The 144,179-nt window shown below is 41.8% G+C and overlaps 1 protein-coding gene and 4 pseudogenes across 1 annotated transcript; 3 read left to right on the forward strand and 2 right to left on the reverse strand.

Moving 5' to 3' along the window:
- The first annotated feature begins 13,317 nt into the window (after positions 1–13,317).
- On the forward strand, positions 13,318–13,418 carry LOC118630323 (annotated as a pseudogene).
- A 12,282-nt stretch (positions 13,419–25,700) lies between these two features.
- LOC118629363 lies at positions 25,701–26,128 on the reverse strand (annotated as a pseudogene).
- A 1,623-nt stretch (positions 26,129–27,751) lies between these two features.
- LOC118629364 lies at positions 27,752–61,744 on the reverse strand (annotated as a pseudogene).
- On the forward strand, positions 36,633–95,724 carry ZNF169 (zinc finger protein 169). Its single transcript, XM_036261280.1, has 5 exons — positions 36,633–36,833; positions 70,048–70,134; positions 82,666–82,792; positions 83,647–83,739; positions 94,121–95,724. The coding sequence occupies exons 2-5, from the start codon at positions 70,102–70,104 to the stop codon at positions 95,668–95,670; spliced, it is 1,803 nt and encodes a 600-aa protein (XP_036117173.1). The 5' UTR covers positions 36,633–36,833; positions 70,048–70,101; the 3' UTR covers positions 95,671–95,724.
- Positions 95,725–116,298: 20,574 nt separating this feature from the next.
- Positions 116,299–120,622, forward strand: LOC118629365 (annotated as a pseudogene).
- The last annotated feature ends 23,557 nt before the right edge of the window (positions 120,623–144,179 follow it).

Genomic DNA, 144,179 nt, shown 5'->3' on the forward strand with positions numbered 1-144,179 from the left:
CAGGACCATCTGTCCCAACAAGCACTGAAGGATATATTGTGCAAGGCAGCATGGGTTTGGTGCCAAGACCAAATAGAGAGGCAAAGCTTCCCCATAACCCATCTTATTCCTCCTCGCCTTCCTCCACCAGCAAGACCTCTGCACAGGGAAGTGAGGTTGGGTCTAGGGAACCAACCATATAATACAGTATACAACTTTTATCATTTTGGCTGCAACTTGAAAGTTGCTAGACTTCACCTTTTAAAAAGAGAAAAAGAGACCTGCCCCTTTGGCTCAGCGGTTAGAGCGTCGGCCCGTGGACCAGAGAGACCTGGGTTTGGTTCCTGCTAAGGGCACATACCTCGGTTGCAGTTTGTATCCAGCCCGGTTGGGGTCGTGTGGGTGGCGACCAGTCAATGTGTCTCTCTCACATCAATGTTTCTCTTTCTTTCTCCCTCCCTCCCACTCTATCTAAAGATAAATGCAAAAATGTCCTTGGGTGAGGATTTAAAAAAAAGAGAAAAAGAGTCCAACCGGTGTGGCTCAGTGGTTGAGCATCAACTCATGCACCAAGAGGTCACTGGTTCAATTCCCGGTGAAGACACATGACCAGGTTGTGGGCCAGATCCCCAGTGGGGGACATACAGGAGGCGGCCAATTGATGTTCTCTCTCATCGATGTTTCTATCTCTTTCTCCCTCTTCCTTCCTCTCTCCCTAAAACCAATAAAGGAGAAAACCAAAAAATAAATAAAAAGGAAAAAAGATTCCACATTGTGGTATCTCTGTTGATTGGGGGCATCTTACATTGGTAATTGATCATCCAAAGCTTTTAAAAAAACAGGAATCTTTAAAACAACAATGAGGTATCACCTCACACCTGTCAGAATGGCCGCCATCAACAAATCATCAAACAACAAGTGTTGGCGAGGGTGTGGAGAAAAGGGGACTCTAGTACACTGCTGGTGGGAATGCAGACTGGTGCAGCCACTATGGAAAGCAACATGGTGTTACCTCAAAAAATTAAAAATCGAACTGCCATTTGACCCAGTGATACCGCTTCTAGAAATATACCCTAAGAAGCCTGAAATACCAATCAGAAAGAATATATGTACCCCCATGTTTGTAGCAGCACTATTTATAATAGCTAAGATCTGGAAACAACCCAAATGTCCATCAGTAGACGAATGGATAAAAAAGCCGTGGTACATATACACAATGGAGTACTATGCAGCTGTAAGAAAGAAAGATCTCTTATCCTTTGAGACGACATGGAGGGACCTGGAAAGTATCATCCTAAGCGAAACAGGCCAAGCAGAGAAAGACAAGTATCACATGATCTCACTTATTTGTGGAATATAATGAACATAACAGTCTGAGGAATGGGGTAGTATCAGAAACGTGGAAGTGGGGTACAGACTGACAATCCCCAGAAGAGGAGGTGGTGGGGGGAGGGAAAAGATAAACCACAGAACTTATATTCATGTATGTATGAACAATGGACATGAACAACAAAGGTGGGGACAGGGTGGGGAGGGATGGGGAAGGGGAAATCAGTGGGGGAAAAAGGAGACACATCTGTAACAAAAATAACTTAATAAAAATTGGAAAAAAAAAAACAGGAATCTGTTTAAAAAGCACAGGTTGTTGGTTTTTTTTGTTTTTTTTTTTCCTCACCCGAGGATATTTTTCCATTTTTTGTACAGATAGAGTGGGAGGGAGAGAGAGGAAGGGAGAGAGAGAGAGAAACATCGATGCGAAGGGACATATCGAGTGGCTGCCACCCACACGACCAACCAGGGCCGGGGACAAACTGCAACCGAGGTACGTGCCCTTAGCGGGAACCGAACCCGGGTCTCTCAGGACCGCAGGCCGACGCTCTAACCGCTGAGCCAAACTGGCCAGGGCAAAAAACACATGTTGTTTGAAGCTCACATAGGTGACCTTGAATGGTGGGGACCACTGGCTTGGCCACTGGGGTGGGTGGTGCAAGAGGTGAGGCCTTGGCACAGCTGAACAGAACAGCTTTGTGTTCTGAAGACTCATAGTGTACTTTTAGCTCAACTGAGCCTCAGATACTGGAAATCACAATAGCAATGATTCCTCAGAAATGAAGCCTGTGGCTAGCTCTCACCATGGCTTTTTTTTTCTTTTTCTATCACACTAATAACTACAATTTGTTGAAGAGTTAGTATATACTCTTTATGTTAATGAGTTAATTACATTCTCGAAATAACTGCAGGGGGTAAAAATTATTATCTCCACTTGATGGAAAAAACTCAGAGTCCGATTATTTAAATCACTAGGCCAACATCACACAGACATTGAAAGGGTAGATGATGCAAATCCAAGTCCATCTGGCTGAGGGCTGGCTTCTTCTTCCAGTCTACCCCAGACTACTGACCTGTAAATATCTCCTTAAAGAACCCTCCCATTCGTCGGGAAGGAGCTAGTTCTTGTTAACTTCAACCCATCAGTTTTTAGTAAACATCTACAACAAAATTCAAGAAGACTGATGGAATCCGTAGTTGCACCTATTGGTATGCAATTAGTAGAGCTGCATGCAGTGTTTCACATAAATGACATTATGGATACTTCACTCTCCTTAGGAGGTAAACAATAGGGTCCCCATTACACAGATGAAGAAACTGAGAAGGAGATTAGTGGTTTGTCTAAAATCACAGTTAGCAGCATGGATTCTGAAAGTCATTGTCAAGTTCCTCCTCCTTCCAGTTACCTTGTTTTCAGGTGCGACTGGTTGCAGTTGATGCAAACTCTGCCCTGCTCAGCTGGGAAAGAAGGAAAGGGACTTCCAAAAAGCACCTGGGAGAGGGTACGGTGGCCCCAGAGGTGGCAGGACCCAGACTCAGTTACTGTCAGGAGGCCCCTTCTCTCTTGTGTTTATTTCTCAGTGATTGTTTTACTTTCTTCCTAAAGAATGACCTCTTCTCCTCTGTTGTTACAGCTTGGGGTCCAAAGCTAAGGGGATATTTTCTCCCAGTTTCCATCTAATACATTCCCAGGAAAGGACTCTGAGTGGCCTATACCGAAACCCCAAGTGGGGCAGTAGCAGTGTCCCCAAAGAGGAGGCAGTGAGGACACACAGATGACCATGGGGGCAAGGCTCTTAACAAAAATGAAGCAGGCTGGAGGACAGGGAGGCTGTGACAAACAGCAGAGGCTATGCTGTGCATAAAGAAAACAGTGTCCTGTTGGAACACAGGCTGAGTGTAGCCAGAGATTCCAGTATTTTTTAGAAATGCAAGACATCCAGATTTTTAAAATACAGTATTAACTGTCTGGATTCATTTGAAAGATGTCAACTAATTAAAAATAGATTTAAAACATTGCATGGACAAAACAAAGCACTTCTGTGAACCAGATGGGAACTCCGGGCCATCACCAGTTGGCAACCTCAACCTAGGGAGGTGTCAGGGGATGTTCCCTCCTTCTGCTGTGACTCCTCTGACCATAGCACTTCCCTGCAGGCACACTGGCAAGCATGAGGCCCCTGTGTCAGGAGGCACTGCCCAGACATCATCATCCTGACCTACATGTCCACGCTCTGCACTAAGACCTGGGCCCACTGTGGTGGAGGCCCATGGTTATGGGCAGGGAGTCTGTGACGTGAAGAGCAAGATCAGGGGCAAACTGCTCACCTGGAGCAATGGTGTTGAGTGCAGGGCCAGAGGCAGCAGCTATACAAGGGGCCCCAATCTTACCTGGGGAGGAAGTTACCAGGAGTTTGTTTGCTTTACTTGATTTATTTAGGCTTCAGGAAAACAAAGGTGGAGGGAGGGTTCTGTCCTGAGGCTGCCTGCAGAGGTGTGGGCAAGAAGTGGGGTCTGAGATGGCATGGTCTCAGGGACACTGGGCCTCTGGGGTCCTTTGGAGGTTGGATACTCTGGGAACCTCAGCAGGGGAATTTGGGGTCTTTTCAGGATTCAGTCTCCTTCCTTTCCTGGCCCAGCCATGCTATTCCCTCTGCTTTTTCACACTGTCTGTTGGTCACAACCCTCAGGATCTGGGGTCCTAGTTTGCTGTCCTCTCTACCTGTTTGTATCCTTTGAGCTCAGCTTCTCTGCAAACTGTGTTAGTCTTTTGCCTTTTAATTCCAGACTTCAAGAGATGTTTATTGACATCTTGGCCCTGTTCTTGCAGATGGAGGTACAGCTGTGAAAATGCAGACAAAGTTCTTGCTTTCTTGGGGGACGACCAATAAAACAAGCAAGATGGATTCAGAGAGTGCTAAAATGCTGAGGCTGTTATAAAAATAGAGTGGCGAAATAATGATGGGGGTTGGTTAGGCTGGCTGATCAGGAAAGGTCTCTCTGAACAGGCCAAATTTAAATGGCATCTGAATGACCAGGGCCAGCCAGCCAAGATGGGGACTAGCATTCCAGGAGGCTTGAACAGTGAGTGGTTGGAGTTATGCCCCCACAAACATGGTGAGTGGAGAGTTAGGCTGAGGCCAGGCTTCCGGACAAGCTCAGACTTGAACCTAAGGATTACTGTGGCTGGTTTGCTTGGCCAGCAGTTTGCTCCCCTTGGTGCAGAGCAAGGATTCAAATGCATGCTCTTCCTGCCTCTGCTGTTACTATGAACAGTGATCATTAGTGACACCAGGTTCTGCTCATCCCTCAGCAGTTCCAAATCACTTCCCTAATATGATCTAAATAAACAGAGGGTCTCTGCCCCGGGTGCATCCTGGGAAACAGGAGCTGGGACTTTCACCCATGTTTGTTCTATTCCAAAAGCTGTGTGCTCTTTCCACAGAATGCCCTCCCTCTCCTTAGAACCCACATGCAGGAGAGCACACTGTGTGGGCACGCCTGCTGATCAGGCTAGCTTCCTGTGGAAGTATTCCCAAATTTCAGGGGTTTAAATAAGTCATGTCTTTCTCACTTAAAAGTCCAAGTGGTGGTGGAGGTTCCCCTGATACCAGCAGGGGACTGGGGTTCCCCTCCATGTGTCTACTATACTCCATCCCACACAGGCAGCTGGAAATCAAAAAGGACAAGCCCTCCCCCTGGAGGGCAGAACCCAGAAGCCCCACCCATACTCCTGCTCACATCTTAGCAACCAGAACTTAGTCACATAGATACAGCCAAGGGCACATTTGTTCTGCTGTCACCTAAAAACCAGGTTTCTAATTACTACATTAAGGGAGATGATCAATACAGTCACCCTTGCCACTTCGCGCTTCGACTTTCGCAGCTTCACTCTATCGCGGTTTTTCAAATATATTCATTAAAAAGTTGATGGATGCTCCCAGACACATGGAAGTAGGGCACAGACTGACATCCCTCAGAAGAGGGGATGGGGGGTGGGGGGGTGGTAAGAGATAAACCACAGAACTTATATGCATGTATGCATGACCAATGGACATGGACAACTAAGCCGGGGACAGGGTGGAGGGGGGGTGGGGTGGGGGGTGCCAATGGGGTAAAAAGGTAAAATATCTGTAACAAAAAAATAAATAAAAATTCATAAAAAAACAAACAAACAAAAAAAACAAGAAAGATTTTTGCAAACAAAAGTTCTTGAATAAAGAAAATTAGATTCAGAAAAAAAAAAAAAAAAAAAAGTTGATGGATGCTCTGGCCAGTTTGGCTCAGCGGTTGAGCTGCTCAGCCTGTGGACCAGAGAGTCACTGGTTCATTTCCCGCTAGGGGCACATACCACCAAATAAATAAATAAATAAATAAATAAAAATAAAACGTTGATCGAGACTGTACTGTATCAGTAAAAATCATACAGCACGCACTCAGTTGTCTGCGTCAATTATACACCCCTGTATTACAATTACAATTAAAATTACTGTACGTATGGACTGTAGGCCTATGTATTCGAGCACCCCAGGACTCTTTCAACGCCAGGTGCAACCGCTAGAGTCTGGAACAGATTAACGGCGATGAAGGAGGGAGGACTGTATTGGGGAATGTGAACTCTGAGGGGGGGAAAAAGACAACTACAAAAAAGGACTCCTGGTGGTTAACTGGGCTGAATTTTTACAAACCAGAGCCTAGCTGCCATTTCTGCACAGGGGCCTCTAATCAAACATAGGTTGCTGAGAAGCCTCTGTGCTGCACTGTCTTCTTGGCTGACCTGCCTGCCTGCACTGTGTTTCTGCCAGCTGAGCCAGCCCTTATTAAGGTTTCCTGGGCTATTTCAACCAATAGGATTGAGGCTTTCCCCATCCAATGGAAGCTACACAGCTCTGACCAATCTGAGCAACTCTATTCTGACCAGTCAGGACAGTGCCATTTGGACCAAACTGTGAGAACTTGATGTCTTTATTTGCATGAGGACGGACCAATCAGGAACCAGTGTTGGGGACTTCTGTTCATACAAGTCAGTTCCTCTGTGGCTAGAATAGAACACTTTCCACCAGAGCCTGAAAATTGCACTTAACTGGCTAGAGCTGAAACACTCAAGACCTCTCTAGGGCAATCTAGTATTCACAGTCAGAATAAAGTTTCCTTCTTTTACTTCCTCACTGCCCTCCAAGTTGGAGACTCCTGTTGGCCTTGAATTGGCACCAACAGCAATTGGTTGACAAGAACAACTATCTCAGGCATAGCTTTTGTATTTGTAGGTTTGTTGATTATGAAAGCAATAATACATACTCACTGTTAAGAACCCAGAAATATGTGAAGGCAAAGATCAGGAGTAATTCTACAGCTAACACTTGATGAAGATATATGGGGTCATGTCATATATATTACTTTGTAATCTTATTTCTCGAATGACAATATAATCTTGACTGACAATCTTCCCATATTGACAACTATGGGTCTAACCACCATCATAGGTTTTCAGAGCATGTTTAAGTGATGACCTGTCATGAACTGGGAGATGGCTGTGATTTGCATTTATTTGTTTACTCATGATGGTGACCATCTTTTCATATTTATAGCCATTTTTTTTAAATCCTCACCTGATATTTGTACATTTATCTTCAGACAGAGTCGGAGGGAGAGAGAGAAACATCGATGTGAGAGAGAGACACATTGATTGGTTGCCACTCACGCGACCCCAACTGGGACCAGGGACAAACTGCAACCAAGGTACATGCCCTTGGTTGGCTCTTTGGTCCACAGGCCAACGTTCTAATTGCTGAGCCAAATTGGCCAGGGCTATGGCCATTTTTATTTGTTTTATGAGTTGCCAGTTTATATCCACACTGATTTGAAAAAAAAAATCCACTGTATATATTAAGGATAACATTAGCAAATATTTATGTGTTGCTTATATACACCAAGCACTATTCTAAGTATTTGCAATGTTTAATCTTTACAACAGTTCTGTAAGGTAAGTATTGGTATAATCCCCATATTATACAGGAGGAACCCAAGGCACAGAAAGAACAGGCAACTTGCTGAATGTCGTATAGTTGTGTGGTGTGAAAATGGCAGAATTGGGATTCAAATGCAGCAACCTGGTTTCAGATCTTTGCTCTTAACTACTAGACATTTCCATTAATGTTTTGTTTGTTATAGATTTTACAAAATCGTTTTCTTTTAACTTTAAAGTTAAAAGTCCTCCCTAAATCCCGCCCCCCTTTCAGGCCCAAGCTCGTTTTCTTTCTTCTAGTTTCTTGTTCACTTCAGCCCACAAAGTAACTCTGTACCTTAATTCCTCTGGCATTTATTGCAAGCACTAATACAAGTGAGACCATAAATGTAAATTCAACGGGTGCACCGTAAGTGCCCTTAAAAACATGCATTACTCATGAGGATGCAAATGCTTTTACTCCTACAAATCTTGTGCACAAAGTTACAGTGAGTTAGTGAAAACAGGGAGGCCCAAGTTGGGGGGCGGGGGCAGCCACAGACCCAACCAGCCCTCTCCAGCCTTCCAGTCTCTGGGTCTCCAGGGACCCTAGTTTGGGAAAGTTCTGACGGGCACACGGGAGCTATACCTTAGGTTAATTAAATATTTTTCCAGAGAGACAGAGAAAGGGGGAAGGGGAGAGAGACACTGATTTGTTCTTCCACCTATTTATGCATTCATTGGTTGATTCTTAAAATAGGAACATTAAGGATTGCTTTGAAAAGCATCTGGAGATAGGAACCTTCAAAAGCTGGAGGCACCAGGCTGAAACTGCCGGCCTCAGCCACAGTTGGGTGAACCGCGGCCGGCCCTTGCGGGGCGCCCTGAGTACCTTCCGAGGCCGGAGTCCCGGGCACTCCCGCCCAACGCACTCTCGGGGACCACGTGACGGCGCCCGTCCATCAGACGCGAGGAGAGGGGGTGAGGGAACACCGCCCCGCCACTCTCCAGGCTGCTCAGTAGGAAACCGCAGCGGACAGCGGGGGCGGGCCCGCGCGCCCTTCCCGCGGTGACCGCCCAGCAGAGGGCGGGACCAGCCACCGCCCTCCTGGGGGGTCGGGTGCCCGGCTCCGCTGAGGCGAAAGGGCGAGGCGCACGTCAGTCTGGCAGCCCAGCCAATGGGCTCACGTGCTGCGCTCGCGCCCGCCCCCACCTCGGCCTCCCGGCGCCCGCGCGGCTTTCCCTCAGGCCGCCGCGGCCCTCCGCCCGCGCTCCCATCTGGATTCTCCCGGGCGGTTCCTAGGCGGTAGCGGGTGGCGGTCGGCGCGAAGACCGGGCTGACTCCACGGAAGGCGGCTGCAGGCAGAGCCCTTCTCCACGAGCCTGAGGTGGGTAGGGTAAACGGACGGCGCGCGCGGGCCCGTCGCCATTTTCCTTCGCTTGACTCCCGAGGGCGGTGGGAGAAAGGGAGTGTTGGGGCCGACCGGAAGAGGCCTGGGGGTCGGGGTGGGAGGGCAGGCCTCGAGGGGCACCGCGGGTGGCTGTGGCGCAGGCGGGGGATGGGCGCCGCGTGGCGCGGTCGGCTGGCCCCAACCCCCTCCGCTTCCCGCCCAGCGCCTCACGGACCGGGGGGAGGGGTCATTCTTCACATTCTTCATTTCTCCCCTCCCCCCGCTTCAATCAAACTTGGGCGGGGAAGTCCGGCCCCCGGTCGTCGCCCATTGGCCGGCGTCTCCTCCCACTGCTGCATGACTGGCTGCTGGAGTTGCCAGGTCCCTCGACGCAACTTCCGCCATCAAGTTTGTGGGCCGTGGAGACCTTGGCCTTTGGGGCTGGGATTGCGGGAGGGAAGGTAGGAAGTGAGGGGGGAGAGCCCGGACTTTTGGGCGCGGGCAGGTTGTGCCTGGGCTGGCTCCCTGCTCCTAATCCGCTCGGCCCAGCGGAGCAGCTGTGCCGCCGGGCCCGCCACGGCCGCCGTCCTTGGCGAGGGAGAGGGTCGGGCGGGAGTAAGTGGGGTCCCGGGGGATGGGCTTGTTCCTGGCTACGTGGGCCACCGCCAGCGGCCCAGCCCAGAGTGGAGGCTGCATACCTGGAAGCAGGCTGGCTGGTTCACGTCCCCGGCAGGCTCCGGTGTGAGGAATGTGTAACCTTTATGTCCTTGGCCAGCAATGGCCTGCGGTCTCTCCAACTTTTACAGTAGGGCCTGGACCCCTGCCTTTTGTGTCAGAGGTGAGGGCGTGTTTTAATAGACTGCCTGTTTACGAGAGGGTTGGTAAACGAAGAGAGGGTATTGGGCACAGTGAGTGTTAAATTCTTGAAGTAAATCAGGAGACTGGATGAGTACTTTTTTTTAACTTGACTGATACTGTCTTGGCACGCAGTTCCTAAGTTAAAACCTCATTTAGCAGTACCCTGCGTTTATATTGACCTGGAAATCTTGCAATAGTACATTTACATGTTTTAGAAAATAATTATGTATGTTTAGGTTTTTCTGCTGTCTGGCCATCAGGTTCACTCACAGGGAGTATGTGTATAGTTAAGGAAGTAAATACTTGTACACTTGTAAGTTACTTTTTGTGAAGGTGTTTGATTTATTATAGACAGTTGGTAAAAGTATTATTTTGAAACTTTTGAGCCTTTTGAACGTATACAGATGTCTCGACCCCCTTCCAAATTCAGTTATGATTAAATAGCATTTTCAAATGTGTCACTAGGGTACAGACAGTTACAGTTGATGAAGGAAAAAAAGTCCTTTTGCATAATTATCTCGAAGTGACAGCTAGAGGGTGTTTTCCTCTTGAAACAGGCTGTGAGTCCTTCCCTCCTTTCACAAAATTGTTGAGTTTTGGAAACTCAGGAATTTTGCAAGGCTCCTGAAAAAGAATTTGTAAATCACTGAGTTCGGATTTAATAGAATGAAAGGAAGGTCCACGTATAAATTGGTCTCCAGTGTTTACTTATTATTGGTATGTTATTCCTGTTAGTATTATCTAGAATTTCTGCACACTAGATATTTGAGTACCTTTTCTTTCAATAGCTAATGTAGTAATAGTGGGAATTGCTCAGTGTTAAGAGATCTAAACCAGTGTTTCAAACTAGATCTGTATTCATTGAGTCATTAAATCAGTTTAGTGTGTGGTGATCAGAATTTTTTTTTTTTTATCCTCATCCGAGGACATTTTTCCATTTTTTGTTCAGGTAGAGTGGGAGGGAGAGAGAGGAACAGAGAGAGAGAGAAACATCGATGTGAAAGGAACACATCGAGTGGCTGCCACCCGCACGACCCAACCAGGGCCGGGGACAAACTGCAACCGAGGTACGTGCCCTTAGCGGGAACCGAACCCGGGTCTCTCAGGACCGCAGGCCGACGCTCTAACCGCTGAGCCAAACCGGCCAGGGCGAGAATTTTTTAAAAATAGAAAGTATTTGTAGATTCAGCTGTAGACGTGTATTTCTGCAAAATATTTTTTTTCTGAGAGTGTCAAAAAAAAGTCTGAAAACCAGTCCTTCTAAAGGATGTTTTTCTCCATAGCACTGATCCTCAAGAAGTACTAAAAGCAGCCTTGTTTTTTTATATTTGGTGGGGCATATTCTCCTAATGTTAGTTTTTAGGAGTTGGGGGAAATAAATTTGCCATCAATGACGAGCATGTACTTGTAATCATTTGATATTTCAATAGTTTGAGAAGCTTTCATTTAGATGGTAAAGGATCTTCTCCACTCCAGAATATTAATTGTCAATGATTTTTTTCCTTGGCTAGATGAGAATTGAATCCATATCCCCAGTCTCAGTAATGAGTTGTGAACACTGCCTCATGTGACCTCAACTGGAGTAAAAGAGGCCTACTCACTGCATGCTGTTTGCCTGTGTGGGTGTTCTAAGCATTGTACAATTACAAGTACTTAAGAGTGAACTTCTTTAAGCAACCAGATAAAGTGAGAGCCACCACTTGATTTTTTTTTTTTTTTGAATACTAACTCTTTGAAATCTAGAATGTATTTTACATTTCAGCACATCTCACTGTGGGCTAGTTAGTTGCATTTCCAGTGCTCAATAGTTACACTTGGCTAATGGCTATTGAATGGATATGCAATTCTAGTGGATTGTCTAGATTCTTTTCAAAAATTAACTTTTTCTGGATGAGTATTTGTAGTTTCGAATTATCAGTCAAAATGTTCCCTCTCCACAATCTCTTCGCTATGAGGAAATTGCATCAGGCAATTTGTTTTAGGCTCTTCTAGGTATAAGATTTGAGTATTCTGAGGCAGATGACAGCAGCTACACTTTTAAGAGTTGCTTTGCTTCTCTAGGAGTATTAAGAGATTTTTAAAGGTTTTTTTTTTTAAAAAAATGGCAGATATTAATGATGAAGTTGATTTGGGAGCATTTTGTTCTGTTAATTGGTCATCTTTTTTTGCTTTGTGACAGTGTTACGAAGTTACTCTTTCTGTTCACTTGGAAGCACCCCTCACCCACCATGTTTTTATTTGGTGTCAATTATGTGATTACTTAATGTATAGGAACATTTTTCTTAGTGAATTCACTCTTGTACAGTGTAGATTATAAATTATATGCTAAGGATATAGTAAACTCGAATCTAGATTTAATAGGATCTGCTTTTTTTTTTTGCTTTTGGGCATGTGTAGATTATGCAGTGATTTTTCAGTCCGGGATCATATTGGTATAGTGAAGGATAGGAAGGTAGAAGATTTTAAAGGATTGAGAAATAATGGCATATAAATAAGGACTGTTAAACAGAACAAGTCAGCCAAGTGGAATACTCTATTTAGATACTTGTGTGCATTACAGAGTTTGTAGCAGAATTTACTTAGACATACAGGGGTAACAGACTGCACCTGTAGCAGGGAAGTTGGCGTCAAATTAACAATTTTCATTTGAAAATTTAACAAAAGGATACTTGGAGTTCATTTGCCATTAATTATCTTTTTTCTTCGTTGTTTTTTTTTTTTAATCCTCACTTGTGGACATTTCTGCGTGGGAGGGGGAGAGGGAGGAAGAGAGAGAGAGTGAAACATTGATGTGAGAGAGACACATGGAGTGGTTGCCACTCACATGATTCCAACCAGGGCTGGGGACAAACTGCAACCGAGGTATGTGCCCTTAGTGGGAACTGAACCCGGGTCTCTCTGGTCCATGGGCTGATGCTCTAACCTCTGAGCCAAACCAGCCAGGGCATTACTTAGCTTTTTTTAAAAACTTCAGAATTTAGATAATTTCATCTAATTAAGAGCATCTTGTGTACCTGTTGTAAATGAAAGGAAATGGTCCTTTTGGAAAACATGGCCTAGTATTTAGCTGTTTAAAACTTCGGTGCACTGTTGGTAGGATATGAAATGAAGATCTTAGATTAGAATTAGATTAACTTTAGTTATATCTGAAAGCATATTGTCAGTGTCACACAATTTACAGTGATGGAGTGATCTATTACTAAAAATGACTGTCCAAGGAATCAAAATGACTGTTGGAGAGTTTGATGAATCATAATGTTTTAATATCCAGCTAGCATCATCAGATAATTTCATTAATATTGAACCTGAGTATTTGAGAGTGAAGGAAATCTTTATTAAGTAGCCAGTAGTATAATTTTGATTTGTATTTGATAATCAGCAAGTCAAACTGAATCATGAGACTGAAGTTCATGTTATTTGTATAGAAGTTTGGCAAAAATGAAATTTCTACAAGCACAGATGGCAAGTGAATAAAGCCTTTTAAAAATAAAGCGTTCTGAGCTACTTTGTTTATAAGAGTATGTGAATTAATGTAAAAGACAGGCAGCTCAGACTACTGGAAGAACATTTTAGCTTAGAAGCTGAAACTCTTAATGGGTTTTAAGTATTTGGAAAGTATGTCTGCTTCTGGACTGAGTGAGTTTAGCATTTTTTTAAGAATTTAGAATCTAGTTTGTTTAAAATACCAACTTTAGCCCTGGCTGTTTTGGCTCAGCGGTTGGAGTGTTGGCCTGTGGACCAGAGAGTCCCAGGTTCGGTTCCCGCTAAGGGCACATACCAGAAAAAATAAAAATAAATAAAATACCAATTTTGGTGCTGGCTTGGGCAACAGGTGTACTAAAATTGGTACTATACAGAGATTAGCATGGCCTTTGTGCAAGTATGACATGCAAATTCGTGAAGCATTCCATATACAATAAATACTGTACTTTTGATAAATACAAAGGTGAAATATATATATGTTATTTTATTAATATGTAGCCTTCAGAATGTGTGTTTTTGGGACCATGATACTTAACCTTCTTTTGGTCAGTACTTCTTTGCAAATGTGATAAAAATTGGATTCTTGCAGAAAACCTGTACTGTATATACAGTTTTGGAGAGGCCCACTGTGGATGTAGGCCAACAACTCTAAGGTGTTGACTATATAAGCATGTTAAACATGATACATCACACACTGTTCAGTTACTAAAATATAGTTGGATTTTAAAATGTGAATGTTCTTGCCAATGTGGCTAAGTTGGTTGGAACATCGTCTGTACACCAAAAGGTGGTACATCAGAAGGTCATTGGTTCAATTCACAGTCAGGACACATACCCATGTTGCAGGTTCAAGGTGCATGTGATAGGCAACCTATTGATGTCTGTGTCTGTCTGTCTGTCTCTCTCTCCCCCTCCCTCCCTCTCCCTCCCTTCCCCTCTCCCTCTCCCTTTCCTCTCTTTCTAAATCAGTTAAAAATTAAAAAAAAAAAAATGTGAATGTTAGTTATGGAACCTTACTTGATAATAAATAACATACAAGTTTATTCATAATTAATATGTAGATTTTGTTCACAACAAATTTGTTTTTTATTGATTTCTCTTCCCCTTTTTAAATTAATTTTTTTCAATTACAGTTATCATTCAGTATTATATTAGTTTCAGGTGTATAGCATAGTGGTTTGAAATTTATATAATTGATTCTCCCGATAAGTCTGGTACTCATCTGGCACCATACGCAGTTATTATAATATTAACTATATTTCCTATGCTGTACTTGACATCCCCACGACTATTTTATAATTCACAGCACATTTTAAATTGACATACTATGTTTTAAATTGAAGATAAGTATTTTTGATGGTTTCAAGTATATCTGAGAAAGTAAAATTACTGTCTTAGTTCCTCAAATTGATTTATTAAGAAAAATAAAAACCATTATTAAGGTACTTTGCATGTGTTCCCAGTTCTCAAAACAACCCATGAGGGGTGGCTGTTACAGTTTCTCAATTGGAGATGAGAGAACTAAGGAAGTAACTTGCAGAAGAAAGCAGCCACTAAGTAGTTGCTTGACCCCAAACCCTTGGCTTCTTTCCTGTACTGCTCTTGGGCTGAAATCTTTCTTATAAATTTCGTCCAAGTTGAATTATGATATTTAATCAATCTAATTTATTTTATCTTGTTTAAAAAATATTTTTTTTTTATTTTAGAGAAAGAGGAAGTGAGAGGAGCGAGAGAGAGACAGAAACATTGGTGAGAGAGAACATCGATTGGCTGCCTCCTGCATGCCTCCCACTGGGATCCGGCCCACAACCTGGGCTTGTGTCCTGACTAGGAATCGAACTGGCGACCTCTTAGTGCATGGGTCGACACTCAACCACTGAGCCACACCGACTGGACTATTTATTTATTTATTTATTTATTTTATTTTTAAAGAGAAACATCAATTTATTGCTCCATTTTTTTTTTTCTTTATTGATTTTAGGGAGAGTGAGAGAGATAGAAACAAAAATTAGGACATTGATTGGCTGCCTCCTGCATCCCCCCCCCCCCGGGATTTGGCCTACAACCTGGGCATGTGCCCTGAATGGGAATTGATCTGGTGACTTCTTAGTGCATGGGTCGAAGCTCAGCCAGTGAGCCACAACAGCCGGGCTGCTCTACTAATCTTGTATGTGCCCTTGACCAGGGATTGAACCTGCAACCTTTGCATATGTTGCAGTGCCTCAACCATTTGAGGCTACCTGGCCAGGGACAATCATACTTTAAAAAAAATTTTTTTTATATCCTCACCTGAGGACATTCTTCCATCTTCTGTTCAGATAGAGTGGGAAGGAGAGAGAGAGAGAGAGAAACATTGACGTGAAAGGGACACAACGAGTGGCTGCCTCCCGCAGGACCCAGCCAGGGCCAAGGACAAACTGCAACCGAAGCACGTGCCCCCAGCGGGAACCGAACCCAGGTCTCTTTGGACCGCAGGCTGATGCTCCAACCGCTGAGCCAAACTGGACAGGGCCAATCTTTTTAATGGGCAAGGGCAAGCTACAGTTTGAGGTAGTATGTGAACAAGGATAGAAAATGGCTATAAAAGTATGTTACTTTTTAAAAAATTATTTGAAAGGTAAAATTCAGATAGGTTTGGCTAATAGCATTTTGTCTAAGAATGTTTGCAGCTACCAAGATACTGAGCATCCATTATGTACTTGGTACTTTTTGTATTTTATTTCTATTTTCTCTTAATAGTCCTCCAAGATTTGTCTGATTTTTATAAGTTTAAATAAAATAACAAAGTCCCAGAGATTACATGATGTGTCTAAAGATACGGTAAATAAGCCAGTCTTTGAGCAGCTCTCTGATTCTGCAGTACTAAAGAGGGGAAAACCTCAAGAACAGAAAACACACTAGCAAATTATCCCACTCCTTTCTCTTACCCAGTAGCCAGGCATTATATGGTTGTGATCAGTGTACACCTTATTTCTTAATGAACATTTCCATGGGTCCTGATAATCCATAAATTCTGGTATATGGGTTGTGTTCTGTGTTTCTGAAAGCTTGCTTAACTAACAGTGCCTCCTCTCGGCTATTTAGATAATAGTTTCCAAAATTTGCTCTAATCAAATATTTTCTGAAAAACTACAGGCTGAGAACCATCATTAGATCACAAAATCAATTTAAGGATTAGTGATTTATGAACAATATTAATACTGTATTTTATGAATTTATAGACATGTGCTATTTAGAAATATAAAATTGTTTTCTTGCTGTGGTTTGTGGAGAGGTAGAAACCACTGCTCTAATGAATAATGATACTACATAGTTGATATTTTTCTCCTCCTTCACCTATCAACATCCAACTTTTGGGTTATATTTGTATATAATTCCCCCAAATTAATTGTCTTAATAGCCCTTGTTATGTAAATTGCCAGAATGCTTACTACCAACATGGTGCCTATTTATATTGCTTGGTCAAGAAAAATAGTGCAAAGTAAGCATGCCACACTTGCAAGATTGAAAAATAACTACATCTTAGATTCTACATTTATTTGATTTTAGATATCTGTGTTTGATGAGGATTCAGACCTGTTTTAAAAGAGAAAATTGGTCAGAGTTGAAGGTTAGTGTAGGGTACCAGCTGGTTTTACTGTTGGCTGAGAAACTGTGTTGGTTCAGAACACAACCCATATGCTGGAATTAGAAAGGCTTGACTTTTTAGGGACAGTTTTCTGCATGTTCTTACCTTGAATCATCTGGCCTTATAGAATAGAAATTGGCTTAAGTATAGTAAGTTTGGAGATCAGTGCTATCTCCTGTAATTTGGGCAAGTTATTAAACTTCTTAGCACAGTTTCTACCTAGGTAAAATAGAGATGATGACTATTAAATAAGGTGGCAAACATGAAGGACTTGATGTGGGCCCTTTTGTATGTTGGATGTCTGTTAAGTCTTGCCCCTTATTCTTGCCCCTTATTTAGTTCAATGTATTGGATGTTAACACCTAGGAAAGCTGACGGGCTAGAAAGGCTAAATTACACAAGGTTTCAAAGACAGTGAAACTTGGTTTTTGTTGACTCCAAATGGGTATTGTTGCTATGAACATTCATGTACAGGTTTTTGTGTTTAATTCTCTTGCGAGTATGCCTATGAATGGAATTGCTTGGTCATGTGGTACTACTTAACTTTTTTCTTTTTATCCTCACCCGAGGACATTTTTCCATTTTTTATTCAGGTAGAGTGGGAGGGGGAGAGAGGAACAGAGAGAGAGAGAGAGAGAGAGAGAAACATCGACGTGAAAGGGACACATCGAATGGCTGCCACCCGCATGACCGACCAGGGCCGGGGACACACTGCAACCGAGGTACATGCCCTTAGCGGGAACCGAACCCCGGTCTCTCTGGACCGCAGGCCAACGCTCTAACTGCTGAGCCAAACCGGCCAGGGCCTACTTAACTTTTTGATGAGCTGCTAAACTTTTCCAAAACACCTGTACCATTTCACATTTCTGCCAGCAGGATATGAGGGATCTGTTTTCACCACATCCTCGCCAATTCTTAACCTGTCTTTTTGATCTAATTTTTAAATTATAGCCATCCTATTGGGTCTGAAAATGGTATCCCATTGTGGTTTGGTTTTGGTTTCTCCAGTGACTAATAAAGGATGTTGAGCAGCGTCTTACTAACTGGCCATTTGTACTGTGAGCCTTATCTTTGAAGAAATGTCTATTCAGATCCTTTGCCCTTCTTTTAAAATAGGTTATTTGTTCTGTTACTTTTATATATGGTGTGAGGTAGGCTTCCAAATTCATTCTTTTGCTTGTGGATATCCAGTTGTCCCAGCACTATTTGTTGAAAAAGCTTCTTTCCCCATTGAATTGTCTTGGCATCCTTGTTGAAAATCAGTTGACCCCAATGTATTGGGTTTATTTCTGGACTCTTAATTCTGTTGCATTGAGCTGTATGTCATATGAGTGTTTTGATTACAAGTTTTGGTTACTAAGACACTAGTAACTTTCTTTGATATTAAATTTAGTGCATACTGTATAAAGTAAGGAATCTTAGTAGTTAATTCTTAAATGCGAAGTCTTTAAATTGAAGACTAGTATTTATTATGGTTTAGATTTGGATATTATGATTTTTATTACTAAACCAAACTGATCATATTCATATTGCATTAGTTCAGAGGATTATTGTGCCAAGGCATTAAATATCTTGGTCCCTGCCTTTGATCCTCAAAGCACCTTTGGTGGCATGGATAACATGAGTTAGGCTAATTTAAAAATTAGGATCTCTTTGTGTATATATTTTTACATCCCTTTGTACATTATGTATTTAATCATGGAGTATGCATTGGGCTTTTGGGTCTTGAAGTCATTAGATTTTGTTAGAGAGGTTCTTGTTTTTCTTTACAATGGATACACACACAGGTTTCTTTAGGTAAGGGATTTTATGAATTTTTATTTCTAGCAACTGTAAGAAAACCAAAAGTTGATGATAATAAATAAGTGATGTAAGAAGGTGATTTCTGGGTCTTGTAGTTATATAGTATTAGGAATGGATTTAGATAACCAAGCATTTAAAATAATATTAAGCAAGCCCTGGCCAGGGAGGTCAGTTGGCTAGAGCATTGTCCTGATAAGCCAAGGTTGCAGGTTCAGTCCCTGGTCAGGGCACATACAAGAAGCAACCAATAAATGCGTAAATAAGTGGAACAACACATCAATGTTTCTCTCTTTCTTTAAAAAAAAAAAAAGGTAATAATATTAACCAAATAGGAAATGAAAGTAATACATAGCTACAATTTGCTGATTTGTGGAAGGTTTTTCATTTAAACTTATATTCAAATTAAGTGACAGAAGTGGTCTAATACTTTTTTTTCTCTTCTAATCACACAGGAGAACCAGAATTACCGAGTAGAACGCCTTCCTGTGGTGCTCCATTGTGGTCCCTTTTCAACATTCACCCTGGACGTTCTCTTCACTGTGGGATGAGGTAGTAGGTTGTATAGTTTTAGGGTCACACCCACCACTGGGAGATAACTATACAATCTACTGTCTTTCCTAACGTGAGAAAAATCTGCATTCTGGCTGCGTCATGGCAAGTTGAAAGCTGATTGTACAATATTTAAGATTAACTTGTGTTAAAATGCTGTAGGGTACCATTTCTTTATGGTGTACAAGTTGTTTATTTTAGAGACTACATACTTTAGCAAGTAGACTGGATGGGGAGGAGATACTTTTTGCTTCTCATTTCTGTATGTCAGAATAAATATATTTAATTTTGATTGATGCTGATCATTTTATGTTGCTTTTTTTTTTTTTTCTCTAATTGTGCTTTCCATTCCAGAAGAAGAGATTGCTCTATCAGAGTGAGGTAGTAGATTGTATAGTTGTGGGGTAGTTATTTTACCCTGTTCCGGAGATAACTATACAATCTATTGCCTTCCCTGAGGAGTAGACTTGCTGCGTTTTGTTTTTATGTAGATGATATTAAAATTCAGAAGAATTAAATTTGACATTGTTTTGTATTTAGTTTTTTGGTATCAGTAGCTAATTTTCTCTTCAGGTATAGTGTTCCAACAGTAGACAGCGGTTTAACATTTTTTACTTGTGGTACATTTCAGAGATTTGAAATGAAACAAAAATCTCAGAGTGTAGAAAGTTTCAGGCAATCTTAATAGGAGAGCAGACCCCTTTGGAATTGTGAATAGGCTTGTCACCCTATATTCTGCTTCACATGTCTGGGGGAGGTCCTAGGTAATGGAGTTAAATACAGAATCAAAAAGCACTGTTTGAGCTAAAATGGAGTCAGGTTGTTTATGATTCATTCTCCCTAGTTTGGGTTTTTGGGTGACCTTGGGCAATGTTATTAACCATTCCTTCATTGGTGTGATGATTTTGATGGCTTATCTCTCCAGCTTGGAAAAGAGTTGGGTTCTGGATTCCACTTTTGCTCCCTGGTAAGTCACAAAGACCTGATCCCCTGAAGCTGTCACATGGGAATTCCATAGTTTGTTGTTTTAAAGAAAATGTGAGGGTAATACTAGAAGGGCTACTTGATTTTTAACATCCATGAAGGCTCATGTCTTAGCTTTTGTTCAATGGCCAAACCGCATGTTTGTTACCTTGGGCCTTTATAACAAGCTCCCTCTTTTAAGTGCTTGCTGTTTTTATATTGTCTATAAAGAAGAAAAAGGCAAAATGTGGAGGTAAGCGAGAATTCATCTCTTCCCAAATATTTACATTTATCCTGAATCTTAGTATCTAAGACAGTGATTTTCAACTGGTGTGCTGCAAGAATTTTTATAACGTGTAGTATCTGACTATTTAGTCAGAGACACTGACTTTTCCTTTAGGTTGTCAAATAAAAATTGACAACAGCCAGCACAATAGCTGTTCAGTGAGAATGAAGCAAAATTAAACTTATTTTTGTCAGATCAGCCAAAAATGTATTTTTTGGTGTGCCATAAAATTTTAGTAGTTTATTTATGCCATGAGATGAAAAAGGTTGGCAGTCGCTGGCAGCAGGAACTTCGCATGAGCGAAAACACCAAATTCTCTCTTCAATGGGTCCAACCCAGGTGATTTATCTGGGCCAAAGTTATGCTTTTTATTTCATCCCTGGCATAGAATGGACACCTGCATGGTCCAGAAGTGGTCTTTGTTATAAACTGAACATACAAAAGGGGAGGGGGTGTGTGCTTTTACATTCATTGCCTTTTGGTGTGCCAAAGAAAAGTGGGCAAGTTTGAGAAATTCTGTTTGACTTAATCTTAACACCTGCTTGTGTGGCAAGTATGGTCATGGGGTTTTGTGTTTTTCTGACACTGGTGCTTCCACTGTGGTGGATATCATCACTCTGCAGTTGGAAATGTATCCTTATCTAATAACAAAGGTCTGAAGAAAAATGAATTTCTATCTTTTATTAATTACACAAGGACTAGTTTCATACTCTTACTAGCCAAGCCCAGTAAGTGAATCAAATTATGGAGAACTACATTTTGTGAAAACTTGAAAGTACCTTTATGGAAACTGAGAGTCTCTAAAAACTTGTCTTGATAGCAAACAAAAAGTTGATCAGAATTTGCTTCTGTTCACTATAATTGAAAGATTAAAATTTCAAACTATCCGGGCTCAGGAGGGACTGGCTGTAACCTAGGAAGCACATGGAATCTAAAGGGGACTGGCAGTAAGTTGATTGTTCTGGTTGGCTGCAAGCAGAATGTATACATGGTGTCACTTAATTTTCTAGCTTATCAAGAGAGGTGGTAGATTTCACAAAATTCAGTTATTTAAATTTTGGTAACACATTAAATGTTTTTAAAAGTCTGTGGCTCCAACAATATAAGGTGGACTGGCGATTAGGCTTCTGGTTTGCATCCTCTGATGTAATGACTTTTTGTTTCTTTGTAACAAGAGGTCTGATTTCAAGTAAATATATCTTTTTTTTGTCACCAAGATCATATGACCAGTATCTTTTTTTTTTTAAAGAAAAGCATCAGTGAAAGAATTCTAATGAGTTTGATTTTGGGAAAATAAATAAATAAAAGGCTAATTTAACAGGCTAATTTGAAGTGCCTCTGCCAAGTAGAAGACTGGCAAGAAAAAAAATGGGTTCCTAGGAAGAGGTAGTAGGTTGCATAGTTTTAGGGCAGGGATTTTGCCCACAAGGAGGTAACTATACGACCTGCTGCCTTTCTTAGGGCCTTATTATTCCACGGTAACCTGTTTTCTTGCTACCTTGTTTTGGTGTAAGTAGAGTTCTTTCTGCAGGTTTTTTTTTTTTTTACAAATGAAAGCATTGTAGGAATACAAAGGAAGCAAAGCCTGCCTTCGTGATTTAGGAACAGCAGCATGGTATCAACATCAGTTAGTAAAAGTCAACTATTGAGAATTTAAGATTTTTGAAGTATACCTAGTTACTTATGTGTCTCACTTTGGGGCTGCAAGAAAGTTTTGGAAAGCATTGTTTTTTTTGTTGTTGTTTTGGGACAAGTTCTCATCTATCTGATCTAGGGTGTGCCAGATATTTCTCCTGTAGTCCCTATTACACCTAAAAGAAGACATTTAATAAAACTTGAAATATTTGCTGTTCCCTACACTGTTTGTAAATATTTTATTTTGCTAAGTTCATTGGTTTGTCTTCTGATCTTAAAATGTTGGTGCAGTTCTTAGGGTGGTGCTGTATATTGTGGAAATCTTAATCATTGCATTGAGTGCGCATTATGGTATGTAACCCTATGACTGAATCTGTTAAATGTGTAAGGGCTGGACAATGCAGTTACTGTAATTTGTTAAATGCCTTTTCAATAAAAATACTACTATAAAACTTATGTTTTTTTAAATCATTATTTCATCTCCATCCTTGCAGAATTAGATGCATTTTTTATTTGTAAGTCTTTAGACCTATATTATGATCTGTTAAAGCACTTGATTTCACTTTTTTATTCACATTGATTTGCTTATTGTACTATCACTTTCACATGTATATTATGAAGCTAATTCAAGCCATATCCAACTCTTCCCAGATATTCACAAATAAAAAACTTTTAAGTTGCATTTCTGTGCAACTGCAAATTTGGAGCCTCTGCAATTACTGTAATCAACTTAAACTTACTAGTCATAAACAGAGTGTTTCCTTTTTTTTGTTTTAATCCTCACTTGAGGACACTTTTTGCATTTCTCTTCAGATAGAGCGGGAAGGAGAAAGGGAGGAAGGGAGAGAGAGACACATCGACATGAGAGAGTCACATCGACTGACTGCCACCCGCAGGACCCCAACAGGGACCTGGGACGAACTGCAACTGAGGTACACGCCCTTAGCGGGAACCGAACCTGGGACTCTCTAGTCCACGGGCCAACGCTTTAACCACTGAGCCAAACCGGCCAGGGCAAACAGTGTTTCTTTGATGATTTGCAATGAAACACTGATACAGAAACATTTTATTTTTTTAATCTATCTATATTGTTGAAAGTATTACAGATGTCCCTCCTTTATTCCCCCATGACACCCTCCTCCTTGGTACCGCCCCCCCCTTCACCTCACTGTTGTCTGTGTTCATTGGTTATCCATATATGTATATCGCTTCTTTGGTTTAGCTCGTTTCCCCTACCCCTTCCCTCTGAGGTTTGTCAGTCTGGTGATTCGTAATGAAATAGTGATATAGAAACATTTTAAAAGCAAACTGTATAGTTGATCTATTTCTCATAGGTGATGTAGACTAAGTTTCTTGGCAGTTCTTGCTTTTCACGGCACCTTGTTAACAGAAATGTATGCAATTGTGTCCTTCCTTTGCCTTGCAGAAACGATGCAAAGTGAGAACAAGGTTCCAGTGTGAATGTACTGGGCAAAGGGAAAACTGCCTGCATATATGCGCACCCTTCTCAAAATATACCCAGCTCTCTTCCGTGCTTTGTCTTTTTCCTATTAGTCTAGGACCTGTTGGTCACAGGTTCTCATGGGGAACTAAGTCCTTTAAAGGTCTAGGTGGAATCATCCAGCCCATTGCCAGCTGCTTAGGAAGCCAAATACTAAATCCTGAGGTGTGGGGTTTCAACCAAGTCTAAATGTAGAGGAGTGACCCAGCAGAGATAGGGCACTAATCAAAATGAGAAAAGAGATGGTTGAGAAAAACTGAAAAGATACACAATGTTTGAGGTCTAGCAACTTACTAGGTTGTAAACAAATGATTTTGAAAACCATTCCCAAATCTCAAACCCTAGAATATGGCTAGGAGGACAGTATGGTGAATGGCAGAGCAGAGGATATCTGGATAATGGGAAAATATATTCTAGTTATTGGGAAAACTCATTGAAAAATAATATCCAGTTGATACACAGTTATTTTGTGATTGAGGGAATAGTGACCTAGTCCCTAAGAGAATCATCCAATCCTTTGAATATGGCTTCTTTCGCTTAGCATATTTTAAGTCCGTTCATGTTGTAACATATGAATAGTTTGTTCCCTTTTATTGTGGAATAGTATTCTGTTGTGTGTGTGTGTATGTATATGAATCAAATTTTGTTTATCCTTTTATTGGCTGATGGGCATCTGGATTGTTTCTAGATTTGGCTTTCATGATTGATACTGCTGTAAACATTTGCATATAAATCTTTCTGTAGACATCTGTTTTCATATCTCTAGGAGAAATACCTGGAGTGGAATTTCTGGGTTGTTTGGTAAGTTGATGTTGAACCTTCTAAGACAGCGAATTTCAACTGGTGTGCTGCAGCAGGCACACTACTGTGCTGCAAGAGTTTTTAAAACAATACTTGACTATATAGTTCAAAAGAAACAACATGGTAAGTCACATAAATGGGTTTTAAAATACGATTCTTTGCCGTGCGCGGTGGTGCGTGCTTGTAGTCCCCGCTACTCTGGAGGCTAGGGCTGGAGGATCACTTGAGGCCAGGAGTTCTGGGCTGTAGTGCACTATACCGATCGAGTGTCCGCACTAAGTTTGGCATCAATATGGTGACCTCCAGGGAGTGGGGGACCACCAGGTTGCCTAAGGAAGGTTGAACTAGCCTAGGTCGGAAATGAAGCAGGTCAAAACTCCCGTGCTGATCAGTAAAAGATTTTTCTCACTAAAAACTATTATCTCTATCAAATTACACAGAAATACTATAAAAATATTTTATCAAAAGGACCACCCACTTATCTTCACTGTGTGCCTGAGAGCACCTGGCTGGTGTGTCACCTACATGGAATGGGAGATGTGAGTCTATCCCACTCTGCAATATGCAAGGGGACATGGCCCTTCTGCTTCCCTAGGGTTTTGCTTCTGCGGGTATAAAATTGCGGGATAACCTAGATGACCTGTAAGAGACCTTTCAAATAAAAGGATCTAAGTCAGCTTGAGATCCCACCTTGAGCAGACAGATACTTAGGGTGGCACAAGAAATGAATGAAAATGGTGGATGCCATGTTTCTTACCTTTTGATGCCATCACTCAGTCTTTCAGCACTATATTTCAGGAAATCTTTGATATTTTCATCTAATATCTGATGTTGTCAAATGTAGACAGGCCATGCTAAGTTTAGGTAGAAAAACAGTGACTACTTTATCAACCTACCAGTCAGGACTTTCTGCCTTTGAATTTTAAGAACCATTGATCTGGTCTGGGGAAGTACATTCATGTTCAACAGAGATCTATGGAGTGCAGCACACCTATAAAGAATGTGTTTCCTGCCCTGGCCTATTTGGCTCAGTGGTTAGAGCGTTGGCCTGCAGACCAGAGACTTCCGGATTTGGTTCCCGCTAAGGGCACGAACCTGGGTTGCATTTATTCCCCAGCCCTGGTTGGGGTCGTGTGGGTGGCAACCACTCGATGTGTCCCTCTCACATCGGTGTTTCTCTCTCTTCCCCCCTCTCTCCCGCTCAATCTGAAGATAAATGCAAAAATGTCCTCGGGTGAGAATTTTAAAAAATTAAAAAAAAAAAAAGATGTGTTTCCTGAAATCCTCCCAGGCAGGCAACTTGCATTAAACAAGTTCTGACAGAGGATGGATGCAAGAGAATTAAGGGCAGAGTAGGATTTTTTTTTTTCTTTACAGATTAGGGGGAAAAATGATCCAAAGAGAGTGCTAGCTTCTCATTTCCTGTTCCCTAAAAATAATACAAATGTCACTATAGCAATCTATCACACTGGCTCCCCCCCCCCCCCCAAAATGTATCACTATTTTCGTAATAAGGCAGCCATGCATTGTAAATTTTAAGTATATGACAGTCATATGATTTCTTCAGTAACCCCAGGACTTACACAGGCTTTTTGGATCTTACAAATATTAAAGCTTTCTCCATAGCCACATGCTCCTTTGATGTTTGGGTTATTGAACACACACTTACTGGATAATCTGTCTTCAACATAGACCATTTTTGTTCCTATGCTTTCTTTTCCATGAACACTGACTCCATCTTGAGCAACTTCATCAGAAACTCCTTTAGTCTTTGTATATTCTAAAGTATAAGAAAGGCTATTACAACCCGTGATTCGGATACCAGTGTTCACACCAAATGTTCAGGCTTATCTTTAAAAAGGTCTTGTATCTTGTTTACTGCTGAAGATGTCAGTGACAACACTCAGGTGGGCTGTGTCTTCTTGCTCACAGCCTGGACAGAGGCCTGTGTTAACCAAGCCAATATTCTCCCCCCCATCTGGGAATTTCCATGCCCCATGCAGGAGCTCAGCTGTCTTAGTCTCTCTCCATGGAAATGGCTGGCACATTGAGGCTCAAAGCTCCAGTGCAGGGTGCCTCAGGCCCCCACAACCCATTTTTTAAAATCTGTTCATCCAATGATAGACATTTGAGTTGTTGCCATGTCTTGGCTATTGTGCATACTGCAGTGAACATAGTATAGCTCTCTTTGAGATACAGATTTTATCTTTGGATACATATCCAGAAGTGGGATTGGCTAGATCATAGGGTAGTTTATAATTTTTAATTTTTTGAGGAAACCCCATACAGTTTTTCATAGTAGTTGAACCATTTTACATTTCCACCAACAGTGCCTGAGGGTTTCCTTTTCTCTACATCCTCACCAGCACTTACCTCTTGTCTTTTTGATGATAGTCATCCTACCAGATGTGAGTTAAGGAATTCCCAAACAAAGAGCTGAAGGAACTCATTTACCACTAGATCAGCCCTGCCCCTGGAAAAAAAGTGTTCAAAGAGGTTCTTCAATTTGAAGTGGAATGACACTAGACCTGATAGCTCATTGTGGTTTTGATTTGCATTTCTGTGATGATTACTGTGTTAAGTACGCAGCATTTAATGTACTTATTGGCCATTTGTATGTCTTTGGAAAAATGCCTACTCAAGTCCTTGTTCATTTTGTAAATCAGATATTGGCATTTTGCTATAAAGCTGTATGAATTCTGTATATATTTTGGATATTAACCCTCACTAGATGGACGGTTTGTAAATATTTTCTTCCATTCTGTAAGTTGCCTTTTCATTTTGTCATTTCTTTTGCTGTACAGAGTTTTGTTTGTTTTAGTTTCATATGGTCCCACATGTTGATTTTTGCTGCTGTTGCTTGTGTTTTGGTGTCATCTCCATCTTGTCTGCCAAGACTGATGTCAAGGATCCTTTTTCTTACATTTTCTTCTAGGTGTTTTAACGATGTCAGGTCTAGTGTCTTTCCACTTCAAATTGAAGAGCCTCTTTGAACACTTTTTTTCTGGGGGGCAGGGCTGAATAGTGGTAAATGAGTTTGTTTGTCTGGGAATTCATTAATATCTCCTTTATTTTTGATGGTCAGTTTTGCCAGACATAAAATTCTCAGTTGACAGTTTTTCTTTTATGTTTTAATCCTCACCCAAGGATATTTTCCTATTTGTCTTCATATAGAGTGGGAGGGAAGGAGAGGGGGGACAGGAAAGAGAGCAAGAAACAACGATGTGGGAGAGACACATCTGGCTGCCTCCCGCACAACCCTGACCAGTGCCAGGGACAAACTGCAACTGAGGTATGTGCCCTTGACCAGAATTCGAACCTGCAACTCATTGGTCTGTGGGCCCACGCTCTAACCACTTAACAAACCGGCCAGGGCAGGTCTACCTTCTTTATAAATAAATCTGTGCAGAGTTGGGAAGTAGGACCATGATAGCTACAGTAGGGAAGACAGCATAGCATTATGGCTAGGTATCACTATAAGCATGATCCTGTTTGCAAGTGCACTGACAAGGCTGCTAGGATCTGCATCAGAGTGGAAACAGCAGAAACCCTGCTTCAGGATCTTTAAAAATATGGGGAATTGATTTATTTCAGGTTCAGCCTATGACCCAAGTCCAAAAGTTCTAGCCTTTTCTGCCACTTTCCAGGCTGTGTTCAGGTTCTGGTCAAATAGTTCAAACCTGATGGGCATTTACAGGGACTAAAATGGAGTCTTCGGACAAAGTCTGAGTAAATCTCATAGATCTTTTGAGAAGAAAATCTGTTTCACCTTGCTTATAATCTGCCAGAACCACAAAATTGATTCCTATCAGTGTCTTGAAGCAATGCAGTTGGAATGTGCCTGTCCCAGCATCTCAGTGCCTGAGCTGCCCTGTTTTGGAGGAAAAAGTGAGCCAATTGTGAGGAGCAAGTGGAACATGGAGGCCAGCATGACCTCATTGGAGGTGGGATGGGGCTGGCCAAATTGAATAGATACTGGGTAATTAGCAGGGTTTCCCAGTACCCCCAGCACCTCTTTCCTGAAGGCTGTGTACTGGCCATTCCCTTTGATGGCCAGCACTGCAGAAGTGAGGCTAGGGGTCAACAAAGGCCCAGCCTAGAATTTTGCTGAGGGCTTTATTCCAATAATGTTAGCAGTATGGGAGAGCAGTTGGTCATCCTCAAAATTCTACTCTAACACTTCATATTAGTCGGCTGGTTACATAGAGATAAGTAAGAAAGGGGCTGTATGCAAGGGGGGCAGGGTAAGGGCTGCAGGGTCAGTGGTCCATAAGTCTCCTTCCAGGATAAGTCAGTTAACAAAGTAGTTAATTTTCTGTGATGTTAAAACAGCTCTACCTGTTCCTGGGACCAGAGAATGGTCAGCATTCCTGAAGCAAACTCCTGGAGTGGGTCATTGTTCAGACACAGCGTAACTAAATCAAAGTGTGTCCTGTCCTTTGTTCGGACTCCAAGTCATCCAGCCCTGTTTCTCCTCTTGCAGCACATCCTCCAGTTTCCCATGGTCTGTAAGATACCTCTTAACTATAGTTAGTAAGGTGAATAATCATTGAACAATCGTGGTCCTGTTCATATTACGTGCCCTTCTCCCTATCATTTTTAGTGTTTGCATAGTATACATTCTCTATTATTTTATTTTCAGCCTGTGTTTCTTTGAGTCTAAATTGTGTCTCTGATAAACAGCATGTAGTTGGCTCTTGTTCATTTCATATCCAGTCTGACAGTCTCTGCCATTTTATTGAAGTGTTTTTTTTTAAATTTACATTTAATGTAATCACTGATTTAGATTCTTTTTTTTTTTTTTTTTTTTTTTATCCTCACCCGAGGACATTTTTCCATTTTTTGTACAGATAGAGTGGGAGGGAGAGAGAGGAAGAGACAGAGAGAGAGAAACATCGATGTGAAAGGGACACATCGAGTGGCCGCCACCACACGACCAACCAGGGCCGGGGACAAACTGCAACCGAAGTACATGCCCTTAGCGGGAACCGAACCCGGGTCTCTCCGGACCGTAGGCCGATGCTCTAACCGCTGAGCCAAACCGGCCAGGGCTAGATTCTTACATATACCATTTTGCTATTTGTTTTTTCGTATGTGTCATGTCTATTTTTGTTCCTCTGTTCCTCTTGCACTGCCTTCTGTTGATGTAAATAGATGTTTTTGTATATGTACCATTTAAATTCCTCTCTTGGTTTTCCTTTACTATATTCTTTTGCATTATTTTCTTAGTGGTTGTTTTGGTAGGTTACAGTATGCATCTTATCATAATCTAGTTTAAATAAATATTAGCTTAATTCTGGGGAAAAGTAGATTTGCTCCAGTATAGATTCACTAACTACCCTCCTTTGTGATTATCTTGGTCATTTATAGATATATGCTCTATCTGTAACATATATGCCACATTTCCAACATCATAGTGGTATAATTAATTGTTTAAGGCACTCATGTCTTTTTAATGAAAAGAAGGAGTAAAAGTATTTCTATTTTACTCACATAGACACCTTTATTGGTACTTGTAATGTCTTTATGTATATTCAAACCACTTTCTGGTGTCATTTCCTTTCAGTCTGAAGGACTTTAATATTTCCTGTAAGGCATGTATCCTAGCTCTGAATTTTTTAATTCTTTGTTTATCTTTATTTTTCCTTTCTTTTGTGAAGGACAGTTTTCCTGACTCTTAGTTGACAGATTTTCTTTCAGCACTTTATAAGTATGTCTTTTCATCGCCTCTGATCTCTGTTGTTTTTGATGAAAAGTCAGCTATTAATTATATTGTTCTGCATGTGATGAATCATTTTCTCTTGCTGGTTTCAAGATTTTGGCTTTGCCTGTGGTTTATAATAGTATATAGCTGTGGATCTCTTTGTGTTTATCTAACTTGAGTACATTGTGCTTATTAGATCTGTAGACTTTTTCATCAAATTTAGAAAGTTTTTGGCCATCTTTCTTCAGATGTTTTTGCTACACATCTCTCTGTCTCTTCTACTACTAGATCTCCTATTACGTATATGTTGGTATACTTGATGTTGTTCCACATGTGGCCCTTGTTCATTTTTTAAAAAGTTTTTTCTCTCTGGTTGTCATATTAGATTTCCATTGAGCAATCTTCAAGTTTATTTCTTCTGCTATTTCAAATATTTCTTAACCCCTACTAGTAAAATTCTCACTTAACTTATTGTACTTTCTGAGAATTTCCACTTGATTTTCTTTTTTTTTTAATCCTTACCCGAGAATACTTTTCCATTTATCTTCAGATAGAGTGGGAGGGAGAGAAGGAGGAAGAGAGAAAGAAACATCGATGTGAGAGAGACACATCTATTGGTTGCCTCCTGCATGACTCAGGGCCTTGGATGAACCACAACCGTGCCGTTGGCCGGAATTGAACCCCTGACTGTTTGGTCCACTGGCTGATGTTCTAACTGCTGAGCCATACTGGCCAGGGCTCCCCTGGATTTTCTAAAAACAATATTTTATTTGTTTATATTCTCTACTTGTTGAGTCATTGTCATCATTTTATTTTTTTAATTATTTAAATGTGGTTTCTTTTATTTCTTTGAAGTGTATATTTTAAATAGTTTTCTATACACTTTGTCTTCTAAATTCCTTGTCTGAGATTACTCGCAGATAGTTTTTATTGTCTCTTTATTTTCAAAGTATGGGTCACATTATTTCTTTATATACATTGTATTTTGTTGTTGTTTAAAAGTTGGTATTTCATCCCGGCCAGTGTGGTTCAGTGGATTGAGCATCGTTTCGAGGACTGAGAGGTCCTGGTTCAATTCCCTGTTAGGCCCATCCCCAGGTGGTGGGGGAAGGCGTGCAGGAGGCAGCCGATTGATGTTTCTCTCTAACATTGATGTTTCTCTCTCTTCATGGCTCTCTCTCTAGAAAATCAATAAAAAAATACATTTTTTAAAAAAGTTGGTATTTCAGACAACATAGAAACTTTGGATTCTGATTTATACTCCTGAGAGTTGTTGTTGCTATTTGTTTTTTAGTTTTTTGTTTAGTGAACTTGTCTGGACTAATTCTGTGGCATTTGTCTCCCCTGCAGAATGAGGAGCTGATGTCTGTACTGACTTTTTTTTGTTTTAATTTTGGCTTGTACAAATTACTTCTGTTTCAGCGAAAGGTTGATAAGAAATTTTGTTCAAATACCTTGAGCCAGTAAGGTTCCTACTCTTTGCTGATGGATGTATGTGTAGTTTGGGGTGTATTCAAAATTCAGCCAGTTTTCAAGTGTCTTTTAGCTTTTATTTCTGTTGGGTCTTCTTGTGTTTCCTCTACATGTGCGGACAATTTTATGGTCATCCAGGAATGTATGGATAGTTTGAGTCCCCTCAATTTCTCCTACACATGGGTGCAGCCTTCTAGTAACCTGGATGTGTGGAGAGCTTGTTAAGGTTTCTTGTATCTGTCATTTTCAGGATCTTCCTATTAAATTTCTGGCTACTGTGCTGGTCCCTTGCTTTCTCCAGCTAGGACTGAAACCCCAGGGTAGCTATGTCACTGGCATATCCCATTTGTTTGCTACCTGTATTGTTGTTTGTCCTTACAACATTGTAGAGTGTAGGGTTTTTAGCACCCTGCTCCAAATAGAGTTAAATCTCCCCTGGTACTGGATTTTTTGGTTGTCAGGGCTTGCCCCACCCTTGTAGAACTATCAAACTGACCCAGCTGAGGTGAGGGGATGGGAACAATCCTAGCAATGCCAGGAACTGCCACTGTTCAGTAGTTTGTTATAAATTTCATAAATTTTCAGGGTCCTTGAATGGTGGTTTTTGACAGTTTTGTTAAGTTTTAATTTTAGCGGGGAAGAGGATTTACTGAATTCCTTACTCCCCCATGTTGAAAACCCCATCTTCATAAGAATCTTAATGCTTAGCAATATGAAGGTGTATTTTGGGGGGAAACGACATTTTAATTTAAATGAGCACCTCAGACATCAGCTCTGGAAAGGTGCTCAGGTTGGCACTGTGTTGGCACTCTTTTTTGCTTAACTGAACAGTCTTGTACTGTAAATGCCAGTTTCCTTATCTTAGATGGACCTGCTGGAATAAGCCAGCTCTTTCTCTCATCAACAAAGTAAATAAATCCTTCCCTCTCTCAACAGTTTGTTGCATTTATAAAGTGATATTAGTATCACTTCTCCATCATTTTACTAGCCACAAAATCATCTCAATATTTCCCTTGTTTCCCTCTTTTTACACGTAACACCATGGCACTAGAAGGCACGTTATTAGTATTGTCCCTGTTTTTGATTGCAGAGGAATTAAGAGCTCAGGCTTTGGAACAACTTAGAATTTAGTTGGAATTCAGAACCAGCAATTAAGAGCTTTGTGATCTCAGGTGAGCTACTTTGTCTTCCTATGCTGTAGTGTCATAATGACCATATATGCATGAAAGCATGGTCATGCAGATGATGAAAATACTGTATATTAACATTCTTAGCATTTTGTTCAGTAAATGGTAGCTGTCATTACATATCAGGTGTCAATCCCAGAGGGGTGAGAGAGTTTGTATAAGGTCATATAATTACTTAGAGATAGATATAAGACTCCAATGATTTTCACAGTTATTCTTAGTTGAACAGGTAATATACTTCACAGAAGAGATAAAGTGAATCATGAAGAAGCTACTTGCTCTTTTTATCCCACAATCCTGAAATCTACCTTAACCTTTTGAGGACTGGCACATTGCTTTTTGCATCCATGTACACATCTGCTGAATGATGTCCAGGAAGAAATAGGATATGGAAGAGATTCTGAAAATGAAAGCAGGACAGTATTTAGACTTTGTCACAGGTTGAGTGGATTCCCCAGAAAGCTGACTCTGAAGTAGAGATTAGTTTGCAGGGCAGTTACTATGCTGTGCCCTGGAGAGAAACATTTTTGGAAGACAGGAAGAAAGCAGGATTGGGCAGAGGGAGAATTGATTGTGATACCCCACAGTGACTGTAGTCAGGCCCATTAGGATCTGTGACTCAGACGGTCCTTCAGAGTTGTCCAGGGAAAGTTGGGTCTTTAGGCCCCTCATTGAACTCATACTGGATGCTGGTTTCTCTATGAAGGCAGTGTACCATGTGTGAGCCAGCTTTGCAGTCCCCAGAAGGGTCTGATGGCCCGGGATACCTGTCAGCAACTCTCCCAGCAGCTGGGATAATCTTTCTTTATTCCTGAAAAGGGATCTGTGTGGCACATCACAGCATTCACCACAGACCTGAAGTCATGAAAAACAGAGGAAGGTATGTGTGGGCAGAGACCATACACACACGTCATACAGTGGCTGTAAAGGTGGCAGACAGGGTTTCAGAGAGGGAAGATCAGCTCTGACCTTGACCCAGGAGTACCCTGACCTTTCATTGTATGAGTTGCTTTGGCTAGAAAAGTTAATGAATTGGAAGTACCAGACACCATGAAAGATGGGAGAAATGAGGAGGGCTTGTTTAAATCTGAACACAGCAGGATCTTATCCAGAGTTTCTTTGTTTCACCATGCAGACAGGTGAAATTCACTAGGAGGTGTATTGAATGGAGAAATTAAACTAGAGGGAATCTGACTTACAGGCATCAGGTGGGAGTGGTATGGCTAGAATGAACACAGTAGAGCCCTGGCCTGTTTGGCTTAGTGGTTAGAGCATCAGCCCATGGACTGAAGGTTCACAGGTTCAATTCTCAGTCAAGGGCACATAACCTGGGTTGCAGGTTTGATACCCGGAACCTGGTCTGGGCACCAGTGGGAGGCAACTAATTGAGTGTCTCTCACATTGATCTCTCTCCCCTTCCCTCCTCTCTCCCCCTCCTTCTTCTCTCCCCCTCCCTCCCTCCCTTCCACTCTCTAAAAACCAATGGAAAAAAATATCCTAGGGTAAGGATTAACCAAAAAAAAAGGAAACAGCAGTTAGGTGAAAATTTGAATATTGAACTTGAAACCTGTGGCCCCTTCATTTTAACAGAACTCTTGTTTCCTGGTTAATTCCCATCTCTTAAAGGCGGGATTGTAAAAACAACTGTCTCAGAGAAAAGATCTCTAAACGCTAACATTTAGGAAAATCATAACCAAAAAGATGGCACATTGCCTAATCACTTGACAAGTAGAAGTTCTCAAAGTGGGCTGTGGCCTCCTGAGGAGGCCAGAGATACTTTGATACTTTCAGGTGGTTCAAAAGATCAAAATTATTTTTAAAATAATATGTCAGATGCATTGGCCTTATGTTAATATTTTCATGGATTTGGCATGAATCAAGGCAGTGGTACCAAACCATATAAGTAGTTCTTTTTTTTTAAATTGATTTGAGAGAGAGAGAAACATCAACTTGTTGTTCTCCTCATTTATGCATTCATTGGTTGATTCTTGTATGTGCCCTGACCTGGGATCGAACCTGCAACCTTTTGATGTACGGGATGATGCTCCAACCAACCCAGCCACCCAGTCAGGGCTGTAATTCTTTTCTTTACTGCCACACACTAGGTTTTTAAAAAGCCAGTTATGCTAAGCGAAATAAGCCAGTCATAGAAAGACAAATATCACATGATCTCATTTATATGTGGGATCTAATGAACAAAATAAACTGACAAAAAAAAAAATAGGACCATAGACATGGAAACAGATTTCAAAGAGCTTATATTGCATATAGTTCTCAACCTTCCTAACGCCGTACCCTTTAAAACAGTTCGTCATGTTGTGGTGATCCCCAACCATAAAATTATTTTCATTGCTACTTCATGACTGTAATTTTGCTACTGTTATGTCTTAGGCGACTCCTGTGAAAGGGTCGTTCGACCCCCAAAGGAGTCGCGACCCACAAGTTGAGAATTGCTGGATAGCCCATGGACAGAGACAATAGGTAAAGGCTTGGTGTGGGGTGGTAGGCGGGTAGAAGGGGGCAAAGCTGGGAAAATGGGGGACATCTATAATACTTTCACCAATAAAAAACAGCTTCATTTGAGATTGTCCTTGATGAAACAAAATTTATTAATTTTATATAAATCTTGACCCTTGAGCACATGCCTTTTTTTCTTTTTATTCCTCACCTGAGGATACTTTTCTATTTATCATCAGATAGAGTGGGAGGGAGGGAGAGAGACAGAGAGAAGCATTGATGTGAGAGAGCCACATCAACTGGTTGCCTCCCTCATGACCCGACCAGGGCCTGGGACCAACGGCAACCGAGGTACGTACCCTTGACTGGAATTGAATCTGTGACTCATTGGTTCGTGGGCTGATGCTCCAACCGCTGAACCAAACCACCAGCCAAGGCGAGCACATGCCTTTTTAATATTCTGTTTGACAAAATAGGAAGCATGCACAAAACATTGAGCAATTGTGTGCGTTTGTGAGCTTAAATAACTGCTTTTTAACATGGGAAAAAATCATTTTTTCTCGAAAGAATTACAGACAAAATACGTATATTCAGACCTGGGTATTTGGCAGATATTTTCTCAAAAACTAATAAAATGAGCCTGTCACTTCTGACAGTATTTGTTACCAGTGATAAAACTTGAGCTTTAAAATGAAATTTATAATTGTGGAAATTTGTAAATGCCAGTGAAAGTTTATTAGCTTCCCAATATGTAAAAGTCTTTCTGATGAGATCAGTGGTGGTATTGATATTTTTGAAATTAAAAAATGCAGTGTGTTAATGTTTGAAAGACCTGTGTATCTTAGTGAACCAGTATTTTCCAAGTGGTCAGTGCATGAAGGGACAAACTCTTATGTGGGTGAAAGGTCTATTCAATGTGCAAAAAAATAGCCTAATGGATTTTAATGTAACAGTATGAGAATTTTTTGATAGGTATTTAGATTACACATTGTAAAACAAATTTTTAAAACATTTCCAGTTGTTGAATTTTGATGTAGTACCAAAGCAGAATATTCATAATTATCCAGAAGAGTTATTAAAACACATACACCTATTCCAACTGTGTATGGGTATGAGATTAGATTTTCTTTATATACTTCAACCAAAAAATAAAAAATAAAAATAAGTTTATCACCACAGACTGAATAAAGAAGCAGATATGAGCATCTAGCTGCCTTCTATTAAGTCAGATTTTAAAGAGATTTGCAAAAATGTCACTCTTTTCCTCATTTATTTTTGAAAAATAATTATTTTTTATAAAATGCTATCTATTTTAACATGTAGTAAGGTTATTATTTTTAAATAAAACAGGTATTTAATTTTTCTCAGTTTTAATTTCTAATGTGCTAAGTATTGATAGATTTAACTCACTTAAAGAGAAATTCTTTGGTGTCTTAAAAAAATTTTAAGAGTCTAAAGGAGTCCTGAAATCAAAACATTTAGGAACATTGCTCTGGAGATTACAGTATACATTTGCCACTTCTTGTCTCCCTTTAAAATATATTATTCTACATTCTAGGCAGTGTAAGAAACTGTGTTAACAGTGTACTTCCAGTCACCACCCCCATACTCTGTGCTCTTGCCACATATCTTCCCTATCTATATGCCTCCCCCCCACCCAGTATATTGTTATGTTTCCTTTAAACAGGTGAGGAACCTGGAAGTGTGCTGCTCGGAGCTGCCGTTAAGAATAAAACTTGTTGTTCAGCTGTGAGAAGTTCAGTTACTGGAGAGTCTTCAGTTACCGTGCCTTCAGGGTCTGCCTCAGCTTTAGAGCTGAGACCATAATTTCTCAGGCAGACCTCAGCCAGTGAATAAGCAAGGTAGAATAAGCAAGGTGGGGCCTGACCATTTCAGCAAGTGTGGGGCCCCTCTACTGGTCTGTCTTTGCTGGAGAGCTTCCTATTAGGCTGGCTAGAATTTCAAGAGTTCTCTCTGCCAAATCCTGCTCCCTCCTCCTCCCTTTCTCAACTGTTCAATTTACATTGTGATCTGAGGCTTCCTCTGCCAAATTCAGACCCCTCTTTTTATCTTTCAAAGGTATCACCCTCAGTGAACCTCTGACACTTCTGATTCTATCTTATTTGCTTCCTGGAAAATCCAACTGATAACAGTCTGTCTTTCAAAAAGATTTTACTCTATCTGGTGTTTTTCTATTTCTCCTTGCAGAATTGAATTTCTCCCTTGTATCATTTCTCTTCAGCCTGCAGGACTTTTCACATTTTGTAATTCCAGTCTAGAGACAAAATCTTTCAGCTTTTATTTGTCTGACAGTGTCTTTATTTTTGAAGACTATTCAGAGGTTGCAGAATTGTAAGTGAACAGTTTTTGTCTTTTCATTGTTTTTAAGAAAGATATGGTTCCATTGTCTTCTGTCCACCATTGCTTCTGATGAGATGCCATTTATTTTTCTTTTTACTGTTTCCCCACATAAATCACATTTTTTTCCTGCCTGCTTTTAAGAATTTATTAACTTTGGCTTTCAGCAATTTGAATAGAGTATGCCTATATGTAGATTTCTTGGAATTTATCCTGGTGTATTCACAGAGAATCTTAGATTTGTGGGCAGATATATTTCACTGATTTTGGTAAATTTTGGCCACCATATTTTCAAATATTTCATCGGTTTCATTCTTTCTTTTTCTTGCACTCCTATAACACATAAGTTAGACCATTTGACATTGTCTCTCACCAGAATTTCTGTTCCTTTTGTTGTTAATCCTCACACGAGGATACTTTTCCTTCGATTCTTAGAGTGGAAGAGGGTGGAGGAGAGAGAGAGATGTGAGAGACACATTGATTGATTGCCTCCTGCATGACCCTGACTGGGGCTGGGGATCAAAACTTCAACCCAGGTATGTGCCCTTGACCAGGAATTGACCCATGACCCTTTGGTCCATAGGCTGACGCTCTTAACTGCTGAGCCAAACTGGCCAGGGCCTGTTCCATTTGTTAAAAAGCAGTGTTATTGAAGAAAAATAGACATAGACATACAATAGATAATACATACATACATATTTATTTATTATTTTTATCCTCACCGAGGACATTTTTCCTTTTTTTTTTGTTCAGGTAGAGTGGGAGGGAGGGAGAGGTACAGAGAGAGAAATATTGATGTGAAAGGGACATATTGAGTGGCTGCCACCCACACGACCAACCAGGGCCGGGGAAAAACTGCAACCGAGGTACACGTCCTTAGCAGAAACCGAACCCAGGTCTCTCTGGACCGCAGGCTGACGCTCTAACCACTGAGCAAAACCGGCCAGGGCAGGTAATACATATTTAAAATGTACATTAGCCCTGGCCAGTTTGGCTCGGCCATCAATTTATTTTCTTTGGTAAATATGCTCTTCAAATCTTTTGCCCATTAAAAAAAAATGAGTCGATTTCTTGTTATTGAGCATTCTTCCTATAATTGGATATAAGTCCTATCAGCTATTTGATTTGCAAATATTTTTCCACCCAGTGCTTTGTCTTTTTCATTCTCCTAGTAGTGTCTTTTGAATATCAGTTTTCATATTTGATGAAGATCAGTTTATTTATTGGTTCTTTTGTGGATTGTGCTTTTTATGTTATATCTAAGAAATCTTTAACCAAACATCATACAGATTTTCTGTTTTATTCTATAAATGTTTTAAGCTTTTAATTTTGAGATAATAATAGACTCACCTGCAGCTGTAAGAAACAATATAGAGGGATCACATACTCTTTATCTGTTTTTCCCAGTAATAACATCTTACATAATTGTAGTACAATATTACAATCAGAAAATTGAAATTGGTACAATTCACCAAATTTACTTAGATTTCACAAGTTTTACATGTCCCCTCCCCCTGTATGTGTGTGTGCGTGTGTGTAGTTTTATGTGATTTTATCATCTGTATATGAGATAGGCCAGTAAGCCAGAAGTAGTAGAAGGGGGACAGTGATATAGGTGAACAGACTGGCAGAGCAATTTACAGCAGATACAGAAGGTCACCTCCCTAGAAATAACTTCTAGGCCTCAGTTGTATTTCAGCTTCAGACTAGCAAAACCTGGTGAGAGACACTAGGACCAGTTGCAGTGACTAATGGCCCCCTGCCCTGAAACTGACCAATCAGTGGAGCCCAGTACCCTGGAGGAGCACAACTATGAATATTCTGCTGGAACTTTCCCCTGAGACCTCTAAGATTCTTGCCGGCCAGAAAGAGATAAAAGCCTCAAGCCAAAGGACCCAGCATGCGTTCTCCCTCTGGGAGCAGCCCCCACCATTCCCTTTCCCTTCTTCCTCCACAGGCACATACTTCCAACTCTGAAAGACCCCTTGAGGCTTGCAACTAGGGCAGCAATGGACATTGGCAGCTCGTTCCAGGCTAATTCCTTGAACCTATCCCCAAGGCCCCCCTTTTCTCATATTTCTGAGAAGGCTAAGGCAGCCTAGCTTAGGCTTTCCTTTTGCTTCTTCTAAGCTAAGCCCTTTCTTGTTTTACTGTCCCCAGCTTTAATAAATGTTCCCTCACAGTCACCTGGATTTGTATTGTAAAATTTTTCCTGCATGAAGTCAGGAATACACACACTACCGACTGGCCCTGGGAAGACCTGCCAAGGGCCAGGTATCCTTTCCAGTAACATGTACATTCATGTGGCCACCATCACAGTCAAGATACAAAACAGCCCTGGCCGGTTTTGCTCAGTGGTTAGAGCGTTGGCCTGCGGTCCAGAGAGAACCGGGTTCGGTTCCCACTGAGGGCACGTGTCTCCGTTGCAGTTTGTCCCCGGCCCTGAATGGGTCATGTGGGTGGCAACCACTCGATGTGTCCCTTTCACATCAATGTTTCTCTCTCTTCCTCTCTTACCCTCCCACTCTATCTGAACAAAAAATGGAAGGATGTCCTTGGGTGAGGATGAAAAACAAAACAAAACAGTTCTATCACAAGCCATAGTTACTTTCTCTCCACCCCCCCTCCCTATGCCTTGATAACCAATAATATGATCTCTAGTTCTGTAATTTTAGCATATCAAGAATATTATATAAGTAAAATCATACAGTAACTTTTTTTATACTGACTTTTCCACTTGGGTCCACCATGCTGTTATGTTCTTTTTTTATGGCTAACATTCACTTGTTGAAGGATGGTGGATTGTGTCTAATTTTTGGCTATTAGGAATAAAGCTGCTATCTCCAGGTTTTTGTGTGAATATAAGGTTTTGATTCTCTGTGGTAAATGCTATAGAGTGCAGCAATTGCTGGTATATATGATAGGCATATATTTAGTTTTGTAAGAAACTGTCATCTTTTCCAGAGTAACTATCACTTTACATTCCTACCAGCAATATATGAGTAATTCAGGTACTTTGCATCCTCACTAGCATTTCCTGTTATCACTACTTTTTTTTGCCCATTCTTTTAAGGGTGTAGTAGTTTTGTTATTTAATTAATTAATTTATTTATTTTTGTTACAGATCAGATGTTTCTCCTTTTTCCCTCCACTGATACCCCCTCCCTCACCCTCCCTGCCCTGTCCCCAGCTTTGTTATCCATGTCCATTGTTCATGCATACATGCATATAAGTTCTGTGGTTTATCTCTCCCCCCCAACCCCCTTTTCTGGGGATTGTCATTCGGTACCCCACTTCCATGTTTCTGGGACTACCCCGTTCCTCATACTGTTATGTTCATTATATTCCACAAATAAGTGAGATCATGTGATATTTGTCTTTCTCTGCTTGGCTTGTTTCATTTAGGATAATATTCTCCAGGTCCCTCCATGTTGTCTCAAAGGATAAGAGATCTTTCTTTCAGCTGCATAGTACTCCATTGTGTACATGTACCACTGCTTTTTTATCCATTTGTCTACTGATGAATATTTGGGCTGTTTCCAGATCTTAGCTATTGTAAATAGTGCTGCTATGAACATGGGGGTACATATATTCTTTCTGATTGGTGTTTCAGGCTTCTTAGGGTATATTCCTAGAAGTGGGATCACTGGGTCAAATGGAAGTTCAATTTTTAATTTTTTGAGGTAACACCATATTGTTTTCCATAGTGGCTGCACAAGTCTGCATTCCCACCAGCAGTGTACCAGAATCCCCTTTTCTCCACAACCTCACCAACACCTGTTGTTTATTGATTTGTTGATGGTAGCCATTCTGACAGGTTTGAGGTGATACCTCATTATTGTTTTAATTTGCATCTCTCTGATGATTAGTGACGTTGAGCATTTCTTCATATCTCTCTTGGCCATTTGTATGTCCTGTTTGGAGAGGTGTCTATTCAGCTCCTCTGCCCATTTTTTAATTGGGTTCTTTGTCTTCCTTTTGTTGAGTTGTATGAGCACTCTATATGTATTGGAAATTAACCCCTTATCCGATGTATCATTGGCAATTATGCTCTCCCATAGAGTGGGTTGCCTTTCCATTTTGGTGAAGGGTGTAGTAGTTTTAATTTGTATTTTCCTAATGGCTAATGATGCTGACTATCCCTGCATGGGCTTATCTGTCATCTGCATATCCTCTGTAGAGAAATGTTTGTGCAAGTTTTTTGAACTTTTTAAAAATTGTTTTTTTAAATTATTTTTACTTTTGAGTTTTGAGAGATCCTTATATACAAGTCCTTTGTTGTATATGAAGTTTGAAATTATTTTCTCCCAGCCTGTAACTTTGTCTTTTCATTCTCTTTTTAGGGTCTTTTATAGAGTAAACATTAAAAATTTTTATTGTGTTTATCAATATTTTCTTTTATAAATCATGCTTTTTTTCTGTTAGAGTTAAGAATTCTAAAGTCTGTGATCCATTTGGAATTAGTTTTTATATAAAGTGTTAAGCTTAGGTTGAGGTTCATCCCCCCGCCCCAGCCAATTGCTCTAGCACCATTTGCCAAGAAGGCGGCACTTCTTCCCTTGTGTTGGGTTTGTACCTCTGTCAGAAATCAGTTGGGCATTTTGGGGGTCTGTGTTCTCTGTTCTGCTGATCTGTGTATCAGCACTGTCTTGTTTATTGTCATTACATAGTAAGCTCTTTTTAAAAAAAATTGTTTTAGCTAGTCTAAGTCCTATGCCTTTCCATTTAAACTTTAAAATAGTTTACAAAACCTTACTAGGATTTTAAAATTTAAAATACAATTGTCATATCTTGCTGGGATTTTTATAGGAATTGCATTAAATCTATAGATTAGTTTCAGTGTAACTGACATCTTTACTATGTTGAGTTTTCCAGTTCTTGGTCATGGTATATCTCTTCAATTATTTAGGTATTCTTTGATTCTTTTTATCAGCATTTTATAATTTTCATGATACAGATCCTGAGTATGTTTTGTTCAATTGATATATAATTATTTCATTTTCTTTGGAAGAATTGTAAAGGTATTGTGTTTTTATTTTAAAATGTTTTTGTTAATATATAAAGATGTAATTGATTTTGTGTTTGATCTTGTATACTATGACTGCTGAATTTCTGCTATAGTTTTTATAATTTTAGGTTTTCCTATTAGGTCTTTGATACACTTTGAACTAATTTTTTTAGAAACATCATTAAATCATTTATTCAGTAACAACACTTAGCAGGTAACAGAAACAGACTACAGATATTTATTTCCTGTTTAGCCGAGTGACCCGTTTTACTTACTCTATAATGCTTTCCTAAATGTAAGTTTTTCTGTGGCTAGGGAAAACAGCATTTTAAATATTTCATCTTTTTAAAATGGAAATGACTTTCTAAACAGACATTTGGAAAGTAAGTGAGAACAATTAAGGCTTAATTACTGTAAAAACAAAAACTAACACCACAATTATAGAAGAACATTTAAATAGGAAAATTAGTCTGACTGGTGTGGCTCAGTGGTTGAGCATCGACCCATGCACCAGGAGGTCGCTGGTTCAATTCCCTGTCAGGACACATGCCCAGGTTGTGGGCCCAATCCCCAGGAGGCAGCCAATTGATGTTCTCGCTCATCGATGTTTCTGTCTCTCTCTCCCTCTTACTTTCTCTCTCTCTGAAATCAATAAAGGAAAAAGAAATTTTTTTTAAACTCTAAAAATTAGGAAAATTATAAAACTATGTATTAAAAAAGTATACATATAAACACATATCAAAACACCTTTTTCTATTTTGATAACTAAATTTTTGAGATTCAAAACCAACTAGTTCAAGCATTTCTAAATATAAAAATGTTAGGTTAATATTTATTAAAAACAAAATAAATAAGTTCTGTGGAAGTATATACACCAGGATAAATATTTGGAATTGTGGAAACAAATAGTGAATAGCTTCAAATTTCTCAATATTTTAATGGTTCATATAAGTTACCTTTTTTTCAGATTTTTTTTGTTAAAGATAAGTTTATTTAATTTTAAACTAAGGTTAGTATGCTTTTTTGCTTAAAGTCAAAATGCTTATTAAAAAATGATAGGTATTAGGTTCATACCAGATAAAGAATAACATTTACATGTGTCTAGATGAAACAATTTTTATTTTTTAATAATTTTTTTATTGATTTTAGAGAGAGAGACATCGATGAGAGAGAACACTGACTGGCCACCTCCTGCATGCCCCCTACTGGAGGATTTGGCCCACAACCTGGACATGTGCCCTGACCGGGAATCAAACTGGTGACTTCTTGACGCTCAGCCACTGATCCACACTAGCCAGGCTATAATGTAACAATGTTTAAAATGTACAAATTCAATATGTAGTAGGAAATATGTTAAAAAAAATCCACAATAAACTATGCACCATTAAAAAATGTAAATATACCTTCTATTGATTGTATGAATATCAAAAACTAAATATTCTGATTTAAAAGAAGCTTCTATAAAATGCCAAAGTGGTGGGCACTGTTTGCTTTCCAGATATAATGAATAATTTTGATATATTTCTATATCAATTAATAATATGATTACGTCCTAGGGAAAATATAGTTTATACATAGAAAGATATATTGTATTCAAGTTTTTCATTTTGTTTTCTATTAAAATGCTTTCTACACATAGAAGTAAAGAGATGAAGTAAACATCTTACAATTTTAAGAAATTACTTGAAACTTAATTCTCAGATATCCCAAAGCCTAGCTTCTGGAACAGTACTTAAGAAGGCCCTCCATAAAGATGATATGACAGGCATCTGAATTACATAATGAACAGGAAGTTTCTTGGTCTTCTGAGTAGGCACTGATATTCTTACCTGATATTATAGAGCAATTATGACTAAGTTTTGCCAAGAATATTGCTCCAGGGTAGGTTATGAGGCACCGTGCACTGGTAAGAGCAGCTGCGATGCCGTTCAAAATTGCCAAGCTATATAGCCCATGTGGAAAGAATGTCCAGTAAGTTCTTGAACCTGGCAGGTAAAAGAGGAGTAGGAGGAAAGATTCCTGGTTCAAAAGGGTTAAAATCAGTCACTGTCCAAAGAAAAGCTGCAGTAGGACATGGCAGTTAGGGACATTATAAGTAGAGTCCCAATAACCCACTGTCTACATCATCTTCATTCTTCAAACTCTGAGCATGTGAACTTTTTTACAATCAGGTAGGCCATGGTGAGAAGGAAAGCAAGGAGGATGGGGAAGAGCAGTGAACGGAGAATTGGGACCTGGACCAGCCACCGCCAAGCCTGGGGTTGGCTGCTCACATCTGCCAAGAAGATGCCATTGCATTTATTAGGCAGGACTGGAGCATTCAAGGCTCTTGACAGTCCTTTAAAAAACTTACTTGTCTGTCAAACATGGCTCATTATGTTTATTTAGCCCAAGGCTGTGCTTTGAATGATGGGTAAGCTGTGGACAGGCAGTGATGGGAGAGGGCATTTCCAGGGGGAAAAAATGATGGAAGTAAAGACCTGGGAACAGGTAAGCAAGGTGGCATGTACGGGAAGCATTGAGCATGCTGTTGGGATTTGCAAACACCTGGGATGACACTCAGCCAGAGCTCTAGGAACACGGAAGTATTTCACAGATGTGGAGATAGAGAGGGGGAATGACCTGCTCAGGGCCACATAATAAATAAGCAGCTGCCTTGAGGTGAAGGGCCCCTAGTCAGGTCACCAGCATCTCTCACCTGGACCATGTGTGTTGTGAAAGGTGAGGCTGGAGTACTGTCTGCAGCTGGACTACTCAGACCATGAGCACAGGTCTAAGGTGCCTGATTCTTGTTCAGTAGGTGACAGGGAATCCAGAAATTGGCTGAGAGAAAGATATGGCCATCTGTACTCCCTGCAGGGCTTCTTCACTCCAATGTCTCTCTGTCTTAGTGATCACTCAGTCTGGAGTACAGGCTCAAGGCTGCCCTCCCACTCATTCCCTTCATAGCCTCTGAGAGACCCAGCCTCACTGCCATCAGAAAAGTCCTGTCTGCAGCCTCACACAGCAGAGACACCACAGCCTGAAGACACGAGAAAGACAACGATATAACTGCATGATCTTAACCTCTCCTGCTTGTCCACTCACACATCTCTCTCTGCCTACATTTCCTCAACTGTAAACTGAGGGTAACAGGACCTACTTTAGAGGGTGACTATGTGGATTAAGTGAGATAATATAAAAGTATATAGCACAGGACCTGGCATGAAACCAGGCAGTAAAGCCTTCTGCCCTGGCCTTCCCTTGGGACAGTCTTCAGCTCAAGCACATTCCATTCACAGTGTGATCTGAGGACACACAACCAGCTGCTCTCCACTGCCCAGTATGCAGGCATTGTCTGAGGGGTAAGCCACTCAGTTATGCCTGCAAGAGAACACAGGCAGTCTGAACAGAAAAGAACAGAGGTGACTGCAGTCTAGATTTTCAACACAGTAGGAAGCTCATGGAAGGATAGTTTCTTCCCCTTATGGAGGCCTCAGTGAGCTCGTGAAGACAGCAGTGATGCAGACAGGGGCAGCCAGCATCTATAATGTCTGGTTATAGCTCTATGACACCTCCTAGGAAACTTGGGTAGGTCCCTCCACTTTTCTGACCTATTTCTTCATTGAAATTGGGTTGATGTGAGAGGTAAGAGAATACAGGTAAAGTGTTGCATATTGGCCGGCACTACCAGTGCCCACTGGGGGCTGCCTTCTCCCATGTGGATTTCCCATGTGACCTGACCTGAGGAGAGGACGAGTTAAAATGGCCAGGGGCCCTTTGTTGCTGTCAGGGCCTTGCCATGACCTAGACCTCTGGGACCAGCTCTGCTGTGATGGTAAAGGAGTTCTGTGAAATCCACATGCCAGGTGGCTCTCATCATGGGCAGAGGGCAGGGCACCAGCCTCTCAGCTTTACCAAATCAGCTGGGAGGCATTATAGAGGGTCTTGCACAACACTGTCCAAAAGAACATAATGTGAACCTCATGTGTGACTTTAAATTTTCTAGTAGTCTCATTGAAAAGAATGAAAATAGGTGAACATTTTAATATGTTTAATCCAGTATATCTAAATATTGTTTCAAGATGTAACTGATGTAAACAATTTATTAATGAGACATTTGATATTCTTTTTTAATACTAAAACTTCAAATCCCATGTGTATTTTACATGTAAACCATCTTAATAGGAACCAGCCACATTTCAAGTACTCAAAACTATTATGGGGCTAGTAGCTGCCCTATTGAACAGATCTCGTGTCTTGGCTTCCAGGAAGCACGCTGCCATCTGGTGGTTACATCATCAAACAGCACCCCAGCATGCGCACCCACCCTCCGTGGGGCAGATCCAGGCACCAAAAGCCCTGAAGTTACATGCTCCTTGCTCTGGGGTTCCTTTCGCCTAGTGGGAGGGAAAGGGCAGGCACAAAGCACCAAAATTTTCAAAGTTAAGAGGATGTGAAGTCCCAGAAGAGAAGGCTCTTACAATGCCCTGGGACTTGGAAACACTTGGGATGACATGCAGCCAGAGCTCTAGGAACAAGGAAGCATTTCACAGATGTGGAGATAGAGATAGATGGGAATGACCTACTTGGGACCAAGTAACCTGACAAATAAGCAGCTGCCTCAAAGTGAAGAAACCCCTGGCCAGGTCACCAGCATCTCTCAACTATGGAAATCACTTTAAAAAATACTTTTGTTTTTACTAATACTCAAAATTCAGTGACTCAAAATCCAAAAAGTACGAAAGCAAAAAGTCTCCCTCCCATCCCTACCCCCTAAATACCTTGCTCTCTACTTTAATAAAGGAAGCGTCACAAGCAATGCCATAACCTTGAGCACAATTATTCTACATGAAGAAGTACATCTGTGGGACAAATTTCTTGAAATGTAATTATTGGGCCTAAGGATATATGCATCTGTGAGTTTGATAGATAGTCAATAGCTTTTAGCCCTGGCTAGTTTGGCTCAGTGGTTGGAACGTTGGCCCACGGACCAAAGAGTCTTTGGTTTGATTCTGGTCAGGGCACGTACCTCAGTTGCATTTCAGTTCCTGGCCCTGGGCAGGGTCATGCAGGAGGCAAGTAATTGATGTGTCTCTCTCACATGGATGTTTCTCTCTCTCTCCCACTGTCTGAAAATAAATGGAAAAACACCCTCAGGTGAAGCTTAAAAAAATAGCTTTTAAAAAAATTTATTGATATATGGTGTACATACTAATCATTGTTATATATATATCCATAAAAGCTACAATCCAGGAAGAAAAAGACAACTTGTGGAATTTGGGCTGTTTCCAGATCTTAGCTATTGTAAATAGTGCTGCTGTGAACATGGGGGTACATATATTCTTTCTGATTGGTGTTTCAGGCTTCTTAGGGTAAGCTAATGGTTTACAGCAGCTGACTCCTTCATGTTCACCTAAACTTTGTGGAGCTGAGGTCACACTGTTCTTGGGGTGGCTCCCACTGTGGCTCAGCAACACTGTGACACAAGGCTTTAGCCATTTCTGACTGGCAGTCTGCATCTTGTACTGATGGCTCCCTTGCCAAAACCAGCTACCCCCTTTTCCTGTCACAGGAAAAGTACTTCCTAGGAAACTCTACACTCAACTCAGTCTTGGCATTTGCTTCCGGGAGGATCCAACAGACACCCAGTCTAGAAGAAAAATAGGAAAATTTATAAACAGGCAAGTCACAGAAGGATAAACATAAAAAGATGCTCAGTAGCACCAGTGATGAAATATAATTAGGGAAATGAAAATTTAGGATGCAATAAGGCAGAAATTTTTGTCTATCACATTGGGAAAATTTAAAAGAAGTTGAATAGGCCCTGGCCAGGTAGCTCAGTTGGTTAGAGCATTGTTCTGATATGCCAAGGTTGTGGGTTCGATTCCTAGTCAGGGCACATACAAGAATCAACTGATGAATACATGAATAAGTGGAACAATAAATTGATATTTCTCTCTTTCTCCCTTCCTCTCTTTAAAAATCAATAAATAAAAGAAGTTGAATAATATCTGTGTTGGTTACTGTAGAGGAAAGACTATCCTATGACATGACTGCTGCTGGGTCTGCCAGCTAGATTTGAGAAAGAACAGAATTTAATTCACAGTAATCCTATTAGAGACTGCTTGTCTGGCCCCTCCCCCATGCCCTACAGCATGCTGGTTGGTGCTGGTTCCTGGAACAGACTTCTGCTACCCCCCTGGAAAGCATGATAGGCGGTTCCCCTTCCCTGGGGCAGGTTTTGCTCCCATACACCTGCCCTTTCATGTGTAACTCCTTAGTGCCTGCCCCTTGGAGGATATCTAGGGTGTCTTACCTTCGTCTCAGCATGCCTTGTGTCTAAGTTCCTTTAATAAACTCTTAATGTAATGAGAGTTGTCAGCCTCTTCTTTGATCTCTCAGCCCTTAGAAATTTTCCCCTATTGCTAGCATGTATTGGGAATGTAAACTGTAATGTATGTGGTAATGCAAATTGGTATAGTCATTTTGGAAATCAGGTTTGAAAAATATTTTTCACATATATAATATCATGGCTCAGGAAATTTCACTTCTTAAAATGTACTTTTAAAGAATATTTGCTGCCTGGCCAGTGTGGCTTAGTGGATTGAGCATTGTCACATCCACCGAGAGGTTGCAGGTTCGATTCCCAGTCAGGGCACGTGCCCAGGTTGTGGCCCGATCTCCAGTGTGGGGTGTGCAGAAGGCAGCCAATCGATGTTTCTTTCTCGTGGATGTTTCTAACTCTCTCCCCACTTCTCCCTTCCTCTCTATCTAAAAAATTAAAAGAATATGTGTTTAAAAAAAAAGAACTCTTGCTAATGTATAAAATGAGACATGTTCAAGAACATTTATTGTAACATGGTTTGTATGTTAAACAATTCTTTAAAGATACAAATGAAACCAACAACAGTATATACTCCTGAGATAGTTTTGTAGAATCAGTTAAAATTAGAGATCCCTTCATTCTTTGGCCAAGAATATATTGACTTTTTAAAAAGTTTTCTATTGTGGGAAAATATGTATAACATTAATATTTATCATTTTAACCTTTTGTAAGTGTACAATTTAATGAAATTAAATACATTCACAATGTTTTCAAGGCCCATTTATATTGTAGCATATTATCAAAATTTCATTCTTTATGGTTGAACCATATTCCATTAGATGTATATAGCACATTTTGCTTATCCATTCCATTGCTGACAGACACAAGTTTTTTCCATCCTTTGGCTATTGTGAATAATTCTTTTTTAAAAATTTTATTTTTATTGTTGAGAGCATTACAGATGTCCCACATTTAAAAAAAATTTTTATTATATTTTTAATTTTATTTTTGTTACAGATGTTTGTCCTTTTTTACTCCATTGACACCCTCCTCCCCATCACCCCCGCCCCGTCCCCAGCTCTGTTGTCCATGTCCATTGGTTATGCATACATGCATATAAGTTCTGTGGTTTATCTATTCCCTCCCCCCACCATCCCCTCTTCTGAGATTTGTCAGTCTGTACCCTACTTCCATGTTTCTGGGTCTACCCTATTCCTCAGACTGTTATGTTCATTATATTCCGTATATAAGTGAGATCATGTGGTATTTGTCTTTTTCTGCTTGGCTTATTTCACTTAGGATAATACTTCCCAGGTCTCTTCATGTCATCTCAAAGTTAAGAGATCTTTCTTTCTTACAGCTGCATAGTACTCCATTGTGTACATGTACCACTGCTTTTTTATCCATTCGTCTACTGATGGACACTTGGGCTGTTTCCAGATCTTAGCTATTGTAAATACTGCTACTATGAACATGGGGGTACATATATTCTTTCTGATTGGTGTTTCAGGCTTTTTAGGGTATATTCCTAGAAGTGGGATCACTGGGTCAAATGGAAGTTCAAATTTTAATTTTTTGAGGTAACACCATATTGTTTTCCATAGTGGCTGCACAAGTCTGCATTCCCACCAGCAGTGTACTAGAGTCCCCTTTTCTCCACAACCTCGCCAACACCTGTTGTTTGATGATTTGTTGATGGTGGCCATTCTGACAGTTGTGAGGTGATACCTGATTATTGTTTTAATTTGCATCTCTCTGATGATTAGTGATGTTGAGCGTTCTTCATATGTCTCTTGGCCATTTGTATGTCCTGTTTGGAGAGGTGTCTATTCAGCTCCTCTGCCCATTTTTTAATTGGGTTCTTTGTCTTCATTTTGTTGAGTTGTATGAGTACTCTATAAATTTTGGAAATTAACCCCTTATCTGATGTATCATTGGCAATGATGTTCTCCCATAGTGTGGGTTGCCTTTCCATTTTGTTGGTTGTTTCTTTTGCTGTGCAGAAGCTTCTGAGTTTGATGTAGTCCCATGTGTTTATTTTCTCCTTTGTTTCTGTTGCCTTAGGTGATGTATCAGTGAAAATTCTGCTGTGTATGATGAAATTTTGTTGCCTACATTTTCTTCTAGAATTTTTATGGATTCATGGGTCACATTTAAGTCTTTTATCCATTTTGAGTTTATTTTTGTGTATGGTGTAAGTTGATGATCTTGTTTCATTTTTTTTTGCATGTAGCTATCCAGTTTTCCCAACACCATTTATTAAAGAGGCTGTCTTCACTTCACTGTATGCTCTTGCCACCTTTGTCAAATATTAATTGAGCATATTGCCTTGGGTCCATTTCTGGGTTCTCTGTTCTGTTCCACTGGTCTATATGCCTGTTCTTATGCCACTACCAGGCTGTGTTGATTACAGTCACTTTATATAACCTGATATCCATTACTGTGATCCCACCTATTTTGTCCTCCTTTTTCAAGATTGCTGTGGCTATTCAGGGTCTTTTTTGGTTCCATATGAACTTTTGAAGTATCTGTTCTGTGAAATATGTCATTGGTATTTTGATGGGGATTGCATTGAATCTATAGATTGCTTTTGGTAATATGGACATTTTAATGATGTTAATTCTTCTAATTCATGAACAAGGTATGTGCTTCCACTTATTTTTATATCTTCCACTATTTCTCTTTTCAATGGCCTGTAGTTTTCTGAGAACAAGTCTGTTAATTCTTTGGTTTTTATTTTTAGGTATCTTAGTTTTTATGCTGCAGTGGTAAATGGGATTTTTATTTTTATAGTTTCTGTTTCTGTGAGTTCATTATTGGTGTATAAGAATGACATTGATTTCTTTATGTTAATTTTGTATCCTGCTACTTTGCCAAAGTCATTCATTAGCTCTAGCAGGTTTCTGATGGAGTCTTTAAAGTTTTATTTGTACAATATCATATCATCTGTGAATGATGACAGTTTTACTTCCTACCTTCCAATTTGGATCCCTTTTATTTTTTCTTCTTATCTAATTGCTGTGGCTAAGACTTCCAGTATTATGTTAAATAAGAGTGGCAAAAGTTCCTATTCTTAAGAGAAATGATTTTAGTTTTTGCCCGAGTATGACATTGGCTGTAGGTTTTTCTGGTCGGTGGGCCGATGCTGTAAACGCTGAGCCAAACTGGCCAGGGCAGTTGTAGGTTTTTCATATATGGCCTTTAGTATGTAGAGATATGATCCCTCTATTCCCATATTGCTGAGTGATTTTATCAGAAATGGGCACTGGATTTTTTCAAATGCTTTTTCAGCATATATTGATATGATCATATGGTTATCTTTCATTTTGGTTATGTGATATATCACATTTATTGATTTGCAAATATTGTTTTGGGATTGTGGTTCTTGAAATTTGTCCATTTTACCTAGATTGTCCAATTTGTTGGCGTATAATTGTTCATAGTATTTTTTAATGAACCCTTGTATTTTTGTGGTGTAAATGGCTACTTCTCTTTTGTTTCTGATTTTATTTGGGTCCTCTCTTTTTGTTTCTTGGTGAGTCTGGCTAAGGGTCCATCAATCTTGTTTATCTTTTCAAAGAACCAGCTCCTTGTTTCATTGATCTTTTGAATTGTGTGTTTTTTTGTTTTTTTTTTTAAGTTTCTATGTCATTTATTTCTGCTCTGACCTTTGCTGTTTCTTTCCTTCTACTTGCTCTGAGTTTTTCTTTTTGTTTACTTTCTTGTTTTTTAAGTTGTAGGGTTAGAAATTAGAAATGTTTCTTGTTTCTTGAGGTAGGCCTATAGTGCAATGAACTTCCCTCTCAGGACTGGTTTTGCTGCGTCCCATAGAATTTGTGTTGTTGTGTGTTAATTTTCACTGGTTTCCAGGAAGTTTTTAATTTCTTCCTTGATCTCCTTGATAACCCATTTATTGTTGAATAACATGCTATTATGCCTCCATGTTTTTGAATGTTTTTGTTGTAACTGATTTCTAGTTTAATGCTATTGCAGTCTGAGAAGATGTTTGATATGATTTCCATCTCTTGAACTTGTAAATACTTAGTTTGTATCCTAACGTGGTTTATCTTTGTGAATGTCCCATGTATACTTGAGAAGAATGTGAATTCTGCAGTTTGGTGTGTAATTCTCTGTAGATATTTTAAAATCCATTTGACCTAGTGCATCATTTAGAGTCTGTTTCCTTGTTAATTTTTTGTCTAGAGGATCTTTCCAGTGATGTCAGTGAGGTTTTGAAGTCCCCTGCTATGATTGTATTGCTGTTGATTTCTCCTCTGAAGTCCTCCAGTTTTTAAATATATTTTGGTGCTCCTATATTGAGTGCATATATGTTTACCAAGGTTATATCCTCCTGTTAGATAGATCCTTTCAATAGTATTTAGTGGTCTTTTTTGTCTCTAGTTATGGCCTTCATTTTGAAGTCTATTTTATCAGATATGAATATTGCTACCTTAGCCTTTGTTTACTTTCCGTTTCCTTGGGAAAATTTTTCCATCCCTTCACTTTCAACCTATGTGAGTCCTTTGTTGTGAGGTGGGTCCCTTGGAAAGAACATATATATGACTCATGCTTTCTTATCCATTCAGCTACTCTGTGCCTTTTGATCAGAGCATTTAATTCATTTACATTTAGGGTTATTGATATGTACTTATTTATTATCATTTTTGTTCATTATGGTTACATTTCTCTTCCTATTTCTTCTGCTTATTACAGCAGTCCTTTTAAGATTTCTTGGAGTCCTGGTTTGGTGCTAATATATTCCCTTAGCCTTTTTTGGTCTGGAAATGTCTTTATTTCACGTTCTATTTTGAATGATAGCCTTGCTGGATAAAATTGTCTTGGATTCAGATCCTTGTTTTTCATGACCTTAAGTACTTCATGCCATTCCCTTCTGGCCTCTAGTATTTTTGTTGAAAAGTCAGCTATAGCCTTATGGGGGTTCCTTTGTAGGTAACCTGTTGCTTATCTCTTCCTTTCTTTAGCATTCTCTCTTTGTCTTTAATTTTTGGCATTTTAATTATGATGTGTCTTGGTTTGGTCTCTTTAGGTTCTTCTTGCTTGAGGCTCTCTGTGCTTGTTGAACTTGTATGCCTTTATCCTTCACCAAGCTAGGAAAGTTTTTTGTCACTATTTCTTCAAATACATTCTGTAACCCTTGCTCATTTTTTTTCTTCCTCTGGCACACCTATGATGCAGATGTTGTTATGTTTCATATTGTCTCACAGTTCTCTTAGGCCGTCTTCCTGGTTTTTCTTAATTGTTTTTTCTTTTTGGTTTTCTGAGGGGGTGATTTTTTTCTACCCTGTCTTCTGATTCACTGATATGGTCTTCAGTTTACTCTACTCTGCTGGTTAATCCTTCCAATGTGTTCTTTAGTTCTGCTATGGCATTCTTCATTTCCAATTGGTTCATTTTCTATGTTTCTATATCTTTACTCATGCTGTTGAGCTTCCTCATGATTATAACTCTGAACTCTCCCTCTGATATCTTGCTTAATTCTATGTCATGTATTTCTTCTCCTGCAGAATTATCTTGTTCTCTCATTTGGATTTGTTTCCTTGTTTCACCATTTTGGTTGTCTGAGTGGGTTTTGGGGCCTGCCAGATTTTTTTCGTGGGTGTTGGTGTTCTGCTGGTTGTGGCTCCTTCCACTGGGTTTGGATGAGCATGAGAAGACCCAAGTTAAACACCTTTGTCAAGTCTTATTTTCCTGGGTAGATTTGCAAGCCCAGGAAAGGTTCAGATATCCTCTAGATTTTTCCTGGTGACTAGTAGTCTCAGTTACTCAGTGCTTTGGAATGTAGTTCTGGTGTTTTGCATAAGAGGATTTCCAGAAGTTGGGATAGATGCTCGTTGTTAATGAGCCTCAATTTGCATTTCTTTGCCTCACCTGGGAAAGGCTGAATCTCCAGGGGGGGGGGGAAGGCTGCTTTTCCCCACAGCTCTGGGAAGGAGCACACTGGCCACCGTCCTTTGTGGCCACAACTCAGCAAAAATTCTGAGTGCCGTCCAAATCCCGGGTGTCCCCACAGAGTTCCAGCCCAGTCTGCCCTCACTCTGCCATAGCCCCCAGGTGAGTGGCTGTGGCTATTTTAACACTCTGTCCAGGCTCTCTGTGCTCTGGAGCGGGCTTGGCCTTTATTCCCCAAGGGCACTGCTCACAACCAAGACTGCTGCTGTCCGTGGGCTCCCAGCCCATCACCGTCTTGTGCCTCCGCAGATCCTACCAGTGTCCCTGGTTATATAGTCCTGTCCTACTGCATTTCTGTTGCTTTTTTCCGAGGATTTGTCTTTATTTTAGTTGTAATTCCCAATTGGTCCTGGGAGATAGTCTGTGTAGCTTCTATTCACTCTGCCTCCATTTTCACATCCTCTACGCCTATCTTGTGTGCAGCTGGGTCGCACAGGCCTTTCTGGTGCTTCAGCACCCTATAGGTCCCGCGGGTAACTGGATAGCACAGTCCCTTTGGGGACCTAGCTCTATGCCTATGTTATGGGCTGCTGGGTTGCACAGGCCTCTCTGGTGCTTCAGCACCCTGCAGGTCCTGTGGGTAACTGGATGGCACAGTCCCTGCTGGGTCACACAGGCCTCTCTGGTGCTTCAGCACCCCACAGGTCCCGTGGGTAATTGGATGGTGCAGTCCCTGCTGGGTCACACAGGCCTTTCTGGTGCTTCAGCACCTCACAGGTCCCATGGGTAACTAGATTGCAGCCACTGCTTAGTTGCACAGGCCTCTCTGGTGTTTCAGCACCCCACAGGTCCCGCAGGCAGGCAGCTGGATTGCACATCGTCTCCGGCTCCGGCTTCCCACTGCTCTTGTGGGCTACTGGACCACACAGGTCTCTGTGGAGTCCCAGGTCCCACTGCTGGTGGCTGGGGAGTGCTGCTGCCCTGTAGGGCTCAACTCCTGCTCAGCTTTTACTGTAGTTTTTGGGGATGGGTCTCAGCTGGTGGTCTGTGCTTCTGTTGCCTGGGGATAGATTTTGCTCCCCAGCCTCTGTTGCTGGGGGTACATCTCAACTCTGATTGGGCTGCTACAATGGGGGATGGTGCTGGGTTCCTGGCTGTCTGCGGCTTCTGCAACCAGCACCTTGGAAGCTCCACTACTGTGCACTGCTCTGTGTTGACACAGAGTGTACACTGGTGCAATGGTGCCAGGTGTGCTGGTGGGCTCAGGTTGCTGGGCCCTAGCCAGTCCCACTGCCTCCTCCCAGGGAAGATCTGGGATCTTCCAAAATGGTGGTACCTCCCCGCAGCACAAGGAGAAGCGCCCTGAAGGGCCGCTTACCATGGTAGCCAGCTGCTCCCGTCCACAACACAGGAAACATCTGCTCCATGGCTCTGTATTGCTCGGGTTTGGTTGTCCACCTTCCCATCCACTCTCACTCTCTCACACACTTGCTCACTCTCTCACACGCTCTCCCTCCCTCCGGTAATGCCTGCCATATCTTTCCAAATTATCTGCATGGAATATTTTTTAACCACCCCGTTACTTTCAACCTATTTGTCCCATTGGATCTAAAGTGAGTCTTATGTAGAAAATAAATACCTGGATCTATCTTCCTTCCTTCCTTCCTTCCTTCCTTCCTTCCTTCCTTCCTTCCTTCCTCCCTTCCTCCCTTCCTCCCTTCCTTCCCTTCCTTCCCTTCCTTCCCTTCCTTCCCTTCCTTCCCTTCCTTCCCTTCCCTCCCTTCCCTCCCTTCCCTTCCTTCCCTTCCTTCCCTTCCCTCCTTTCCTTCCCTTCCCTCCCTTCCCTCCCTTCCCTTCCTCCCTCCCTCCTTTCCTCCCTCCCTCCCTCCCTCCCTCCCTCCCTTCCTTCCTTCCTTCCTTCCTTCCTTCCTTCCTTCCTTCCTTCCTTCCTTCCTTCCTTCCTTCCTTCCCTTTTTTCTTTATTGAATTTAGAGAGGAAGGCAGAATGAGAGAGAGCTAGAAATATTGATGAGAGAGAATATCGATTGGCTACCTCCTGCATGCACCCCACTGGGGATTTGGCCCACAAACTGGGCACGTACCCTGATCAGGAATTAAACCTGCGACATCTTGGTGCATGGGTCAATGCTCAACCACTGAGCCACACTAGCCTGGCAAGATCTTGCTTTTTTTTAACTCCATTCTGTTTTGTCAATCTCTGTCTTTTAATTAAAGAGTTTAATCCATTTGAATTTAAAGTAATTATTGATAAAGAGAGATATAATTCTGCCATTTTGCTATTTTTTTTCTATATGCCTTACAGACTTTTTGTCTCTCATTTCCCCTATTACTGCCTTCTCTGTGTTTAGTTGATGTCTGTAGCAACTAAATATACTAAACTATTACCCTATAATTCCCTTTTGTGTATATTCCTTGGATACTTTTTGTGGCTACCATGGGTATTACATTTAACATGCTAAAATCATATAATTCTGATATGATTGATACCAACTTAACTTCCACAGTATACAAAAACTCTGTTTCTATACAGCTTTACCTTTTTTATGTTATTGTTGCCACAATTTATATTTTTATAAACTGTATGCCCAATAGTACAGGTTAATAATTACTTTTTATGCAATTGTCTCTTAAATCATTAGAAACTAAAAAGTGGAGTTTCAAACCAAAATTACAATTATACTAGTTTTTATAATGCCACTGTATTTACTTTTACCTGTATTTGCTCTATATCAGCGGTTCTCTACCTGTGGGTCATGACCCCTTTGGGGGTCGAACTACCCTTTCACGGGGTTGCCCAAGACCATCATAAAACACATATTTCTGATGGTCTTAGGAACTGAGACACCGCTCCTCTATCTGTCTCCAGGCGGGTCCGCCCACATGCAGCTACGCCCACATACAACATGAGGAACTGTATTAAAGGGTTGCAGCTTAGGAAGGTTGAGAACCACTGCTCTATGTCCTCATACAGCTTCAAATTAGTCTAGTGTCTTTTTATTTCAACCTGAAGGACTCCCTTTAGCATTTTTTGCTTGTCAAGACTAGAGGTAATAAACTCTCTCAGCCTTTCCCAAAGGCACCTATGGCCTTTACCAGGTTGACTGTACACTGGGGAAAAGGACTAATCAGACCCTCTTGGGACTACTGGTCCAATGGTTGTAAACTGACACTGATTATGGGAGACTGAAAATGTCACTGTGATCACCAGTCAGAATAGGGGCTTAAGGAGGTCACATGATAAATGAAGTTTTAGCTCAGGTCTGCCTCACAGAGAGGCCAGAGGATCTGCAAACCACCCTGTGGTTATTTACCCACCTCCAGAATGTGTAATTAATAAATGTACTCAGTAACTGGAGGAACTCCCACATCAGCTCTCTCACCTATGGAGTGAGGGCTACCATGGTGGAAAAGGCCAAGTGGAAGCCACTCAACTGCCACTACCTAGAAAAAGTAAAAGTAGTACTGCATTTCTGGAGGGATTGCAGAGGTTAGTGCCACCTTGGCGATCAGTAGTTTTTCAAACTTTCTTCTGTGATTTCAAAGCTTAAGCCACCAACAGAGAGTTTGCAGAAATATCCCTTTTCTCTCTTCAGGTGGATTTCAGCCAAGAGATGAGACCGCAATGTCTGCTTACCGGAACAAGCACACTTGTTTTGGCATTGTTGACTTGAGGCATTCTTTTCTTGTCTTTTTTTTTTTTTTTTTTTAATCCTTCACCCCAGGATATTTTTCCATTTATCTTCAGATAGAATGAGAAGGAGGGAGAGAAAGAGAGAAACATCGATTGGTTGCCTCCCACACGACCCTGAGTGGGGTTGTGGATGAACCACAACCAAGGTACATGTCCCTGACCATAATCGAACTCACAACTCATTGGTCCGAGGGCCAACACTAACCGATGAACCAAACCAGCCAAGGGGAGGCATTCTTTTCTTGAGGGTCTCTGCTGTGAAGATACATGAAAAGGCCTTCCACACCACAAGATATTTTAAAAATCATTGCTGTTTCATCTTGCTACATCTTTGATTTCCTTTTATATTTGTTTTGTGAAGCAGGTTAATTTCCCCCAAATAAGTAACTATTTACTCTCGCATTCAAAACTGATTTCAAATCATCTTTTTCACTTTTCCTCCTTTTTTTCCCTCCTTTCCTAGTTACTTTACAGACTTTCCCTTTAGTTCCATTTAGCTGATTTGCATCAAGTATCACATTGATAGTTATAATTTTATAGTAAAATGCTAGTAATAGAGCAAATTGAACTTTATTCTTTATCACCATATTCTTGATCAACATCACCAATATAGTCATCCAGTTATATATTAGAATTACTTTGTGGTGTTGAAAATATGCAAATGCCATTTAAATCAGATTATATTAAATTCACAGCTCATTTTATAGTAGACCATGAATTAAGGTTTCTTTAAATTTTTATTTACATAAGAATATGTGTAATTCTGCATATGTAGTTCATGCAAAAATGAAAGTCACTTTACAATTTCTGGAACATATTTAACATACTTGTCCCCCATTTTAATATAAAATTTATCTCAATCAAGCATTTAGGCCTAATTTTGTTCCACTATTGAGGCAAATCCTTGTGAGTCCAATTAGTCCTCACTTAATGTCATGGATAGGTTATTGGAAACTGCAACTTTAAGCAAAACGATATATAAAACAAATTTTAACATACACTAATTGATATAAGTAAATAAAGGTCAAGTCCTTATGGCATATTTCTGGTCACAAAAACATACCAAACTTTCAAATAAAACCCAAAACACTTCTAATATTAAACACTGATATAAGTGTGAGCTATACATATATTTAAGAAAGAATAATAAATCAAGGAAGATGATTATTTTCCAATCCCCTTATTCCAGCTCAGGACTGAGAGAAGCTGGAGCCTATGTTGGCAGCTCAGGGTAGAAGGCAGGACCAATTCTGGGCAGGGTGCCATTTCATGGCAGGGTGCACACACACTCTCTCTTCAGACTGGGCCAATTTTGACATGTCAGTTAACCTCATGTGCAGTTTTGGGATGTGGGAGGAAACTGAAGTACTTGGAGAAAACCCATGAAGACATGGGGAGAACATGCAAACTCCACACAGACAGTGCCTACAACTGAGTATCAATTTTTTTTGGGGGGGGGGTACGTGCCCCTAGCAGGAACCGAACCCAGGACTCTCTGGTCTGCAAGCCAACGCTCCAGCCACTGAGCCAAACTGGCCAGGGTGAGATCATTTTTTTTTCTCACCAACATTACAAGGAAACAATGCAGAATGAAACATTATTCAGAGATCTGCTGTACTTAACTCCATGCCACCTGAATTATGATTACCACTCTGTTTGGTGGGGACAGGCAGTAATTCTGGCTCTATGGTATTTTCTTCTAATCCTTTCTGGTGGCTCTTTCCTGGGGGTTGCACACGCATGTGTTGGTTGGTCCTCAAGTGATACTTGGGGTCAAGGACCCTCCTCTTGGGTTTCCCTTCTCTGAGCTGTGACCTGAAATTTCTCTCCATGGAGCAGTTCAATCTGGCTCCTTACCCATCTCTCTGGGTTCACTGCTGTTCACTGTCTTATGCCCAATGTCTTCAAACCTATTGTTTCATGTATTTTGTTCTTTTGAAGTTTTCAACAAGAAGTTAAATCTGGTTCCTGTTACTTCATCTTGAGAAAAAGCAAATAGGAAGTAATTTGAAAACACTTTTATCAAATTCCTAGAAAAAGTGTGTCTCTTTATAAAAAGTTAGATATGTTTGTAAGCTTTGCATTGTTCCATCTATTCAACGACTTTTGTATTGGTCAAATCATTTAAATTATTGTAGCTTTAAATGTCCTTCACGTTTAGTTTTTCCTCTAGTTTTTTTTAAAACTTCAGTCTTCTCATAAAATAGATTTCAAAATGAAGACCATAACTAGAGACAAAGATGGCACTACATAATATTGAAAGGATCTATCCAACAGGAAGATATAACCTTGATAAACATATATGCCCCCAATATAGGAGCACCAAAATATATTAAAAATCTTCTGGAGGACTTCCAAGGAGAAATCGACAACAATACAATCATAGCAGGGGATTTCAACACCCCGTTGACAGTACTGGATAGATCCTCTAGGCAAAAAATTAGCAAGGAAACAGAGACTCTAAATGAAGCACTAGACCAAATGGATTTAATAGATATCTACAGAGAATTACACCCCAAAACTACAGAATACACATTCTTCTCAAGTGCACATGGGACATTCTCAAAGATAGACCACATGATAGGACACAAACTAAATCTCTACAAGTCCAAGAAGATTGAAATCATATCAAGCATCTTCTCAGATCACAATGGCATGAAACTAGAAATCAATTGCAACAAGAACATGCAAAGACATTTCAACACATGGAGGCTAAATAGCATGTTGTTAAACAATGAATGGGTCACTGAGGAGATCATGGAAGAAATTAAAAACTTCCTGGAAACCAATGAAAATGAACACACAACAACACAAAATCTATGGGATGCAGCGAAAGCAGTTCTGAGAGGGAAGTTCATAGCACTACAGGCCTACCTCAAAAAACAAGAAAAATTTCTAATTGACTGTCTAACCTCACAACTTAAAGAATTAGAAAGCAAACAAAAAGAAAACCCCAGAGCAAGTAGAAGGAAGGAAATAGTAAAGATCAGAGCAGAAATAAATGACATAGAGACCAAAACTTCAGTCTTCTCTTTAAAAAAGAAAAATTCCAGTACCTTTGGCATTTTTAGGAGTTCATTATGTGCTATTATTTAAATGTAAAAACACAAGGATGAATCTGCAGTATGGAGGATAAATACACATCCAGGCAACTAACGCCTTTTCATTTTTATAAAAATAATGTAAACAAAAATTACAAGGACTCTGTAAGTTAAAAAAGAAAGATTTTAGTGCTCACCTAAACCCTTCTCATGTACCCCAAGTCAGTTTGATTTCAGTTGTCTGATTTTTCAGTTTGTTCCAGTGCCCAAGAGGCTAGGTGAACTCAGGATCAATAGCGCTGAGGGGGCCAGTACCAGAGACCGTAGCCCAAGGTACAAGTCCAGTGGTGCTGTAAGGGCGGCGCATCCGAGGCCCAGGGTTCTGAATAGGGTAGTCTGTCCCGGCAGCCCGAGAAGTGCGACCCGCTCCCCGGCATTGAGTAGCTGCGAGCTTCCGAAGCAGTGAAGCATGGTCCTGCCCGCCCCTTTGGCATTACGTAGAATTAGCGTCATCCCCCGCCCCGACACTAGTCCTAGCGCCCAACCTGTAAGTAGTGAGGGTATCCGAATTCCCCGCCCCGGGGCACTGTGGGTAGCGTAGTTCCCCGCCCCGGGGCACTGTGGGTATTGTAGTTCCGCCCTGGGGCACTGTGGGTAGTGACCCACACACCCAGCCCTGGCGAGTTTTGACCATCCTTCCACGCTTGTGGTGAGCGAGGCAGGGATAGCTGCCGGCTCCACGGGAAGACAGTCGGGAAACCTGGGAAGGGGAGCGGGGGAAATGTCGCTCTGGCACAGAGGTGTGATTTTTCTAGGAATGGTCGGGGGCTGGGGTCCCAGCGTCCTGTTCTGTCCAGGCGTTCTTGGATTTGGGGAACACCAGCACCCCTGGCTCAGGGCAGACGTGCCCACAGCTGTGTGTGTGCGGCTCGGGCTTTCCTCCTGGGTATTCACGGGGGTGCGGGTCTGGTGGTGCCCACCGTTGTGGTACTTGTCCCCGAGGACCCGGGTTTTGGGGGAAGCATTGACTTGGGTGTAGACCGGCTGGGCCAAGCAACTCAGGTCAGCGGCCTCAGGGCCCTGGGAAATTAGAGGGCCTGGCGGAGTCAGTATTCCGGGCTTGTGGACCGTCCCAGTGTCTTTCTGGCTCCCGGTGTGTTAGTACTCTAGAGTTAGTGGAATGGAGCCCGTGGGCAGGGAATTTATCCCAATCCCCATGGGGCTGCTGGCTGACCCCCTGAATTATTGGGGGTGAGATGGTGGGTAAGACATCTACACTTAAGTTCTTATTTTCAACTTTTCATATTGAAAACATTGCAAGTATACCTAGAAGTAGCCGTGAGGTGCCATAGATTCATGACTCAGATTCACCACTTAATCAAGGAGAATCTGTCGTACCCCCCGCAAATCTGAAGTGTGCATCTCTTTGGGCATTGTCTCTACCAGGGGCCTGTGCCAGGCCTGCAGTTGAGTTCCTGCCTTTGTACGGAGAGTTCAAATCCAGGTGCGCCCCTTTCTCACTGAAGCAGTCCTCCGTGTGGAAAGAGGCAAAACTTGTATCTAGCTAATGCTAAGTGTTCAGTAATATTACTTTGTGCTTTTACTGAACTCCATGGTCACTAGAAGATGAAGTCATGTGGGGTGTTAGCATGACCTCAGAGCAGGCTTGTTCTAAAACCCACATACTGACTCTAGGGACATAGAACCTTCCGGGTTCTGACACTTTAGTGAAGAGCACCCCAGCTGCAGGCTTGTAAGTTTCCAGCCTGCTTTCTTGGCTGGGAGAGAATCCTAAGGCTGGAGCTGCTTCTGTCCTGCTCAAGTTGACCTTGATGCACCCCATCCCCTACCCCCACCCCATCCATAGGGATTGCCTGGTAGGGTGGGGAGAACTAGGTGCCTGGCAGCCCTTTCTTAGGTGGGCAGCACTTCCTTGTGTTCCTGTAGTTCCTTTGCTCATAATAGAGTGTTCATTGCTTTGCTTGTCCCTGGTATCTTGTGTGTAGTATTCCCCTCTGGGCTCAGAGCTGCAGGTGGTTTCCCAGGGGCTTCCCAGCTTCTCCAGTGAACTCCCTCTCTGACATGCAGCAGCTGTATTCTCTGGGCCTCTGAGCACTGCAAAACAAATGTGAAAAGTAGTGTTTCGAGAGCAGTAGTCCTGTGTTGGCAGAGTGCTTTCTGTGCACTGCACATTTTATTTCCTCAGCCATCCTTGTACATTATGTATTAGAATTCTTTTTATGCAGAAGGAAATGGTATAGTAACTTTTATCTTGGAGCCAGCTGTTCTTTAACTTCAAAGTTTTAATAATTTCAAAGGAGGTGCTCTATCTTTCAAGTTTATCTCTTGCATCTAATGTGATAAAGATAAAACATTTGTTCACTTTCTCCTGATCTTTTGTCTCAGCCCCTAATGACATTAACTTCTGTTGATAACATTAATGACACCAAGAGAAGGCAGGAATCAGACCAGCCAGTGTTTGTAGCTTATCTCCTCCCCTTTTAAGGTTGTTTTTCCCCACCCTCACTCTTGGGGGGTGTAAATGGAGATGGCTTATGAAATTTAAAATTATGAAAATTTTACAAATACAGCCAAAAGCAGTGAGAACAATGTAAGAGTACCTGTGTGCCCCTTGCTCAGCTTCAGCAATTGATAACATTCTGCTCTTCCTTTTAGTTCTCTCTGCTGAAGCACTTTGCAGCAAATCCCAGCATTTTATGTGTAAATACTTCATTATGCATCTTTTTCCAATTTTATTTTATTTCATTTTTTCATCACCATTTATCCCCTCTATGCCTTCATCTACCTCCACCCATCCCCCACCCCTGAAATCGCCAAACTGTTGTCCATGTCCATGAGTTCTCTCTTTTTTTTTTTCATTCTCAATCTCTTCACTCCCCTACCCCTGCAAGTTGTCTGCCTGCTCTCTATCTATGAGTCTGTCTCTATTTTACTTGGTAGTTCAGTTTGTTCATTAAACTTGATATATGAGTAAAATCATATGATACTTGTCTTTCTCTGACTGGCTTATTTAACTTAGCCTAATGTTCTCCAGGTCCATCCATGCTGTTGCAAAGGGTAAAAGTTTCTTCCTTTTTATGTCAGAGTAGTATTCCATTGTGTAAATGTTCCAGTTTTTTGTTTGTTTTTTTATCCATTCATCTACTGATGGACATTTGGGCTGCTTCTAAATCTTGGCTATTGTAAATAATGCTGCAATTAACATAGAGGTACATATTAGTGTTTCGGGTTTCTTATGATAAATTCCCAGGAGAGGAATCACTGGGCCTTAAGGCAGTTCCATTTTAAACTTTTTCAGGTAACTCCATACTGCTTTCCACAGCGGCTGCCCCAATTTGCATTTCCACCAACAGTGCACGAAGGCTCCCTCTTCTCTACATCCTCGCCAGTACTTGTAGTTTGTTGATTTATTAATGATAGCCATTGTGACAGGTGTGAGGTGATATCTCATTGTGGTTTTAATTTGCATTTCTCTAATGATTGACGTTGAGCATCTATCTTTTCATATATCTTTTGGCCATCTGTATGTCCTCTTTGGAAAAGTCTATTCAGCCTTTTGCCCTTTTAATTGGATTGTTTGTTTATTTGGTTTTGAGTTTTATACATTCTTTATAAATTTTGGACATCAACCCGTTATCAGATGTCTCACTGGTGGATATATTCTTTTATTCAGTGGGTTGTCTTTTCATTTTTTTGATGGTTTCTTTTGCTGTGCAAAAACTTCCTAGTTTGATGTAGTCTCATTTCTTTATTTTTTCTTTTGTTTCCACTGCCTGAGGAGATATATCAGAAAAAATATTGCTATGAGAAATGTCAGAGATTTTACTGCCTACGTTTTCTTCTAGGATTTTTATGATTTCGAGTCTAACATTTAATTCTAAACCATTTTGAATTTATTCTTGTGTGTGGTGTAAGAAGGTGGTCTAGTTTCATTTTTTTGCACCTATCTGTCCAATTTTCCAACACCATTTATTTATTTATTTATTTATCCTCACCTGAGGACATTTTTCGATACTTTGTTCAGATAGAGTGGGAGGGAGAGAGAGAGAGAGAGAGAGAGAGAAACATTGACGTGAAAGGGACACATTGAGTGGTCGCCACCCACACGACCCAACCAGGGCTGGGGACAAACTGCAACCGAGGTATGTGCCCTTAGTGGAACCGAACCCGGGTCTCTCCAGACCACAGGCCAACGCTCTAACCGCTGAGCCAAACCGGCCAGAGCCCAACACCATTTATTGACTAAACTATCTTTAGTGCATTTGCCTCCTTTGTCAAATATTAATGGACTATAAAGGTGTGGATTTATTTCTGGGCTTTATTCTGTTCCATTGATTTATATGTCTGTTTTTATGGCAGTACCATGCTATTTTGATTACTATGGCATTGTAGTATAGTTTGATGTCAGGTAGGGTGATTCCTCCAACTTCATTCTTCTTTCTCAAGATTGCTGATGCTATTTGGGGTCTTTTGTGGCTCCATACAAATTTTTGAAATGTTTTTTGTTTTAGTTTTGTGAAATAATCCATTGCCATTTTGATAGGAATTGAATTGAATCTGTAGATTACTTTGGGTAGTATGGACATTTTAATGATGTTAATTCTTCCTATTCACGGACACGGTATATGCTCTACCTATTTGTATTTTCCTCAATTTCTTTCTTCAGTGTCTTATAATTTTCTGAGCACAGGTCTTTTATATCCTTGGTTAAATTTATTCCTAGGTATTTTATTCATTTTGAAGAATGAGATTTTTATTTTAGTTTCCCTTTCTGATAGTTCATTATTGGTGTATAAAAATGCAACTGATTTCTGGATATTTATTTTGTATCCTTCAACTTTACTGAATTAATTTATCAATTCTAGTAGTTTTATGGTGGAATCTTTAGGGTTCTCTATGTACAATATCATGTCATCTGCAAATAATTACAGTTTTACTTCTTCCTTTCCAATTTGGATGCCTTTTATTTTTTCTTCTTGTCTGACTGCTGTGACTAGGACTTTCAGTACTATATTGAACAAGAGTGGTGAGTCCAGCCAGTGTGGCTCAGTGGATTGAGCATTGACCCATGGGCCGAGAGGTCATTAGTTTGATTCCTGGTCAGGGCACATGCCCAGGTTGCGGGCTTGATCCCCAGTGGAGAATAGGCAGGAGGCAGCCCATTGATGTGTCTCCCTCATCAATGTTTCTGTCTCTCTTATCCTCTCCCTTCCTCTCTCTCTAAAAATCAATAAAACATATTTAAAAAGAGAAAGAGAGAGAGTGAAAGTGGGTTTGTTCCTGATCTTAGGGGGAACGCTTGTAGTGTTTGCCCATTGAATATGATATTGGCTGTGGGTTTGTCATATATGGCCTTTATCATGTTGAGGTATGTTCCCTCTATTCCCACTTTGCTGAGAGTATTTAGCATGAATGAGTGCTGGATTCTATTAAATGCTTTTTATGCACCTATTGATATGATCATTTGATTTTATCCCTTCAGTTTGTTTATGTGGTGTATCACAATTATTATTTTGCAGATGTAGTACCAACCTTGTAGTCCCAAAATAAATTCCATTTGATAATGGTGTATAATCTTTTTTTGTATTGCTGGATTCAGTTTGCTAATATTTTGTGGAGGATTCTAGCGTCTATGTTTATCAGGGATATTGGCCTATAATTTTCTTTCTTTATCTGGTTTTGGAATTAGGATAATGCTGGCCTCATAAAATAAGCGTTGGAATCTTTCCTCCCCTTGAATTTTTTGCAATAGTTTGAGAAGGATAGTTGTTAGTTCTTTCAATGTTTGGTAAAATTCACCTGTGAAACCATCAGGTCCAGGGCTTTTGTTTGTTGGGAGTGTTTTTTTTGATTACTGCTTCAATTTCACTAGTAATCTGTCTATTCAGATTCTCTGATTCTTCCTGATTTAGTTTTGGAAGGTTGTATGTTTCTAGGAATTTATCAATTTCTTGCAGATTGTTCAATTTGATGACATATAGTTGTTTATAACATTTTCTTACAAACCTTTGTATTTCTTTGGTGTTAGTTGTTACTTCTCCTCTTTCATATCTAATTTTATTTTTTTGGGTCCTCTTTTTTTTTTTTCATAGTGAAGTTGGCTAAAAGTTTGTCAATCTTGTTTTTCTTTTCAAAGAACCAGCTCTTGGTTTCATTGATCTTTTGTATTTTGTTTTTTAGACTCTATTTCATTTTTTTGTGCTCAGATCTTTATCATTACCTTCTTTGTACTCACTGTGGGCTTTGTTGTTCTTTCTCAGTTCCTTTAAGTATAAAGTTAGATTGTTTATTTGAGGTGTTTTTTTCCTTCTTTCCCTTGAGATAGGCCTATGATGCTATGAATTTCCCTCTTAAGAATGCTTTCCATGTGTCCCACAGATTTTAAGTTGTGTTCTCATTTTCATTCATTTCAAAGTATCTTCTTCCTTGATCTTGTTGTAAATTCATTAATTGTTTAGTAACATGTTATTTAGCATATATGTCTTCATGTATTTTTCAGTTTTCTTGTGATTAATTTTAAGTTTCATAGCATTATGGTCAGAGAAGACGCTTAATATGATTTCAGTCATCTTAAATTATTGAGACTTGTATTGTGTTCCAGCATGGGGTCTATCCTAGAAGACATTCCACGTGCACTTAAAAAGAAGGTATATTTTGCTGCCTAGCTGGGGCCCAGGAGCAGGTCAGGAAAAAACTCCAGCTACCCACAGGGATCTGCCTTTGCCTGCAGGCTGTCTGTTAGTCTCAGTCTAATAGGCCTCTAGCTGTAGTCAGGGGTGTAAGCTCCACAAGGTGGGGTGAGAGGGATTCCCAAGGGTGGGGCTATTGCTTCACAGCAGGCTAATGCTGCATAGATAGGAATGGTTTGCTGGAGAAAAATGGCTTCTGCAGGATATGGGGATGACTCAGCACAGGGATCCAGATTGCTGTTCTCTTAGCTCTCTTCCCAGAGCCACCAACCCTGGACTCTCATCACACAGCTCTTCTTCACTCTGCCCTCCCTCTGCTGGAGCCCAAGGTGGATGTTTGCAAACAAAATTTTGTGTGTCGGCATTTTAAGAGGGTGCCTGCATTTCTAGTTGTCTTCCTGGCAGACAAATACCCTGCTGCGTTTCATAGTCAGATGTAATGTGGGCACCTTTTCCAGTTCTGGTGCTCTGGGATGGGGAGCCCGTTTTGGAGTTTAGACCGCAGACTACTCAGAGTAAATCCCCTGTAGCTGAAATAATCCCTCCAGAACTTCAGCTGCAGCCTGTGGGAGCCTGGCCAGCCATCTTGTGCCTCCGAACTTTCTACCAGTCTCGATGGGCCTCTTCTTTAAGTCTTTGGTTATAGGGCTTCCTTCCAGCTAGTCTTCAGTTTGGGTATTCAGGATGATTTTTCTACATTTTAGTAGTAGTTCCCACTTAGTCCTGGGAGAAGGTCAGGTAGCTTCCATCCAATCTGCCACCATCATGGACTCCCGTATGCATCTCTTGTGAATAGGACTTTAAAGAAAACAACCTGTATAACATATAAATAAACTCCAACAAAATTAACCTCAATTCATTAAAGTTACCTAATATTCAGGCTGTGTTCCGTTTCCCCATTTGTCACAAAATGCCTTGCTAAAGCTCAAAGCCTGCTCTCAACAGCCCAGGTAGGAGGCTCGTGCAGGGCAATTTTGGGAATTCTGACTTCTGAATCCCCCCTCCAGTCTTCTAACTCATTCCAGTCCTGCTGATCTTGTTAATGGCAGGATTCTACTTCTTGGCACACACTGCATGACCTCAGGTTCCTTGAGTTTTCCAGATTTCTCACTATTCTGATGAGCTGATAAGTCTTGTCCATTCTTCCTCCTCTTCTCCTTTCACCTCACCTTTATGTTAGCTCAGCATATTGTCTTTTCCCATTTTCTAGTTCATCTTCTTCCTGTTACAAAAAGGTTCTCCTCTCTTTATTGTGGATTCTGAAGTCAGACTCTGAGGTTCTACTAGCACTGACTCTGTCATCCTGGGCATTTGCCTTCATTCTATGTCCCTCCCTTTTTCTCATTGGTGAAATAGGGCCAATAGCAATGTCAGGGCTGTGAGGTGGAAGTGGGATCTTTGAAAGTGGTGAGGGTGCCTGGCAGGCACTGAGGCTCAGGAAGAGTGACGATTATCCATTATGAACTGGCCCTCAATAGCTTTTCCAGAATTATTTTCACACCTCACTCCAAATGGACTCTGGTTTACAGCCACATGGGAATCTATTCCAATCCATGCAGATTTATTCCCTCTTGCCTTTATGCTTCACACATTCACCCATGTTACTAGCTCAGAAATTTCGTTAGTGCAAAGGTTTTGGAATTTTCTCTGGCAGAATTAGTCCCAGAGCACATGACTTCAGGCTCGTCTGCTGCATCTGACATCTGATTGTCCCACTGGTATTGAAGTGCTTCTCTGAGGAACGGCACTTTGTCTGAGTCCTGGCTCCTCCTGGGTCAGTGCTTGGCACCCAGATGTGAGGATATGAGGGGTTGTCCTTTCTGCCTGGAAATTGCCATTGGTAGGGGAGCGATGGAAACTTAAGTAGGAAAGGGGTTGGGCCTTATATTTACAGGACACTGGTTAAGGATGAGCTACTGTGATGCTCTACAACCTGCCCTCCATACCTCCCCTCACTCCTGCTAAACTGGGATGCTAGATGGAAGGGCACTCCTCCTAAGCACCCTGTTACTTCTCTCCTCTTTCCCCAGCTCTGCCTCTGCAACTTCACTCTTCTCTAGGAAGAGCACTCAGCAACCACCAGTATGGCTCCAGGGCTCCTGACCACCAGGGATGAGGTGAGTCCTGAAATTTCTTTCTAGCTCTTGCAGGATGGACCCATCACCTTTTCTTGGCCTAGTACCTTGCTGGTACTAGGCCATACCTAGCCCTGACCTTGGAGGAGTGGCCCCTTTTACCTGGAGCCTTTTCTTAGAGACTCCTGTTTTATTCATGACCCAGGCATTCATCAGGTAGAACATTTTATTGCAGTTAAATTAAAAATACTGGACCTTCATGCTGACATGCACAGTGATTCCCAGGGCCTAATAAAGTGGAGGAAAGCTTTCAAGGGAGGAACTGACTATGCCACCCCCCACCCCCTACCCCCGCCCCAGTGGACTTGGCAAGTTGAAGAACTTAGAGAAGGCATTCCTGTTGACATGGGGTGGGAAGCATAGCGTGTCTCAGCATCTAGGTGATGGGCAGGCTGTCCCTCATCATTTGGGAAGCTTGGAGCTGCCTGTGGCCTTTGGTCACATCATTTTCTCTGGGTAGAGGTGAGGGTGCTGAATGCTGACACTTGTGACTCAGATAGATTGTTTGGCTGGTTCCATTATTTATATTTAAATGAGTTTTCCACACTTACAAATCGGAAGATTACACCTAAAGGTCTGGGTTGCCAAATTCTCTGACAATAGATTCTTTTCCACTGTTCTACATCTACACTCTTGGTGGATGACTAGTGGCTAGAGCCAAACACTGTCTCCACAGTGTAATCACACTCCTTGTGCCCCTTCGCCCCAAGGCTGTGGTGCCTGCTTTACTCTCATTACTTGCCTGGCCCCTAAAGGCCTTTTTCACCCACTCTGAGCCTGGATGGAGACAGTTCAGGCAGGCTCCTGAAAGCCAGGCTAAGGAGTGTGGACTTGAACTTTGAGAAAACTGGGCTTTAAGGATTTTGAAAAGAGTTTGCCATGTTGAAATCAAGGATTTGGAAATAAATAGTAACTGAATGCATGTATGTCCTAATAAAAAGATTTTCTAACCCCAGACTAGTCAGCATGGGAACTTGTCAAAATCAAATGCAGTTAACATTAGGGAACACCTCTGTGCTGGTTAAGTCAATTATGCAATGTAGTATCAATGGTGCTAATTCAGATTTGTATCGCCTATATGTAAATATGTCAAAGGTAGGTTTTGTTCTCTTTTTTGCAAGATCTGAACTTGATGTTAGCTCTGGGCTCGTATGGTAGATATTTGCCTGTTACTGTATAAGTTAAAAATGTTTGGCTTTGATGTTATCAGACATCATTGAGAGCTGTCTGTTCCTCAATTGTCAAACCTTTTGTACCTTTGAGAAGAAATGTGTATGCAGTGCATACAATTCTGAATGTTCCCTAATGTCACAGGGAAAGCTTTTCTTTTGTACGTTTCACTTAACCATTTATGGTGTTAATAGAGAAGCATTCTTGGCCAGAAGGGAGTGCTGTATCAGCTTACTTGTCCTGTCTCTACTCGGCCACTTCCTGTGGGATCCATAGCATACCCTGAACTTAATCCTGTCTGTGACCAACATTTCTCAATATACAATTTTTCCTTTGATTCACTTCCTTGTGGAAAATTGATGCCAGGCATGAGCATCTGTGTGGCTTAGTTTTTTAAGGTGAAGTTTCTATACCTGGAATAGTGTTAGACACTTAGACTTGTTTCTTTTTTTCTTAAAAAAATTTTCCTCTTTATTGATTTTTAGAGAGAGGAGTGGAGGGGGAGAGAGATATAGAAATATCAATGAGAGAGAACATCGGTTGGCCGCCTCCTGCATGCCCCACCAGGGATCAGGCTCACACCCTGGGCATGTGCCCTGACCAGGAAACCGAACAGGCAACCTCTTGGTGCATGGGTCGAGACTCAACCACTGAGCCACACCTACTGGGCTAGACTTGTATCTTAAAGGGACCACATTATTAACTAATTTTGAAAGAATGAAGGAACAAAGGGGTTTGTTTTCTGTTATGTAATATTAGGAATCTTTTAATTGAATTTCCAGATACTTTATATGTGTCAGATCTGGATTATATAGAATATTCTAACCTATACTTATAACATGACACTTAGCCATTTCTGCTCAGGGCTTTTGCCTGAAAGGAGAAATTGGAATACTCTATTGCTACCAATAGTCCCTTCAGGTTTTTCTAACATAAAATTCAAAATTATTCAGCCTCTAAGGATCCAACAGTTCCAAAGCCACTTTCCCACTTAGGTATTTGTTATGGTAGTGCCCCACTCTCAGAACCATTATCTGAATTAGTCTCCCAGTGCTGCCATAACAAAATTTACTTCTCAGAGTTCTCAAGGCTGGGAAGTTTAAGATCAACATGCCAACAGACTCAGTTTCTGGTGAGGGCTATCTTCCTGGCTTGCAGATTGCTATCTTCTAATTATGGGCTCACATGGCAGAGAAAGAATGCGAGCAAGCTCTGGTGTCTTTTTTTTCTTATAAGGCACCAGCCTATTGTAACAGGGCCCTATCTTTATGACCTCATTTAACCTTACTTCCTTGGAAGCTATATCTCTAGAGATAGATACATTGAGGGTTAGGATTTCAACATATGAATTTTGGAAGGACACAGTTCAGCCCATAGCACCCCATGAATATCGTGAATGCAGAAAAGCCTTTAGTCAAAATTTACAACAAACATCAGAGAATCCACAAGGGAAAATTCATAGGGGTAGAGGGAACCCTATAAGTGAATGTAAAACTCTGGATGTAAGATCAACATGCAAAAGTCAGTTGTATTTCTGTACATTTCCAGTGAACTATCCAAACACATTTTTTAAAAATTCCATTTACAATAGTATCAACAAGAATAAAATACTCAGCAGTAAATTTAGCCACTGAAGCAAAAGACTTGCTCACTAAAACTGCAAAACATTGCTGCAATTAAAAATGACCTAGATAAATGGAAAGAATTCCCATGCTTATGGATTGGAAGACTTAATACCACTAAGATGACAGCACCAGTGAAAGTGATCTGTTGATTCAGTTCAGTCCCTATCAGAATCCCGTGTGTGTGTGTGTGTGTGTGTGTGTGTGTATGTATGTTGCAGAAATAGAAAAACCTATCCTAAAATTTATTTGGAATCTCATAGGTAACTGAATAGCCAAAACAAGTTTAAAAAGAAAGAGATAATTGGAGGATTCACACTGCCTGATGTCAGTATTTAGTACCAAGCTACAAACAGTGAAAACATTTTTGTATTGCTGTAACCATAAAAATATAGATCACGGAATAGAATTGAGAGCTCAGAAAAAATAATCCTCACATATGTGGTTCATTGATTTTGGCAAGTATGCCAAGACCATTCAGTTAGAAAACGACTATCTATACATATGATGTTTAGACAACTGAATATCCACAGCTAGAAGAACACACTTAAGATAAATGAAACATTAAAAGCCTCTGCAAAGAAATAGAAGTTATAATGAATAAGTATATGGAAAGTTCGGAACTGAAAAATACATACCTGAAGAAAAAGCTCAGTAGATGAGCTTATGAGCAGATTTGAGGTAACAGAATCAGTGAACTAGAAGATAGAACAATATAAATTAACCAGTCTGTACAACCAGGAGAAAATGAATACAGCCTCAAGAACGGAGAGCATATAACAAAATAGCCAACATTTCTGCCACTGTGGTTCTGGAGAAGTGAAGGAGGACAGGGTTGAAAATGTATTAGAGAATCAATGGCTGCAAACCTCCTAAATTTTGCAAGAGATGAAAACCTACAGATCCATAAAAATGAGTGTATGTCAAACATGATAAACCCACTGAAATCCATGCCAAGACACATCATAATGAATCTTCTGAAGAGTAAAACTGAGGAAAACACCTTGAAAGGGGAAAAAAAAATTAACACGTTTTTCCCACAGGGGAAACACTGTTAGAATGGTAGTGGATTTCTCATCAGAAACTACAGAGGTTACATGGAAAGGGTACAATGTTTTTCAGGAGCAGAAGGAAAAGAACTGTTAATGCCAAGTCTTGTAACAAATGAAAACATCTTTCATGAATTAAGGGTGAAATCAGGAAATTCTCAGATGAAGGAAAACAGAATTTGTTTCTAGGTGAATGAAAATTTGATAAACAATAAATGTGGGAACCTTTGAATGTCTATGTGCTGTGAAAAATTAACATAGTAGGCTTGCCACTTCTATCCTTGGAAAGTCCTGCTTCCTAGATTATCCTTTGGCTGGCATCAGAATCTTTCATTTCAGGAGAGTTGGCACCATTCCCAGAACTGATATTAATGGCCTACTGCCTAAAAGTTGGATTGGTTTATGCTGAACACCTGCTTTCCTTCTGGAATCTCAAGTTTTGATATGTGCTAGGCAGAGGGTACCTGTGTGACCAGCTTCTACTAAAAATGTTGAATACTGAGCCTCTTATGAATTTTACTGTTAGACAACATTTAACACATGTCACACGTCATTGCTGGAGGAAATAATTGGTTTGTGTGTCTCTACTGGGAGAGGATTTTTGGAAGCTAGTTCCTGGTTTGTTCTGGACTTTGTTTCTCATACATTTGCCTTTGTGGATTTTGCTTTGTATCCATTTGTTGTAATCATAGCCATGTGTACAACTATATGGCGAGTCTTGTGAATTTTCCTAGTAAACATCAAAACTGAGGGTGGTATTGGGAACCCTTGATGTAGTCAGGATGAAAAAGAACACAGTAAGGAAAAATATGGGTAAATACAGCAGGCGCTCCTCCTACAAATGAATTTTCTAAACTAATTTTGGTAGTTAAAACAAAAATAATTACATGGTCTGATGTGATTCTAAACGTATACAAAGAAAATACTTAAGAAAATTACATTTTAAGTAGGAAAGGTAAGAGCATGTATTGGGAGGTAAGATTCCTATACTTCATTCAAACTGGTAAAATGACATAAGCAGTAGATTGATGAGTTATGTATACATAATGTAGCACCTAGAACAACCCCCAAAAAACTATACAAAGAGATATACTAAAAAACACTATAAATAAATCAGAATTGAATTTTTGAAAAAGCTCAAGTAACCTACCAGAAGTCAATAATAAGAAAGCAGAAAATGAACAAATAAAATTATAATGCTCTAAATACAACAACTAAAAGAGAGGTGGGCACAGTGGATTAAAAACAAACATATAGCCCTGGCCGGTTTGACTCAGTGGTTGGAGCATTGGCCTACAGACCGGAGAGTCCCAGGTTCGGATCCCAATAAGGGCATGTACCTCGGTTGCAGTCTGTCTCTGGCCCCAGTTGGAATTGTGGGGGTGGCAGCCAGTCCATGTGTCTCTCTCACATCGATGTTTCTCTCTCTCTCTTCCTCCCTCTTTCCCTCCTGCTCTATATGAAGATAAATACAAAAATGTCCTCAGGTGAGGATAAAAAAATAAAAACAAAATAAACAAAAAACAAACCCTATATGCTGTCTAAATGAAACTTCAAATACAGTGTAAACCAGTTAAAATACAAGAATAAAAAAGGTGCTTTATGCAAATATTACTCAAATAAAGCAGGAGTGGCTACTTGAATACAAAGTTAGGTAGACTTCAGAGCAAGGAGAGTTAACAAAGAAGGTCAGTTCATCTGGAAGGCATTATGATCCTCAATATGTATGCATCAAAAACAGAACTTTGCCCTGGCCGGTTTGGCTCAGCAAATAGAGCGTTGGCCCATGGACCAGAGAGTCCCAGGTTCAGTTCCCGCTAAGGGCACATACCTCAGTTGCAGTTTGTTTCCAGCCTTGGTTGGGTTGTGCGGGAGGTGGCCACTTGATGTGTCCCTTTCATATTGATGTTTCTCTCTCTCTCTCTCTCCCTCCCACTCTATCTGAATAAAAAAATGGAAAAATGTCCTTGAGTGAGGATAAAAAACAAAACAAAACAAAAAATAGAGCTTCAAAATATGTGAATAGGTAATTGAAAGGAGAAATAGACAAACCAACAATTCAAGACTTAAACACTTTTCTCTCAAATGTAGATAGAATAGCTAGACTCCAAATCAGTATGATCGCATCAACACCATCAACCAACAGAATGTAATCAACATTTATAGAACATTCCACCCAACAATAACAAAGTATATATTCTTTTCAAGTGCCCTCAAAAACATATTCCAAGATAGACATATCTTGAGCTGTAAAACAACACATAAAACAACAACAAAAAAATTGTTTACTGTAACAAATTTTTAAAAATTGAAATAATAGAAAAGGTGTTTTCTAACCACAATAGAATGAAACTTGAAATCAATAAGATAAAGTTAACAGAAAAATTTCTAAACATTTAGAAAATAAATAACATATTAGAGGGAATAATCCATGAATCAAATATGAAGTCTCAAGGGAAATAAAAACATGCATGAAAAGGAAATGCAATATATCAAAAGTGTGTGAGATGTAGTTAAAGGAGTCCCAAGAGGAAAATATAGCACTAAAATAAATGTATATGTTAGAAAACAGAAAATGTTTTAAGTCAGTCATCTATGCTTCTACCTCAAAACTTACAAAACTAATATCAAAATAAACTCAGAAGGAACAAATGGAAGGAAGTAATTATAAAGGCAGAAATCAATGAAATTGAAAATAAAAATAATAGAGGAAAGCAGTAAAATAAGAGCTACTTCTTTGAAAATCGACAAACATTTAGCAGGATTGACTAAGAAAAAGTGAGCAGACACAAATAACATCAGGAATGAAACAAGGGGTATTACTACATGTCTGTAGCTGTCAGAGGAATATCTACCCATAAATTTGAAAACTTAGATGAAACGAACCTATTTCTTAAAAAATAAAAACTACCTTAACTTGCTCAATATAGAATAGATAATTTGAACAGTCCTATAACTTTTAAGAAAGTCATTTTGTTTTTCAATCTGTACCTGAGGATATTTTTTCATTTTTCTTCAGAGAGAGTGGGAGGGAGGGAGAGAGAGCGAAATATCGATGTGAGAGAGACACATCGACTGGTTGCCTCCCACACGACACCGACCAGGGCCAGGGATCAACCACAACTGAGGTACGTACCCTTGACCGGAATTGAACCTGTGACTCATTGTTCTGCAGGCCGACTCTCTAACCGCTGAGCCAAACTGGCCAGGGAAAGGAAGTCAATTTGTAATTTAAAAGCTTCCATAGAAGAGATCTATAGGCCTACGTGATTTTACTGTGACATTCTGCCAAATGTTTAAAGGAGACTAAACACTAATGCTACATACTTTTTTCCAGAAAATAAGAGAACACTTTACAGTTCACTTTACAGAGTAGGTATTAAACTGATATCAAAAGCAGACAAGGGCAAATAGAGAAATCTGAAACTGCAGATCAACATCTCTCATGAATACAGACTGGATCCATATCTGAAATTCAATGTAACCCATCATATTAACAGACTAAAGAAAAAAACCACATGATTATATCAGTTGACAGTAAAAGTATTTGACAAAATTCAACCATTTATGAAATAAAACATCTTAGAACAGTAGGAACAGATGACAACTCCTCTATTTTGTAGGGACATCTGTAAGGTTCTTTTTCATTGATGACATTTATATAACAAAATTTACTATTTCAATTATTATTATTTATTTATTTATTTATTTTTTATCCTCACCTGAGGACATTTTTTGATATTTTGTTCAGATAGAGTGGGAGGGAGAGAGAGAGAGAAACATCGATGTGAAAGGGACACATCGAGTTGTTGCCACCCACACGACCCAACCAGGGCCGGGGACAAACTGCAACCGAGGTACATGCCCTTAGCGGGAACCGAACCCGGGTCTCTCCAGACCACAGACCAACGATCTAACCGCTGAGCCAAACCGGCCAGGGCTATTTTTAAATATATATTAGGTCCTTGCATAATGTGTGTTTGTTTGTCATTTTGTTATAGTAATGAGATACTGTAGGAACTTAACTCTGGTTTACATCAATTAGCCTGTGGTAAAATTGGTTTCATTATACATCATTTTGCTTAAAGTCACAAAACCTATGGAGAATGTTTCATGAAGAATTACTATACAGTTCAGTTGCATTAAGTACATTCATAGTGTTGTACAATTGTCACTATTCCCCATTTCCAGAACTTTTTTATCTTCCCAAAGTGGAAGTCTATTCATAAAACAATATCTCCCCCTTCCCTATTCTTGCCTGCTACTGGTAACCTCTATTTTTCTTTCTGTCTCTATGAATTCGCCTATTCTAGGTACCTGCTGTAGTGGAATCAAACACTTTTTATCTTTTGTGACTGCCTTATTTCACTTAGCATGCTGTTTTCAAGACTAATCAGTGAAGTACCATGTATCAGAATTTCCTTCTTCTTAAGGCTGAATAATATACGATTGTCTGTATATACTACATTTTCTTTCTTTATCTGTTGATAGACATTTGGGTTGTTTCCAACTTTGAGTAAATGTGAATAATGCTGTTATGGACATTGGTGTACAACTATCTGTTTGAGTCCCTGCTTTTAGTTCTTTGCTGGATCCTCTGGTGAGCTGTATGTTTAACTTTCTGAAGAACTGTCCAATTCTTTTCCATAAACCAGAATTTTACTTTTCTCACTAGCAATACACAAAGGGTCCAATTTCTCCCTTGCCCAAAATTGTTCTTTTCTGGGTTTTTTTGGTAATGGTAAATCTTAATGAGTATGATGTGGTATCTCAGTATTCTTAATGCTGGAGACATAAAGTTTCCCTCATTATATCAAGAACAAGGCAAGGATAACTTCAAGTCAAGATGGCGGCATAGGTAAATGCAGTACTCACCTCCTCCCACAACCACAATCAAAATTACAACTAAACTACAGAACAACCGTCATTCAGAATAATCGGAAATCAAGATGAATGGAAGTTCCTACAACTACGAAATTAAAGAAGCCACATCAAGACTGATAGGAGGGTCAGAGGCATGGAAGGGCTGGTCCCACAACCACATGTGGCAGATAAAAATCAGGAAGGATACCTCAGCTCTGAGGCCAGCTCCACACCAGGCCCCCAAGCTCAGGGTTCCAGTGCTGGGAAGAGAAGTCCTCACAACTTCTGGCTGTGGTAATTGAGGCTGAGGAAGGCTGAGGCTTCTGGAGTCCCAGGCAGTTCCTCTTAAAAGACCCATCACAGACTTACTTGGACTCACTCCCTCTGGCTCTAGAGCAGGGGAGGCAGTTTGAAAGGCACCAGAGACATACAGGGAAGAACTAAGTTGTTTGGCATCAGGGCAAGAGCTGGAAGAGCAGCTTTCTTCCAGACAGATATGCTGGTGGAGGCCATTGTTCCTTTGGTGAGCTCTTCCCCCATGGGGCGAGCAGATGGGCACCATATCTCAGACACCATCATCGTGGCTCACACTATTTACCTTGCCCTGGTGATTCTCTGAGGCCCTGCTCCACCCAACTTTTGGGCCCACCCAAGCTTTTTCCAGTGGGTTTAACATAGGAATGGCCTGTTTGGACTCATGCTTTGTATTTTCCTAAAATCTCTCAAACAAGCAGCATCTGGCCTCAGGGAACACCATACCTCTCACTAAGTGGCCCCAGGCCCAGCACTAGCAGCAGCCAGCCTTGGTTCACAGCTTAGCTTTGCCTTGGCACCTTCAAGCTCAGCACAGGAAGCAGCCTATAGCTTTATAGTTTATGCCTGGTGACCAAGGTAGAACACAAGCAGTGGCTGACCTTGGCCTGTGCCTCCCAGGAGGGCCCAGAGTTAACACACCAAGAGGACAGCTTCAGACCACATCAAAGCACCACTACCCAACCTCTACAAGTGACACACTCAAGTAGTGGGCTCAGTGGGTACCAGAGCCCTGCTGAAGTAAGTCTTGCTCTGTGTGGTGGGCCCCTGCACAACAGATCCTCGAAGGTAGTCAGAGGTCACTGGTCATAGCCAGTCCTTCCAGCTGATCAACCTGACTAAATCTCTTCCATTGATGTGATAACAGCAGCCAAGACTCAATTACAACTGAAGGGTGTACAGTCCACATGGGTGGGTGGGGGGAGCACCTTGAGTACCCAGATGGGGTGATCAGGGAGGCTATGCCATCAAACCCTACAGGAAACCTACTACAATAAGCCATCCTACAAAGCTGAGAAGACAGCACCTCTACCTAATACATATAAACAAACACAAAAAGGCAGCCAAAATGAGGAGACGAAGAAACATATCCCAAATGAAAGACCAGAATAATTCTCCAGTAAAAGAACTAAACAAAATGGTGATAATCAATGTAACAGATGCAGAGTTCAAAATACTGTTTATAAGGATGATCAAGGAATTAGTGAGGACTTCAAGAGCATATAAAAGGACCAGTCAGAAATGAAGGATGCACTAACTGAAATAAAGAATAATTTACAGGGAATCAACAGTAGAGTAGGAGAAGCTGAGAGGCAGATCATCAATTTGAAATATAGGGAAGCAGAAGACACCCAATCAGTAAGCATAAAGACACCCAATCATAAGCATAAAGAAAAAGGAGTCCAGAAAAAAAAAACAAAAAAACACAAAAAAGGATAGTGTAAAGAGTCTTTGGGACAACTTCAAGTGTATCAACATTTGCATCATGGTGGTGCCATAAGGAGAAGAGAGAGAACAAAAAATTGAAAACTTATTTGAAAAAATAATGACAGAAAACTTCCCTAACTTGATGAAGGAAACAGACATATAAGTCCAGAAAGCACAGAGAGTCTTAAACAAGATAAATCCAAAGAGGCCCACACCAAAGACACATCATAATTAAAATGCAAAAGGTTAAAGACAGAGAGAATCTTAAAAGCAGCAAGAGAAAAGCAGTTAGTTGCCTACAAGGGAGCTCCCATAAGTCTGTCATCTGATTTCTCAACTGAAATTTTGCAGGCTAGAAGGAAGTGGCAAGAAATATTCAAAGTGATGAAAAGCAAAGACCTATGACCAAATTACTCTGTCCTGCAAAGCTGTCATTTAGGATTGACTGATGTATAAAGAGCTTCCCAGAGAAGAAAAAGCTAAAGGAGTTTGCCACCACCAAACTGGTATTATATGAAATGTTGAAGGGTATTCTTAAAGATCAAAAATATGAACAATAAAATACATATCTATCAGCAATTGAATCTACAAACCAAATGAACAAGCAAAAAAGAAACAAACTCATAGATACAGAGAGCTTTTTGTTGGTTACCAGATTGGAGGGGCATTGGAAGGATGGGCAAAAAAGTTTATGGGATTAACAAGTACAAATTTGGCCTTGGCCAGTTTGGCTCAGGAGTTAGAGCATCAGCCTGTGGACCGAAGGGTCTCAGGTTCGATTCCTGGTCAAGGGCACACATCTGAGTTGCAGATTCATCCCCTTGTGGAAGGTAACCAATCATGTGTCGTTCTACATCGATGGTTTTCTCTCTCTCTCCCTCGCTCCATTCCACTCTATGTAAAAAATCAATGGAAAAATATTCTCGAGTGAGGATTAACCAAAAAAAAAAAAAAAAGACAGATTGGTTCTTAAGACTGATGAACCTCAGAGGGAAGGAGGGTGGGAAGAGATAAACCAAAGAACTTATATGCAAAATGCATAACCAATGGACACAGACAATAGTGTGGGGATGGCAGGAGGGGGATGGGAGTGGGGAGGAGGGTGTCAATGGGGGAGAAAAGCGGGGCGACATCTGCAATACTTTCAACAGTAAAGATAAAAGAAGAAGAAAAAGTCAAGGATGCCTGCTCTTACCACTCTTACTCATTATTGTGCTGGAAGTGCTACAGTAAAGGCAAGAAGAGAAAATAAAATGTATACAGATTCTAGGGGAAGAAATAAACTTGTCCCTATATGCAAATGCCATGATTATCTATGTAGAAAAATCTCAAGTAACCTAGGAGAAAAATTACTCCAAGAGCTAATGTGTTCAGCCAGGTTGCAGGATTCAAGATCAACATACGAAAAATTGTACTTTTGTATCATAGCATGAACATATGGTTACTGATACTGAAAATAAATTTAAAAAGAAGAAATTCTTAACAAAATATTTATGGGCCTTGTATGCTGAAAACTCCTAAGTGCTGGTGAAAGAAGCCAAAGAACATCTCAGTAAATGGAGAGACATATCAATGTCTTTCTTCATGGATTTGAAGAGTCAACATAGTAAAGATGTCAATTCTCCCCCAATTGATATACAGGTTTAATGCAGATCTTGTCAAAATTCCAGCAGTTTTTTTTTTTCCTTTGGTTGCTATGGACAAGAGTATTCTAAAATTTATATGGAAAGGCACATGCCCTAGAATAGCTAAAATACCTTTAAAATGAAGGCTGAAGTGGGCGGAATCAGTCTACCTGATTTCAAGGCCTGCTGTACTGCTACAGTCATCAAAACTGTTCTTGCCAGTGCCGTAGACATAGAGATCAACAGAGTAGAATAGAGATCTTCTAAATAAACTTACCAGCAATATGGGCAGGGGATTTATGGTGTTGAACACATGCTATCAGGATTTAGGTTAGAAGCAGGATTTATGGATCCTTGCTGCCTCAGCACTGGTTAGTGGCTTAGGTAAAGTTGAGTAGTGGGTGTGGCTGGCTCCTGGGTGAGCAGGATGTGTTTCTGTTACAGGCATTGATGGCCTTCAGAGATGTAGCTGTGGCCTTCACGGAGAAGGAGTGGAAGCTACTGAGTCTTGCCCAGAGGACCCTGTATCAAGATGTAATGCTGGAGACCTACAGCCACTTGGTGTCACTGGGTAAGGACAGCCCTTCTCAGGTCTTGGACTCTGCCTGTGGGCATTTCAAGATCTGTGCAGCAGCCACCATGCTTTTGGCCGAGAAAGAAAAATATTTTCCCTATATTACCCAGAAAATGTTTGGATTCTATAGATTTGAAAATAGTGAAATTCTTGCCCTGGCTGATTTGGCTCAGCAGTTAGAGCATCTGCCCACGAACCAGAGAGGCCCGAGTTTGGTTCCCCCTAAGGGCACGTACCTCGGTTGCAGTTTGTCCCCGGCCCCGGATGGGGTCATGTGGGTGGCAACCAGTCGATGTGTCTCTCTCACATCGATGTTTCTCTCTCTTCTTCTCTCTCCCTCCCACTCTGTCTGAAGATAAATAGGAGAATATTTATGTTCACTCAAACTCAGGGGAGAATCAGTGGACTGCCTTCAGGTCCAGGATTCCTGCTCCCGTAGTCGCTCTTTGTTAGCACTCAGAGAGCCTTTGCCCCCCTGTGTGCTTCCTTGCCCCTCTGGGTTATTGCATTCCCCAGCTCACTCTGAGTTCTGTGATGGCCATTTATTTATTTATTTTCCTCACCCGAGGACATTTTTCCATTTTTTGTTCAGGTAGAGTAGGAGGGAGAAAGAGGAACAGAGAGAGAGAGAAACATTGATGTGAAAGGAACACATCGAGTGGCTGCCACCCGCATGACCAACCAGGGCCGGGGCAAACTGCAACCGAGATATGTGCCCTTAGTGGGAACAGAACCCGGGTCTCTCTGGACCGCAGGTCGACGCTCTAACCGCTGAGCCAAATGGGCCAGGGCTGTGATGGCCTTTTAATCCACTAACCCAAGGTCACCTTGGTTTCTTTTCTTGTGAGTAGGAATCACCTTTTCCAAACCAAAACTCATCACACAACTGGAGCAAGGGGACGAGCCCTGGAGTGAGGAGAGCGAATGTTTGGACCTGTGTCCAGGTGAGTGGGAAGCACCAGGCAGACAAGGTGACAGGCCAGTGAGGTGCTCAGCAGGTGAGGAAGGAGAAACCTCTGTGAGCCCCTGGGGGGAAGCTGTTCTTCAGTCCTTTCTTCCATGCCCTCCTGCGCACCTCAGAGAGGGCCTCCCTGGCACACTGCCCTCCTCCAGGGACCCTCACTCTGCTCACATGGCAGTTCTTCTCCAGCACATCTAGAATCTCCCTGTTTTGGGCTTTTCATGGTGGGCCTGATCTTCAACATAGTACTTGCCCTCTGAGCCTAAGTCGTCTGCCCCTATAGGTACTGTCCTGTTTCTGTTCTTAACCTGGTAACATTTTTGTGCATTGCTTCTAGCTCATACATTTTCATAGCTTTGTTTCTTTTATTTTATGATGGATTATTTAAGATTACTACAGGGTATAAAGAATTATGCAGTGAGTGCCAATGTGCCTAATGAACACTGTAAGTCCAGGTGACAGCCCTGTAGCTTCCCTGGTTGTATTTTGCTCCTCCACCTGAGAATCCAGTTTCTGCATCAGCATCCCCATAACTACCTTCATCCTTTTTTTCCATTTCATGGTCCTTAAACATATAGAGCATTGTTTTGCCTGTTTGTAAAGTTCTCTGCACATTGTATCATAATGTTGCACATCCTTCTGGAACATGCGTTTTCACTCACTTTCTCTGAGATTCACATTATAATGTGTAGGATCCCTTATACTTTTTAAAACTGTTACATGATTCCTTTATACAAATATTTCTATTTTAATGCAGTTAGAGTATCAGTTCCTTCCTTTGGAGATTTAAGTTACTTCTGATAAATTTGACTATTAAATAATGTTGCTATACATTCTTGTTACTTCCTTGGAAACATGTCCAACAGTTTCTCCAGATGTCTGCATAGGAGCGAGCAAGGTAGCTGGTTCACAGACCTGAGTGGCCTCAACCTGATGGTTGTGCCACATTGTGGTCTGAAGCTATTCTGCCACTTCCCACTCCAGCAGCAGGGATGGGAGCTCTTGTTCCACAGCCTCACCGACACTGGATGCTGTCAGGCCTGTGTTTTACCCATGTGTTCGGTCTGCGTTGCAGTCTCAAGGGGGCTTTGCCTTCCTGTGAGCATGAGCATCTTTTCCTATGTTGATTAGCCATTGGCATTTCCTCTTCTGTGATGTGACTGTTCAAGGTGTTTCCCTCCTTTTTATTTGGGCTGTTTCTTTCTGTTACGGATTTGTACAAATTCAATATACTATTACACTGTAGGACTTTAATCCAACAAGTATTAAATTTATGTGAACGTTGGGAGCTAAGTATAAATGTTTTCTTGATTTACCTTCGTTCATTGTTTTATTTTCAACATTTCTGGCATTTAATTTTTGTTTGTTTGTTTGTTTATTATTTGCTTCTAAATACAACCATACATCTGGACTTGTACTTTACAGCAAATTCACTGGTTTTGGCCTAATTTAAAAAACAACTATAAGCTATAAGCTATAATTATGGTATAATTTACAAGTATGTTATTATGGTACATAGTTAAGTGAAAATTATAAGGTATGTTATCAAAGTGTAATAAACTCCAAATATTTAAAGTGTTAAATTTGGTTAAGTTCTGATGCACGTATACAACCATGAAACCATCACCACAATTCAAAAAAAATCAAGCATACCTGTCACCCCAAAGTTTCCTTGTGCCTTACTGTGCTCCCCTTCCCCCTTACCCAGGACACCACTAATCTGCTTCCTATCATTATAGATTTGTTTGTATTTTCTGGAATTTATAGGATTTAATCATACAGAATACATAGTGGATTCTCTCACTCAACATAATTACTTTGAATTTCATCCATAGTGTTGCATATATCAGTATTTCACTTCCTTTTTTTTTGGTACGTGCCCCTAGCGGAAACCGAACCCGGGACTCTTTGATCTGCAGGCCGATGCTCCAACTGCTGAGCTATACCGGCCGGGCAGTATTTCACTTCTTTTTATTGATGAGTTGTATTTCATTATATTAATATCACAATTTGTTTAAATATTCCATTGAAAGACTTTGGGTTGTCTCCAGTTCTGAGAAATAGAAATAAAGCCTGTGTGTATATTCATAACAAGTCTTTGTGGGGACATATGCTTTAATTCCTTTTGGATAAATACTTGCAACTGGAAGGCTGAGTTGTATGATACTATGTATATTTAACATTTTACCTCACAAACTGTTTCTTAACTGGCTGCACCTTTTCACATTCTCAGCAGCAGTGTCCAGAGTTCCAGATGCTCGGCATCTTTGTCAACTTGGTGTTATCTTAGTTTTAGACGTTCTCCTAGCTGCGCAGTGGCATCTCACTGTGTTTTACTTCACATTTTCCCAGTGACTGAGGATGTTGAGGATCCTTTCATGTGCTTATTTGCCACCTGTGGATTTTCTTTGGTGAAATGTTTTCTGAAATCTCTTACCCAGTTAAAAAGTTGGTTCCTTATCTTTTTATTATTGTTCTGAAAATTCTCCATATATTCTGTATAGAAGTCCATGATCAGATATTTGATTTACAAATATTTTCGTAGTGGCTTGCATTTTATTCTTAGCAGTGTCTTTCGCAGAGCACTTCTTAATTTAGAAGTTTAAGTTTCAATTTTTTCTCTCATAAATCTAATTTTTGGTGGTATATTTAAGCAATCTTTGCCTAAACTAAGGTCAAAAGGATTTTCATATATATTTTTTTTCTTTTTAAAGGTTTAATAATTTTATTTTACATTTTGAATACATTTTTATACTAGGTACCAGGCTCTGAATTTAAGTCTTTTTTTTTTTTTTTTTTTTGACCTACAAGTATCCATTTTATCCAGCACCATTTATTGGTAAGGCAACCCTTTCTTTATTGAATTATCTATGTACCTTTGTGGTAAATCAGTTGACCATATGTATGTGGATATATATCTGAACTATTTTTTTTTTTTTTTTTTTTCTCACTCTACTCTTTGTATATCTTGATGCCGGTACCATACAGTCTTGATTATTGCGGCTTTATAATAAAGCTAGAACTTAGTATCAATCCTCTAACATTTTTCTTTTCTTTTTAAAAATTTGCTTCAGTGCCCTGGCCAGTTTGGCTCAGCGGTTAGAGCATCGGACTACGGTCCAGAGAGACCCAGGTTCGGTTCCCACTAAGGGCACATACCTCAGTTGCAGTTTGTCCCCGGCCCTGGTTGGGTTGAGTGGGTGGCAGCCACTCAGTGTGTCCCTTTCACATCGATGTTTCTCTTTCTCTCTCCCTCCCACTCTATCTGAACAAAAAATGGAAAAATGTCCTCGGGTAAGGATAAAAAAAAAAGAAAAAAATTTGCTTCAGTTATTTGAGATTCTTTGCATTTCCATATGGTTTAGAATTAATCTGGTAATTTTCGCACAAAAAGACTGCTGGGATTTTGATTGAGATGGAGTTGAATCTATATCAGTTTGTGGAGAATTTACATGTAAATAATACTGTGACATCCAGTTAATGAACAGAGTATATTGTTCCACTTCTATGGTACTTCTCAATTTTTGTCAGCATTGTTTTGTAATTTTTGTACTAATAGAACAATTAGTTCAGCTTGCTGGACAGATCTTATTTCAGGTAGATAAGAACTTTCAGTTATGTCCACCATTGAAGTTACTGCATATCCAGCTTGGTAATGTCCCTGTTCATCTTTCTGATAAAGTCCATCTGTTAACCAAATTCAGTCAGCATTATCAATAGGAGTTTCTAGTATATCATTCCTAGGAACAAAAAGGTGGTCAGTAAGCAAAACACAACTGTGGGTGTCTTCATCCTGTAAAGAGGGTAAGGGTAATCAAGTTGCAGGGTTAAGACAATCACACTGTGTTAAAGTTATATTAGGTGCAAAGAACAGGAATACTTTATAAGAAGCCAATTGAGCCCTGGCTGGTTTTGCTCAGTGGTTAGAGCATCTACCCGCGGACTAGAGTCCCGGGTTCGGTTCCCAGTGGGGCCGTGTACCTCGGTTGTGGTTTGTCCCCGGCCCCCATTGGGGTCATGTGGGTGGCAGCCACTCGATGTGTCTCTCTCACATCAATGTTTCTCTCTCTCTCTTCCTCTCTTTCTCCCTCCCACTCTATCTGAAGATAAATGCAAAAATGTCCTTGGATAAGGATAAAGAAAAGAAGCCAATTGACTAACAGAGAAGTGTTGAGTGTAATGAGAGTTCAGCAAAGATTCAACAGAATGAAGAACATAAATAGTTCAAGGAGAGCCCAGACTATCTCTTCTGTCTGTTTATATAAGGCGGTAGCAGAGATCACTCTCATATAGGGAAGGAACTCCTAAAGCATTGTACTTTCATGTATGAAAAGGAAGAAGGGAAGTTTATAATTTGGATGTTTCAGGGCAGGAGCTTAGACAGTACTTCTTTTAGAGCCTCTACAGCTTGTTTCCCTTTAGGGATCCATTGAATTGGATTAGGTTGATCTGACTTTAAAAGGGCATATACCATCTGGGCTACTAATGAAAAATTTGAAACCCAATTTCAACAATATCCAGTCAAACCCAGGAATCCTCTAAGCTGCTTTCTTATTTTTGGAAGAGGGAAAGATAGGATTTCTCTGAGTCTTTCAGGGCTAATCAGTAGTCCATGTTTAGATATGAGATGATCAAGGTATTTTACTGAGGTAAGCAAAATTGAAGCTTATCCTTTGAGACCTTATGTCCTTTTATAGATAGCTATTGTAATAGGTAAATTGTGTCCTTTTGGGAGTCTAGTAGTGTCCTAGAGCATAAAAGTAAATCATCTACATATTGGATTGGAGTGGAATCGCTAAGAGATTTAACATCATTTAGAACTGCTTTTAATATATAGGAGAAATATGGCCTGGCCGGTGTGGCTCAGTGGATTGAGCATCGTCCCATGGACTGAGAGGTCCTGGTTCAATTCCCGGTCAGGGCACATGCCCAGGTCGCAGGCTCGATCCCCAGTAGGGGGTGTGCAGGAGGCAGCCAATTGATGTTTCTCATGCCGATGTTTCTATCCCTTCTTCTCTGTTTAAAAATCAATAAAAACATATTTAAAAAATATATGGGAGAATTAGGTGGAACTTTATATTCCTGAGGCATTACTGTTCAAATAAGTTGTCAATCTTCCCAGGTGAAGGCAAATAGATATTGACCGTCTTTCTACTGGAATGCTAAAAAAGTCACTATATAAATCTATTACTGAAAAATATTGGCAGTCCACAGAAATGGCTGATAATAAGGTATGTGAATTTGGAACCACAGAATATCTAGGAATAACTATTTTATGTGTAGCTCTGAGATCCTGTACAAATCTCCATCCTTTTCCATTTGGTTTCTTTACTGGAAGAACAGGAGAATTACAGGGGCTTGTACATGAAATTATAACTCCCCTTTTTAAGTAGTCTTGTATAATGGGCTTAATTCCAGCTAGTGCAGCAGGTCTTAAAGGATATTGGTGAATATTAAGTAGAGGCTAAGTATTATGAATAGTTATTTTAATAGGAGTGGCTGAGTTGATCTTGCCAATATATCTGTACTGGAAAGGGCCAAAAGTAGCATTGGAAAAAATGTTCAGTTTCAAGATTATTTTCCTCAGGTGGAAGTTTCTTTAAAATAATTATTTTCCCAATTGGTTCAGTATCTGATTCATTTAGTTCTAAATACATTTCACCCTTCCAGAAAAAGGGTATGTGGACATCATGGGTTTCAAGAAAATCTCTCCCTATCAGATGAATTGGGGCAAAATTCAGCCATTCTGTTGCCTGTTGCAGTAAAAATATGCTGCCCTGTAACATTCCCAGGTTGAAAGGGGGATAGGTCCTGATTTTAAAACAGTCATTGGTTTGTTAAATACCCCTACTATTTGCAGAGAAGCTTTACTCTGAGGAGAAGGCAACTTAGTTGGGTAGGGTTAAGAATGGATAAAGTACCACCAATATCAACAAGGGACTTAGTAACTTCCCCTTGTATGATCATTTCAATTTCTCTTAAAGGAGAAGTGGAAATACCCTCTCATAGTCCTTGAAACAGCCCTATGTTTGTTTTGTCTTTGTTAATACCATTTCAGTTTTCTACAATCCTTCTTTTAGTGGCCTGGCTTTTTCAGTAAAAACAGATCCTCTCCCCCCTTGGCTAAGAGACCTCTGAGTGGATCTGACTTGATTACTTAATTGTTGGAGCTGTAAGTTCATAATTTTGACAGCTTTATCTTTTTCTCTCCTTTGGGTAGTTTTAGATAGTTGATCAGCCAGAATAGCCAGTTCACAATGGTCTGCCAGTTTAATTTATGTTGTTTGATCAAAGCTACAAGCTCTTCATCTAGTCCTTCCAAATTTAGTAAGGTATAATTTTGATGATCCTTAAAACTGTCTGGAGACAGACCTGAGAATTGTTTGAAAGTTTTTCAGAATGTTCAGAGATATCAAGCACTGGTTCCTCATGCTTTCTTTTACATTGCTGGATCTTGGTCCAGTCAGTCCGTTTTCTGGGGAAACAACTCAGGCATGGCTTAGTAAAGCTGGTGAGCTAATTCTCTGCATTTCCCCCTGGTCTGTCTCTCACTATTTTAAGAAATCCTCTACAGGAGTATGCCAGCAAATCTGATTCAGCCATTCTGTTGCCTTGCTCTCAGAAACCAGTAGGTGTATTCACTGGGATAGGTCAGACTAGCCAGGATCACATGTTAAATAGTTAAATAAAATTCCTTTGCAAACCCATTGGGATCCTGGAAAGGGTAAGGAAAATCTTTACATTTCTTACTTCTGTTCTAGTCAAAGGAATATATACAGTCACTGGTTCCCCTCTATCCGAGAGGATTTTCCCTGAAAGGAACTGCCAGAATTCCTGAATTATCTTTCTCTGAATTTCTATTCTCCTTTCCCCCTAAGTCAGTAGGGCATGGTAGTGGAGGAGATTTAGAAGAAGAAATTAAGAAGGGAGGAGTAGGGCAAGTCTGCACAAGGAAGGGTATTGTGGAGGAGCTTTAGATGGGGTGGGGGGTCTTGGCCTTTATTGGCTTCAGAAGCCTTCTTTAGTTCAGAGACAGTCTCTAAAATTTTCTTATTAATTTCTTGTAGAGAAGATATTTTATTTGAGCTTCTCCTAGAAGCTTCTAATTTCCAATAAAGATAAGCTTCCCATTCATTCAGTTTCATTTTAGAGCCAGCTTTTTCTAATTGAGCACATAGAAAAAATCAATTTGGAGGTGTCAAGAGTTCCTCATTTTGGCCATTTCAAGCTAATATCATTTTAAAACTCTCATTTCTGTAGATACTCACAAATTGAGATTCCATGCAAATTGTGCATGTACCCTGCAGGAGTATTAACAGGGGGCTGGGATTCTTGGGGTTCATTTACCTTAGGCACAATCTCCCATTTTAACCTGTCTTTGGATATTTGCAGTCTGAACAAATTTTCTAGGGAGGTTATATAGTGGGCCAAAGTGTGCTACTTATGGGTCGAGCTCCACGAGGCTCTCAACCCTTACGTCACATTCAACCTTCTTATATGCCTCAGTTTCTCTCTCCAGCTGTCTGATACAGCCGTGAGGACTCAGAGTGCTAGGTGACCAACCTTTATATGTGTGTCCCCAGAGGAGTTAATTATTTAATTACAGATGAGTTGGAATTTTCCGAGGGCTTCTGCAGTTCATGAGGAATGCCCTCTGACACCTCCACAAAGATTCTTAGTCGCCTAAGAACACCCAAGATTCTGGCTGGAGGGAGGATGTGCCCCTTGGCTTCAGAGCCCGAGTTCAGGCTCTCATTTCAGCAAAAGTGTTTGTTCAGACTGCAGTTGAGTAATTCCAACAGAAAAGCCAAAATCAAAACCAGCCACCTGTCTCAACTTTTATCCTTTAGTGCCACCTCAAGGGTTTTCTAAGCACAGCTCAAATAAAGTCACTCTACCACAAGCAAGAGAAGGTCCTGAATCCCAGAGACAACTCACCTAAGTTAACCCAATGTGGACACCATGTTGGATCCTAGCACCAGGTCTGGGTCTTAAGAGTGGTCCTGGGTGAGCTTCTTTGGAATCCTGCTGCACTATGCCAAGTAAATGTAAACATAAGAAACATTCAGACCTGTAGAGAAGTTTTTAAGTTTGTGTGAGCCAAACTGACAATTGCTGGGAAGCAAAGTCTCAGTGGATTTATAGCCTAGGACATGACTACCCACCACGAACTGCTTTTAGTTAAAAAGTTTTGATTTCAGATCAACCTCTGTGGTTATTTTAGGTCTCTAAGTTTGTAAGGCCACCACACAGGCCTCCCCTGAGCTTGTCAGGTTTAGTATGTGGCCCCTTATCACCCATAAGACACACAAAAGTGCTTTCTTTTCCATTGAAAGTCACTCCTGTAATGATGCTCAATTCACCACTGGCCTTAGGTTTTATGACAACGTGTCTACAAGCACGGCAAAGAGAAGGCAGTGGCTGCTTTTCTCTTCCCATCAAATCACAGACAAATAGGCAGTCATGCAATACTGGAAGCTCAGTTGTCAGAATCTAGAATTACAGCAACTGTATTGGAAACTGGTGGCCAGAGATGTACACCTTCCACACGTTGTGAAAATGTAGACAGCCTAGCTGAACAAAATAAACTCACTGACAGTTCAGCGAGCTACACTGAAGCACATTTGCTGATGAGACCAACCATGGTGGGTCCTCAGGGCCAGAACTACATGCAAGACTGAGAGGATGTTAATGGTCACATCTAGATGTCCAGTGGAGTCAGCACTTGTGATTATCAAGGCCATTTCACAAGAGCTTATAGATCTGGCTATAGATACACACACACACACACACACACACACACACACACACACAGAAGTAAGTCTGTTAAGTACTTTGCTGAAAAGCAAATCTAGGGGTTCAATAGTGGCTATACTTGTTAGTATTAAAACTAGCACTTTAGATGAGATTGAATGAATCAGTAATGTAGATCAGGCCCTGGCCAGTATGGCTCAGTGGTTAAGAGTGTCCACCCATGGACTGAAGGGTCGTGAGTTTGATGGTTGATCAAAGGCATCAACCTGGGTTGCAGATTTGATCCCTTATGCAGGAGGCAGCCAATCAATGTGTCTCTATCACATAAATGTTCCTCTCTCTCTCCACCTCCCTCGCTTCCACTCTATCTAGAAAAAATTAATGGAAAAATATCCTTGGGTGAGGGTTAACAACAACAACAAAATAATGTAGATCAGAGTTCAGGAGATTTTCCTGTGTAGGGCCAGATAGTAAATATTTTAGTCTTTGCAACCTTTATGTTCTTTGTCGCATCTACTCAGGTCTGCCCTTTTGTGGAAGCTGCCCTAGACGCTACATGGAACATGAGTGTGGCTGTGGTCCTATAGACCTTTATTTACAAAATACTGGCAGACTACAGTGTGCCGATCCATGTTGTGGATAGTTTATAAAACACATCTTATTTTGCCTGGTGAAGAAAGAATCTGGTAGGCTGAGAAAGACCTGGGACACTGAGTTTGATTAAGCATCATGGTGTTTTCCGTTAGTTTTAGGTGGAGAGAACCAGTGCAATGGAACAAAGCATACAGATTATCTCAGGAAAGAGCTGTCACAGGGGGTATTGTTCCTTTTACAACAATGTTTACAAAACTGAGAAAAGCAGGTCTTGCATTGATGGGGGTCACCAGGTGCCAGAATCCTTTAAGGGGTTGCAGACCTAACAAGTTTTTGTTTCACCAGCGGGTCCCCACTTTCTGACAGAACCCAGCAAACACCCTCTAGGGAACACTTGTTTAGGATGGTGGCAACACCTTCTGGCTCATTCCTCACATGGAGCTCTGACCTTTCCTTTATACTGTCTCCCGATGGGCCTCCATGTATGACTACTTCTAAAGATCCCATTCCTTTCATGTCGGAAAACTCACTAAAGAAGCTTGTAATAAATCATATACTTTCAGTAAAAGCATATATATGCTATGGCAAAAGGAGGTTTACAGGTTTTTGTATGAAAAAAATACAAGAATAAATAATACTGGAATGAACTCTGTGTTTCACGTACTCACAACTGTAAACCTCCTGCCCCACCTGTATTGTGCGTAATGTTTATGTCAGTGTTAATGTCTGTGGATTGTGAGAATTGTACTGAGGGAAATGTGTAACTTTAATGTTAGCAACTTATAGGGCTGGAGCTGTCTTTGATTCTCTCTGGAAACTATTTGTCAGGCTGATAAGTTAGTACTGGCTTGTGAGTGTTTTGTGTTGCGACAGAATGCACATTAAGGTGTCACTGTAGGATGGAAGGTAGGTCTGTAAAGAAAGTCTTTCTGTGAACCTGAGGCCTGACTGCTGGGTAAGTTTCACTGTCCACAAGGTACCTGTGGGGACTGTGACGGAGACTTTCTCTCTAGCAGAACCAAGGACAGAGTTCCAGCCCAGTGTGTCCTGCCCAGTGGCCTTTTCCAGTCCACAGTCCCTCCGACAATATGTGCTGTGCGGTCAGCCCCCTGAGATTTCCCCACGCTCTTCTGTGGGATGTCACTTCCCCCTGGAAGCTCCAAGCTGCTCCAGCGAGAAAGCGGAAGATGGAGAGAGAGAGGGCTCTGGCACCGTGTCCGGGAGGCTGCAGCCGACTGGGACGTCAGGCATATTCTTTGGTCCATTTCAAGGTCAGCCAGTACACAGGGTGGAAGGCAACAGAGGTGGAGGAGCAGACCAGAAGAGGAATCCTGAGGTGGCAGACACAATGTGGACAAGGGCAGACCACTCAGACTCTGCAGCAGTTGTGGGTGAACAATATAAACAAGGACGCATCACATACTCGGGCCTATTTAGCCTCCAGAAACGTCATGTGTGTCGTGAATGTGGCCAAGGTTTCTGCCAGAGGTCAGACCTCCTCAAGCACCAGAGGATGCACTCAGGGGAGAAGCCTTACAGCTGTGGGGAGTGTGGGCGAGGCTTTGGCCGGAAGTCCTCCCTCACCATACACCAGAGGAAGCACTCCGGGGAGAAGCCGTACGTGTGCAGGGAATGCGGGCAGCACTTCAGGTATACGTCCTCACTCACGAACCACAAGAGGATACACTCGGGAGAGAGGCCCTTCGTGTGTCAGGAGTGTGGGCGAGGCTTCCGCCAGAAGATCGCCCTCGTGCTGCACCAGAGGACACACTTGGAGGAGAAGCCCTTCGTGTGCCCGGAGTGTGGGCGGGGCTTCTGTCAGAAGGCGTCCCTCCTGCAGCACCGGAGCTCGCATTCCGGGGAGAGGCCCTTCCTGTGCCTGGAGTGTGGGCGTGGCTTCCGGCAGCAGTCCCTGCTCCTGGTGCACCAGGTCACACACTCGGGGGAGAAGCCTTACGTCTGTGCTGACTGTGGGCACGGATTCCGCCAGAATGCCACCCTCATCAGACACCAGAGGACGCACACGGGCGAAAAGCCTTACCTGTGCTCTGAGTGTGGGCGTGGCTTTCGTCAGAAGGTCGCCCTCACGGGACACCAGAGGACGCACACAGGAGAGAAGCCCTACGTGTGTCCCGAGTGTGGGCGGGGCTTCGGTCACAAGGTCACACTCATCAGACACCAGAGGACACACACAGGGGAGAAGCCTTACATATGCTCCGAGTGTGGCCGCACCTTTGCCCTCAAGTCACTTCTCACCAGACACCAGAGGAGACACTTAGGGGAGGAGTGTGATGGAGATGGAGTGTGTGAGCAAAGACTCGGCCCGAAATCTGACCTCACCTCTGACCAGAGGTCACACTCGAGAGAGAAGTGGTGCGTGTGTGGTGAGTGTGGGCGCGGCTTTGGCTTCAGGTCAGCCCTCATCAGACACCAGCGGACCCACTCGGGAGAGAAGCCGTACGTGTGCAGGGAGTGTGGTCGTGGCTTCAGCCAGAAGTCTCACCTGCACAGACATAGGAGGGCCAAGTCTGGCCATCACCCGCTGCCACAGGAGCTGTTCCCCTGACCTTTCTGTTCCTTTCGCCACCAGTGTGAAGATGGCAGAAGACACTGGGAAATGTTCCGCTTCCCTCAAATGGTGGAGAGAAAAGTATGCATTCTTTCAGTGATAAGAGGTTGGTGTGTGGTTTTCACTCCTGCACCAGGAATGTGTTTTAACTTGCCAGGGCTACCATAATAAAATACCACAGACTTGGTGACCTGAACAGAAACATATTTTCTCACAGTTTGTGAGACTGGAAGTCCAAGATGAATGTGTAACCAGTTTGGTTTCTACTGAAGCCTCTCTCCTTGGCTTGCAGATGTGACTACATTCTTGCTGTGTTCTCATGGGTCTGTGCTTTCCTCATGTCTTGCCCTCTTGTAAGGACACCACCCATATTGGGTTAGGGACCTCATAACATTTACCTTTTAAAGACTATCACCAAATAAGCCATATTGTAGGTTATTGCTTCAACAAGTGAATTTGGGGAACAACACAGCGCATAACACTCAGTCCTTTACTCTTCCTCCCCAATTCACATTCTCCTCACATACAAACTACATTCACCCCATCCCAAAAGCCTCAAAAATCTCAACACATTCCAGTATCAACTGTGTGTCCAGAATCTCATCTAAATCAAGCATGGGTGAGACTAGAGATGCATTCTATCCTTAAGCAGAATTCCTCTTCAGCTATGAACCTATAAACTAGACAAGTTATCTGGTTCCAAAATACAGTGGTGGGGCAGGCCTAGAATTCCCATTGTCATTCCAAAAATGGAGAGAAGAAAGGATCAATGGTCCCAAGCAAGTCTAAAACCTAGCAAGGCAGATTCTGTTATGTTTAAAGTTCAAGGACAATCTTTGGTTGGATCCTTTGCTCTCTGATCTCACTTGGGTGGCATCGGCAGTGCCAGGCCCATTAAAAGCATGGAAGAGACATAGTGGCCCCCAGATTTTAATCTCTGGGCCCACTATGGGGCTACCAGCCATGTTCAACTCTGTTTTACCTTTGGGGTTATTCTCCTCTTCTTGATGGGTAACATGTTTGCAGTTGGGTAAATCTAGTCTACCTGTAGAATGCCTTCACTTTGTCCCATGTGTACCACAATTAGTACAACCGGCCGGAGTCTCTGCTGAGGTAGTTGATTGGTTCTAAACTAATCTCTTTATCAAATGGTTGTCTAGCCACACCATGGTGTTCTCTCCAGAACATGCATTCCTATTTTTTATTATATGGATAGGCTGAGAATTTTCCAAATCTTGAAGTCCTGGTTCATTTTTGTTTAACAGTTCCTTCAATTTACCCCTCTACCCTCACATTTTACTATGAGGATCGTGAAACCAGGCTGCTCCTTCAGCACCCTGTTCAGTAAATATTAGTCACTTTTATCCTCTGGATACCCAAAATTTATGTGGCCAGATGTGAACTCCTGCCATAAAAACATGTCCTGACCTTTCCTTCCCATTACCCATGAATGTGAAGATGGCAGAAACCACGAGGAAATGTTCTGCTCTACTGAAATGGAATGGAGGAAAAACAATGTCGCTTTCTTTCAGTGTTCAGGAGAGTTTGTTTATGGTTTGGTTTGTGAGCAGCAGTCCTCCATATTATATTTCCTTTTATTTTAATAAACTGCTTCTTTACAGATCTGCACACCTGGTTGTGTACCTCATTTTGTCAAGAACCTCCTGGGAGATATGGGGGAATCACTCTGTATTTGTTCTGGACTCTGGTCCTATTAAAGGGAGAGAAATATTATAATGGTCTTCATCCGCACCCCTTCCTAAATCCTGTAACAGACATATGAGATCCCCAAGCCACACACTCAGCCTCCCCAACAACAGACCGAAAGGTATCTATTCATACCCATCCTTGCAGCCTGAGACCCCTTCCTGTTAGCTGTGACTGCATGCCAGTGATTGAGCCCAAGGACTGAGGGCTTTCAGCCACAACCCTCCCCACTCTAAAGGGTCTAGAGTGTACACCTTTATATCTAGGGAAGGCACTGCCTCTTCAGCCACTGTGTCTTGTGCTCCCCAATACCCAGAGCCTAACAAGTGCCCAACCCAGGACTAGCAATGTCCCCTTGTCTTGGGCACTGAGTGATCATTACAAGGTAATTCTCCCCAGGCCCAGCTGCTTTCCTGGTTTAAAATCCAGAGATAATAAAAGATTATTGATACAGTTTAATACAAAAACAATAGTTTTCATCGCAAAAATACTATAAATAACATCAAAAGACTGCAAGAGAAATATACCACATAAATCAACATACTTCACAGATAAAGGGTTACTATCTGCACTTTATAGGAACTTTTACAAATCAAGGGAAAAGACCAGAAGTTTTAGAAAATTGTACAAGAAATATGCTCAGTTTACCAAAAGAAATATAAACAGATTAAAAGATGTTCAACTTCACTCATGATAAGGAAAACACAAATTACAACTTCACTGAGTTACCATTTCCCATTCATCAGTGTGGCAAAAATTCAATAGCTTGACAGTACTCTATTGGTGGGGCTGTGAGGAAATGCATTTTTATACATTGATGCTGGGAATCCAGAATGGTAAAGCCTTCCAGAGGGCATTTTGGCAATATGTAAACTATACATGTAACTACTGACACAGCAAGCACATTGTCTAAGAATCTCTCCTGAAGTGTCACTTGCAATTTTATGAATATACACATGCACATGATTATTTTTCATTGCGTTATTCACAATTCCAAATGTTGAATGTTTAAGCATAGTAAATTGTATAAAGTGGATCATACACACAGTGGAGTACAATGCAGCTGAGAAAAACACTGAGGAAAAATATACTAGTGAAACCTTACAGAGGAAGTGTTCTTAAATTAAAAGGGCCAAGTGCCATAAACATACATAGTTTTTTTAAGAAAGAAGGGAGTCCTGGCCAGTTTGGCTCAGTGGTTAGAGTGCCGGCCCGTGGTCCAGAGAGACCTGGGTTTGATTCCCACTAAGAGCACATACCTCCATTGCAGTTTGTCCCCAGCCCCAGTTGGGGTCGTGTGGGTGGCAACCACTTGATGTCTCTTTCACAACGATATTTCTCTCTCCCTCCCTCCCACTCTGTCTGAAGATAAATGCAAAAATGTCCTCGGGTGAGGATAAAAAAAAAAAAAGAAAGAAAGAAACAAGGGAATATAATGAACATAGTATTTTACTATATATCCTCAGTCTTGGACAGAGTTTAATTTTACATCTCTGTGTTAGAATTACAAACACATTCTAAGCTCTTTAGTGTGTGTTTCTTATAGCAGTGTGGTGAAACAATTCTGAAATGATTTTGGATGCATTATAGAATTGAAAAAATGCCGATGTTAGGAGCCAGGGTTCTCACCATAGAAGGAAAGCCATCCAAATGTAGAATGGGACCAGGCAAGGAAGAACCCTGTGAGGATTTACTGGTGTGAATTTAAGATTCTTTTTTAAAAAAAATTAATTTATTTTTGTTACAGATGTTTCTCCTTTTTCCCACACTGATTCCCCCTTCTCCCTTCCTCCCCACCCTGTCCCCACCTTTGTTGTCCATGTCCATTGTTCATACATACATGCATATAAATTCTGTGGTTTATCTCCCCCCATCCCCTCTTCAGGGGATTGTCAGTCTGTACCCCACTTCCACATCTCTGGGACTACCCCATTCCTCAGACTGTTATGTTCGTTATATTCCACAAATAAGTGAGATCATGTGATATTTGTCTTTCTCTGCTTAGCTTGTTTCACTTAGGATAATACTTTCCAGGTCCCTCCATGTAGTCTCAAAGGATAAGAGATCTTTTTTTCTTACAGCTGCATAGTACTCCATTGTGTACATGTACCACAGCTTTTTTATTCATTTGTCTACTGATGGACATTTGCTGTTTCCAGATCTTAGCTATTGTAAATAGTGCTGCTACAAACATGGGGGTACATATATTATTTCTAATTGGCGTTTCATGCTTCTTAGGGTATATTCCTACAAGTGGGATCACTGGGTCTAATCGCAGATCAATTTTTAATTTTTTGAGGTAACACCATGTTGCTTTCCATAGTGGCTGCACCAGTCTACATTCCCACCAGCAGTGTACTAGAGTCCCCTTTTCTCCACACCCTCACCAATACTTGTTGTTTAACGATTTGTTAATGGTGGCCATTCTGCCGGGTGTGAGGTGATACCTCATTGTTGTTTTAATTTGCATCTTTCTGATGACTAGTGATGTTCAGCATTTCTTCATATGTCTCTTAGCCATTTGTATGTCCTGTTTGGAGAGGTGTCTATTTAGTTCCTCTGCCCATTTTTTAATTGGGTTCTTTGTCTTCCTCTTGTTGAGTTGTATGAGCACTCTATATATATTAGAAATTAACCCCTTACCTGATATATCATTGGCAATTATGCTCTCCCATACAGTAGGGTGCCTTTCCATTTTGATGATTGTATTTTTTGCTGTGAATTTCAGATTCTTAAGAAATTTGTAAATGTGTGTCTGTATGTGTTTATATGCTCATGTATATTTGTGTGTATGTGTGTATACTTGTACATATTTTCTACTTCTTTCCGCTGGAAAAACCAAGAAGCAAGAACAATCCAGAAGCAGTGAGAATGTCTAGCATCCAGATATTAGCCCCTAACACCATTTTTCATTAGTGGAAACCCTGGCTTCTTGGATTAATGGCTGCTTCCAGGGTTAGGGCAGGGTAGTTATGAGATGATCCCCAAACGTCTGGTAATTCCAGAGAGAAAGGAAACACTAAAACAAACAAACAAAAAACCAAAACCAAAACCAAAGCCATGATAGAGCATGACATTAAAATATAGGAGCCAGTCTGAAGGGATTCCCACTCACTGGCCACATTTGGGACAATTTAAGCACAAACTATTTGAGTTCACGGAGTTATACTCTATTGGGGAAAAAGGAGAAACGAATGAGTTTATTAACAACATGTATAAATAAATGAAGTCTGCTGCTTATAGTACAATGCCAACAGCAGATGGTAACTTGGCTTTTTATTTCTAAAATTAACATCTTACGTAATTACAGTACATTCATTAAAGTTAAAGAATTAACATTGTGACAACACAATTAGGAAAATTAGAATGTTCCACTATTGTCCTTTTTCTAATCTAGAATCTAGTCTAGGACCCCACACTGCATTTAGTCATCATATGTCTTTAGTCTTCTCCAATCTGTGACAGCTCCTCATTCTTTCTCTGTCATGACCTTAACACTTTAAGAGAGCTGGTCAGATATTTTATTGAATGCCTTTCAGTTTGGAATTGTCTGATGTTTTCTATTAGATTTGAATTATGGACTCTGGAAGAATACCACAGAAGGCTAATGTCCTGAGTGTATCTCATTTAGGGATACATGATGCCAACAGGACTTACTCCTGATGATGTTAACCTTGGTCACTTAGTAAAAGTAATTTGATAAGTCCAGCCCATCCTCCAAGAGTTGGGAATTAAGCTTTATCTCCTGCAGAGTTGACCTTATTACTGGAAGAGTGATTTAGTGACAGTACTTCTTACATCCCCCATCCCACAAAAGAAAGTGACCCAGTGTTTCAGTTCCCAAAGTAGTCCAGTTACCTTCACTCCTCTCTGGATGGGGTGTAAGTCCTGCTGACAACACCACAGACTGACACTTTCCTCATCTTGAGACAGCAGGTAGTTAGGTGATACCAGCCAGGGGGATTCTCCCACAGAAATACCTGTCCTGGGGGAAGTGTTCTTTATTCCCACAGACCTGAGACTCCCCACCTTGATCCAAGACAACTAACAGCCAGATAGTACAAGAAATGACATTGGCTGTAAACTGCTCAACCCAAGAAGGCACTCCTGTTCTCTGACAGGCATCAGTGGCCAGGAGCACAGGGAAGTGAAATCCTGACACATCAGTGGCTCAACTTTGAAGTTTTTCCTCCCTGTTGCCCTAGAGCATCCATTTCCCTGTCTAGAGACAAAGCATCCTATTTTGGAGAAGCTCCGAGTGCAAAGAAAGCAGGGGAAAGTGCAGGCAGTGGCATTACTAAAAAAGCTAAGCAGACCTAACTAGCATAAGAGCTCTGAAAATTAAATTGTCATTGGAATAAGAAAAGTAGGCCAGGATCTGGGTGTGCAACCTAAAAATAGGGAGACTTTATGCTAAAATGAAAGTTTTAAATTGGACCAAGAGTCTCTTCACAATTAATGTTCAGGATACAAGAGAAGATTAGCCATCATAACAGGAACCAGGAAATCACAACCTCAGTGAGAAAAGGCGGTGAACTGACAGCAGCACGGAGATGAGTGGGGCATTGAAGTCATTGGACAGGGATGCCAAAGAGCCATCACTACAGTGCTTAAGGCAACCACAAGTCCTCTTGACACAGAAAGTACAAAATATCATTAAAAAAAAAAAAAAAAAAGTTATACCAAAAACTCAAGTGGAGGTTTTGAAAAATGGCAACAGAATGAATGGAAGCTACACAGACTGTCTCCTAGGACAAAACTGGAATTACAACTAAAATAAAGACAAGTCATCAGGAAAAAACAACTGAAGAGCAGTTTGAGAGAGACCTTATAACCAAGGACAGAAAGAGGACCCCAAATCAAGCCTGGTTGGAGCTGCAGAGGCACAGGAGGTCTGGATGGATGCCCACAGGCAGCAGCTGAGGCTGTCTTAGCTGTAAGCAGTTCCCTCTGAGAATTTGGGGGTTAAAAACCAAGCTGGCTCCACAGCACAGAGTGGTGGCTTCCCAGAACAGAGTGGCGAAGCAGAAAAAGGCTCCCACATGACACTTGGCTGAGGAATTCACAAAAGCAGAAGTGCTTGGAACTTTGGCAAGCCACTCATCTTGGGCTCCAGCAGAGGGAGGGTGGATTGGACTGGAACTGTGTGAAGAGAGTCGGGGGTTCATGGCACTAAGAAGAGAGCTGGGAAGAACACTGGGGGTTTTATGCTGAATCACTCCCTCACAGAACAGTAGCTATATTACTCAAAGAACCCTTTTCAGAGCCTTGGAAAGAAGCAACAGCCCCTCCCTCAGGAATTTAACAACACCTGGCTGGAGTAATGCAAATTGAGGCTCATTAATAGCTAGAGTCTAACAGCAAGCAAGGAAGAGGGATTAAAAAAGAAAAAAGAAACAAACAAACAAACAAAAAACTAAGCCTCTTGAAAATTGGACCCAGCTCTCAGTGTTGGGGTCTTAGCCCTGAGGACTGAACAGTGAGGCCAGAGTTTCTATGCTGAGCCCCTCCCCCATGGTTTCAGTATCCATCTCTGTCAAGTAGCCCTCTGTTTTAACCTGGGGGAGAAGCAACTGTTCCACCCTCGGGAATTTAACACCACCCTGTGCCTCTGGGGACTGAGCTGTGAAAGCAGAGGCCAGGACCCCCTCAATGAGCCAACAATCCACACCTCAGAAACCACTTTCTTATCAAAGCAATTTTAACCCAGGGACAAGAAATGGCACCACTCACTGTAAATCCTATTACCCTGTCCACCTGAGGGATTTTTCATTCAGCTGAGGGCTAAAATGCAGGGCTCATCAAGTAACAGACCAGTAGCCTGCAGGAAAAAGCTATAGGATAACTGAATCTTTGCTTGGCCTGTGAATCTACCCAAGAAAGTAAGACATGACATTGGCGTTTAATGTGGGCCCTCTCACAGTCATCTAAACCCAGTAGAGGGGCCCACAATCAGTGGAACACCAAAACGCATTGGGAAAATTGGGCAGGCTCCAAAACTCACTTAGCCCAAACGGTGAAAGAAAGAAACAAATCCAAATGAAAGAACAAGAGAATTCTACAGAAGAAAAGATAAATGAAATTGAGTCAAGCAAGTTATCAGAGGTAGAGTTCAGAGTAATGATTATGAGGAAGCTCAACAAAATGAGTAGAGAGCTCAACAGCATGAGAAAAGATATAGAAACAATGAAAATCAACCCATTGGAAATGAAAAACTACCAAGTGGAAATGAAAAATGACATATCAGAAATAAAGAACACATTGGAAGGTCTAAACAGCAGAGTAGAGGAAGCAGAGGACCGGATCAGTGAATTAGAAGACAGGGTAGAAAAAAATCAACCAATCAGAACACCAAAAGGAAAAAAACATTTAAAAACAGGAAGACAGCTTAAGAGAACTGTGGGACAACTGGAAACGTAATAATATTTGCATTATAGGAGTCCCCGAAGAAGAAGAAAATGAGCAAGGGTTAGAGAATATATTTGAAGAAATACTGACAGAAAACGTCCTAATTTGGTGAAGGAAGAAGGCATTCAAGTTTAAAAAGCACAGAGAGCCCCAAGTAAGAAGAACTCAAACAGGCCCACACCAAGACACACAGTCAGTAAAATGCAAAAAATTAAAGACAAAGAGAGAATCCTAAAGGTAGCAAGAGATAAGCAACAGGTTACCTACAAAGAAAACCCCATAAGGCTCTCAGCTGACTGCTCAACAGAAACACTACAGGCCAGAAGGGAGTGGCATGAAGTAATTAAGATTATGAAAATCAAGGATCTGAATCCAAGACTACTCTATCCAGCAAGGCTAGCATTCAAAATAGAAGGTCAAATAAAGAGCTTCCCAAACAAAAAAAGGCTAAGGGAATATATTAACACCAAACCAGCACACCAAGATATGCTAAATGGATTGCTGTAATTAGTAGAAAAAAATAGGAAGAAAAGTAGAACCACACTAAACAAGAATGGCAATATAAAAGTACTATCAATTATCACCTTAAATGTGAATTGCTTGAATACTCCGATAAAAAGACACAGAGTAGCTGACTGGATAAGAAAGCATAACTCACATATATATGGTTTACAAGAGACCTACCTCACAACAAAAGACTCACATAGGTCGAAAGTGAAGAGATGGAAAAAAATCTTTCAAGAAAACAGAAAGGAAAAAACAGCTGGGGTAGCAATACTCATATCTGATAAAGTAGATTTCAAAATGTAGGCCATAACTAAAGACAATGAAGACCACTACATAATGAAAGGATCTATCCAACAGATAGATATAACCTTGGTAAACATATATGCATCCAATGTAGAAGCACCAACATATATTTAAGATCTGAAGGACTTCAAAGGAGAAATCAATAGCAATACAATCATAGCAGGGGACTTTAATACCCTGCTGACATCACTGGATAGATCTTCTAGACAAAAAATTAACAAGGAAACACAGACTCTAAATGAAGCATTATATCAAATGGATTTCATAGATAACTATAGAGCATTACACCCCAAAATGACAGAATTCACATTCTTCTCAAGTGCACATGAGACATTGTCAAAGATAGACCACATGTTAGGGCACAAACTAAGTCTCTACAAGTTCAAGAAGATTGAAATCTTATCAAGCATTTTCTCAGATCACAATGGCATGAAACTAGAAATCAATTGCAACAAAAACATGCAAAGACATTTGAAACCATGGAGGCTAAATACCATGTTATTGAACAGTGAATGGGTTACCATGGAGATCAAGGAAGAAATTAAAAACTTTCTGGAAACCAATGAAAATGAACACACAACAACACAAAATCTATGGGATGCAGCAAAAGCAGTTCTGAGAGGGAAGTTCATAGCACTACAGGCCTACCTCAAGAAACATGGAAAATTTCTACTAGACTATCTAACCTCACAACTTAAAGAACTAGAAAGAAAACAAAAAGAAACCCCAGAGCAAGTAGAAGGAAGGAAATAGTAAAGATCAGAGCAGAGCAGAAATAAATGACATAGAGACCAAAAAAACAATTCAAAGGACCAATGAAACAAAGAGCTGGTTTTTCAAAAAGATAAACAACATTGATGGACCCTTAGCTAGAATCACCAAGAAATAGCGAGAGAGAACCCAAATACTCAAAATCAGAAATGAAAAAGGAGAAATAATAACTGGCACCATAGAAATACAAAGGATTGTGAACAAATATTGTGAACAATTATAGGGCAACAAATTCGGAAATCTAAGCAAAATTGACAAATTTCTAGAAACACAGTCTCCCAAAACTGAACCAGGAAGAGAGAAAACTTGAAAAGACGAATAACAAAAAAAGAAATTGAAGATGTAATCAAGATTCTCCCAGCAAACAAAAGCCCAGGCCCAGACGGCTTCATGGAGGAATTTTACCAAACATTCAAAGAAGAACTAATACTCATTCTTCTCAAACTATTTCAAAAACTTTAAGAAGGAAGACTTCCAAACTCGGTCTGTGAGGCCAGCAAAATTCTAATCCCAAAACCAGAAAAAGACACTACAAAAAAAGAAAACCACAGACCAATAACCCTGAGGAACATAGATGCCAAAGTCCTGAACAAAATACTAGCAAATCTGATCCAGCAATTATAAAAAATTATTCACCATGACTAAGTGGGATTCATCCCAGGGATGCAAGGCTGGTACAATATTTGAAAATCAATAAATATGATACACCACAAAAACAAAATGAAAGATAAAAATCATATGATCATATCAATAGATACTGAAAAAGCATTTGACAAAATCCAGCATCTATTTCTAATAAAAACACTCAGCAATGTGGGAATAGAGGGATCATATCCCAACATAATAAAGGCCATATATGAAAGACCTACAGCCAACATCATACTCAATGGGCAGAAACCAAAAACATTTCCCTTAAGAACAGGAACATGACAGGGATGCCCACTTTTAGCGCTCTTATTTCACATAATACTGGAAGTCTTAGCCACAGCAATCAGACAGGAAGAAAAAATAAAAGGGATCCAAATTGGAAAGGAGGAAGTAAAACTGTCATTATTCGCAGATGACATGATACTATACGTAGAAAACCCCAAAGACTCCATCAAAAATTTACTAGACTTAATAAATGAATTTGGCAAAGTAGCAGGATACAAAATTAACATCAAGAAATTGATGGCATTCTTATACACCAATGATGAACTCACAGAATGAGAAACTAAAAAAACAATTTCATTTACCATTGGGGCAAAAAAAATTAAGATACCTAGGAATACACTTAACCAAAGAAATAAAGAACATATTCACAGAAAACTACAGGTCATTGAAAAAGAAACAGAGGAAGATATAAAAAAGTGGAAGTACATAGCTTGTTCATGGATTGGAAGAAATAACATCATTAAAATGTCTATACTACCCAAAGCAATCTATAGATTCAATGCAATTCCCATCAAAATACCAACAACATACTTCACAGAACTAGAACAAATAGTTCAAAAGTTCATATGGAACCAAAAAAATACCTTGAATAGCCACAGCAATCTTGATAAAGAACAAAGTTGGATGGATCACATTACCAGATTTCAGGTTATACTGCAAAGCCACTGTAATCAAAACAGCCTGGTACTGGCATAAGAACAGGCATATTGACCAGTGGAACAGAACAGAGAACCCAGAAATGGACCGAAGGCAATATGCTCAATTACTATTTGACAAAGGTGCAAGAGCATACAGTGGAGTAAAGACAGCCTCTTTAATAAATGGTGTTGGGAAAATTGGACAGCTACATGCAAAAAAATGAAACTAGACCATCAACTTACACCATACACAACAATAAACTCAAAATGGATAAAGTACTTAAATGTGACTCATGAATCCATAAAAATCCTAGAAGAAAATGTAGGCAACAAAATTTCAGACATCATACGCAGCAGAATTTTTACTGATACATTACCTAAAGCAACAGAAACAAATACAAAAATGAACACATGGGACTACATCAAACTCAAAAGCTTCTGCACAGCAAAAGATACAATCATCAAAATGGAAAGGCAACCCACTGTATGGGAGAACATCATTGCCAATGATATATCAGATAAGGGGTTAATTTCCAGTATATGTAGAGTGCTCATACAACTTAACAAAAGGAAGACAAAGAACCCAATTAAAAAATGGGCAGAGGAACTCAATAGACACCTCTCCAAACAGGACATACAAATGGCTAAGAGACTTATGAAGAAATGCTCAACATCACTAATCATCAGAGAGATGCAAATTAAAACAACAATGAGGTGTCACCTAACACCTGTCAGAATGGCCGCCATCAACAAATCATCAAACAACAAGTGTTGGCAAGGGTGTGGAGAAAAGGGAACTCTGGTACACTGCTGATGGGAATGCAGACTGGTACAGCCACTATGGAAAGCAGTATGGTGTTACCTCAAAAAATTAAAAATTGATCTGCCATTAGACCCAGTGATCCCACTTCTAGGAATATACTCTAAGAAGCCTGAAACACCAATCAGAAAGAATATATGTACCCCCATGTTTGTAGCAGCACTATTTACAATAGCTAAGATCTGGAAACAGCCCAAATGTCCATCAGTAGATGAATGGGTAAGAAAGCTCTGGTACATATACACAATGAAGTACTATTTAGCTGTAAGAAAGAAAGATCTCTTATCCTTTGAGATGACATGGAGGGACCTGGAACGTATTATCCTTAATGAAACAATCCAAACAGAGAAAGACAAGTATCATATGATCTCACTTATTTGTGGGATAATAATGAACATAACAGTCTGAGTAATGGGGTAGTCCCAGAGACGTGGAAGTGGGGGACAGACTGACAATCCCCAGAAGAGAGGGTGTGGGGGAGAGATAGACCACAGAACTTATATGCATGTATGCATGAACAATGAACAGGGCCAAGAAAGCTGGGGACAGGGTGAGGAGGGGGGAGGAGGAATCAGTGGGGGGAAAAAGAGAAACATCTGTAACAAAAATAAATAAATTAATTTTAAAAAATAGTCCTTCCCTCACAGAAACTACTTTTAATAATAATGGATTAAACTCACCAATGAAAAGATTGAGCACCCTGGCCTGGTGGCTCAGTTGGTTGGAGTATCATCCTATACATCCAAAGGTTGTGGGTTTGATTTCTGGTCAGGACACATATCTAGGTTGCAAGTTCAATCACTGGTTGTGGCACGTACGTGAGACAACAGATGGATGTTTCTCACATTAATGTTTCTCTCTCTCTCTCTCTCTCTCTCTCTCTCTCTCTCTCTCTCTCTTTCTCTCTCTTTCTCCCTCCCTCCCTCCCTCCCTCTGTCTCTCCATTCCTCCCTCTCTCAATCAATGAACATATCCTCAGATGTAAACTCACCAATCAAAAGACTGACACAATGTACAAACAGAATCCAACTATAAGCTGTCTAAAGATAGATAGAGACTCAGTTTAGATTTATGGAAACACATAGATTGAAAGTGAAGAATGGAAAAGTGCTATGCAAGTGATAACCAAATGGAGCAGGGGTGCCTATACTAATATCAGACAAAGTAGATTTTAAATTAAACCTCTACAAGAGACAAGGAAGAAATTTATGTAATGACAAAAGGGTCAATTCTCCAAGAAAAAATAAAAATTCGAAACACTTTTTAGATTCCACATATAAATGAGATTATGTGGTACTAGTCTTTCTCTGACTGCCTTATTTCACTTAGCATAATACTTCTCCAGGTCCCTTCATGTTGTGTCAAAATAATTCTTTCAACAATAAAGATAAATTTTAAAAAATTATAAACACCTACACCAAGTTTCAGAGCTCCTACATAGATGAAGCAGACATTGACAGAAAAAAACAACAACAATAATTACTGGAGACTTTGACATTCCCATTTGGTAATAAAGAGAACAACTGGACAGAAGACCAATAAGGAAAGAAAAAACTTAAGCAACAGTATAAATGAAATGGACCTAACAGACATATACACAGCTCTCCAGCCAACCTCAGCAAATCACACGTTTTTCTCAAGTGTACAAGGAACATTTCCAGGAGAGACTGTATGTTAAACCATAAGACGACTCTTAAAATTAAAATGATTCAAACCACATGACAAATCATTTTTCTACCATGATGGAATAAAACTAGAAGTCATTAACAAAAGGGAAACTGAAAAAATAAAACAATATGTGGAAATTAAACAACTAATGTGTCAAAGACAAAATAACAAAGGAAATTATAAAATACCTTGAGACCAATGACAACAAATAAAGCACACCCAAACCTGTAAGATGGAGCAATGTTGTGCTAAGAGGGAAATTTATAGCTCTAGGCTTACATTAAAAAAAGAAGAAGAAGAAAGAAGGCCCTAGCTGGTTTGGCTCAGCGGTGAGAGCATCGGGCCACAGACCAGAATCAGGAGAGCGATTCCAGTTAAGGGTACATACCTTGGTTAAAGTTTGATTCCCAGCCCTGGTTGGGGTCGTGTGGGAGGCAACCAATCAATGTGTCTCTCTCACCACGATGTTTCTCTCTCTCTCTCTCTCTCTCTCTCTCTCTCTCTCTCTCTCTCTCTTTTCCTTCTTCCCTCCCTCCCTTCCTCTCTCCCACTCTATCTGAAAATCAATGGAAAAATTTCCTCGGGTGAGGATTAACAACAACAAAAGATATCTAACTTTTCACCTTAAGGAAGTAGAAAATGTAGAACAAACTAAACCCAAGTCTAACCAATGGATAAAAATAATAATTATCACAGCATAAACAAAATATAAAAGCAACAAGAAAAATTAATGAAACCAATAGTTGGTTCTTTGAAAAGATCAACAGGTACATCATCAATATGATGACATAAGAGACTCCTGTATTTCCATCTTTTCATGGACACAATGATTATACAGCTACACATAGATTAATTCCCTCTGAGTAAAATCCAGAAACTAGTTGAGTGACTTCTACATATTTGGTGACTGAAAAATACCCACATTAAAACTTGAAGGAAAAGCTAAGACACTCTTACCAAAAATCCCACCCTAGCACAGTACCTTACATTTGATAGGGAACCCCCTAACTCCCAGCTTTTCCTTGAGGAGAAAAGGGTTTGGACCATGTTTCTAGCACCCCAACATTTAAGGCTGCCACCTGAGGGACATCCCCCAAATCACTAGCTCTGAGAGCCAATGAGGTTTCCTTTTTCAAGTCCCACAGGGCCTTTTAGACCCCACCAAGGGGTGGCACTTCAACTCAGCTCCTTCCATCATGAGATAACCAATAGACCTCCTATACTGGCAGCTCTGGAGATCTGGGTGGGGTTGGGGGTGGGGTTCTCCAATGACTTGATTTCCGAACAACACCAACACAAGGTAGACAGCTTTGCTTACACACTGTGCGCTCTTTTTATTTTTTGAAATACATGCATTTAAAATTTATTATTATTATTATTATTGCTTTTGGAGAGAGACAGAAACATCAATGAGAGAGAACATCAACTGGCCGCCTCCTGCATGCCCCCCACTGGGGATTTGGCCCACAACCTAAGCATGTGCTCCTGACTGGGAATCAAATCGGCGACCTCTTGGTACATAGGTCGACACTCAACCACTGAGCCACACCGGCTGGGCCACACTGGGCTCTTGAGACACTGTCAGGCCTACCCCACCAGTGGAGGCCGTCACCTCTGGGAATGCCCCAGCCCTGGCAGCAAGACTCAGGATCCCTTACCCTGACCTCTGCCAAGGCCCCTGTCCTAAGAACCTGGCAGTTCCCCTGGGGACAATTGCCCCTATACTTCTTTAATTATCCTTTGGAATACAAACAACTTTTCGACAGCTCCCATTGACACAAGAACCCATACTTCTGTGCTTCCAGGGAACCCCTCCAAATATAAGCAAAGGGTAGCCTTTAAAGTGCAGGGCATAGCAGGTAGAGCAGTGAAAAGTGTTCCACTTCCTTTGGATGTCACTATTGGACCAATTTTTACTAGAAATCTTTTAGTGACAGTGGTCCCTTTGGCCCCATCCTTTCCTGCTATAGGCGTGGATGCCCTGACATGCCACCAAGCCGTCTGGGACAAATTCAAATTCCTGGTCTTCCTGGTGGGAGCTGCACATTGGGAGCGCATAACACTGCCCACTGATTAAGACAATAAATGCCCCCCAATATCATTTCTAATAGGGGGCTTTGGGATTGCAGCCCATAACTAAAAATTGATGAAAGGAAGGAGTCATTAAACACACTATTTTTCCTTTCAATTTCTCCATTTGGCTGGTAGGACTAATGAGTGGTGCCTTACAGTCCACTACCAACAAGTACCCCCTGTTAAGGCTCCCACTCCCAACAATATCCTGTTAATTAAGGACATTCAAAGGGCTCTGGGGACTACTTTGCCATTATTGATCTAGCTAACATGTTCTATTCAGTATCAATTGCCCAGGAGTCCCAGCCAAGGTCTATTTTCACTTTTATAGACCCCAATACAGTTATCTTTACCCAGTTGCCTGGGGGCTAGCTTAACAGCCCAGCTGTTGCCAATAGCTTTTGCCTGCATGACCCGGATGCCTTTACAGTGCTCTCACATTGTCTGGCACTATATCCATGACGTTCTAATCCTAGGCCCCTCACAGGATGTGGCTCGAGGCCTAACACAGCTGCTGAGCCATCTACAGCAAAGAGGTTGAGCTATTGCCCCACATAAAATTCAAGGTCCAAACACAGCTGTTAAATTTCTGGGCATTGATGAGTCCTCTAAAGGCTACAAAGTTCCACTTGTAGTTAAATATCCATTGTTAACTATTCTGTCTCCCAACAGGCTCTGGCAAGTCCAGCATGTCCTAGGTGTCTTCACACTTTGGAGGTAACACGTCACCTTGTCCATTCTTCTGTGACCCATTTATGCACTCACACACAAATCCTCCACTGTCCTCCACATTGGAAAGTGCAACACTTAGCCATACAGCTGGTGCAAAGGTCAGGTCACCAGGCCCTCCCTGTGGTTCCTCCTTCAGGTTGAGGCTCTAGCCACCATGGACAGGGACTAAACACAAGGGCTCCTGGCTGCCTGTGGGTTTCTGACCAGATGGCTGCACTTCACAGCACCCACGACACCCTTCAGAACGTCAAATTCCGGCTGCTCACTGGGCTTTCTTTGAAACAGAGGTGCTCAGGGAACGAAGCCTGTGCTCCTGTTGACCTGGGCCCCAAGGCTAAGGTGACTAGATTCCATTCTTATGTAGGCCTCTTGGCTAAGGTGACTGAATAACTCCTTTTTTATCATCAGTGGACCTTCCTCAATATTTTTCCAATAATAGGTTAATTACCCCTGGAAGTAAAGGAATGTTGCCTAAGATTATAGTTGCCCCACCTGTTGGGAGGCATTTGCAGTTTCCATATTGATATTTGCAGGCATTTGCAGTTTCCAGTATCAGTATTTGCAGGTATTCATTTGTGAGCCCGGTGAATAATGCTAATTTTGACTTCTGTAATCCCTGTCACGCCCACTATTGTACTGGTCCTCAGAACCGGGGGTGGGGGGGGGGATGGGACTTCTGTCTTAAAAATCGGATGAGCAAGAAGAATTGGGGCTGCTGATCTGAGGAGAGACCATGCCCTCCGCAGCCCGCCGGCAAGAATAAAGCGCTCCTTTACAATTTTGCTGTGTGTCTCTGGTTATCTCGCTGACACATTATAACACTGTGTACCCACATTCCTATTTTGGCAGGGATAAGGGATGCTCCCAACAGCAGTTCAGCTCAGCCTCAGCTGCCTCTTTGCTGAAATGGAAATGGAACCTTTGGGAAAGGGCTGAACCTGACAGGGCAGTTCTCCAACTGCAGGAGGGTGTGGCTTCCGGTCCCTCAGCCCTTGCACCCAGACCTGGAGGAGCTGGTGGGGGCAGCCCCAATGCATGTGCCTCTGGAGACTTGGGGCAGCCTGGGGAGGAGCTGCCGGGGGGAGAAATGGAGTCTGTACTTGATGATGGCAGCGCTAGCACCACGTGCAGTGCAGTCACTTGAGGAGCAGCAGTGAACCATCCTGCCCGCGGCCCGTGCCCGTCAAAGACCACAAGTCAGGTCAGCAGCTCAGCTTGCTGAGCTTGTGGCGGTATGAATAGCTGTGCCACTGCCCATGACAAGCCTCTTGCCTATATTGTTACTCACGGGAAGGCAGTTGCTAATAGGTTAGTAGTTTGGTCAACTCAACAGCAGCTGGACACTTCTCTCATTCAAGGCCGTACCATTTGGGGTGCCCCAGTTTGGAGAGACACTGCCCAGGTACCAGTCACAATTAAGGTCACCCACATCCTAGCACATACAAAAGCTACCACTCTAGAGGCTGCCTTGAACCAAATAGCAGATGCCCTTGCCCAAGTCCAGGTCGCCAACCATTACAGGCTCTGAACCACTGACTATACCAACAACTCCACCAACCTCACACACTACCACAAAAGCAAAGCCTCCCATCCCCACCTTCCCACCCCATCAATCAGTCATCGTCAACCCCACCATTCTTAACCATCAGTTCCATACTCCTCATTCCCTGGCCAAACTGTCCCATACTTCTCAGGTCATGCGGGTGCCTTTCTTTTACACCAAACCTTGCAAAAATGCATTCGTTTGAATTGCAAATTATGCTCCCAAACCAAGCAGTGGAACTGGCCCCACTGTGCTCAGGTTCAGGAGGGGACAGCCCTTCAGCTGCGGGCAGGCTGATTTCACAGAGCCACTTTCTGCACCTGTGACACTACCCCCTTCGCCATTACTCTGTGAACCTTCTACCAGTCTGCCACCTGCTACACCCACCAGGAACACCTGTGAAGTGGGTAATCTTTCCTTTCTAAATATACCCTGCCCCCATTTGGTACTGCTGACATCACTGACTCAGATGAAGGATTTCATTTTGCGGCTCATATGACACAGCACTGGGCTCTGCCACTGGGCATCCGATGAACTGTCATCCTCCATACCAGCCACAGCCTCTGGCATTACTGAACACCACAGTGGTCTTCCAAATCCTTGTGCAAGTTACAGGGTGCCAATTAAACTCCTAAAAGGGCTTCCCTGCTGCCAGGTGCACTCACCACTTTAGGCCACGTGGCCACCACTGGGCTCCCCCCGCCCTGTGGCCTCAGATAGTTATTACAGGGATTCGAATGCACTCATCTAGTAGGATATTATTTACATGTTTCACAACAATTTGGGTCCCCTTCTCTATTTAAGCTGTCAATCATCTTGTCTTCCAATATTTATGGGTGACTCAATCGGGAATGGGTGGTCAGGTAGGATCCCTTGCTCATAGATAGTCCTGGTCCACTAGAAGAACCATCTAGACCACACTTGCTCTCTTAATATGCAAATCCCAGCTGAAATTCCAAAGTACAGGGTTTTAGTGATGGCTAATTTCTACCAACCACGCCTCCCCACAGGAGGTGGGCACAGTCCTGGGCACAGGCATTACCTGCTCTGAACTGCAACACTCACTGGCTGATAGGATAATGCAGCTCAGACTCTTCTCTGGTAACATGGGGCCAAACATTAGATTATCTGGGGCACAGAACCACATTTTCTAAATCAAAACTACACAAGTGCTCCCAACCTTTTCTACTGATGGATGCAGACCTGTTTCAGAGGAGAGCACTGCCCAGTCATTTGTGAGGTGCACCCCCAAGGGTCAGCAATATTTACTGAGAATTTGTGATCACAAGAGATGTTCCTGACGGTGCAAACAGCCCTTAATCAGATAATCCAAGTCTTTGCGGCCCTATAGGCTGCTTGGGCCCTCAGTTCCGCTCCCTGGGAGTGCCATTATATTGGGAGGCTCTGGCATGACTCCCTCCACCTGCAACCACAGTGGAAATGACACCCCAACCCACAGGGGTCGGGGACATGACAATCCAAGAGATGACAATACCAGCATAGTTAGACATGAGGATTGGAGAGGTGGCAACACCCCAGCCCACGACACTGCAGGACTCAACTTCATCTGAATGCTGCCTCCGCAATCATCCAGTATTGCAGAGATGACATCCAAGAATACACAGTGGGTGATGATGGCAAAGATTTCCTGGGACCCAGGTGCTGAACTGAATGCTCAGTTCTCTAAACACCTGAAGACCCTTTGAGAGGCATGCTCAGAGTTAACTCTGTGTTCACCCCAGGTCCCCTTGCTTTGACACACTTGCTGGAGTAGAGGAGGTGCTCTGACCACCAGGCTGCTCTGGACCGCACCTGTGCACTGCGGAAGGCCAAGGTATGTGTGGGGTCCCAGAACCTCAAGGCCCTTTAGCACTGCACTTAGTTGCTTGCCCTCACCACACCCATTAGATTGACCCACAGGATGAGTCCTATTGGGGGTTAATGAATTTAATTTCTGTTGGGAGGACCTCTGCCTGGCTGTGGATGCTACCACCACCACAGCATCCCAGCCTGTACCTCCAGGACAACAGCCACAGGGTCATCTTCCCACACAACTCTGAGGAGACACTTACCCACTGTCACTACACAGGGCCCCACAATCCTCCCATTCAAGCCCTCCAATTGTCTTAAGATTTTAATACAGTGGGCAGAAATCGGAGGTCAGTTTGGGCGCCACAGTAATTTCTGGGCATCACTGGGCTCCACAAAGGCTGTTTCCCAAGTTCATGGGCCACTGGGCTGATTTACTGATCCTGCCCTCATTCCCCAGTAGAAGGTACCCCACGCATCCCTGTGAGTTGCCTGGCCCTTCTCTATGGTACTCACCTGCTCCCATGTAGCACACTGCACCACAGTGTATGGAGCCCGGCAGGAGCCCCACCTTCCCTTTAGAATCCTCCCTGCCTGCCAGGCTCCACACCACATGGTGAATGTGACCTACACCGTCCCAAGGAGCACAGAATCTATTGTCTTGGGCCTTGCAACCCAGCCACCCAGGGGAACCCCAATGTATTTCAGCTTCCATGATCAAGCTGTTGGGTGTCCACGGTGAGTGCAGTGTCTTAGGACCACCAGACACATATGCTTTTCCAAATGTGCACCTCTCCTTCCCTCAGCCTCCCACATCTGCCTTCCTGCTGGCAAACGGACTGTCCCATCTGTTCATAGCAAAGTACTTAGTCTCCCTGGAGCTACCCTTACAAATCACCGAGCAGGACCCCCATCTGTCTCGTTTGCTGCCCCTGTGTCAAAAGCGAGCAGTATTCATCACGTGTTGGGAACAGGCCTGCTACCATCCCTCCTGAGGACAGGGCGAGGTGCTGCCGCACTGGACACACAACAACAAATTCTTAGAGCAGACACCAACCTCTCAGCCCCCTTGGCTGAGCCCATGGGCTGTTACACAAAAGCCTAGCCTTGAAGCAACAACAGGTGGTTCTGGATAGTCGTGAGCTTTAGACTGCTGATTGGGAGCAGGTGTGTGTGCTTCAGGGGCACGCCCTGCTGCACATATCTTAGTAATTCCTGACGAATTCAGACTGTTACAAAAGATGGCCCCACAGGTATAAGTACTCCATAAGCTCATCCAGTTTTTAAATCAAATACTTCCCTTAACCTTATCCAAGGGCTTTGACTGATTTTCTTGGCTAGACACCAACAAATGTGGGGGCTGGTTATTGATTGGCATTTTACTTTGCTCAATGTTTCAAGCACTAGGTGACCAAAAGCTCACCAGTGGCTTATCATCTCTGCTATCCAGAGAGTGCCCACGGTTTTTCCTTGGGACTTATTCCTAAGCATGACAGAGTCAGCTGTGATGGGAGGACAACTGTTGGAGTCACTGCTTTGGCATTTTGCAGTATGACAACCCTGCTCACATCTAGAGTCTGGATACTTAAATAAGGACCTGAGCTTAGGAGCCCACCCTGAGTTCCTGCTATGCTTTCCCTGGTGGAACCTTTTATTTATTAAAAAAAAATTTTTTTATTGGTTTTAAAGAGAGAGGAAGGGAGAGGGAGAGAGAGACAGAAACATTGATGAGAGAGAACATTGGTTGGCCGCCCCTTGCATGCCCCCATCTGGGGATTTGGCCCACAACCTGGGCATGTGCCCTGACTGGGAATCAAACCTGTGACCTCTTGGTGCATGGGTCAGTGCTCAACCACTGAGCCACACCGGTTGGGCCCCGGTGGAACTAAAGTGAGCCCAAGAAAAGTTACTGACCTCAGCCCTGATTGCCTTGTAAGCAATAGGTGCTTCTCCCTGCTCCACAGTGAACTGGGGTGGAGGACTGGCCTTCCACCAGCTTATTGAGCCAAATCTCTCCTTTTTCTGGGATCTGTAACAATTCATCTTGTGATTTTATTTCCCACGTGAGTGTCCTAAAACTGCCTTCAATCAAAATGTCTGTGGGGTTTTCACCTCCCCAAAGTGGGAACTCAGGTGTCGAGGGAGCTATCTGTGTGGGGGCTGTGCCTCCATATTCAGCGGGTTATAATTTGCATATTCTTAATTCACTACGGGCCCCCAACATGCCTCAGCACAACATACAAAGGTTACCCCAACCTCCCTCACACACAAGCACATCCCTCCACACTCCTTGACTTCATACGTTAATATTGCACGTTTATACATGAAAACACCCCATCCCATTCCCACCCAGAGTTTCCACCACCCTGAAGACTTGCTCACACTCAGAATCTACTGCATGAAGAAATGGCTGTAAACTACAATGGGGATGAGTCTGGTGACAAGGGCATGTGCCACCTGGATCTCTGCAGGGAAGGCCTGGTGTTCTGAGTTGAGCTGGCTGGGGGGCAGCGTCAGTTCCAGGCACGTGAGGACTGCTGAGTGCAGACATCTGCCTTCCAGCTGAGGTCACCCCCTGCCAGGAAGGCTCGGATTCCAGGGCTGATGGAGGCAGAGTTAGCAAGGCCTGGCTGAGCACCGTGGCAGGCAGGGGACCCTGAGAGCGCCTGTGCTGTGGGCAGTGGCAGGGCACTGAGAGGCACACACAGGGACTCGCAGGTGCTGCAAGCTTGGCTGATTGTACTCACCTTCACTTGAGAAACTTTGCGGCCAGGATGTGGGAGCCCAGGGAGTACTTAGAGCCCAGGAGCCTGAGGATCAGCAGCCCCGGGGAGGACACAGTGTAGGGCAGCAGCTGCGAGGCTGGGACCAGGTGAGCAGCCCAGGGGAGAGGCACCAGAGCAAGGCCCCGGGAGCACGTGGGTCTAGACGGGAGTGCAGGGTGCTGCTGCACCAGAGGCTGTTCCCAACTCCTTCCCGTGAGCACCTGCACAGCTGCTGCCCCATTTCCTCCTGGAGCCACAAGATGCCTACATGGTAAAGAACAATCCAGTGGAGCTGAGCTGCAGCACCTTCCCTGCCACACACACCTATTCCAAGTGGAAGGGCAAGTGGGTCAGCCAGGATGACCACGTCAAGTGGGAGGACCGGAATGAGGCCACCCACCTGTGAGGGCAAGAGGTGCAGATCAAGGTGTCTCTGCAGCAGGTGGACGAGCTCTTTGGGGTGGAGGATTTTTGGTGCCCGAGTGTAGCCTGGAGTTTTGCAGGCACCACCAAGAATCACCAAGCCCATGTTCATAGCACACACTGTGCATGAACTTCGACCAGGAGCTTTTAGGCAAGAAAGTATCCCTGGACCAGGAGGTTCTCCTGCAATGATGCTCACCAAAAGGGTGCCTGTGGCTGAAGTGGAATGGCTCAAGAATAAAAACTTCATGGTGGTGTTTATCCTCATGGTGTCCCTTCTCGTGGTGGTGGTGGTGGTGGTAGTCGGGGGGGGGGGGGGGTCGTGTACCACCCCAACTACCATGACTTGGGACAACTACATCACCAACTCATCCACTGCTGTCACTGGAGGCTTCCACCCAGTCAATTTCAAGACTGCAAGGCCCAACCACCTGCAGCTCCTGCACCCCTGTGCCTTGGACCTCACAGCCAGTGCCGGCATCTACTGCTGGCCCATGCATTCCCTGCAGGACTGGGCCAACAAGATCCCCGTGACCAGCTTACCCCTGCTGGAACCTCTGCCCAGCCTCAAGATCAAACTCTACAGCTCCAGCACCAATGGACCGGGCAGGCCTGCCATATCAAGCCAACCTGAGTGGTCCTGCTGCTGGGCATGTACCCAGGCAGTTTCTCCTGGGATGCTCGCTTCTTGCACCTGTGCAGTGCCAATCTGGGCTCCCAGCAACTCCTGGGCCTGCCCGGTGACCCTGGGAGGAGTGTCAGGGGCTGGCACTGGGCAGGAAGCTCAGCATCCCTGGCATAGGGGTCAGCCTGTTGGTGCCCAATGGAGTCATCCAACCCCCAGGGCAAGTTCTACAAAATGTACTTCCTTATCAACAAGGCAAAAATCACCCTCCCACTTTAAGAAGGGACCCAGACAGTACTGAGTCCTTCAGTGACCTTGGGGTCCATGGGCCTCCTGCCTTTTGGTGCCCTACTGTGCCGAAGTCAGTGCCAGCAACTGGATCTTCCAGATTAACCACTGGAAGGAGGTGATGAACCTGGACAAGGAGACCCTGGACATCCCTTGCTACTGCCAGCTAGAGGTCAGGTACTGCCACATCCTGGTGACCTGCTAGGCACTTACATGTTTACGGGTGAGTCTTATTCCTACATGGCAGTCAAGTGGCTCCAGCTGGCCATCTTTGCCCAGCCCTCTGCACATCCCTGGAATACAGCCTCAGAGTCTACTGCCAAGAGAACACACCTGTAGCATTGAAGAAGTGGTTGGAGCTAGAGAAGATCCTGGGCGGCTACCTCGTGGAGGATGTTTAAAGACAGTTACTGTAACTAACACCTCTCCCTCCATGACATCTCCCATGTCCACAGGAGGAGCAGGCTGCTGGCCAAGTACTAGGAGTCCCTTGTTTCACATTTGCAGTGGCAGCCACAAGGTCCTATGCTGCACCTTCACCCTGGAGAGGCACAGTCTGGTCTCCATGAAGTTCTGGGTATGATAGGTGGAAGGAGAAGGACAGATATTCCGGCTGCACATCATACTGGCAGAGACACCTGCTGTCTCCCTTAATGCCCTCTGCTTTGCAGCATGCTCAACACCCTGCTGGGACCCTATGCCTTTAGGATGCTGCTGTCCTTCTGCCTGAAGATGTACAACAACCTGGATGCCCCAAATTCATGGTGCCTGTTGGCAAAAATACCTCTCCATGGACTGGTACCTGAACTATTTGCCACTGAAGGAAGTCTCACAGCTATGATCCTGGACCTCTGGGAAGCTCTGCAGTAGGATGACAGGGACCTCAACAGCCTGGTGAGTGCCTTGGAGGAGATGGGCAAGAGTGAGATGTGGTGATCACGGCCACCAATGAGTACTGCTGAGCTTCCCCAGACTGTGGGCTCCTAGGGACTGGCAGGAGACAGATGCAGGGAGGCCCGGGCAGCCTCATGTGGGGCAATTAGGCCTCTGCTGCCCCCAACTCACAGCCAGAGTCACCCCTTCCCCTCTTCTCTTGCCACATCCCCAGACCCCGACTAGTCTTAGAAAATCCAATATACTATGGTTTCAGGAAGACCTGTTGTTCCTTCTCCACCCCTGCTGTCTCTCCTGGCCTCAGACCTCATGCAAAAAAGAGAGTGGGCTGAGGCCTCTGGAAGTAGTTAGGGGAGCAAGGGGGTGGCCCTTCTTCCACCCCCACCCTCCACACACTGCCTCAGGACCTCTGGGTTAAGTTTAAGTTTCATTCTTTATTTTCTTTCTCAGCTATTGATTTCTCTCTCCTCCCTAAGCGCTCTCTCTTTACATCATTTTCTTCTTTGAAGCATCAAATACATTTCTGACAAACCGCTTTCTCCTTTCCAAAGCTAAAAGGAAAAGGAAAGAAAGAAATATTTAGCCTGCTAGCTAGAATCAAGGAAGAACACCAAAACCATAAAGGAAAAGAAAAACTCAGTTTCTTAGGAGATGCGAATGATTTATTATCCAGATATTTGGATAAATCCATTTTAAGGGAAAAAAAAGAAAAGAAAAGAAAAATAACACAAACACATACAAGAGACAGCCTGGCTCCTCACCTTCCATGGAGTAAGCTGAGGCTATTTTGGGACCTTCCCAATCCTGCTTTCTTTTTCTACCCCCTCATAAGTGTTGTTTAATAAACATCTTGTTCCCTGAACTCTGCCCCTGACTCTGTTTTCCACAGAATCCAAACTATGACAACAACCATAATTCCTTCATCCAACAGTGATTTAGTAAATGTCAATGACCTGGTAAAGGTTCCATTTTGGATCATACATTCTAGTGGAGAAAACAATCAACCTGTAGCTATGTCTTGGCCACAGACACACGCATACACACATTGCATTGGGAGATGTCCAGTGAGCAATTTGATTAGGGCTCTTGATCCACTGGATTCTGCAAACAGAAGCAGGGGAGGGTACAAATACATAATTGTGAGTTATTAAAAAACAGTGTTTGAACTAGTTCCTGGGTTGTTCACAGAAAATAGGCCTGGGAGTCTTTAAATACTACAGTGCTTTGACATGTTTGTTGTTTAAAGCATGGGTGAGCTATGGGAAGGACCTAGACCAGCAACCTCCAAGCTCACATTCTCCTAGTGTCCCCTGCTACTTGCAGCTAAAGAAGATGTCAGGCCAAGTGGGGAGGTGGGAGGACCCTCAACTTATGGGTGAGGAACTTCATATTCTGACCTGCAGTCTCCAAATCTTCTTGCACAGTCAAATACTACCCTCACTCCATCTGGGCTCCTATCTTCTCCCTGTCCCATTCCTAGTGTCTCATTGAGTCTGTTCTGCTTTTCTCAGGCTTTTCAGGTTGTAAACCTCATTCCCTGGACCATTGGCTCCCACAGCAGACATCAAAGAGCCTCCTCTTCAGAGGTAGTTGCTTAGTGGCTGCCCCCTTCTGGGTCTCCTCAGGCCCACCACTGTGTCACTACAGGGCCCCTAAGACCCCACACACCAGTGTGGATGAGAAAGGTTCAGAATCTTTTTCCCATCAACTTTTGGGAATTAGAATAGATACAAGGGCCTCTTGTGGCCTGGCCAGAGGGCCTACTCAGTAAAGAGAAAAGGATTCTGACCTTCCAAGTAGCAGAGTAGGTAAATACTATGCTCCTCTCTTCTCACCACCACATCAAAATTACAACTAAATTACAGAACAACCACCCTTGAGAACCACTTTAAGACTAGCTGAACAGAATTCCTATATAATAGAATATAATGAAGAAGCCACTTAGAGACCGATAGGGTCAAAGACTCAAAATGGGCTGATCTCATACCCATGCATGGCAGTTCAGAATCAGCAAAGGATAGTTTCAAGCAAATTAGGTGGATCTTTCTCACACCATCTCTGAGAACCAAACTGGAAATAAAACCAGTTTTGGGAACAATAACCCTGAATTATATAAATATTATATGAAGAGGAGACATTTAATTAAGGAGTGGAAGAAGAGGCCTCCTCAAGACTGCACCTGTACAACCACTTGCATGACATGGTCAGGGTTGAGGTTGACAGTCATCCATCCTGAAGGTGAATCCCACCCCTGAATGGGCCAACAGCAATCAAGAGCCAATTCCAATGGGAGGGCTCACATAACACACACAAGGGACATTCCTATAGCACCCAGATCAGGAGATCAATAAGATTGCAACAGCTACTACATAAGGCTGTCTAATGAAGACTGGGAGTCATAGAAGATCTATCTAATACCCAGAAACAATCACAAAGAGACAGCTGAATTGGGGAGACAAAGAAACAGGCCCCAGATGAAAGAACAGGAGGAATCTCGAGAAAAAGAGCTAAATGAAATGGAGGCAAGCAATTTATTAGATATAGAGTTCAAAGTAATGGTTATAAGAATACTCAAGGAACTTAGTGAGAACTACAAGAGCATTAAAAATGACATAGAAACCATGGAAAATAACCAGTCAGAAATGAATAATGAAATCAAGAATACATTCGAAGAAATAAATATAGGTTGGATGAAGCAGAAGATCAGCAATTTGGAAGACAAGGTAGAAAAAATACACACAATTAGAGAAGGAAAAAGAAAAAAGAATTAAAAAATGATGATAGTTTAAGGGAACTATGGATCAATATGAAAAGTAACAACTTCCACATCATAGGGGTACCAGAAGGAGAAAAAAGTGAGCAAGGAATAGAGAACCTGTTTGAAGAAATAATGACAGAAAAGTTTCCTAACCTAGTAAACAAAAAGTCACACAAGTTCAGGAAGCACAGAGAGTCCCAATCAAAATGAACCCAAAAAGACCCACTCCAAGACACATCATAATTGAAATGGAAAAGGTTAAAAACAAAGAGAATTTTAAAGGCAGCAAGAGAGAGACAATTAGTTGCCTACGAGGAAGTTCCCATAAGGCTGTCAGCTGATTTCGTAACAGAAACACAGCAGAAGGGATTGGCATGAAGTATTCAAAGTATTGGAAAACAACGACCTACATCCAAGACTACTCTACTCAGCAAGGCTATCCTATTTATTTATTTATTTATTTATTTATTTATTTATTTATTTAAATTAATTAATTAATGTATTTTTGTTACAGATGTTTCTCCTATTCCCCCTACTGATTCCCCCCTCTCCCTCCCTCCTTATCCTGTCCCCAGCTTTGTTGTCCATGACCTTTGTTCATGCATATGCATATAAGTTCTGTGGTTTATCTCTCCCCCACAACCGCCTGTTCTGGGGTTTGTCAGTCTGTACCTCACTTCTACATCTCTGGGACTACCCCATTCCTCAGACTGTTATGTTCATTATATTCCACAAATAAGTGAGATCATGTGATATTTGTCTTTCTCTGCTTGGCTTCTAGGTCCTTTTCTAGGTCCCTCCATGTCGTCTCAAAGGATAAGAGGTCTTTCTTTCTTACAGCTGCATAGTACTCCATTGTGTATATGTTCCATAGCTTTTTCATCCATTCATCTACTGATGAACATTTGGGCTGTTTCCAGATCTTAGCTATTGTAAATAGTGTTGCTACAAACATGGGGGTACATATATTCTTTCTGATGGGTGTTTCAAAGGCTATTCTTTAAAAGTGAAGGGGAAATAAAGAGCTTCCCAGACACACACAGAGAAAAGCCTAAAGAGTTCATTACAATTAAACCAACACTGCAAGAAATGTTAAAGGGTCTGCTTTAAGAAGAAGAAGAAACAGAAAGAGAGAGGAACATAGGTAGAAATAAAAATGGCAATAGATAAGTAACTATCAATAATAACCTTAAATGTAAATGGATTCATGCTCCAATCAAAATACATAGGGTAGCTGAATGGATAAGGAAATATGACCCCTATATATGCTCTCTACAAGAGACCCACCTCAGAACAAAAAATACACAGAGACTGAAAATCAAGGGATGGAAAAAATATTCCATGAAATTGGTAATAAAAAAGAAACTGGGATAGTAATACTTATATTGACGAAGTAGACTTTAAGACAAAGGCCATAAGAACAGACAAAGAAGGTCACTACATAATACTGAAAGGATCAATCCAACAAAAGGATATAACCCCGGTAAACATATATGCACCCAATACAGGAACACCTAAATATATTAAAAAACACTCTTGGTGGACTTTAATGAAGAGCTCAACAGCAATATAGTCATAGTACACAGTAAGGGACTTTAACACCCACTGTCATCAGTGCATAGATCTTCCAGACCAAAAAAAAAAAAAAAAAAAAAAATCAACAAGGAAACAGGGACCTTAGCAGACACACTAGATCAAATGGATTTAACTGATATTTACAGAACATTTTATTCCAAAGCATCAGAATATCCATGCTTCTCAAGTGCACATGGAACATTCTCAAAGATAGACCACATATTAGGACACAAAATAAGTCTTAACAAATTCAAGAAAATTGAAATCATATCAAGCATCTTCTTGGATCACAATAGAATGAAACTAGAAATCATTTACAATAAAAAAACTCAAATACATTCAAACACATGGAGGCTAAATAGCATGTTATTAAACAATAAATGAGTTACCAATGATATCAAGGAAGACATTAAAAATAACCTAAAAACAAATGGAAGTGAACATACAACAACCCAAATTGTATGGAACACAGCAAAAGCAGTCCTGAGAGGGAAGTTCATAGCATTACAGGTCTACCTCAAGAAGAAGAAAAAAATTTCAAATAAATAAACTAATTCTACACCTAAAACAACTAGAAAAAAAAAAAAAAAAAAACAAAGCCCAGAGTAAGTAGAAGGAAGAAAATTATAAGATCAGAGCAGAAATAGATGACATAAAGACTAAAAAAATAATACAAAAACCAATGAAAGCAAAAGTAGGTTCTTTGAAAAGATAAACTAGATTAATGAACCTTTAATCAGACTCATAAGAAAAAAGTGAAGACCAAATGAATAATATCAGAAATGAAAGAGGGGAAGTAACAACTGACTCCACAGAAATACAAAGGATTGCAAGAATATATTATTAACCACTGAATGCCAAGATATTGGACAACCTGGGTGAAATTGACAAATACCTAGAAACATACAATCTTCCAAAATGGAATCAGGAAGAATCAGAAAACATAAATAGACTGATAAAAACTAATAAAACTTCTCTGGCCAGTTTGGCTCAGCAGTTAGAGTGTTGGCCCATGGTCCAGAGAGACCAGGGTTCAGTCCCGCTAAGGGCATGTACCTTGGTTGCAGTTTGTCCCCGGCCCCGGCTGGGGTTGTGCGAGAGGCAGCCACTCGATGTGTCCCTTTCACATCGATGTTTTTTTTCTCTCTCTCTCCTCCTCCCTCCCACCCACTCTATCTGAACAATAACAACAACAAAAAACTAATGAAACTGAAGCAGTGAGCAAAAAACTCCCAGCAAACAGTCATGGACTGGATGGCTTCACAGGTGTATTATACCAAACAGTCAAAGAATGAACACTTATCCTCAAACTATGCCAAAAAATTCAAGACAAGGGAAGAATTCCAAGCTCTTTTTAGGAAGTGAGCTACTTTCAAAACCAGCTGAAGATACTACAAAGAAAGTAAATCATAGGCCAATGTTCCTGATGAACAGAGATGCTAAAACCTACAACAAAATGTTAGCAAATAAGATCCAGCAATGCATTAAAAATAACATACACCAGACCAAGTGGTATTTATTCCGGGAATGCAAGATTGGTACAATATTCACAAATCAATAAATGTGATCTATCATATTAACAAAATGAAAGATAAAAATCACATGATCATATCAATAGATGCAGAAAAATCATTGATAAAATTCAGCACCAATTTATGATAAAAACTCTCAAAAAAGTGGGAATAGATGGATCATAAACCTCAACATAGTAAAGACTAATTTTGAAAAACCTACAGCCAACATCATACTCAATGAGCATAAACTACAAGCATTACCCTTAAGGCCAGGAACAAGACAGGGATGTCTGCTTCTATCAGTCTTATTCAACATATATCTACACAATGCAAAATTACGAATAATTAAATGATATATAATATATCAGTTTTATTACCCTGAAGTCAGAATGTTGAAAGAAGACCAAGGCAATGTGATCTATAAAAAATCATACTATATATAATCTGCCAAATTATAATTATATATACTTTTGATTATCTATAATAAAAACATAAGCACTTTTATAAAACAACATACACCAAGTTGAAATTTTCTCAAAAATTAAAGATGTAACTACCATGTGATCCTACAATCCTCTCCTCAAAGAATTCAAAGGTAGATCTCAAAGAAATACTTGCATACCCACATTCATTGCTGCATTTTTTTCACATTAGCCAAGAGAAACCCCAATGTCCACCAACAAATGAACAGACAAAGAAAATGTCTATACATACTACCAGCCTTGAAAATGAAGAAATTGTGTCACATGCTACAATGTGGCTGTACCTTTAGGATATTATATTAAATGAAACAAGGAAGTCACAAAAGGACAAATACTGTGTGATTCCACTCATATGAAGTATCTAAAGTAAAGTTACAGAACCAGAGCGAAGAAAGGTGGTTGGTTATGCAGGTCTAGGGGAGGGGGGAGAATTAGTGTCTAATGTGCACAGAGATCCAGGGTTGAAAGGTGGCAATTTCCTAGAGATCTTGGCACAGCAATACAAATATAGTTGACACTACTGAACTGTACACTTGAATGTGGTACAGATGGTTTTAAAAAGGAAGAATCATAGGCATACATTTCCATGACACAGGATTGTCAACAGATTTTTAGACATGACACCAAATATAAAGCAACCAAAAACAAAATAAATAAATTAGTATCATCAAGAGTAAAGATTATTTTCTTTTAAAAGACACTATCAAGAAAGTAATGGACAACCCACAAAATGGGAGAATTTGGTGGAAATCTTACCTCTGGAATGACCCTTTTACCTAGAATATAAAAAGAATACTTACAGCTCAATAATAAAAGACAAACCAACTGGAAGTTGGCAAAGGGTGAAGAACATTGTTATGAAGAAGACACACACATGCCTAGCAAACGCATGGGCAGATGCTCAACACGAGGGAAACCACCTCCATCCACACTGAGATGCCACTGAGAACCACGGGGGTGGTGGCAGGTCCTGCTCCTCTATCACTGGGATATCCCCAGGATGCCATGGCTTCTTCAGGGGATCTGTTCCTAATGGAGGAGGAGCAAGTCTCTGCACCCAAACACGTGTGGTGCCACCCGGGCTGTCCCAGTTCCTGGTGTGTGACTTGCACTCGGTCCCCTGACAATCCCGAGCTCACTTCACTCACAGAAGAACGGGTGACATGTGGCAGGCTCCCAGGTTCTTTGTGGACCCCCAATGAGCTACAGGAAGGGGGAGTAACAGAGAGCGCCAAGCACCCATGGAGACCCTTCCCTGTCTGAGCACCGTGATTTCCACAAAGTGTGAGGAGATGAGGTCGTCGTTTCCACAGCTTCTACTTCAGTCACTAGGAGCGCTGCCCAGGTTCCTACCTCATGCGCTGTCCTCCCAAGAGTCCTGCCAAATCTGTTTTTCTGTAATAAACATTCTGCAATAAAAATATAACAAGTTTTCCCTTTCTTCCCATTGGACCTATCCTAGTATTCTCCAAAGCTTCCAGTGCAAATCTCTACAAGAATCCACGTAGCTCATGAACTTGGACTCACCCATGCATGAAGCAGCGATGGGCCTCCAGTCCGCCCGACTGTGCAGGCTCCAGGGAGATGTCAGGGTTCACAGGGTCGGAGGTGGAGCCAGCCCGGGTCCTGCCTCCCCCGGGAACTGTTCATCCAAACAGAAACAACCAGGCAAGTGAGGACAGGAGCAGAGACACCCAAGGGCCTGGTGTGAACCTGGTGCTGGTGACTGAGGACCCAGCACACACAGGGGTGGAGCAGGTAAGTTCCCTTTAAACACTCACTCGGTGTCTCTAACAACCCTGAGAGGGGGTGCATTACCCTGTTTCACCATAAAGACCCTGAAAACAGAGAAGTCACAGGACTAATTCCCACCAGTGAATGAAGGGCCCAGGCCCTGTCCGTCACCCACCACATTTGCATCCAGTTCCTACCACCCTAGGCAGGGTCACTTCGAGTGGGCATGTGGGGAGGATGCTCACTCACGAGGGGTGGCAGCTCCTGGACCAGCCCCACAACACTCACCAAGTCTACACATCCTCTGAGCCCTTTTCTCCGTGTTGAGGCCCAGGTGGACAGGGAGGGGGCAGCAGTTGGGGAAAGTGTGACCAAGATGAGACGTGTCCTTCACAAAGTGCCCAGGTGGGCAGGGAGACGTGGTTGCTGCCCTCCGCCCAGCAGGAGGGAAGGCAGCATCAAGGGCCTTTGGGCTGAACTGCGATCTGTGGGAGGGGCGGGGCCGTGACATGAGTCCATTCTCACCAGGCTCTTTGTGGGGCCCAGGACACCTGTGGAACTGGACGGCTTCAGCCCCTTCCCGTCGCTGCTGCTGGACAACAGTCCTGGGCCACAGCTTTGCATGCTGGGTGGAGCCGGGGCTCAGGGAGGCTCAGGGGTCCTGACACCACCTGGCCCAGGGAAGGAATCAGAACTGCAATCCTGGAGAGCAGGCACCGGGCAGGGGGAAAGGGGTGAGGCCAGGGCGTGGCCCCGTGGGAGCAGAGCTGGGACCAGGCAGTTCTGCAGACGGGTGTTCTGGGCTCAGCTCCTGTCGCTCACTGCTGGCACATCTCACTTACAGCTGGGGTTCGGGTCCCCTGTTTAGACTGTGAGTTTGTCCGAGTGCCCACAGCAGGGTGACTGGGGACCCTCCCTCAGCCTGGATCTCCAGCTCCCACCAGACCTGTGGCCACACACACCTGGGCCCCTGCAGCCCCTACTGGCTGTGCTGTGACACTGGGTGACAGTCTGTGAGGAGGAACTGTTTCCACGTGAGTGTACATCTGCGCAGCACCTCCTCACACTGAGTGCAGTCATGGTAGGGGGGAAGGGACAGTAGCTGTGGGTGTCCTTGAAGACCACTGTCCCTGAGCCCCGTCCCTTAGCCACAGAAGATGGATCCTCCGCTCAGTGGGACAAGATGCTCCCACACAGAAATCAGCTCGGGACTTGGTATTTGCCCCACCCACTGTCACTTCCAGCGTACCCACAATTACCAGGCTTGTCACCCCATGTTCCGGCCTCACCCCTCCACCACCCTGCACTTTCAACCATCCCGCTGAGTCTAGAGGATGCTTCTCCTGCCAGGAGGCCCAAGGGCAGACACCCTGTCCCCTGAGGCCAAACCTTGTCCTCGCCGTTCAGGCCACCCACACAGGACACCCTGGATGAACAGAGAATCCCTCACCCCATTGTCTGACCAATTCAGAAGCCCCTGACCCAGTGGGGAGCAGAAGAGACGGGAGGGGTGCCTGGGAGTGGAGAGCTGTGTGCTCCCAGGAGCAGTGGGGAGAATCCCTGTCTGTTGGAAGTAGGGACTGAAGGGTCACCTGTGGATCCATAGCACTGTTGTAACCCAGGAGAATCAACCTCACTCGGACACAAAGTAATTTTGAATATTAGGAGCTTTATTACCTGCGCAGGGACTGCAGCCAAACTACACAGAGGAGAACTGCAGCCCCGAGCTCAGGGGGAGGGTTGCTTATATAGGACAGGGGTTACTCATGAGTTTATCAAAGCAAGCAAGCTACGTGTACAGAAGCAGATATCAGCAGTTAATAGCTGTACAAATTGTTTATTTTATATTTCTTAACATTTACTAGACCCTAGCCTTGAATGTCTCATTGCCCTGTCTGGCATCTCCTGATTAGTTAAGCTCATGGTCAATACCCTTGTGGTCATGGCTGATGCATACCTTCCTCTTCAAGAGTTTTGCAAAAACAACTCGGGTTCAAGGAACCCAGGGGAGGTTCCTTCTTCTAGCAGATGGAGAATTACTGGGTTATAACAAGCACCCCTGACACCCCGCATCCTTCCCCCTCTCGGGTCCCCTCTCTAAGGAGCATCATAGATAGGAGTGTGGAGACAGCAGCCCCCAGAGCATTTTCCAACAAAACAATCTTTATTCAAAATTGACACAAAGTCCCCAAGGTGCTGCTCCTACCCCACCCCCAGGCCCACCCCAGTCCCACCCCCACCCTAACGGTCCTGCCCCCCTCCCTGCCTCCACCCTCCATGTCAGGACAACAGCCAGGATCAGCCCTGGGATGAGAAGGAGCTCTTGGCTCCTCTGGGGGACAGCCAGGTCACATCTAGTCTGGGTCCCCCGGGGGGCTGGCAGCGGAAGGAACACCCCACAGCTACATCCTGGCTGCAGTGTCGCTTCGCCCAACCCCCAGGGACAGACTGGTCACTCTTTCTCTTCTGAGGCTGTGAGGAGCTACCCAGCCCCAGAGCCAATGCTGGCCTCCCAGAGACCCCGAGCTCTGCCCCTGGGAGGGGGGTCTTCTCAGCATGGACCAGGCCTCCCCCCAGAGCACGCTTCCTGGACTTGGACGCTGAGGGTGGAGCTCGGCTGAGGCCTAGTGTCTGATAGAACCGGGACTGGGCAGCTCCCCGGGGGCCCCGAGCTCCAGGGCAGACATGGCCCGAGGCAGGGACAGGGCTCAGGGACAGCACACAGGGCAGCAGGCTCTTAGGAGAGGCCGAGAGGAAGGCCAAGCTGGGGAGGTCCCACTCATCCTCCCTGGACCTGTCCACTGGCCTGCGAGGCTCCCTAACAAGAGGGGGCTCTCTGGGAATATAGGCATCCCTGGTTCCCAGTCCAGAGTAAGTGCACCCGCGATCCTGGGGAGTCGAGGGGGGACATTGAGCCCGGAGTGGTGGGTGCTCCTGACGTCCTGAAGAGACAGCAAAAGCCTTGGGCCCCAACAAGTGGGAGTCTGTTAGATGGTGCCTTTGATGGTCCTTGAAGTCAGTCTCCGGTGGGCTGGCCTTTTCACTGACACCCAGCTGGGGGCCGAGGTCGCAGCCCTGGGCATCGTGGCCAGTCACAGACTGAGAAGGACTTATGTCCCATAGGAGTGCGCCGTGACTCGGGGGTGCCTGCACACCCTCTGTCTTCTCTGAGGCCAGGAGCCGCTTCTCTACCAGCTGTGAGAAAGGGGACAGTGACTGACTCTGCACACGCGTGTGAGAGGAAGAGGAGCTGGGTGATGGGACAATGGCGTTGGGGGGAGGAAGGCAGAGGGTGGCACAGTGACTCAAATTAAAACCATACATGTGGCTCTAGTGCTGTCCCCTGCACTCAGCACCCCTCAACCCTCCTGCGGTCACCCCCTTAATCCTGACTGCATTCAGCAACTAACCCACAGTTGTGGGGACAAGCATCCTGACTCACTTTGCTGCCACGTTATAGTAGGTCATCCAGTCAAAGTTGCTTGTGCTCTCCCGTTCCTGCATGGCCTGCCCTATTCCCTCCTCCAATATCATGGTGGGCTTCAGGTAGGACAGGGACCGGAGCACTGGGCTGTAATACCTCAGGGTCAGTCACAGGCTACAGCCTGCACTCCACCCTCCTGACCACCCGGCTCTGAGGAGCACACGTTCCCACCTCACCCAGAATCACTGAGCACCGACAGTGGGGAGGAGGTGTCTGCGCATAGACAACCTTCCCAGCTCCTGCTGTTACTGCCTCACATTCACACCAGACATGAACCTGGACTTGGCCATGGACAGCCCCACTGCACAATTTTCTGGCTAAGACCACCTCTTCCCACTGCCCCATTAGCTCTAGTGTACTCAGCTCAAATCCCTTAGAAGGATATTGTGGGGCAAGCTCCAGGTGCCCGAGGAACAGGACACAGGACCAGCTTCCCCATGACCCTCCCTGAGCCACTACCACATAACCCACTGGTTCCTACACACACAGGTCAAAGGGGCTTGTCTCCCTCTAGAAAGAATCCACGTGCCCGCTGCCTTCCCTTCTCCACACCCAGACATTCCCCCTGAGTCATCCTGATCCACCTCCTAGGAGCCCTCCTGCCCAGTGTGGTCACAGGTTTCCACTGGGTCCCAGCCTCCTCTGGTGACAGGTCCTCGGAGGTCCAGTGCTGTCTCCTTCCCCTACTTCAGTCCAAACTCTGTTTCCCCTGTGGAAGTGTCACATTTTAAACCCACGTTTTGAGGGACAGTTAAATCTCTAAAATACACTCCCGCCAATCTATATACACTTACCTCCTACTGAAGCCACCTGTGCAGGCTCAGGCACTGAACACTTCTGCTTAGTAGCCTCGACAATGAGAAAATTCAATCCAGAGCCCAGAGAATGAGCTGCTCCAACAGATGCTCAGCATCCAGTGAAGGAGTTAGGATTTAAATTTAAACAGCAGAATGCAGGACCCTAGACATTCTACAGTGGGGGAGGGGCAGGGGCAGGCTGGCCTGGGTGGGAGGGGCTGGAGAGACATTCCATGGAGGGCTCTGCAGGTAGGCAGGAACCTGCAGTTTCTTTTACATTTTAGTGGCAACACCATTGGTGTGTGCCTCTTTAGCAATGCATACATCAGTGTTTTCAGGTTCTCAGCACAGAGGCTTGACTTGACGGGTCCTTAATTTCAGTTCTTGATCCATCAACCTAGTTTTGGGCCCTGCAACCTGCTTCCTTTCTGGCTCATGACTTACTTCAACACAGGCTACACTTTCTGTACAAAATGCAGAACATATAGCCTGAAAAACACAATGGAAACTTGTGGCCACAGGGAACCCAGTGTTTGAATTAGGACTGACTCAGCAGACCCAGCATGTTCGCTTGCTGTGTGCTCATCATTCTTTAGGAAGCAGTCCTCTGACTCCATGTTCCGTCCAGTCCTGGAAGCTCCGTCGACCGCAGCCGGCCCAGCTTTACACACGCTCCCCTTTGCTCTGGTCCAATAGCGCAAGGCCCTGTAGCCTGCACGGCAAGACCAGAAATCACTACATTTTGTTTCTCAGAGTATCATATTCTTCAATGTTTAATTTTTACTTTTCCAAATGATTTTATTGTAATGTTTTGAAGAAGTAACGCCTTTGCATGTTTCACAAATTGTGCAAAATGGAAAATGCAGTGATGCGTCTTTCTCTGGCCTCTTTTGTATCTTGCAAATGACCAGAAAGTGGTTCGATTGACTTCAGTTTCTCTGGAACGTAAGAGAAATTCAAGTCAGTAAGTTTATTGTGTATATATATATATATTTGCAATACATATGTAATTGCTAATAATATGTGTCTGTATTTGCCAACTGAAATTTTACGTAATTCAAACAAAAAGGGAGGAGAGGGTAACATTGTTCCCATACAACTTGCTTTGTTTTTGAAACTGTCCCAGACAGCCAAGTGTTGACCAATGCCATAACAACCTTGCAATGAAAACACGCGTTAATCCACATTTATTGAAAAACCTCCAAGTGCTAAGTGAATACACGAAGACAAACATTGTGGTACAGTAAATACGTTTGGAAAACTCTAGGAATGGAGTCAGGGGAAAGTATCTCTCACAGTGTTACCAGGTCTAATGTTCTCATCCAGAATGTGTGACGGGACACCCAGACTTGCTGGGAGAGAGCACCTACTTTTTCAGAAACCATGGGAATTCAGTCCAAAGGGCACGAAGGCACTGCCCCTACCTGAGGACGTGTGTGTTAGGACCTCTGCAAAATTCTTTCACGAGGGTGGTAGCTAAGTGCACGTATTGCACGTTTGTAATTTTATCATCGTAAGTGCTCATTTCACTCCAGCTGGTTTGAATGAGGGACAGTGAGGGAGGTTACCCAGGAGGAGGATTTGCCCCAGAAGCTGCACAGGGAGCCCCCACCCTCCACTTCTTTCCTCTCCTGCAGGCACAGCCTGGCCAGTTCCCAGTGGGCCTCGCGCCAGGTTGCAAAAGCACGCCCCCTGGGGGCGGGGCTCTGTCCTGAATGGACTCCAAACTTCCCTTGCAGCAGTTGCCTCTGGTAGGTGAGCATGTGCTAAGGAGCAGAGAGCTTTCTCAATGGCCTTCCTGGGTGCGCGGGTCTGCCATGGGGGCCTCAAGATTCCCTTATGTAAACAAGAAGGTAAGGGATGCACAACCTCGTCACCCCACAGGTGTCACCCCTCTTCACTGTCGTTCACACTGTGGGCTGTTCATTCCCAGGTCTGTGTTCTTGCCCTGCTGAGCTCACTTCCGTGATGTTGAGGCCAGGGAATTGGCACCACTGGCCCGTGTTGTGTTGGGGGAGGGGAGGTCAGTCAATGATTGGGGGCCCTGTAGTAAGGTCTGATAATGCTGATTTTTTTTTCCTTGGCTGTGTCTTTTCCACATTCACAGTGGGGTCACTATGCATGTTTTCCTGATTTTGTGCTGAAGGAATTTTAGAGAATGAACTGGAAAACTACAAATTCCTATTATTAGGTCAACAGAAAGTCAACAAGAGATGATAATTTTTTCTGTTCTTCAAACATTAGAAAAGTAGCCACTGTCATGCTGCGGGAAGTACTATGATTTTATTATTTAAAAAAAAATTTTAAACTAAAGTGGACAGTTGATATTATATTAGTTTCAGGTGTACAGCATAGTGATTAGACATTTAAATAATTTACAAAGTGATCCTCTTGATAGTTCTTGTACCCACCTGACACCCCAAAAGTTATTACAATAATGTTGACTGTGTTCCTTACACAGGACTGGACATTCCAGTGGCTGTTTTGTAACTTCCAGGTTGTACTTCTAAACCCTCCCCCTTTCTCACTCAGCCCTGCACCCTCCTCTCCACCTGGAAACCATCTGTTTGTGCTCTGTGTCTATGAGTTTGTTTTAGTTTTGTTTGTTCATTTATTTTGCTATTCAGATTCTACAGATAAGTAGTCATATCATATGAGTCTTCCCATATCTGACTTATTTCACTTAGCGTAATTACACTCTAGTTCAGCAATATTCAACAAGTGTGATGCAAGAATTTTTAGAACATTCAATGCCTTTCTATTGAATCGGGGACACTGACCTCTTTTCCCTTAGATTTTCAAATTAAAAATGACAACAACCAACACAACGACAGCTCTCTTGTATGCATGAATCAACATTATACCCACTTCTTGTCAGATATATATTTTTTGCCAATATATTTTATAGTACTGTGCCACAGAATTTCATTAATTAGGTATTATGCCATGAGATGAAAAACATTGACAATTGCTGCTTTACGTCAATCCTTGTTCTTTGCAAATGGTATGATTTCATTCTTTTTTTATGGCCAAGTAATATTTAATTGTATATATGTACCACATCTTTATCCAATCGTATATCAATGGACACTTAGTTTCTTTCCAAACCTTGACTATTGTAAATAATGTGGTGAAGAACATAGGAATACATGTATCTTTTAGAATTATTGTTTTGGATTTTTTTGGATAAATAACCAGAAATGGAATTGCTGGGTACTATGGTAGTTCTATTTTTCATTTTTTAAAGGATCTTCCATAATGTTTTCCATCATGGATGCACCAGTTTGCAACCCCAGTAACAGTACAAGAAATGGGTTTCTGCACGTTCTTGACAACACCTGTTATATGTTAATTTAGCCATTCTGACCAGTGTGAACTGATATCTCATTGTTTTCATTTGCATTTCTCTAATGGTGAGTGATGTGGAGCATCTTTTTATATGTCTGTTGACCATCTCAATGTCCTCTGGGGAGAAATGTTTATTCAGGTCTTCTGCCTGAATAACATTGGCAAATATCTTCTCCCATTCAGTAGGTGTCTTTTCATTTTGTTGATGGTTTTCTTTTCTGTGCAAAAACCTTTTAGTTTAATGTAGTCTCATTTGTTTACTTTATATTTTGTTTCCCTTGCCCAAATACACATATACAAAAAATATTACTAAGAATAATATCAGAGAGTTTAGGACCTATGTTTTCTTCTACAAGTTTCATGGTTATGGGTCTTACATATGAATCTTTAATCCATTCTGAGTTTATCCTTGTATACATCTGTCAAATATTCCAAATATCATTTATTGAATATTCTTGCCTATTGAATATTCTTTAACCTATTGAATATTCTTGCCTCCATTGCCATGTATTGATTGACCAATATTAGGCATGAGTTTATTTCTGAGATCTTTCTTCTGTAACATTGATCTGTGCATCCGTTTTTATTTATTTTATTTATTTATTTATTTATTTATTTATTTATTTATTTATTTATTTATTATTTTTGTTACATAAGTTTCTCCTGTTTCCCCCAATGAAACCTTTCTCCCCCTTCATGTCCCCAGCTTTGTTGTCCATGTCTATTGGTCATGCATACATGCATATAAGTTCTGTGGTTTATCTCCCCCCCATCCCCTCTTGTGGGGATTATCAGTCTGTACCCTACTTCCACGTCTCTGGGACGACCCTGTTCTGCAGACTGTTATATTCCACCAATATGTGAGATCATATGATACTTATCTTTCTCTGTTTGGCTTGTTTTGCTTAGGGTAATACTTTCCAGGTCCCTCCATGTTGTCTCAAAGAATAAGGGCTCTTTCTTTTTTTCTTTTTTCTTTTATTTTATGTTATTATTTCATTTTTTATCTTCACCCAAGGACATTTTTGGATATTTTGTTCATAGAGTATATGATCACAGGGTCAAATGGCAATTCAATTTTTAATTTTTTGAGGTAACACCATGTTATTTTTCATAGTGGCTGCACCAGTCTGCACTCCCACCAGCAGTGTACTAGAGTCCCCTTTTGTCCACACCCTCGCCAACACTTGTTGTTTGATGATTTGTTGATGGCGGCCATTCTGACAGGTGTGAGGTGATACCTCATTGTTGTTTTAATTTGAATCTCTCTGATGATTAGTGATGTTGAGCATTTCTTCATATATCTCTTAGCCATTTGTATGTCCTGTTTGGAGAGGTGTCTGTTTAGTTCCTCTACCCTTTTTTAAAATTGGGTTGTCTTTCTTTTGTTGAGCTGTATGAGCACTGTATATATTTTGGAAATTAAACCCTTGTCTGATGCATAATTGGCAATTATGCTCTCCCATAGAGTGGGTTGCCTTTCCATTTTGATGATTGTTTCTTTTGCTGTGAAGAAGCTTCTGAGCTTGATGTAGTCCCATGTGTTTATTTTCTCCTTTGTTTCTGTTGCCTTAGGTGATGTATCAGTGAAAATTCTGCTGCGTATGATGTCTGAAATTTTGTTGCCTACATTTTCTTCTTGGATTTTTATAGATTCATGAGTCACATTTAAGTACTTTATCCATTTTGAATTTATTGTTGTGTATGGTGTAAGTTGATGGTCTAGTTCATTTTTTTGATGTAGTTGTCCAATTTTCCCAGCACCATTTATTAAAGAGGCTGTCTTTACTCCATTGCATGCTCTTGCCACTTTTGTCGAATATTGATTGAGCATAATGTCTTGGGACCATTTCTGGGTTCTCTGTTCTATTCCATTGATCTATCTGCCTGTTCTTGTGCCAGTACCAGGCTGTTTTGATTACAGTAGCTTTGTAGTATAATCTGATATTCGGTATTGTGATCACGCCTACTTTTTCCTTCTTTTTCAAGATTTCTGTGGCTATTCGAGGTCTTTTTTGGTTCCATATGAACTTTTGAAGTATTTTTTCTAGTTCTGTGAAGTATGTTGTTGGTATTTTGATGGGGATTGCATTGAGTCTATAGATTGCTTTGGGTAGTATGGACATTTTAATTATGTTAATTCTTCCAATCCATGAAAAGGTATGTGCTTCCACTTTTTTATATCTTCTTCTATTTCTTTTTTCAATGTCTTGAAGTTTTCTGTGAATAGGTCCTTTACTTCTTTGGCTAAGTTTATTCCTAGGTATCTTAATCTTTTTGCTGTGGTGTTAAATGTGATTGTTTTTTAGTTTCTCTTTCTGTGAGTTCATCATTGGTGTATAAGAATGCTGTCGATTTCTTGACATTAATTTTGTATCCTGCTATTTTGCCAAGTTCATTTATTAAGTCTAGTCGATTTTTGATAGATTCTTAAGGGTTTTCTTTGTACAGTATCATGTCATCTGCAAATAATGATAGTTTCACTTCCTACCTTCCAATTTGGATCCCTTTTATTTTTTCTTCCTGTCTGATTGCTGTGGCTGAGACTTCCAGTACTATGTTAAATAAGAGTGGCAAAAGTGGGCATCCTTGTCTTGTTCCTGTTAAGGAAAATGCTTTTAGTTTTTCCCAAAGAGTATGATATTGGTTGTAGGTTTTTCAAATAAGGCCTTTATTATGTCGAGATATTATCCCTTGATTCGTACATTGCTGAATGTTTTTATCAGAAATGGGTCCTTGATTTTGCTGTTTTTGCCTCTTTTGATAAGATCATATGGTGTTTATCTTTCATTTTGTTTATGTGGTGTATCACATTTATTGATTTGCAAATATTTGCCTTGCATCCCTGGTTTGAATCCCACTTGGTCATCGTGAATAATTTTCTAACGTATTGCTGGATCCTATTTGCTAATATTTTGTTCAGGATTTTGGCATCTATGTGCATCAGGGATATTGGCCTGTAGTTTTCTTTCTTTCTAGTGTCTTTACCTGGTTCTGCAATTCAAATTTTGTTAGCCTCATAAAATGAGTTTAGAAGTCTTCCTTCATCTTGAATTTTTTGGAATAGTTTGAGGAGGATGGGTGTTAGTTCTTTGAATGTTCAGTAAAACTCCATTGTAAAGCCATCCAGGCCTGGGCTTTTGTTTTTTGGGAAAGTCTTGATTATATCTTCAATTTCCTTAATTGTTATTGGTTTGTTCAAGTTTTCTATTGTCCAGTTCAATTTTGGGAGACTTTGTGTTTCTTGGAATTTGTCCATTTTTCTTAGGTTGTCCAATTTGTTGGCATATAATTGTTCATAGTATTTGTTACCAATCCTTTGTATTTCTCTGGTGTTTGTTGTTTCTTCTCCTCTTTCATTTCTGATTTTGTGTATTGGGGTTCTCTGTTTCTTGGTGAGTCTGGCTAAGGATTCATTAATCTTGTTTATCTTCTCAAAGGACCGGTTCTTTGTTTCATTGATTTTTTTCTTTTTCTTTCTTTCTTCTTTTTTTTTTTTTTTTTGTTGTTGTTGGTCTCTATGTCCTTTAGTTCTGCTCTAATCTTAACTATTTATTTCCTTGTACTTGCTCTAGAGTTTTCTTCTTGTTTGCTTTCTGGTTCTTTAAGTTGTGAGGTTAGATAGTCAATTAGAAATTTTTGTTGTTTCTTGAGGTTGCCTGTAGTGTTATAAACTTTCCTCTTAGGACTGCTTTTGCTGTGTCCTGTCGATTTTGTGTTGTTGTGTGTTCATTTTTATTGTCCTTCGGAAAGTTTTTAATTTTTTCCTTGACCTTCTTGGTAACTAATATATTGTTTAATAACATGCTATTTAGCTTCCATGTGTTGAGATGTCTTTGCATGTTTTTGTTAATTGATTTCTAGTGTCATGTTATTGTAATCTGAGAAGATGCTTTATATGATTTCAATCTTCTTAAACTTGTAGAGACTTAGTTTGTAACCTATGATGTGGTCTATCTTTGAGAATGTCCCATGTGCACTTGAGAAGAATGTGAATTCTCCAACTGTGGGGTGTAATTCTCTGTAGATATCTATTAACTCCATTTGATATAGTGCAACATTTAGAGTTGCTGTTTCCTTGTTAATTTTTTGTTTGTAGGATCTATCCAGTAATGTCAGCCAGGTGTTGAAGTCCACTGCTATGATTGTATTGCTGTCGATTTCTCTTTGAAACCCTCTAGAAGATGTTTAATGTATTTTGTTGCTGCTATATTGGGTGATATATGTTTACCAAGGTTATATCTTCCTGTTGAACCGATCCTTTCAATATTATGTAGTGGCTGTCTTTGTCTCTAGTTATGGCCTTCATTTTGAAATCTATTTTTACTGATATAAGTATTGCTACTCCAGCTTACTTTTTCTTTCCGTTTGCTTGGAAGATTTTTCTCCCATCCCTTTACTTTCAACTTATGTGAGTCTTTTGTTGTGAGGTGGGTCTTTTGTAAACAACATATATATGAGACATGCTTTCTTATCCAGTCAGCTACTCTGTGTCTTTTGATCAGAGCATTTAATCCATTTACATTTAAGGTTATTATTGATATGTACTTATTTACAGCCATTTTTGTTTATTGTGTTTCTATTTTTCTTCCTATTTCTTCTACTAATTACAGCAGTCCTTTATCATTTCTTCCAGTGGTGATTTGGTGCTAATATATTTCCTTAGCCTTTTTTGTTTGTTTGTTTTTGTCTGTGAAGCTCTTTATTTCACGTTGTATTTTGAATGATAGCCTTTCTGGATAGAGTAGTCTTGGATTCAGATTCTTGTTTTTTATTACCTTGATTACTTCATGCCATTCTCTTCTCGCCTGTAGTGTTTCAGTTCAGAAGTCAGCTGATGCCTTTATGGAGGTCCCTTTGTTGGCAACCTATTGTTTATATCTTGCTGCCTTTAAGATTCTCTCTTTGTCTTTAGTTTTTGGCATTTTAATTATTATGTGCTTTTTGGGTTCTTCTTATTTGGGGCTCTGTCTGTGCTTCTCAAACTTGAATGCCGTCTTCCTTTACCAAGTTAGGGAAGTTTTCTGTCACTATTTTTAAAATATATTCTCTAACCCTTGCTCATATTTTCTTCTGGAGCTCTTATGATGTAAATGTTGTTACATTTATAGTTGTCCCACAGTTCTCTTAAGCTGTGTTCCTGTTTGTTTTCCCTCTTTTTAAAAAATTATTTTGTTTTTGTTACAGATGTTTTTTATTTTCCCCCCATTGACACCTTCCTGCCCTCCCCCCTGCCCCAATACCAGCTTTGTAGTCTATGTTCATTGGCCATGCATACATGCATCTAAGTTCTGTGGTTTGTCTCTTCCCCCTTAAGCCCCTATCCTGTGAGGCTTGTCAGTCTGTCCCCTACTTCTATGTCTTTGGTTAATTTTGTTCATCAGTTTGTTTAATTCATTATATTCCACAAAAAAGTGAGATCATGTGATATTTGTCTTTCTCTGCTTGGCTTGTTTCATTCAGCATAATACTGTCCAGGTTCTTCCATGCCATCTCAAAGAATAAGAGATCTTTCTTTCTTACAGCTGCATAGCATTCCATTGTGTACATGTACCACATCTTTTTAATCCACTCATCTATAGATGGACACTTGGGCTGTTTCCAGATCTTAGCTATTGTAAATAGTGCTGCTATGAACATAGGGGTACATATATTCTTTCTGATTGGTGTTTCAGGTTTCTTAGGGTATATTCCTAGAAGTGGGATCAATGGGTCAAATGGCAGTTCAATTTTTAACTTTTTGAGGTAACACCATAGTGTTTTCCACAGTGTCTGCACCAGTCTGCATTCCCACCAGCAGTGTACTAGAGTCCCCTTTTCTTCACACCCTCGTCAACACTTATTGTTTGATGATTTGTTGATGGTGGCCATTCTGACAGGTGTGAGGTTATACCTCATTGTTGTTTTAATTTGCATCTCTCTGATGATTAGTGACGTTGAGCATTTCTTCATGTGTCTCTTGGCCATTTGTTTGTCCATTTTGGAGAGGTGTCTATTTATGTCCTCTGCTTGTATTTTTATTTTTATTTTTTGCTTTTCTGATTGGTTGATTTTTTTCTATCCTGTCTTCTAATTCACTGACCTAGTCCTCAGCTCCTTCTACTCTGGTGGTTATTCCTTCCAATGTGTTCTTTATTTCTGTGATGTCATTCATTTCCACTTGGTTGGTTTTTAATATTTCTATATCTTTACTCATGGTGTTAAGCTCTTTACTCATGCTGTTGAGCTTCATCAAGGTCATTGCCCTGAACTCTACCTACCTCTGATAACTTGCTTAACTACATTTCATTTCTGTCATCTTCAGTAGAGTTCTCTTGTTCTTTCATTTGGGATTTGGTTTTTTTTTTTGTTTCACCATTTTGGCTATCTCAGTGGGTTTTGGAACTTACCATGTTTTCTCTGTGGGTGTTTGTGTTTTGCTTTTTGTGGCTCCCTTTAATGGGTGTGGGTGAGTGCAGGAGGACCCTCGTTGAACACCACTGTCAAGTCTTACTTTCCTTGGTAGATTTGCAAGTCCAGGAAAGGTTCACTTATCCTCTAGCTTTTGTCTGGTTTCTATTAAACTCAGTTACCTCATGAGCCTTGGGTTGCAGCTTTCAACTGAATGAAAAATTCCCTCAGGTGTTCAACATAAGAGGATTTCCAGATGGTGGGCCAGAGGCTGGTTGTTAATGAGCCTCAATTTGCATTTTTTTTCCCAACTGGATGGGGCTAAATCTCTGAGGGAGTGGCTGCCGCTTTTCCCAGGGCCTCGGGAAGGGGCTTCCCAAGCAAGATGGCCACTGTCCTATGAGGGCATGGCTCAGCAAAAACTCTGAGCACCTTCCAAATACTGAGTCTCACTACACAGTTCCAGTCTAGTCTGTCCTCCCTCTGCCAGAGCCCCAGGTGAGTGGCGGTAGCTAATTTAGTACTCTGTCCCGGCACTCTGCACTGTGGAGCTGGCTTGGGATTTTAACCCTGAGGGAGCTACTCACATTTAAAAGAACTCCTTTTCATGAGGTCCCAGACCACAGTCTCGTGCTTCCACAGACCTACCAGGCTTGATTCATTGTCTTTTTTTCCTGTCCCTGGCTATATGGGTCCTCTCCAGCTACTTTTTTGTTGCTTTTTCCCAATGATTTGTATTTATTTTAGTTGTAATTACAGTTTGGCTCTGGGAAATGGCCTGTGCAGCTTCCATTCATTCTGCCATTTTGGAATTTATTATTTGACTTTTAACTTTCTGTCTCTTAGTGCTCTTGACTGAAGGAGAACACATTTTGAAAGGCTGGGTACAGGCAAGGTGTAGAAGGTGGAAGTTAGTGTTACAAGTCTCTGATACTGGTCGTATACCTTTGAAGGACTAGGCTACTTCCTCCCTCCCCACCTCTCCTCAACCACAGTCATATGCCCAAGTCCTAGCCTCCCAAAAAGCTTGGGTCAGTGCATGGCAAGGTATGTGCAGCTTTTATTCAAACAGAAGAACCACGATTCAACCCAAAGCTGCAGGGACTGTCTGCACGGCTGTATGTTTGGAACTCTGTGTTCATGTGCTATTGGTCTATCTTAGCCCATACAGGCCTCAGTACAGGACTCAGAACTGCATTAGAATCAATGTTCAGTTTATTTATTTATTTTTTAATCTTCATCCAAGGACATTCTTGCATCTATCCTCAGATAAAGTGGGAGAAAGAGAAGGAGGAATATATAGAGAGAAACATTGATTCAAGAGAGACACATTGAGTGGTTGCCTCCCACATGATCCCAACTAGGGCGGGGACAAACTGCAACCAAGATACGCACCTTCACCGGGAACCGAACCTGGGACTCTCCAGTCCATGGGCAGACGCTCTAACTGCTGAACCAAACCAGCCAGGGCAGTGTTCAGTTTAATTTCCTGTAAAATGGAGACAATAACTGTCCCT

The sequence above is a fragment of the Molossus molossus genome, unplaced genomic scaffold, assembly GCF_014108415.1.
Source record: "Molossus molossus isolate mMolMol1 unplaced genomic scaffold, mMolMol1.p scaffold_m16_p_14, whole genome shotgun sequence".
NCBI lineage: Eukaryota > Metazoa > Chordata > Mammalia > Chiroptera > Molossidae > Molossus > Molossus molossus.

Excerpts from the sequence above, each read along its gene's own strand:
- ZNF169 (XM_036261280.1), top strand. The coding sequence starts at position 70,102 with ATGGCTCCAGGGCTCCTGACCACCAGGGATGAG. Across the intron at positions 82,793-83,646 it reads CAGCCACTTGGTGTCACTGG|GAATCACCTTTTCCAAACCA; the intron begins GTAAGGACAGCC and ends TCTTGTGAGTAG. Across the intron at positions 83,740-94,120 it reads ATGTTTGGACCTGTGTCCAG|AACCAAGGACAGAGTTCCAG; the intron begins GTGAGTGGGAAG and ends TCTCTCTAGCAG.